General features: G+C 59.1%; 3 protein-coding genes across 8 annotated transcripts in view; all 3 read right to left on the bottom strand.

The window, feature by feature from the left end:
- The window catches only part of SLC29A4 (solute carrier family 29 member 4), a 13,094-nt gene extending 679 nt beyond the window's left edge, over window positions 1–12,415 (bottom strand). The window contains exons 1-10 of the mRNA XM_058680646.1: window positions 12,300–12,415; window positions 9,638–9,817; window positions 4,375–4,506; window positions 4,163–4,276; window positions 3,723–3,851; window positions 2,777–2,851; window positions 1,749–2,002; window positions 1,264–1,408; window positions 819–1,006; window positions 436–676 (exon numbers count right to left, since the gene is read on the bottom strand). Coding sequence (XP_058536629.1) covers window positions 436–676; window positions 819–1,006; window positions 1,264–1,408; window positions 1,749–2,002; window positions 2,777–2,851; window positions 3,723–3,851; window positions 4,163–4,276; window positions 4,375–4,506; window positions 9,638–9,806 — 1,447 coding nt within the window. The 5' untranslated portion in view covers window positions 9,807–9,817; window positions 12,300–12,415. The remainder of the gene's footprint in view (window positions 1–435; window positions 677–818; window positions 1,007–1,263; window positions 1,409–1,748; window positions 2,003–2,776; window positions 2,852–3,722; window positions 3,852–4,162; window positions 4,277–4,374; window positions 4,507–9,637; window positions 9,818–12,299) is intronic.
- A 14,862-nt stretch (window positions 12,416–27,277) lies between these two features.
- Window positions 27,278–54,065, bottom strand: WIPI2 (WD repeat domain, phosphoinositide interacting 2). Its single transcript, XM_058680647.1, has 12 exons — window positions 53,782–54,065; window positions 48,567–48,649; window positions 39,618–39,787; window positions 36,798–36,894; window positions 36,429–36,526; window positions 36,191–36,283; window positions 32,038–32,108; window positions 31,091–31,198; window positions 30,416–30,580; window positions 28,960–29,067; window positions 28,324–28,454; window positions 27,278–27,823 (listed from the first exon to the last, which is right to left on the bottom strand). The coding sequence occupies exons 1-12, from the start codon at window positions 53,853–53,855 to the stop codon at window positions 27,711–27,713; spliced, it is 1,311 nt and encodes a 436-aa protein (XP_058536630.1). The 5' UTR covers window positions 53,856–54,065; the 3' UTR covers window positions 27,278–27,710.
- Window positions 54,066–58,989: 4,924 nt separating this feature from the next.
- Window positions 58,990–137,399, bottom strand: TNRC18 (trinucleotide repeat containing 18). 6 transcript variants are annotated; one of them, XM_058680639.1, is made up of 30 exons: window positions 137,384–137,399; window positions 136,198–136,618; window positions 116,193–116,348; window positions 114,338–114,463; window positions 112,226–113,878; window positions 106,751–106,853; window positions 106,365–106,570; window positions 105,925–106,071; window positions 105,353–105,540; window positions 103,610–104,039; window positions 101,769–102,773; window positions 92,872–93,047; window positions 92,242–92,378; window positions 91,992–92,120; window positions 90,305–90,476; window positions 88,836–89,196; window positions 85,340–85,615; window positions 80,779–81,030; window positions 71,270–71,697; window positions 66,883–67,035; window positions 66,269–66,410; window positions 65,752–65,869; window positions 65,567–65,642; window positions 65,367–65,475; window positions 64,379–64,495; window positions 63,740–63,904; window positions 62,094–63,445; window positions 59,630–59,866; window positions 59,470–59,544; window positions 58,990–59,210 (listed from the first exon to the last, which is right to left on the bottom strand). In XM_058680639.1, the coding sequence occupies exons 2-30, from the start codon at window positions 136,382–136,384 to the stop codon at window positions 59,004–59,006; spliced, it is 8,883 nt and encodes a 2,960-aa protein (XP_058536622.1). In that variant the 5' UTR covers window positions 136,385–136,618; window positions 137,384–137,399; the 3' UTR covers window positions 58,990–59,003. The 6 variants fall into 6 exon arrangements, with proteins under 6 accessions (XP_058536622.1, XP_058536623.1, XP_058536626.1 ...); XM_058680640.1 differs by lacking the exon at window positions 137,384–137,399 and having other exon boundaries at window positions 103,610–104,036; window positions 136,198–136,676; XM_058680643.1 differs by lacking the exons at window positions 136,198–136,618; window positions 137,384–137,399 and adding an exon at window positions 117,716–117,865.
- Window positions 137,400–138,761: the final 1,362 nt, after the last annotated feature.

The following is a 138,761-nucleotide window of genomic DNA, read 5'->3' as shown; positions in this document are numbered from 1 at the left end:
CCAGGACCCAAGGACCCATCCCGCTGGGCCGTGACAGCTGCCAGCTCCCGACCCTCACCCCCCAGCCCGATGACCTCTCTCGGGGTCTCATCTTCTGCTTCCAGAGGCGGTGGCCAGGGAGGCCCTGGGTTCCCACTTTCATCTCCCTTCTGCAGCCACCTGCAGGGCCTGCCTAGGTTCACACCGACTGGTCCTGCCAGCCACCCCTTTCCCCAGCACCTGCTCCCAGCTCCCAGCTCCAAGCTGCTCCGCCAAAAATGGGTTCCAAGCCACACCTGCTTGTCACACCTGGGACAGGCCCAAGGGAGGACCACTTGAGGGACAAGGGATGGAAGAAGGTCCCCACACTTTACACATGACCGTCCAGGAGCTGGCTGGACCCCAGGCCCCAGCACGCACAAGCATACGTGGATGCTCTCCCTATCCCTGCCTTACCTGCCAGCTCTCGCTGTCGCGGGCTCACTCTGCCCGCAGCCAGGATCATGGGTGCGCTGCCGAAGTAGCCGTTGCTGACTCCCATCAGCAGGGAGAAGATGCAGGGCCAGGCAGGGTGGCGTAGGGCGGGCGCACCACTGGGATACACGCACAGGATGAAGAGCGGGATGAAGACCACGCGAAGGCAGGAGCAGGCCAGCAGGTGCGTGCCTCGCCAGTCCACGGGCAGCGCCGCCAGGATCTGCCGGAGGACAGGGCTCCTGTGAGCGCACGTGCGGCGTCCCTGCCTCCCTGGCAGCCTCCAGGCCGACGCCACAAGCTCACCGTCCCGGGGGCAGCAGCGTCACCCCCGGGCCCCACGCCCCACCCCGGGCAGGGCGCACCTTGCCCACGAAGTCCGAGAGGTTGAAGAGAGCCATGAGGAGAATGGGCAGCCACTCGCCCAGGACACAGTGGCGGATCTCAGACTCGAGGCCGGGGAAGAGGCACAGCGTGATGAGGTAGGTGACAGCGATGGACAGCATGTCGGCCCAGATCACGCGCGCCACCACGTAGCGGTGCAGCAGCAGGGCTGCGGGGCGGGAGGACAGGATCAGGGCATGGAGCTGGCCGGGTCTGAGGGAAGGGGTCGGGGTGGGGCTAGACAGGGTCACGGGTACAGCTGGTAGGGGTCCGGAGTAGGTGCAGGTTAGGTCAGTGTCAGGTGGGGGAGTTAGGAAGGGGCAGTCAGGGGCAGGGGCTGGACCTGACCGGAGTCGGGGATGGAGCCAGTCGAGGTGGCCGGGGTAGGGGGACAGGCTAGGGGTGGGGCTGAGGGGACACCCTCACCTCGGAAGGTGGGCCAGCTCCGCTTGGCTCTCGGCCGAGGAACATCAAAGCGCACATAGGCCCCGCCCCCACCGCCGCCCGTCACCTCGTGGGCCGGGCTGTCCTTTGGGGATCCACCGCTGGCCAACACTGGGGCCTGGTGCTCCTGGGGGGCGGGGAGAAGGAGTGGGTTGGGTCTGAGCGGAGGGGACAGAGAGGGGACGCGTGGCTGACTGCAGGAGGGACCCGGTTATCACCTGCTGTATTCGGACACCTCCCCTCACCGCCCTGGAGTCTCTCAGATTTCCATCCCAAGCCTGGGGACCTCCACCCTCAAACACAACAGGCCCTCCCCGCCTCTGCGCCAGGTCGAGGCTCAGGTGAGACACCTGCCAGCCCCGCATGCCAGGCAGCCCTGCCTCCACCAGAGGAACGCCTCCACCAGGGACTCCCAGCACCAGGAGCGCTCGGCGCGGGGACCGGGGTGCGCGGGATGGGGGCCTTACGAAGCGCACGTCCCCCGCGGCGACATCGTGGTGCACTCGGTAGCCGGCGGCGCCCAGGCCGGCCCGGCCGCTGTCGCGCGGCCGCGTGGTGTAGTAGAGCACGAAGCGGCTGCGGCGCACCAGCAGGTGCAGCAGAAAGCAGAGCAGCTCCAGCCCCACGGAGACCAGGAAGAAGATGAGCGTGCTGGCGCGCTCGTCCGGGAGCAGCAACTTGGTGAGGATGCGGCTCAGCGAGATCATCACGCCCGCAGTGCCTGGCGGCGAGGGCCCCACCATGAGGGCCTCGTCCAGCGGCCCAGCGCCCTGCCCCGCCCGGGGCTGCACACACTCACCGCTGACCCTCCCCACGCCGCTGCCTGCACGCGTGCGCGCACATGGCATTTATCTAACTCCTACTGTGTGCCTGCGACTACACACAGGAAGCCACTGTCCAGCGTCACGTGCAAGCAGTAGGCGTCGGGGAGACACTTAGCACACTGTGTGCAGAACACGGGCTGAGACTCAGCGAGGGGAGACCGGCACTCCGTGAGCCCACTATAGGATGGGGAAGGAGACGGTGTGGCTGTGGGCTGTTCTCAGCTTGATGGAGAACCACTGGGCAGCGCCAGGTGGAGGTGGCCATGGGCACAGTGGGCCACGCTGGGTGAAGAGACCACAGCTAGAGTGTCTAGTGCTTCCCACCCCAAAGTCCAGCAGCCAGCAACTGGTCGGCCTCAGTATACATAGGCAGGGACAGCATACATAGGAAGGGGGCGTCGTGGCCTGCACTTAGTCCCCTCAGAGAAGCAGAGGAGGGGCTTCACAGCACACCCCACCCACCTCCAGCATGCTCGGGTCAGGACCAAGGCTGGCCACCGGTGCCAAAACATTAGCCACACCCTCACACCCACTCCAGCAACACGGTACATGCACACGCATGTGCTCACACGACCCTCCTGGGTGGGAGACGGTCCCGTTCCCCACACAGCAGCCCCACGCGCCCTCCCCCCAGCCAGGCGCGCCCACAGGGGCGGGGCCGCAGTACTTACTCTCGCCCGTCATCACCCCCTGCGTGTACCTCTTGGGCAGCAGCCCCGTGTACCCGTAGAAGCTGGATTGCTGCACTTGAAGGAGAGAGGGCACCCATGAGACATCTCTGGTCCCCCGACACACAGCTGCGGGCACCCCCAGCCGCGGGGCGCCTCAAGGGCGACAGGGTCACTGCCGAGCTCAGGCCAGTGCAAGGTGTCGCATCCAGGGGAGGCAGCCAGAAGCCCAGCGGCTCCCGCAGGGACGGACGAGGTCATGGATCACAGTGGGGTGGACAGGAGGGACAGTTGGGCCCATCACCCGAGCTAGACATGCAGCCAAACTGGGAGAGCCCTCTTCTCTTTTCAATAAGCATCATTTTTAAAAAAGTATTTCTTTGAAGGAGTCAGAGATTTGTTTTCCAACCACTGGTTTCATGGGACTGGGTCAGGCTGTGAGGTCAGCTTTCTAGGCCTCCCACGGGGGTGCAGGGGCCCATGCACTTAGGCCATCCTCTGCTGCTTTCCCAGGGGCCTTAGCAGGGAGCGGGATGGGAAGTGGAGCAGCTGGGACTCAAACCAGTACCATATGGGATGCTGGGAGTGCAGACAGAGGTTTAACCCGATATACTGCAACACCAGCCCCATAAATAAATTATTTAAAAATATTTGCATTGGAAGGTCAGTGGTCAAGAGAACAGTGACAGGAGACAGATGGTTTCAGTTTAGCATGACTCTGAAGGCCAGTTTCCACCAGCCCTGGCGACTACCTCTGCACTTGTGTGGACACAGTGCGTGCCCCTAGACACTGCGTGGACCAGTGTACAAGCATGAGTACATATGAACACGTGTGCCCGTGGGGTAGTGGATGCCTGCTGCGAGCCGGCCACCAGTGCCAGAGCAGGCTGGGGGGGACGCTGTGTGCCTGGTACACTCGGAGTCCAGCCGGCCCTGGCCCAGTCCCTACCTGTACAGCCGAAGGCCACGGTGCCCACAGCAGCCAGGTTGATGGCGTAAGCCTGGCCATGAGAGAAGAGCTGCAGCCACACATCACAGACACTGATAAAGAGCAGGGGGCCCACGGCCAGGAGGTAGCCTGCAGAGGGAGACACGGGCCATGGCTTCTGGGCTAGGAGGCTGTGGGGCACGGGATGGCAGCATGGTTGGGACAGCTGACCATAGCTAGCCCATGAGGGGCATGGCCGAGGGCAGCGTGGGGTGTGGCATCGGCATGGCTGGACCACGAGGGGTGTGGCCGGGCCATGGGGGTGTGGCGGCTGGCCGTGGCTGGAGCAGCAGGGTATGGTTAGACCACGAGGGGTGTGGCCGGGCCATGGGGGTGTGGCGGCTGGCCGTGGCTGGCCGGGAGGGGCACGGATGCCAGCTGTGGCGAGGACAGGTGCGTACCCGCTGCGATCCTCGTGTGCATTGTCAGTCGCTCTACCAGCACGTTATTCAGAAGCACAGCTACCAGCGCCACCAGGATGTAGGTGAGGCTCATGTCAAACACAATCGAGGTCCCTGTGGGGTGTTTGCGGGGAGGGCGACAGCGGTGTTGGGATGGCCCCTCCCCGGGCACCCACCCCTCTCTGCAGGGTGGGGGCGGGTGAGGGGCACACCTGGGTACTTGTGGTGCAGGTAGTCCACGTCCGTGATGAAGCTGTTGTAGGGCAGCAGGAAGCCCACACCGGCCAGCAGCATGGCAAAGTAAATGGCATGGTAGCGGTCGTCCGGCACCGGCTCCTCCACGGCTAAACCCAAAGACATGCTGAGGACTGCAGCCACTGACCCGTGACCCACGGCGTGCCCAGGCCACAGTCAGCATAGCCACCATTGAAAGCGATCACACACCATCAGCCAGCAACACGGCCAGCATGGCCACAGCCACTGCTGGCTCTGCAGTTGGCATCACTGTGGTCACTGCCCACCACCCTGGCCAATGTCTACCACCTCAAGGTCACCATCCACTGCCCCAGAGCCACCAGCCAACACCACAGCACCACCTCCGGCCACCAGGCACTGCCATGGAACGTCCACCCCCCGGCCAGTGCCATCCACTGCCCCAGAGCCACCAGCCAACACCACAGCACCACCTCGGGCCACCAGGCACTGCCATGGAACGTCCACCCCCCGGCCAGTGTCACTGTAACTTGCAGCATTCACAGCCCTGCAGTAGCTGACCGTACAGATAGGGACAGGCCTCATGACAACTCCTGGGGCCAGGGCTTCTGCAGGGACGGCTCCGGCCCCACTGCAGGGACTAGGGAAGTCTGTGGCTTGTCCCATGGTCCCATGGTTCCCAAGGCAGGCAGAAACGACTCATGGTTCCAAAGGTTCCAAAGGGAACCCGTGGTTCCAAAGGGAGGCAGGAGCGACTCGGAGATAAGGATTTCCCCAGTCCCTCAAACCCCAAGCAGCAGCCAAGGAGGAGGGGCAGGGGCCTGCTCCCTGGGAGTCAAAGAGTGGTATGTGGGGCTCCCCGGGGACCCCTGCCTCGGATGACACCCAGTGCCTATGGCTCAAGTTGGGGAAGGGGTGGGTGCTGAGCCTGCTGGCAAGACCCTGTATCCCACAGCCAGGTGCCTGGAGTCTGGTCTGAGGTCCGTGTACTGCCAGTTGCCTGGGAGGCAACAGTGATGGCTCAAGTGACAGGCCCCTGCCGCCCACGTGGGAGGCCCCCAGCTCTGGCCAGGCTGTCAGTCCTGGCTGTTTCAGGGAGGGAACAGGCTCAGTCAGTCCTGGCTGTTTCAGGGAGGGAACAGGCTCAGTCAGTCCTGGCTGTTTCAGGGAGGGAACAGGCTCAGTCAGTCCTGGCTGTTTCAGGGAGGGAACAGGCTCAGTCAGTCCTGGCTGTTTCAGGGAGGGAACAGGCTCAGTCAGTCCTGGCTGTTTCAGGGAGGGAAGTGGCTCAGTCAGTCCTGGCTGTTTCAGGGAGGGAACAGGCTCAGTCAGTCCTGGCTGTTTCAGGGAGGGAACAGGCTCAGTCAGTCCTGGCTGTTTCAGGGAGGGAACAGGCTCAGTCAGTCCTGGCTGTTTCAGGGAGGGAACAGGCTCAGTCAGTCCTGGCTGTTTCAGGGAGGGAACAGGCTCAGTCAGTCCTGGCTGTTTCAGGGAGGGAACAGGCTCAGTCAGTCCTGGCTGTTTCAGGGAGGGAACAGGCTCAGTCAGTCCTGGCTGTTTCAGGGAGGGAACAGGCTCAGTCAGTCCTGGCTGTTTCAGGGAGGGAACAGGCTCAGTCAGTCCTGGCTGTTTCAGGGAGGGAACAGGCTCAGTCAGTCCTGGCTGTTTCAGGGAGGGAACAGGCTCAGTCAGTCCTGGCTGTTTCAGGGAGGGAACAGGCTCAGTCAGTCCTGGCTGTTTCAGGGAGGGAACAGGCTCAGTCAGTCCTGGCTGTTTCAGGGAGGGAACAGGCTCAGTCAGTCCTGGCTGTTTCAGGGAGGGAACAGGCTCAGTCAGTCCTGGCTGTTTCAGGGAGGGAACAGGCTCAGTCAGTCCTGGCTGTTTCAGGGAGGGAAGTGGCTCAGTCAGTCCTGGCTGTTTCAGGGAGGGAACAGGCTCAGTCAGTCCTGGCTGTTTCAGGGAGGGAACAGGCTCAGTCAGTCCTGGCTGTTTCAGGGAGGGAACAGGCTCAGTCAGTCCTGGCTGTTTCAGGGAGGGAACAGGCTCAGTCAGTCCTGGCTGTTTCAGGGAGGGAACAGGCTCAGTCAGTCCTGGCTGTTTCAGGGAGGGAACAGGCTCAGTCAGTCCTGGCTGTTTCAGGGAGGGAACAGGCTCAGTCAGTCCTGGCTGTTTCAGGGAGGGAACAGGCTCAGTCAGTCCTGGCTGTTTCAGGGAGGGAACAGGCTCAGTCAGTCCTGGCTGTTTCAGGGAGGGAACAGGCTCAGTCAGTCCTGGCTGTTTCAGGGAGGGAACAGGCTCAGTCAGTCCTGGCTGTTTCAGGGAGGGAACAGGCTCAGTCAGTCCTGGCTGTTTCAGGGAGGGAACAGGCTCAGTCAGTCCTGGCTGTTTCAGGGAGGGAACAGGCTCAGTCAGTCCTGGCTGTTTCAGGGAGGGAACAGGCTCAGTCAGTCCTGGCTGTTTCAGGGAGGGAACAGGCTCAGTCAGTCCTGGCTGTTTCAGGGAGGGAACAGGCTCAGTCAGTCCTGGCTGTTTCAGGGAGGGAACAGGCTCAGTCAGTCCTGGCTGTTTCAGGGAGGGAAGTGGCTCAGTCAGTCCTGGCTGTTTCAGGGAGGGAACAGGCTCAGTCAGTCCTGGCTGTTTCAGGGAGGGAACAGGCTCAGTCAGTCCTGGCTGTTTCAGGGAGGGAACAGGCTCAGTCAGTCCTGGCTGTTTCAGGGAGGGAACAGGCTCAGTCAGTCCTGGCTGTTTCAGGGAGGGAACAGGCTCAGTCAGTCCTGGCTGTTTCAGGGAGGGAACAGGCTCAGTCAGTCCTGGCTGTTTCAGGGAGGGAACAGGCTCAGTCAGTCCTGGCTGTTTCAGGGAGGGAACAGGCTCAGTCAGTCCTGGCTGTTTCAGGGAGGGAACAGGCTCAGTCAGTCCTGGCTGTTTCAGGGAGGGAACAGGCTCAGTCAGTCCTGGCTGTTTCAGGGAGGGAACAGGCTCAGTCAGTCCTGGCTGTTTCAGGGAGGGAAGTGGCTCAGTCAGTCCTGGCTGTTTCAGGGAGGGAACAGGCTCAGTCAGTCCTGGCTGTTTCAGGGAGGGAACAGGCTCAGTCAGTCCTGGCTGTTTCAGGGAGGGAACAGGCTCAGTCAGTCCTGGCTGTTTCAGGGAGGGAACAGGCTCAGTCAGTCCTGGCTGTTTCAGGGAGGGAACAGGCTCAGTCAGTCCTGGCTGTTTCAGGGAGGGAAGTGGCTCAGTCAGTCCTGGCTGTTTCAGGGAGGGAACAGGCTCAGTCAGTCCTGGCTGTTTCAGGGAGGGAACAGGCTCAGTCAGTCCTGGCTGTTTCAGGGAGGGAACAGGCTCAGTCAGTCCTGGCTGTTTCAGGGAGGGAACAGGCTCAGTCAGTCCTGGCTGTTTCAGGGAGGGAACAGGCTCAGTCAGTCCTGGCTGTTTCAGGGAGGGAACAGGCTCAGTCAGTCCTGGCTGTTTCAGGGAGGGAACAGGCTCAGTCAGTCCTGGCTGTTTCAGGGAGGGAACAGGCTCAGTCAGTCCTGGCTGTTTCAGGGAGGGAACAGGCTCAGTCAGTCCTGGCTGTTTCAGGGAGGGAACAGGCTCAGTCAGTCCTGGCTGTTTCAGGGAGGGAACAGGCTCAGTCAGTCCTGGCTGTTTCAGGGAGGGAACAGGCTCAGTCAGTCCTGGCTGTTTCAGGGAGGGAACAGGCTCAGTCAGTCCTGGCTGTTTCAGGGAGGGAACAGGCTCAGTCAGTCCTGGCTGTTTCAGGGAGGGAAGTGGCTCAGTCAGTCCTGGCTGTTTCAGGGAGGGAAGTGGCTCAGTCAGTCCTGGCTGTTTCAGCTCACTGCAGCGAAGATGACAGCGGCCCTGTCAGGAGTGGAAGTCCAATCACCCTTGCAGGTGGACACGCGGGCAGCTGAGCGCACGCGGCAGCCGCAGTCACAAGGTGCCGAGCCGTTACAAGCACGAGGGGACAACATGACACTCGGGGAGGAAGGAAATTCAAAGATAAGCTGATAATTTGTGACCCTTGGCTGGCAAGGGTTGCTTGCAAAACTCATGAAAAACGCTTATGATAAAAAAAAAAGCTAGGTGTGGGTTAATTCTGTACCAAAATAACCTTGCTTTTGAATTTTATCTTTCTATGAATGTTTTCCAAGTACCCTCGTTCATAGCTCTGTTTTGAAGTGGACATGTATATGTGTGTATGTGAGAGGGAGCTAGCCCTCAAGAGCCTGCGCTGAGCCAGAAGCTACAAACCCCACCAGCGTCGGCCACGTGGCTGGCAGGGCCCAGGCCAGCGCCCACTACCTCCCAGGACACATGAGAGGGTTGGAAGCAGACACACTGGGACCCAAACCCAAGCTCAGACATGAGGGGTGGGTGTCGCAGGAAGCATCCAGAGCCCTTGCCCCTCGGATGTGTGGGCCAGCCGAGTCCCCCGCTGCCATGGAGACGGGATGTGCGGGGGCGCCTGCAGGGGACAACCCTTCCTCAGGGACTTGGAGGAAGTTGAAGGGACCACAACCCCCAGAGACTTGGATGCGCAGCAGCTCCTCTCAGGCACACTGCCTGCCTGGCTGTGTTGAGGGCACAGGCTGGCCGGAGGGTCTGGGCCTGCCTAGGTGGCCCTTGCTCTGGTCTGTCCCCTTTGCTGCACGGCCCTCTCCCCTCCCAGCTCCGCCCCTAGGGCGCCACCCATCAAAGGCAGCACCGTGCCCCTGGCACTCCAGCACTGGGAGCCGAGCAGGTGCCTGCACCAAGGTGTCTACCCATCCACCTGTCTCACACGAGTGCCATCTCTCAGGGTCAGCCGCTGACTGACCTGGCCACTGCCACCTCTCGGGACCAGCAGCCATCCGGTCAACCTGCAAGCATGCGAGGGGTCCCAGAGCAGGAAAGAGTGGGTGGTGGGACAGAGGGCGCAGCACCGTCCCCTCTCTACACATTGCATCTCACTTCCTTTGGCTCTGTTTCGGGGAAGGGGCAAAGGCTCAGCAGGTCCTAAGCCCTTGCCCGAGGTCTTGGCACTCCGCCCCACCCTCCCTCCCTCCCTCCAGTAGCTCTCCCGTCCACTATACTGTCGGGGCGTAGCCTGCGGTGGCAGACAAACTTGGCAGCGGTCACAGCAGCCCTCTGAGGCGTGGGTCCCCCTGATACAGCCCCTATGACCTCTGTAGGACACACAGCCAAGGGTACCCCCTTCCCCCGCCTGCCACCCCGTGCCCTCTAGTAGGGCCAGGCACACCTCTGGCCCACAGCTTCACTCACCAGAATCCGAGTCGGTGCAAACTGGAAACACCTTGGCCTTGACGCCCGGGCTCTGAGCGACCTTGGGCACAGTGGCCTCTAGCTGGAAACCATCTAAGCCGCAGCCCAAGCCCATGCTCCTGTCCCATGTGCCGGGCTCCTGCAAGCGCTGGCTCCGCACGGAGGCCATGGCGGCCGGTGCTGTGGAGAGAGCAGAGCGGATGCTGGGGGTGGGGGAGGGTGGGACAGGCGGAGGGGACACTCCAGCCTCCCTGCCTGCCGCACAGTGTCCCAGGGGCCACCCCTTCCATCATTCCCCCCCACCCCCCGCTGCTGTGATAACACTTGCTGCCGAGAAGCGGCAGGCCCCAGGAAGCAACCACATGGCCTGCACAAGGGTGGCAGCTATGGGCACCAGGAGAAGCGTAAGTCCTCTCTCTCGCCGCACCTCAGTGCTTCTCGCTTCAGTGCCGTTGTGCCAGCCTCGCCTTGGGAAGCAAGGTGGGGCTGTGTCCCCCACTATGCCAGCAGTCCCCCTTCCCCCAGCGTGCAGGGAGGGAGGCTGGCAGAGCCCCTACGCCGTTTGGCAATTATAACTCTGATTATGCTGACTGATCTAACCCAATAATCAAAGGACCCCCGCTCATTGCAGCACCTGTGGAGCGGAGACCCCAGGGCATGGGATGCTGGAGGAAGCCGGCAGGGGCCTCAGCCCCAGGGGAGGGGAGCTAGCACGAGGCTCAGCCAAGAGCTCAACGGGCTGCACCTGTCCCCTCTTCTGGGCCTCCCTTCCTCCAACTCGCCTGCCTCAGTTTACCTTCTTCCCAGGCCCCCAGCGGGCAGCCCCAGCTATGTACTGACTCCCTCTCACTACCTGTCAACCAAGCTTTGCTTGGGGCCTGGGGAGGTAGGCCTGAGGGCCCACAGGTCCAGGAAGCAGACACACTGGGACCCGAACCTAGTCTTAGGAGCCCACTGAAATTCTGTCCCGGCTGGCAGGAGGCACTCAGGTGACCAGTACCCGACATGCCGTGAACAGAGACTGGGGGCTTCCCCTGGGGTCTGGGAAGCTTGGGGGCATCCCCTCCCAATGGCCCTCCACCTCGGGAGGCAGGACACCACCTGGAGTTCCATTCCAAGTTAGATGGGGACCCCAGGCACAGCTGAACTCGCCCATCACCCAGAGCCAGCGGCTTGGCCCCAAGGATTGCTAGTAAGGTCTAGAGCCCTGGTGATCCCCTCTGAGTTCACACTTCAGCCCCAGTCCGGGCCAGCTTCCAGCACCCCCACCTCCCAGGAGACACCGGCCCCAGTACAGCACTCCCACCACTCAGGATACAGCACTCTCAGGTGGGAGTTCGGCCCTAGAGGACACCCAGCCCCAAAAGGCCAGGCCGTGTCCAGCATGAGCTTCCAGGAAGCTAGGTGCCCGCCCCGAGAGCAGTGTGAGGCCAGTGCGCAGCTCCAGGGGGCTCCCCCCCGCCAGGCCAGTGACGTGGGAGCTGCCACCCACACTGGTGGCCTCAGCTACCGGGGAGGGCACTGGTGCACAGCCCTGTCCCCACCCTTCACCCTCAAGGTTAACAGCCCCAGGGGCAGGTTTCAGAAGGCCCCTCCCCACCCGTCCGCATCCCCCTTACTGAAAATCCCAGCACATTCATCCAGGCCCACCATGACCCCCAGCCGGCAGGGCCTTTCTCTGCCCTTGGGGCCACCCTCAAGCTCCCCACCTCAGTGTGGAACAGAGGAAAGAGGGGGAAGGCGTGGCTGCACACAGCAGGTGCTCAGCAGCTGCACCGGCTGCCACCGAAGGGCACTGCGCTGCCCTGGCAGGAGAGTCCTGAACCTTCCCCTTGCCGGCGGCACGGCCAGGCCAGGTCCAAGGTCTCGGGGCGATCATACTCCAACTCCTGGCTGGGCGCTGGAGCCGCAGGGCGCGGCTGGAGCCCACCGCTGGGGCGCATCTGGACCCCAGCGGGCGCGCCCTCCCCGGGAACTCGCACTTCTGTCTGGGCCGCGGGCGCTTAACGGGACGCCCTTGGAGCCCCCTGCCCAGGCCCGGCCTTGCAGCTCCTACAGCAACCAGCGCTGCCTGCCCACCCAACTCCTCCAGTCGGACTGTGGGGTTATCCCGGGGGGTATCCACCTGCCACTTCCCAGGGGGCTGGGAAAGCAGGGGTCGCGAGCTGGACAGGGCCCGGAGGCCGCGGCCTGCACTCAGGCACCTTCCCGGGCTCGCCAGCCCTCCCCATCCAGCGGCCGTAAAGTTGGGTCCCAGGCCTGCGCCCCCCAAAGCAGAGGTCACAGAGCCGGGAAGAGACCTGGGTCCTCCACCTCCAGTAGCCTTCCCAAGAACGGGGGTAGGGGGGGGACAGGGCAGGGGAAGGGTCGGGAGGCACTTCAGGATCCTTGGGGTGCGCCCAGGAGGAGGTGGCGCGCGGGGGCCCCTGGCGCCTTCCCGCTGGTCAGGTCAGGGTCCGGCGCTCGCTGCCGGGGTCGGGGTCCCAGCCGCTCGGCCGCGGGACAGAAGGGGTCGGGGCAGGACCGGGGTACCAGGGGCGGCAGGGCGGGGAGGGGCGCGTGGGCCGCCGCTCCGCAGACAAAGGCTCCGACAGGTCCCCGCCGGCGGCGCCCGGCGGCCGCCTCGGGCCCGCCCCGCCCGCAGCTCCGCGGCCCCGCTTACCTCGGCCCGACCGCGGCCGGGGTCCCCGCCGTCGCCGGGCCCCGCGCCGGCGCCCGCGCGCCTCGGGCCGGGCGCGGCCGGCGTCCTCCGCCGGAGCCCGGGACCGCCAGCCCCGGGTCCGCGAGCGCGTGCGGGGGGCGCAGCGGCGGCGGCGAGCACAGCCCCGGCTCCGCTCCGCCCCGCCCAGGCTCCGCCCCCTCCGACACCCCCATCCCGAGTCCCCCCTCGGCAGGCGGGGGTCTGGGGGACCGCGCGAGGCCCACTCTCCTCAGCTTCCGGTTCCCAGACCCGCAGACCCGCGCACATCGGACCCGCCACTGTGGCCGGCTTTGCAGGGTGGGCAGCAGCTGGGGGGGAGGAAGAGAGCAGGCCCTTCAGGCCAAGTCTGGGGCCGCTGGGAATCAGGGCAGACCACCCCCACTGGCTGCCCCTCGGTGCTGTCCACCAGACTGACTCCGGCCCACGGCTCCTCACGGAGACCAGGGCCCTGGTTCGCTGCCTTCTGTTTCCTCCACATTCTATGGGGGCATCCGGGATACAGAAGGAGCCAAATATTTGCATCAAGTAGGTGCAGATTAACACAGGTGCAGAATGACCAAGCCTGGCAGTCCAGGGGGCCGGTGGGAAGGGGCCAGGGGAGACAGGGGGTCTCCACATGAAAGCTGTCCCTGGCAGTGCCGGCCTTGCACAGGCATTGAAGGTGGTGGGGTGATGGTAGAACGGGACTGGCCGTGGGCAGAGGTGCCTGTGGTCAGGCTGGGCTCTGCGCAGGGAAAGCAGAAGCTGAAGGGGCAGAATGGGGGCTGGGAGGGGAGAGGGTGAAGCCAGGCCCGATGTCTGAGCTATAGACAGCCCCCCAGGACCGCAGCGTTGCAGAGGAAGAGGGAGGGGCAGGCTTGCGTGCGCGCACACGCATCTTCCACCTGCTGGCTCACTCCCCCAAACCACCACAGTGATTGGGGCTGCATCCGGAGCCAGGAACTCTATCTGGATCTCCCACGGGGGTGCAGGGACCCACGCGCTTGGGCTATTCCCTGCTGCTTTTCCCAGGTGCTTTAGTAGGGAGCTGGATGGGAAGTGGAGCCACCAAAGGACTTGAACCAGTGGCCATATGGGATGCTGGCAATGCAGGCTTAACCCCGGATGCCACAGGCTCTCCCCCTGCTGGGCTTCTGGTGGACATGCAAATTGGACCAACTTCCCTGGAAGTAAGCTGACCTCAAAAACATGCTTACGCTCTGGACCAGAAAATCTCTTTTTTCCAAATATAGAAAGGACTTTGTGGGCAGCTGCGTGCGTGACAACAGCCAAGCACTCCGGCAGCTGGAGCCCAGGAGGTGTGCCTTGGGAGTGCCGCTCACACTGGTGGGGGGGAGGGCAGTGGCGGCCTCCGGGCCTCCGTGTGTCACACCTGCACAACCCGGCAGGACCGTGGAACAGTGCGTGAATCAGGGCACAGGGGAAGTGGGTCGAAACATCAAAGATGGTTTCTACTGCTTGACAAAAAATCTTGGGGGAAATGGGAGAGAAGAATTACCATTGAGTGAAAAAGTTGCTTTCAGGGCCCAGCCTAGTGGCTAAGGTCCTCGCCCTTGCATACGCGGGGATCTCATTCCCACCAGCTCCCTGCTTGTGGTCTGGGACAGCAGTGTGGGACATTCCAAGGCCTTGGGACCCTGCACCCACGGGGGAGACCAGGAAGAAGCTCCTGGCTTCAGATCCGCTCAGCTTTGGCCATTGCAGCCACTAGGGGAGTGAACCAGCAGATGGAAGATCTTTCTCTGTGTCTCTGCTTCTCTCGGTAAATCTGATTTTCAAATAATATATCTTTTACCAAAAAAGCTGCTTTCAGGAGAGAGAGCGAACCCTGGGGCGCCATCCCACACCAGAGTGCCGGTTTGATCCTGCCTGCTTGGATTTCGATCTAGCTGTGCTATGGTGCTTGGCAAGGCAGCAGAGGGCGGCCCAAGTGCCCGGGCCCCTACACTCCACGTGGGAGACCCAGCTGGCGTTCCTGGCTCCTGGCTTCAGCCTGGCCCAGCTCTGGCTGTAGCAGCTACTTGGAGAGCAAACCAGCATATGGAAGCTCTCTCTCTCTCTCTTTCGTTGTCACTGTATCAAATAAAATAAACCTTTTCTAAAAACAGGGAAAGGGATCTTAGGAGAGTATAGAATTCTTCCTCAGGCAGAATCCTGCCCTGCTTTTAAAGATGAGCGGAGCACGACACAACTAAAACATTCCGGATCACAGGCAAGGATCGAGAAGCGAAGCCTCAAACCCTACAGAGATGAAGAAACAACGGACCAGTTCATCTGCGAATCCCAGTGTCAAGTTGAAATGCTCACAGACAAGGTGGATGTGCTAACACTGGGTGGGAAGTCGCCGTGGGGACCTGCGCCTCCCATGTTAGGGTGCCTGGGACCAACCCATTGTGGGCGGCGCTCCGGCCCCTGCCCCCTGCCACGGGAGACCCCGGTGCAGGTCTAGGCTTTCAGCTGGAGCCGGGTCCCAGGCTCCTGCTAGCATTGGAGGAATGAAGCAGTGGATGGAACTAGCATAGCTCCTCCCCCCTCTTCTGCAACAGCTACAAAATGAAACATTTCCTCTGAGAAGGGCAGAAACTGTGCACGCCTCCGGGGCTGGAAAGCCCTCATGTCTGGTTGGGAGCACAGGGGGCTGTCTTCTAGACCCAATTTGTTTTGTTGTAACAAGTTACTTTGGTTTGAGAGGAAGAGAGTGGGTAACTGCAATTTTCCATCCCTGCTGTTTTATCCCCCAAACACCAGCGACAGCCAGGGCTGGGCCAGACTGAAGCCAGGAGCCAGGACACTCGAACCAGCCGCCTCTGCCTTCTCAGGCTGCGTACAGCAAGCAGCCCACCTGCGGCATTAGAACTCGGCTCTTTCATCCCCCGATTGGCTCCTAAGCAAAGGCTCTGTGGCACCCGCCCCACCCAGGATTGCTGCCTGACCCACGCCGTGGCAGGTCAGCAGCGCCCTGCACCTGTTCAGCAGCAGGGGTCAGAAGATGAGGGCTGGGGGAGTGTCGATGAGAGCATGGTTTCCAGGGGCCCAAGCACAGTGCTCTAGGACATGAGCTTGTCCCTGACCCACCTGCTGTCTATAGAAACACAGCCCTTGAACTGAGGAGTCCCTCAGCACCCCTTCCCCGGGGGCAGGCATCCCTGCACGGGAGATGGGCCTGACGCTGGCTACAGGTGTGTTTCGGGGGGGGGGGTGAGGACACACCCATGTCCCACTGCTCACAGCCGAGCCCCAGGAGTGGCCTGGGCATTGGGCAGCGTCCCAGTGAGCCAGCTGAGGGTCTGAGGTACCAGCAACATGACCACACCGCAAAGGCCTTGTGTGGGGTACAAAATGAACAGAACTGTGCTTCTAGAACAGGCAAAGCGGATCTCTGCTCATGTACCTGCGAGAACAGCGGAGGATGACCCAACTGCCTGGGCCCCTGCAACCACAAGGGAGACCCAGCCAGGGCTGCTGGGCTCCTGGCTGCAGCCTGGCCCACCTCTGGCCACTGAAGCCATCTGGGGAGTGAACCAGCGGATGGAAGATCTCTTTCTCCCTAACTCTTTCAAATTAATAAATAATCTTCTAAAGCAGATGGGCTATCTGGGAAGGGGGTGGCAAGTAGCCTGGGAGAGCTACAAGGAGAGCTGTGAGAGCCAGTAGCCCAGACGCCAGGCCAGCTCTGCAGCACCTGCTGGGGACAGGGGGCCCCTGAGGTACACCTCCCCGACACCCGTGGCCTGTTGCACTCCGCTCCAGCAGGGCTGTTCCAGGCCGTGGAGCTGTGCCATCTGCTTCCTGTGGACTCAAACCTAATTCATTCCCGACTGATTAGCTTACAGCCCATTAGCTGCGTTCCCAGCAACCCGACCACGCAGCCCACAGCCAGCCAAGGGCCAGGCTGTGCCGGGGGCGCAGGTGTCTGCAGTCACGGGCAGGAGTGGCGGTGTGGGGCAGCCTGTGCAGGCTCCCCTCACCCTGCCTCCTCTCCTTCCTGCCAAGACCCAGTGCCCAGACAGGAGGCCAGCAGCGAGGGGTAAGCCAGGACATGCCCAGCTGCTTGGAGCAGGCCAGCCAGGCTCCCCGCACTCCTGTCTAAGCCCACAAGCAAGGGTAAGCTGGGGCTGGCTGAGGGCAGGGACTTAAGGCCGAGGGGCAGGCCCGAACCTGGCTTAGGAGACCAGCATCTGCTCAGACCCCCAGGGTCCCTACGAGGAGGGCTCAAACAGGTACAGGCACTCACCAAGTCCCACGAAGCTGGGCAGGTCCCCCCGCCAACCCCGCTGCCCTCTGGGCTGCCCAGGTCTCCCGGCTCCCAGGCCTGGCACCCAGGGAGACTTTGCCCAGCCTGGGATTCTGGGTGAGCATCCCCAACACCCCCTCAGGACACCCCAGGCCAGAAGTAAGTCCTTCCCAGAGGCTGGCCCCGGGCCCGGGCCAGCGGTTGCTGCTTGGCCTGGCTCCAAAGGCTTTTAGCTGGAAGCAGCTCTTCATTACCCATTGCTGTGCTCAGCCAGGCGGGGGCAGGGGCAGGGCGGGCAGACCCTGACACCTCCCATGACCTTTCACCCTAAACGGCTGTCCGGATCTCGCTGCCCAGCCCCTCACCAAAGCAGCCACTTCCTCAGGCAAAGCCGGGCCATGAGGGGCAGCTCTACCTACCCACGGGGCTGGCCGTAGCCGGCCCACCGGCCCCTATCAGGGCCCAAGGTGTCAGCAGCACCATCCCTCCCTCCAGAAAGCTCCCGACTCCTCCATTCACTCGGGGTGGGGGAGTGTCCTCCTTGTCCGAGTCCTTGTATGGCCTTGGAAGGAAGCTGGGGACAGTCAGGGAAGAGGCCCAGAGAGGGACAGGCTGCAGGAGCTGAGTACCTCTCAGCCTGTCAGTGTTGCCGGTGGGAGCAGGCTGCAGGAAATTGGCCCCCGGCAGTAGTGGGTGGTCAGTGGGGGGCAGTGACTATGGTTCAGAGTCCCCTTAAGACCCCAGGCTACCCAGAGCACCCTGGAATCCCACCCTTGGGACCAGCATACCCATTTCACAGACAAAAATATTGATGCCAGAGGGTCTGACTGCAGCAGCATGCATTTCCCGGCCAGGCCCTGGGAGAGCATCAGAGACAGGACTGGGTCCGGGTTCAGGTCTGGGTCCTCCAGGGGCCAGCGCCCTGCCCCTTGCAGTGGTCCTCCCTGGGACACCCCCACGTATGGGCCTTACCTCGGGACCTCTGCCAGGCTCGGGCTGGGGCGGCCGGCTCTCTGGGCAGGCCGGCAGTGTGCACGGGTGTCTTTGTACTCTCTGTTTACAAGAGGAGGCCCGCGAGCCAATTAGCGGCGTCACCAGGGAAAATGTTTGGCTTCTGTGGGTGGGAGCTGGAGCCATCTGTTCCCCAGCACTGAGACAACACTGAAGCGGCTGCTGCAACCCCTGTAGCCGCAGGCTGGGCTTCCTGAGGCCAGGCACTCACCCTCTCTGGGCCCCAGGCTTGGCCTGCAAGGCCAAACTGGGAACACGTCCAGTTCAGTGCCCCAGACGCACTCCACCCCAGAGCAAGCCCTTCCCAGGCAGTGGGATGGGATGGGGCAGGCAGCCCTTGTCTCCACTGTCCCCTGCTGGTGGCGGTCACACCTTGGCTGTGGCCTGCGAGGGGTGGGGGCCAGCTCCGTGTGTCAGCCCTGAGGCAGCAGGGGCCCCGAGGCTGGGCAGGCACCTCCCTCCACGCCTCGTCCCGCACTCCTGCGGCTTCCTACGGCCTGTGGCCCCTCAGCCCCCACATTCAGAGCCTGGGACTCCTGCCGCCCTGCCTGTCAAGGTCACTAGCGCCCCCTTCCGCCCTCGGAGAGCAGGAGGCAGCTGCAGAGCCCCCTTCCCCAGGAGCTTAACACAGCTGAGATTACGCAGGCTCAGTGAGGGATTTAGCCAGCTCCTTGGGAGGAGGAGGAATTCCAAGAACTTGCCTGTCACCAGTGACCTTGGGCCGGGTTGGGCCCCACCCCTGAGAGCAAGAACTGGGTGGTGAGTGTGGTCCCTGGGTGGCTGTGGGTGTTACAGCAGCAGCGTGTGTGTGAGGGGTCCATTTAGGAAGCCGGTCTAGCCCCATGTTCTTGGGATGAGACTGCCACGGCCACCTGTCTGCTCCATGCCCCGCCCCTGGGTCACAGTGACACGCGTGGAGAAGAGGGGTCCCCGCTGTGCAGCAGTAACCCTGGATCCAGCCTAGCCTGTCCGGCGCCTGCAACGTCCCGCTCGGTGACCGGCCACACCAACAGGCCTCCTGCCTCAGTCCGCGGGGGCTGGAGAATTCAGACCTCAGTCCTGGGGTGCCACCCCATGGACTTCACCCCAGCAAGAACTGGGGCCCTGCCTTCCAGCACGCACCCCTGTCTGGGGGCCGGCCCCACTTCCTCCCATCGCTGGTTGCCAGCTCTGAGAGCTGTGCTGAGCCCGGGGGAGCCCACCCTCACACGGGATGCAACGCTGCCGCACCTTTGCCCTGTCTCCACAGGCCTGGACCCTCCACACTGGCTTCCCACAGGAGAAACCCCAGTCAGGCGGGTGGGGTTGGCAGCCTGGCAGCCATGTGGCGGGACCTCAGGGAAGGTCTAGAATGTTCTGAGGGAGGAGACAGACTCATGCCTTGGGGAGGTGGGGGAAGACAGCTCTTGGGTCTGTTCTGGTCCCTCTGACCTGTGCTGGTCTCAGTTCCATGACAATGGGGGACGGGCTGAGGGCTTGGGGAGCCACCTAGGGTGGGTGTTCAGAGCGGACGTGGGGTGGGGGCGTGGCCAGGACCCCTCCAGTGGGGAGAGCTGGGCAGCTGCGGCAGCTTCATCCCTGCTGCTGGGCAGGGTCTCCTCAGCTGCCTCAAGGACACTTGCGGTGGTCTCGGCTCCTTGGCTCAGCAGGGACCTCGCTTAGAACGGAGACCTTCAGCTGAGAGGCTGAACACGGGGACATGCAGGGTGACATAGTGACACATGCTGTCAATTCTGGATGCAGAAACAGAGCCACACCCCATCAGCATGGCTGAGGGTTACATCCCCCACCCCCTTGTCTCCCAGGAACCCACATCCCACAGCTGAGAGGTAACCCCCTACTTCCCTGGGGAGGCAGCTGCTCCCGGGATCCAAGGCCCCCTCTCTCCCAGGACCCGCGAGCTGGCATGGTCTGTCTGAGCCTTCCCAGCCCAGGAGGACGGGGCTCCTCGGGAGCCAGCATGGGTGCTGAGCCAGGAGGAGCATCAAGAGGCAAGCTTACCCTAAGTCACCCATGATCACCAGGTCAGGAGGGAAGAGGATCAGGCACCCCCATAAAAAACAAGTGCTGGGCTTGGCGGCGTGGCCTAGTGGCTAAGGCCCTCACCTTGGTCCCATATGGCCACTGGTTCTAGTCCCGGCAGCTCCACTTCCTCTCTGTCTCTCCTCCTCTCAGTATATCTGACTTTGTAATAAAAATAAAATAATAAATCTTTAAAAAAAAAAAACAAGTGCTTAAAATTTTATTGGGAAAAAATAAAAAAATAAATAACCACAACAAGTAAGAATTTATTGGGGGTGGGCAGCAGGTAAAGCCACCACCTGCAGTGCAAACATCCCATCTGGATGTTGGTTTAAGTCCCAGCTGCTCCACTTCCAATTTTTCCTGGGAAAGCAGCAGAGGATGGCCCAAGTGACTGGGCCCCTGCACCCACACGGGAGACCAGGCAGAAACTCCTGGTTCCTGCCACTGCAGCCGCTGGGGAGTGAACCAGCAGTGCAGGGGCTTTCACTTTGTAACGCTGCCTTTCAAATAAATAGCTATTAAAAAAAAAAGCTTCTTTGCATGGATAGTTTATCCCACTTTCCCAAGCTGGGCCATGGCACGTGTCTCTACCCACAGAGCAGCGGGGACACTGCAGTGGGCGAGTGGACGCCTAGGGCACTTGAGGGCCAGCCGTGGATTTTAAACAACAGTGGGACTTTAAACAGCCGCTTTGGGGAATGGCCTGTTTCCCAGCAGGCTTTATTTTAAGCCTTTGCAGGCAGCTTCAGTGCCTGGCTCTTTTGCAGCCCGCCCCTCCTCTGGTTTATGCAGATAACCAGGCCCCCGCACCACATCGCACTGCTTGCCTGCCTGGGACCCAGTCACAGCACATGTGCCACCCGCCGGGGGCAGCGCTGTCCCTGCACCAAATGCTCCCCTCTCCCGTGTACCCAGCCCGACCTCCTAAGCACCTGCAGCCACGGAGATGAGGTCATTATTGTAACCTTTCCATCATTTCCTAACCCCCTCCCCCTCTCCTGTGCACTGGCCCCAGCTGCCCCCCACCCCTCTCCCGTATGACCAGGGTCCTGACACAGCAGTCTGGGACTTGAAGCTGCCTGGCAGTGACAGGGCTGAGTCCCAATCTACCCCATCACAGGAGAACAGGCGCCATGCTTCCCACGGGTGGAAATAGGGGGGAAGCTCCCCTACCTCTGCAGACAGCCCGCCAGGGCCCTCAGCAGGCCCCAGTGCACTTGCCCCCCAGGGGGACAGCCCATGGCTTGCTCCTTGTCAGAGACCCCACAGGGGCCCAGGGAGGGGAGCAGACCTGGGGGCTCCAAGCTGAAGCTGGCTTTTTCCTCTGGCCTCTTCCTGGCTGCTAAGCTGGCAGGGACGGCCAGAGGACCTCCCAGGCCTCTGCTGGGTGATGCTTGAGTGGGTGATAAATTCAAGGTGACATCTGCGATCGATACGCCTGTGGCCATGCGCAATGGGAACTGTCTGCCACTGGCTTGGGGGGAGGGGTCCTTGTCCGAGGAAGGCCGAAGTGGTCACTGCGGCCACCCGGGGCACCCTCATCAAGGACAAGCTCAGCTGCTGAGGCGGCCCCTCCCTCTCCACATGCCGGCCTCCACCGACTCAGGCCTGGCCACACCACCCACAACCCTGCCACCCACTAGTCACCCCCATGTGACGGGTACAGCTCAGTGGTTCCAGTATCTTCCTAATTATCTGCTGGCATCACCACAGACTTTGTAAAAATTCTAGTTCTAGAAAAAGCAGAGAGCGAGAGGCCAAGAGATCATCCACTCTCCAAATGCTCCAATGGCTGGGCTGAGCCTGACCCGAGCCACGGGCCCAGAACTCTGCCTGCACCTGCCGGGTGACAGTAGGCATCCTGGTACATGAACCACCACTACTGCCCTCCTGGGGTGCACATTAGAACCAGAGGGCAGCAGCTGGGAGTCCAACCACTGGGCTGAACGCCTTGCCTGCAACTTCAACAGCTGGGTGCTCTGTAACGGGGCTGGGAACACGGACTTTGGGGTTATAAACTTCAGGGAGGGCCCCACACATGCAGGCCCCCTGCGTGCTGGGCGGGGCCTGGGCATGCTACGGGGTACGGTTCCTCACCCCACGTTGGTATGGGGTGCATCTGGCAGTAGTGTAGCACCTCTGGCCTCCCCTCTGAGGGGTCAGCAGCCCACCCCTTCCGCCCCACTGTGACAGTGGACAATGTCCCTGGTTGTGGCTAGGGGCCACTGCAGTACAGCGCCCCAGGATCGGTGCTCCTTGACTGGGCACTACTGGAAAGGCAGAGACACAGTGTGTGCCCCTCACTCATTCCCCACGTAACCACAACAGAGCCAGGCCAGGCCAGTCAGGAACCCAGAACTCAGCTGGGCCTCCCACGTCGCAGGCAAGGCCCAAGCACTCGAGCCACCTTCTACTGCCTTTCCAGGCTCGGTGGCAGGAAGCTGGCCGGAGCTGGGTTGGAAACAGAGCAGCGGGACTCGAACCAGGGCTCTGACCCAGAACGCTGCCGAGTGCCACAACACAGGGCCACTCCCAACCTCTTCTTACTGGAAACCTCTGGGGTCTTCAGCTCGGTGCGGGTCAGCAGGAGGCCACTTGCTGGATTTGTTAGTAAAGATAGAGAGCCAGTACAGCGGAGACAGGGACCTGGCAACTCAGCTGCTAAAACAGGATGCAGCGGCAGGGGGCAGCGTGGAGCTCCGTAGCAAGCAGGCGGCTCGGTGTGGAGGGCAGGCCAGCAGGAGGGTGGGGCTTGTGCAGTCACTCGCAGGGCACGCTGGGGTCACTTGTCACGCACAGCTATCCAAGGGAATATTCTAGGCAGCCCAGGAGAGCGGCGTCCCCACACATCCCACTCCGGTCGCAGCCTCTGGAGGTGCCTGACGTGTCCAAGGGGCTTGACGAGGTCTTCTCACTTCCACTCAGGGGCCTGGCTAAAGGCTGGCACTCGGAGCCAGCACTGTGCACGTTCAGCCCCGTGGGTGCAGGGTCCCAAGGCTTTGGGCCGTCCTCGACTGCTTTCCCAGGCCACAAGCAGGGAGCTGGATAGGAGGCGGGGCTTCCAGGATTAGAACCAGCTCCCATATGGGATCCTGGCGTGTTCAAGGTGAGGACTTCAGCTGCTAAGCTACCACACCGGGCCCAACCCCTCCATTTTCTACCCAGGTCCCTGCCAACGTGCCTAGGAATCAGTAGAGAATGGCCCATCAAATGCTTGGGCTCCTGCAGCTGAACGGGAGACCCAGAGGAAGCTCCATGGTCCTGACTTTGGAATGTTCCAACTCCAGCCATCGTGGTCATCAGGTGAACAAAGCAGATGGAAGATTTCTGTCTCTCCCTAATTTTTTCAAATAAAAATAAAACAAATATTTTTTCCCAAAATATTTATTTTTATTGAAAAGGCAGATATATAGAGAGAAGGAGATGCAGAAAGAAGGATCTTCCATCCGTTGATTCACTCCCCAAGTGGCTGCAACAGCTGGAGCTGAGCCGATCTGAAGCCAGAAGCCAGGAACTTCCTCCAGGTCTCCCACGCGGGTGCAGGGTCCCAGGGCTTTGGGCCGTCCTCGACTGCTTTCCCAGGCCACAAGCAGGGAGCTGGATGGGAAGTGGAGTCAGGATACGAACTGGCACCCACATGGGAGCCCAGCGCATGCAAGGGAGGATTTAGGCACTAAGCCATCATGCCAGGCCCAAACCAAGGGTTTAAAGAATAGCCATGCGCATGTGACGCACAGAACAGCTCTCACAGCATATGTACCTGCGTTAGCTCCCATGTGAATCACACCAACCACACTCAGCAATCGTGTGTACACACGTGCTTGCTCACATTGCACAGGAAGCACAGGACAGCCATGTGTACATACAAGTCACATGTGAACCACATACACACACATAAACACGCCCACACACCGTGCTCAGCACTTGGCCAGCTGGGACTGCCTGCCTGCCCTGGCCTTGAGCTCTCAGGAAGCCCCCAACTCGCCAGCCACCATTTCTGGACACCTCTCTAGGCGACACACAACTAGCCATAAGAGTAGACACAGGCCTGGGGCTGGGAAACATGAGATCCCATGGAGGCGGGAGGCACATGACGGGTGTGTGGGGTTGCAGTAGCCTGCAGACACCAGCCTGCCTTGGCCTGCTCCTCCTCTGCAGGCAGCAGGCCACAAGGGGCCACTGTGGCAGACATCTGGAACGCAGGTCTAGGGCCATCATGCTAGGCTTAGCCCAGGCTGCGAGCCCGTGGCTAGCCAGGGTCTCCGGGGGCTAGCCTGAGTCCGTGGGCCCCGTCACCCGCTGCCCCTGCCCTGGCCGCACTGGAGCAGCTGGTTCTGGAACCACACCGTGGTGTTGCATCCCGAGACCTGCTGTGCCAACTCTGCAGGCCGGCCCTGGCCACCTCCGCCTGTGGCTTTCACAGCCGTCCCTGCGGCTGCTATCTGGAATCAGGCTTGCAGTTGGGCCACGTGGCAGCCTGCCCAAGCACCTCATGTCTCTCACTCCTGACATCTGAGGAGTGGAGACAGCATGTGCTTCCCTCTGCTGCAGCACTCCCTGCAAGGGGCTGAAGTGCAAGAAGCTGGGTGGGCAACAGGGCTGGGACTTGAAGCCAGGCATTCTGCTTGGGGCATTGGTGCCCTTGGCACCAGATGTCCACTCCGTCAGCCCCATTCCTGTTAAAACTGCATTGCGTGCCCAGACCGCGGCCTGTTCCTACACCCAAGCTTGCTCACACCAGCACCTGTACCCAGGAGGGGGGTTGCACTGCCTGCCCTAAAGCCCCACGGGGTCAGGCTGCATCCCAGCCAGAGCGCATCACTGCCCAGTTCATGGGCAATGACTGTCCTGATGGAACCTCAGGCAACTTCCTGAGGAAACTGTGGGTCAGTGAGCCTGGAGAGGACGGGCTGGCAGCTGTGGGCATGTGGTAGGAAACAACTCCTTCTAATAAGGGACTGGGGACCCCAAGGATGACACAAGAGATGCATGCCCCAAGTCCTGAGAGAGAGAAAGAGAGAGAGAGAGAGAGAATCTTCCACTCACCAGCTCAGCCACTTCCCAACTGCTCACCATGCCCGGGGCTAGGCCAGGCCATCAGGAGCCAGGAGCTCCAGCTGGGTCTTCCCTGTGGGTGGTGTTCCCCTTGCCTGCCCCTTCACCCTTCTTCCTTGGCCCCTGGGCGAGGCTACACAGATACCCAAGGGATCAAGACCTCAAATGTCACCATGGTGGGGGACTGAGTGGTGGACAGGCAATGACCTCAGGGCCTGTAAGCCACACTGACCTGCACGCCCAAAGCTGATGGCCCCATTTGGTGAGGCTGAGGTGACCATGCTCCGTCCCCGGCATGTACCAGGACTTTGTGTGGTGGGCACAGCTGCTGTCTCAGTTACAGGAACCTAGAACAGGACTGTTAAGTAGACCCAGGCTGGCAGGCAGATGGCAGCCCCAGCAGGACCTGGACGAGCGGAAGGCTTGTGCCACCTGGTGGCCAGGAGGAGAACCACTCAAGGCCCACTGGTCTCCAGGACGCTGATCTGTGAACACGGAGATGGACAGGGTGGCAGGCCACAGGACAATCCCCCCTTGAAGAAGCATGCGATTAGTGCAGCCTGTCAGCCGCTCCACCCCAGCTATCCCCAGCAATTCCCACAGAAACGCCTGTGCACTGGCCCTCATCAGGGCCCAAACCGAGAGGAGCTCGTCTCCAGGATTCCAGTGCTTTGCTGCAAGCTTCCATGCAGAATCACAGTGCAATCCGGGAGACTGGCCAGCAGCCCAGGGACACACAGGACCAGCGCTGTGGACACTCCTGCTCTCTCCCACCGCCCCCCTACACTGGCAGCACACTTTAGAGCAAATAGCACAGGGGTGACGAACAACCAAGGTCCTTTTCAAAAGATTTAATCTCCCCAAATGAGAAGCTCTTGTGTTTAGGGAGGGAGAGCTGGTCACGCCCCCAAATCTATAGAGTTTCCTTGTTTCACTGATTCTCAAAGTTTGTAGGATGAGAAGGGACAACAAAGCTGAGGACGGGGCCACCGGCAGAGATGGAGCACGAAGTGCTTGACAGGCTGCAGCCGCCACCCACTCCCAAGGCAAGTGCCCGCGCAGGGCTCTAGGCCACCATGGCCCAGGAAACCGCAGACCTGCACCTGCCCAAGTCCAGGGGCTGAGCACACCTGGAAACCGCATCTCAAGAGCCCCAGCCCCACACCAACCTCAGCTGGGATGCTCAACAAGCCCAGGGCAGAGCAGCCTGTCGATGCGGGCACCGACTGGAGCGGGGCTCAGCAGACAGCCAGTCTGACCCATGATCCTTCCACGCTGTATCCCAGCTGAATGCAGGAGCTGATGGGCAGAGAGGCCGGGTGCTCCCTTCCGAGAGTGGACTCAGTTCTGGCACTCACAGGGCCTCACAGGGCCCTGCTCAGTTCTCGGGCTCCAGGTGCAAGCCCACGCTCATGTCCAGCGTTGGGAAACCTTGTGCACTCTCTACTCCCCAAGACCTGAGAAGTCTGAAGACGCGAGGCCATGAAGCCGGAGCACAGCTGTGCAGCACAAGGTGCAGCGAGCCAGCAACTGGGACCTGGGTGGCCAGCCCTGCCAGCACAGGCACCCCAACAAGGGGAATGTTGGCGCGTGGGTGGCTCTGACCCCCCGTAGGGGACAGCAGAGGCCACCTTCCCGTGGCCTTGCTTTGACATGGAGGAAACAGGCCGAGAGGGTGAGAACTGTAGCCTCAGACAAGGGAGGAGGTCTGGCACCCCGGGTCCTCGGTCCCTTCCCGGGCAGGGGACCCGCACGGAGCACGGAGCCCCTCAGACAAGGGAGGAGGTCTGGCACCCCGGGTCCTCGGTCCCTTCCCGGGCAGGGGACCCGCACGGAGCACGGAGCCCCTCAGACAAGGGAGGAGGTCTGGCACCCCGGGTCCTCGGTCCCTTCCCGGGCAGGGGACCCGCACGGAGCACGGAGCCCCTCAGACAAGGGAGGAGGTCTGGCACCCCGGGTCCTCGGTCCCTTCCCGGGCAGGGGACCCGCACGGAGCACGGAGCCCCTCAGACAAGGGAGGAGGTCTGGCACCCCGAGTCCTCGGTCCCTTCCCGGGCAGAGGACCCGCACGGAGCACGAAGCCCCTCCTGACGGCTTCTCCGGCCAGCCCAGTGCCTACCTGGCCAGTGCCTGCCTCAGACTGCGCACCCTGAGGCAGGGAAACACTGCCCCACCTATGATGCAGGCCGCTCCTTCCAGCACGCACACCTCTTCAGGCCACGCTGTCATCTGGGGCCTGCCAGATCCAGAATGCAGCCTGAGGGGTGTGCGGTTAACATCTGTGGCCCCCAAAAAGGGATGCCTGGAAACGGGCCGCTTCCGCCCCGACCTCTCGCCCTCTCCTGAGCACCTCTGCTGGGAGTCATACAAACAAAGGCACATACTGGCCCATGACAGCCGCGGGAGGAGCTACAAACCTGCCTACAAAAACGGAACAGAATCAGAGTCACTCCACAGGCAGCGAGGGCAGGGTGGCAGTGTCACACCGTGCTGACACCATGGCTGCCCTGTGTGGCCGGGCACACCTGGGCGCTCCCTGGCTGGGGAGACACCTGGGGGGCTGCTCTTCCTAGGATTGGAGAAACAGTCCACAGTGGAAAAAACTCCAGCAGAATCCAATTTGGAAAGAATTTAATTAACAAAATAAAACGAAGAGAAAATGGTCCAGGAGGGGCCGCAGGGAGGGGGGTCCGAGGCGATGCCCGGCAGCTCCCGGCAGGCCCCAGAGTGGCCTGGGAAGCCCGCCCCGCGGCACGTGCAGCCATGGGAACCAGACAGCTGGGCTGGCCCCGAGGCCTCGGGCTCCCCGCCCAGCTTGGCACACTCAGGCATGCAGAGCGAGATCTTGAGGGCTTCACCAAACAGTTAATTTTGGCAAAAAAAGAGAAAACAAACCAAAAGCTAAAATTTGTCAGCAAGGTTGAAAGCCACAGAGGTGAAACGGTACGGATGGAGTTAGACTATCACTACGACCTTTTGTGCAAGTCTCTGCTGTCCTTGTGCAGGCTCGCTCAGCAGCCAGTGGCCACGCGGAGCCCCGTCCACGCTCAGTCAGTGCGTAGCATCATGGGCGGGTGCTCGCCGTCCTCCTCCAGGCGCAGGGCGCTGGCCTCCTCTTCCAAGCAGGCACCACCCACGGCCCCTAGGTCGTCTGTGTAGGCTGCAGAGACACAACACGACCCTCAGACACTGGGGCCAGACAGACCCAAGGACACAGGCCACTTTGTGTGTGTGGCCAGACAGACCCAAGGACATAGGCAACTTGAGAGAGAGAGAAGCATTGGAGCTTGCAGCCCTGCCCGCACAGCAAGCAGGGGCTTCACACCCCACGGCTACCCACTCGCTCTTGTACAATGAGTGTGACTCCCCAGGTCACGACTGGTCCAGCTCACACTAGTGTCAAGAGTCCAGGGCGTTCTGGACTGACAGGGAGTGAGCAGGTCAGCCCCTGTGTGTGAGCAGGACCCAGCCACACCGGCTGCGGGCTCACAACTAACTGCCTGTTCACTGACCCACGTGGCAGCTGAATGGAAGTCCCTGAGGCTGGGGCCCGATGGGGTCAGCTGACTGAGCTCGCCTGTGTCCCAGCGCTAGTGGGAAGCAGCAGGCATCCGAGTGCAAGGCCAGCCCGGGGTCACTGGCCACGTGCCTGCCCCTTACCAAGTCTCGTGGGAGACGGTGGCACGTAAGCGCCTTTCGCTGCAGCTGTGCCTTGTGTCTGTGTCGCCAGGGGGCAGTCGTGAGAGGCAGAGTCCAGGACCTCACTGGCTGTCTCCACGCTGCCGTCCAGCCTGCAGAAGGTGCGGCCACACTAAGCAGGGCAGGATGGCCTGTGTGGCCGCCAGCCTGCAGGGAGCATTCCTGCCACCCTTGCCTGGGACATCAGAAGACAGCACTACCCGGTCCCAAACAGAAATTGCTATAAAAACCAGTCTCCCAGCTGCCCCCCAACTGTAAAAGTATTACCACACTGCTGGAACTTTGGCTAAAAAACAGTGTGAAACAGGAAAACCACCAGGCTCCTTAGAGCTAACGAGTTCAATTCTCAATTCCCTCTTTCCCAGCAAGCTAGCAGCCCTGAGGAACAGGAGCTGCAGGGAGGGGCGGCCACGCTGACACCCCCTTCCTCAGGGTGACCCAGCTCCTGCAGAAGCATGCCCAGCCACCCTCACCCTCACCGTGCCTGTACCCAGGGAACCCTGTGGGGTGGAGTGGAGCACAGGGGCATGCCACCAGCAGTGTGGCCGGGCTTTCAGTTCCACTTCGGACTGACCTCGTCTGAGAGGGGCCGCTCACCTGTGCTGCCGCATGAGGGCGCACTCGCCGCCCTCCTGGGGGTCCAGGTTGTACATGTACAGGTAGCCGTCGGAGGCACCTACCAGTAACCGGGGAATCTTCTGAATCCTGGGGAAGAGAGAGCAGCCCACTCCAGGCCCACAGTGCGCACAGCAGCCCCCACCTGCCCGTGAGGGGCTGTCCCCTTGCTGGCCCACAGGTTAAAGTTGGCTGAACAAGAGGGAAGACTTCTGTGCAACCAGAACACATTCAAGTGCAGTTCAGGTTGAAAAGCCCAGGTCAGAAAGCCCAGCATCAAGACCACAACACTTCACGCCCAACCTCATGTGACAAGCTGCAGGCACGCAGCAAACACCATAGCCATGGGGACAGCATGTCCAAAGTACAGCAGAGGCATGCATTCAGCCCCGGCCCAGGTCTCACTGCTCCAAGCCCACCTTGGTCTACGTCCAGGAGAGCTCCCGCCAGGCACACCCAGTCCAACACTGCCCATGTACCCCAGGGTGGGAGCCAGGGAGGCGAGGGCACGGATCCGCTGAGGACTCGTGTACCCAGGGTGGGAGCCAGGGAGGCGAGGGCACGGATCCGCTGGGGACTTGTGTACCCAGGGTGGGAGCCAGGGAGGCGAGGGCACAGATCCGCTGGGGACTCATGTACCCAGGGTGGGAGCCAGGGAGGCGAGGGCACGGATCCACTGGGGACTTGTGTACCCCAGGGTGGGAGCCAGGCAGGCTAGGACACAGATCTGCTGGGGACTTGTGTACCCAGGGTGGGAGCCAGGGAGGCTAGGGCACAGATCCGCTGGGGACTCGTGTACCCCAGGGTGGGAGCCAGGGAGGCGAGGGCACGGATCCGCTGGGGACTCATGTACCCCAGGGTGGGAGCCAGGGAGGCGAGGGCACAGATCTGCTGGGGACTTGTGTACCCAGGGTGGGAGCCAGGGAGGCGAGGGCACGGATCCGCTGGGGACTCATGTACCCCAGGGTGGGAGCCAGGGAGGCGAGGGCACAGATCTGCTGGGGACTTGTGTACCCAGGGTGGGAGCCAGGGAGGCGAGGGCACGGATCCGCTGGGGACTCATGTACCCCAGGGTGGGAGCCAGGGAGGCGAGGGCACAGATCTGCTGGGGACTTGTGTACCCAGGGTGGGAGCCAGGGAGGCGAGGGCACAGATCCGCTGGGGACTCATGTACCCAGGGTGGGAGCCAGGCAGGCTAGGGCACAGATCCATTGGGGACTCATGTACCCCAGGGTGGGAGCCAGGGAGGCGAGGGCACAGATCCGCTGAGGACTCGTGTACCCAGGGTGGGAGCCAGGGAGGCGAGGGCACAGATCCGCTGGGGACTCATGTACCCCAGGGTGGGAGCCAGGGAGGCGAGGGCACAGATCCGCTGGGAACTCATATACCCCAGGGTGGGAGCCAGGGAGGCGAGGGCACGGATCCGCTGGGGACTCACGTGGCTAGCGAGCAGATGTTCTTGTGGCCACAGAAGGGCAGGCGTACGGTGGCAAAGGCTCTGCCCTGGTTGAACATCTCTGTCACCTGGGACGGCAGGTAGCTGGTGGAGGCCATGAGCACCTTCCCAAAGTAGCCGGTCCAGGTGGTGGGCTCCTCCGGAGGCCTGAGGAGACCCCCAGCACATGGAGTCTGTGCCCACTGGATGCCCTCGGAGATGACAGGGCTCACCGGGGCCCCCATCCTGCTATGTGGGACCTTGTTAGGTCTGGCTGAGGACTGCCCTGTAGGTCTCCCAGTCATTCCTGTCACACAGGCCTTTGCCCCTAGGGGTCGGGCTGCCTCACCCTCCAAGACATCGGACAGCTGGTGCGGGGGAAGGGGGATGCTCTTAGTCAAGTATATGGAGAGAAGGGTGAGACCCCCATCCCATCCCCACTGTAGACAGGCACCCTGCTTCTAATTCCCGGAAACCCTGTGCGGCTGGGAGAGGCTGGGCCAGTCCAGCTCTGCCTATGAGAGGCATGCAGAGTGGGCACACCCACGGGGCTGCTCCCCGTCCCACACCAGCCCACACGTGGGGAGCCTACCCTGGCCGCACAGCCCACTGCCCCAAGCCCGGACTGCAGCCCTTGGCCGCCTTGGGCTTGCTCAGAAGCGTGTCCCCACAACTCACTTCTCCTTCACAGTCTCGAGCTTGAAGATGTGCACGGTCTCGGTGTTGCTGGAGGCCGACAGGAACATGCCGTCCATGCTGAAGGCCAGCGAGCAAATGCTCACACACCTGCGGACAGAGCAGCATCCCGCAGCGTCGTCAGGGCTGCCCTGCCACACGCCCCACCATGGGCCCACGCAAAGTCCCTCCATTTTCTCAAGAGGACAATGCTACGAAGGTGACAATTTTTCAATACATCCTTAAATGGCACGTTTGCTGTGGTTCCAGAGAGAATCCAGCACACACACCCCCACTTAGAAGGCGGTGTACTAACACGAATCACTGTGGTTCCTAGCACAGAGGGCCACAGGCAGCAGGCTCCACACTCCCCAGGAACACCCCAAAGCTTCTGGCCCAACGGGGGTTTCCTCACAAGCCCAGGAACGGCAGGCATGCGGGGCCCTGACAAGGGCTGGGGCAGGCAGGGTAGGAGCATCACCTGGCTGGGCAGCCCATGGTGGGGGTCCAGGGGAAGCCCATAGCCCAGTGGAGGCCGAGGCGAGGTGCTCCGCAGCCCGCTGCAGCTGTGCATAAGGGGGCCGGAATCCCGGACACAGGGACACCCCGGCCCAGGAAATAGCACAGGCCTTTCAAATACAAGGCCACAGAGGCGAAGAAGGCCAGGCCTGGCTGACTAGCAGCAAAGAAGCAAAGGCAGGTAGGGCTGTCAGCTAGAGTTCAAAGTAGTGTGGCTGGGCAGGGATCCTCTGGGGGCTGGGGCCCCTGCTGCCAATCCCCGGGACCATGGGCAAGAGAATCCTTACAGGCTTTGATAAAAACCCACGTCACCTCCCATGTCACCACGGGTTCCCAGGATGTGCTCGCATGGCCGCGACACCTGGCAGCTCCTGATGAAGTGTCTGCTCACAGGGCCCAGGTCACACACAGCGGCCACGCAGGCACCTCACCTCTTCACCCCTCTCCGGAACTCAAAGAGCTTCTGGCCCTCTGGAATGGAAAACACTCTAATCACGGTGCCCTGGGACAACAAAGAAGGAAAAAATGCATCATATCCCAGCAAAACCAGACTTCCTCTGCATCCAGGCCACTGCATGACAAATGAACCACACGAGCGTCTTTGGGCAGAGCTGCCCCAGGCTAGCATGGGCTTCTCTTGGCCCAGCACCCAGGGCACGCGACCACCTCCACTTCCTGCAGCAGGGTTCTGTGTTTCACAGCTGACTAAGTACTGGCAGTACTCAAGCCCAGTGTGGGATACAGCACTTCTGTTTTGTAAGTCACTTGAAGTTTACAGACAAAAACAGAGTCTGTCACCAAGACCCGCAACTGCAAGCCCCATGCTCCCACAGAGGCTGGCAGGCTAATGTCCCCTTGCCTGCCTCTGAGGGGCCGCAGGGGGCAAGCTGCTGCCTGACCAAGTGCTGGGGTCCTTCTCCAGCCATTTGCTGGGGCACATACTAGGGTCCTGCCACTCAGCCAGGGAGACCCTCAGCTTCGGCCTCACCTAGCTATGGCCGTTGCACCATTTCAGGGGTCAATCAGTGGGTGGGAGCACTGTTAATCACCTTTCAAACACATGAAAACAGAGTTTAATGGTGCGACCACAGCAAGAAAACGCTTAGTCACAAAGATGAGAAAATGCAGACGGGAATCTATAGGTCGCCCTGCATGGAAATAAACTATTACTAGAAAGACACTATTCTCCCCACTGTTCTCTGATTTCCTTCCCTGAAACACATTTAACAAGGGATCTTCTTGGGGCTGGTAAGGTAAAGCATGACTTTCTGGGAGAATGAACAAGACCAGCAAGGAAGCAGGGCAGCGGGGCTTGCGACACTCCGGAAGCTGAGTGCCAGCCAGCGAGGGCATGGAGGCACAGGAGGGCAAAGCAAGAGCAGGAAGCACTTTCCTTTGGGGCGGGGAGAATTCCCAACACCCATGTACTGGAAGATTCAAACTGGTAAAATGTAAAATGTGCCCGAGCTGCCTGACAAATTCATCAATCCTGACCACAGCAGATGACCTAACCACCACACCCCATGAAGCTGATAAGATCAGCTGTCCAGGGCCTGCCACACTACCCTAGACGCTAAAATTCTCATCTTGCGCCAGGATCCCATGTGGGCACCAGTTCTAATCCCAGTGGCTTCGCTTCCCATCCAGCTCCCTGCCTGTGGCCTGGGAAAACAGTTGAGGACGGCCCAAAGACTTGGGACCCTGCACCCATGGGAGACCTGGAAGAAGCTCTTGGCTTCCGAAAGGCTCGCTCCAGCTATTGTGGCCACATGGGGAGTAAACCTGTGGATGGGAGATGTGTCCTTCTCTTTGTAAATCTGCCTTTCCAATTCAAATAAATAAATCTTTAAAAGGGGGAGGAAAGCTATCTGTCCCTAACTCTGCTTTTCCCAATAAAAATAAATCTTAAAAAAAAAAAAGCCTGATTCATGACTTAAGTGCACACTATCATCCTAGGAGCAACACAGCAGGCACAGCTCAGTGTCCCATTAAATCATAACTGAAACTACTGTACAGACACGAGAAGCATTTCCACACACTGCTATGTTTCAGCGAGGGAGAGGCAGACAGGAAGAGAGCTCCCACCCACTGGCTCCCCCGACAGCCACTATCCAGGGCCACACTGCAGCCAAGCGCTCCCCGCAGTGACAACACCCATACAGCCAGGCCAGCACCACTGCCTTCCGGGCCTGGGCCAGCAGGAATGCGGCTCAGGAGCCAGAGCTGGCCAAGTGTCCAAGCACTCATGTGGAACACAGGTGTCAGCTCCAGCCAAATGCCTACTGCCATTATTAAGGGAGATAAGTTGTGCAGAGTAAAACAGGGTAACAAGTGAAACGCGGTATGATTCCAATTGTTAAACACACAGGAAAAGACTGAAAGGCAACAAATGGAAATGTATTTGGGTCAGCTGTTGGAGGCTAAGGAGTTGATTAGTGCTCCTTAGGCTGGGCAGGAACAGGAACTGGGCTGTGGTTAAAAACACCTAGACTAGGGCCCGGCGGCGTGGCCTAGCGGCTAAAGTCCTCGCCTTGAAAGCCCCGGGATTCCATATGGGCGCCGGTTCTAATCCCGGCAGCTCCACTTCCCATCCAGCTCCCTGCTTGTGGCCTGGGAAAGCAGCTGAGGATGGCCCAATGCTTTGGGACCCTGCACCCGCATGGGAGACCTGGAAGAGGTTCCTGGGTCCCGGCATCGGATCGGAGCTCACTTGGGGAGTGAATCGTAGGATGGAAGATCTTCCTCTCTGTCTCTCCTGCTTTCTGTATATCCGGCTTTCCAATAATAATAAATCTTTAAAAAAAAAAAGGGGGGGGGGAAGAGAACCACAAACCAGGGTAAAAAAAAGAAAAAACCCCAGACCAGACAAAGTTTGGAGAAACTGCGCAAAGCTTCGCGGTCCTCTTTTGAGGAGGAGGAAAGGGAAGAGGATGGGCGTGAGTTTGCCGAGGATCCTCCATCGTACAGCATGTGCCCATAGAGCATGTGCTGAGCAACAATCTCTTCTGGCCAGGCACGGAGCCCTCTGCGCCACCTGTGCCGTGGGTGCCATCAAATCTGGGTGCAGCTGTTAAAAGATTTACAGGAGCAACTTCAGCGTCTCTCCCTTCAATTGAGGCAGGACTAGCTGCAGCCCCAAACAAAATACAACTTGTTTCTCCGTTTAATTATTTGGAGTTTCAACTTTTTCTGAATTGTATTAAACCCCCCAAAATTTCCATAGCCCAGTTCTTTTTGGCCATCTTTGAAAAGGCATCCAAGAATTCAAAAGTTTCAAATTCTACAGCTTCCCTTGGTATTTTTTTTAATACATTTTTTTAAAGATTTATTTATTTTTATTACAAAGTCAGATATACAGAGAGGAGAGACAGGGGAAGATCCTCCGTCCACTGGTTCACTCCCCAAGTGAGCGCAACGGCCGGTGCTATTCCAATCCAAAGCCGAGAACCAGGAACCTCCTCCAGGTCTCCCACACGGGTGCAGGGCTCCAAAGCCTTCCCAGGCCACAAGCAGGGAGCTGGATGGGAAGCGGAGCTGCCGGGATTAGAACCGGCGCCCATATGGGATCCCGGCGCATTCAAGGCAAGGACCCTAGCTGCTAGGCCACATCGCCAGGCCCTTCCCTTGGTATTCTTACAAGGCCTCAAGAATGCCAACAGATTAATCTCCCGTTTTGTGGAGACAGTTAATCAGGTTAATTGAATTATATTAAGATTATTTGCAAATGAACATGACACACATCCAGAGTTTGGGACACTAGTGTGTACATGTTACTGTCGATACTTGCTGTGGATTTGTTCTAGCCACTCCTCAGCCAGGGGATCAAGTCAGGCACGCTCTGGCCCATTGCTATGCATGTTTTTCCATCTTGGGAACTCCCAAAGTTATTAAAACTGATAATGGCACCTGTTATACCAGCAGTAAGTTTTGTAATTTTGCTGCCTCCCACCATATACAACTAATTACAGGCATTCCCTATACTCCTCAAGGACAAGGTGTTGTGGAACGTGCCAACTGTACTATTAAGGATTACCTTATTAAAACAAAAAAGGGGGAGGATAGCACTCCCCGAGATCATTTGAACCTTGTATTATTTATCTTAAATCTTCTAACATTGGATGCTGAAGGACGGTCTGCTGCAGATCGTCACTGGAACTCGTCTCAGAAGCAGAAGGGTTACATGATGTGGAAGGGTCCCTTGACTGGTCAGTGGTCAAGTATCTGGGATCCACGGCAGCTCTACTTCCCGGCTCCAGCTCCCTGCCAACGCAGACCTTGCAGGCAGTGGCTGAACCCACTCAGCCACACACCAGCCACACGCTTCATTCTAAGATTTAATTTTGTTGGTTCCCTTCCCCAAACAGCCACAGCATCCATAGCTGGGCAGGCTGAAGCAGGAGCCTGGACTCACAGCCCGTCTCTCAGCACCGGAGCATTATGTAGTTTCCGGGGCAAAAGCAGGATACCAGAACGGAGGCCGAGCAGCCGGGCTTCCTGAGCTTGGCACCCAGCGACGCAGGGGTAGCTTAATCCCGGTCACAGCACCTGCCCACCTGCATCACTGCAAGCTTGTTCCTCACTCACCTTCTCAGACGCCGTGGCCAGCTTAGTGCCACTAGCATCAAAGGTCAGGGCCGCCAAAGGACTGTCATGGGCCGGGATCATGTTGGCAGCTCTCTAGAGAGGGTAGACAGACCAAATGTGAGCACGGCACAAGCTGGCAGAGCCAATGCCATGGCCTGAGGAAGTCCTGCTAGGCGGAGCGCCAGTGCCTGGGGCTGGCACACCGCCCAGGCTCAGGCTGTCAGACTGAGGGACTCACCAAGTTAATGGTGTCGAAGACCTGCACCTCCCCGATGGTCGCACTCCCTGGGTACGCCAGGTAGCAGTTGTCATTGTTGATGGACAGCGCACATAGTCCTGTAACAATGCAGCCATCAGTGCCAGGGCCAGGCTCAATCACGTGGATGACCTGCGGGGCCAGGCTGAGGGGCCTCTCCAAGGGTATGCACGCACCTGACTAGCAACTGACCCTACCTCTGGCGATGCCAGGGCAGGCAGACTGAACAGCTGCTCAAAGCAACAGTTCACACGGGCCCAAGCGTGGCAGCAGGAGCCCACCTGAAGCCTGCCTGCTGGGGGAGGCTAAGAAGAGAACAAGTCCCTGCTGCCAACAGGCCTCGGCACGCACCTGCAGGGTTTGGGGGCGTCTCTCGGATCGTGTGAAGCACCTTCATGTCCCGGATGTTGTGGATGTACAGGGATTCCTCCAGGCACACGATCAACCTCTGGAGACAGTTACGAAAGCAGCAATGAGTGCAGTGAAGGAACTGTCAGCATGACACACGCCAGGCCTCCACACTACCGAGCCCTGGCATCTGTACGCCTCGCACACCTGACAACCGAGGTGCCTGCTGCCACGGCCACACGCGTCACTGGCCCCGAATCCTGACCAGGTGACCTGGACTGCAGAAGCTGCTTATCCACAATGGATTTGTCAAGGGGATTCATTTTCAAACCCTGATGTTCGGACCCAGTGTGGTAGCCTAGTGGCTAAATCCTCGCGTTGCAACGGCCAGGATCCCATATGGACGCCGATTTGTGCCTCAGCTGCTACACTTCCCATACAACTCCTGCTTGAAGCCTAGGAAAGCAGAAGAGGACATCCCAGAGCCTGGAGACCCTACACCTGCGTGGCAGGCCTGAAGGAAGCTCCTTGCTCCTTCTTCAGGTTGGTTCAGCTCTGGCCGTTGATGTCTCCCCTCTCTGTAAAACTGACTTTCCAATAAACAATAAATAAATCTTAGAAAAAAAAAAACTGATGTCCAATGAAACACAAGATAAAAATAAAAGCCTACACTTTTTATAGAAGTTTGGAGGGCCCGGCGCAATAGCGTAGTGGTTAAAGTCCTCGCCTTGCACGTGCCGGGATCCCATATGGGCGCCGGTTCTAATCCCAGCAGCCCTGCTTCTCATCCAGCTCCCTGCCTGTGGCCTGGGAAAGCAGTCGAGGACGGCCCAAAGCCTTGGGACCCTGCACCCGTGTGGGAGACCCAGAGGAGCTCCTGGCTCCTGGCTTCGGATCAGCTCAGCTCCAGCCATTGTGCTTACTTGGGGAGTGAACCAGTGGACGGAAGATCTTACTCTCTGTCTCTCCTCCTCTCTGTATATCTGCCTTTCCAATAAAAATAAGTAAATCTTTTAAAAAAGTTTGGAATTTTATATTGGACTCAAAGAAAATGAACATGGATTTATAAGTGATACATTGGAATGTTTCATGTGAAATGCGTGTGGTGTGGACTCCTGTGCCAGCCACACAGGAATCAGTATGGATGTTTCATATATAGATAGATAGATAGATATGTTTTTGTCCTTTAAAGTCAGATTTACAGTGAACTATCAAAACCACTTGAGCAAGGATCTCAGAGCATGCCCTACGTCGGGGACCTGGGGTGGGTGGGAGACTGGGGGGGCTTCTCCCTCAATATCCCTTTACCTCAGATATATGAAGGAAACAATAGAGAACTAATAGTCTTACCCACTTCCCTATAGACCTTGTACCTTTTTACCCTAATTAACTATGTAGATGGTCAAAAAGTGTAATAAAAAAAAAAAGATTTACAGAGAGGAAGAAAGGGAGAGGAATACCTTCTGTCCACTGAGTCACTCCCCAAGTGTCCACAACTGAGCCGATCTGAAGCCAGGAGCCTCCTCCAGGTCTCCTACTGCACGTGCAGGGTCCCAAGGGTTCCGAGACCCTAGGCCGTCCTCCACTGCTTTCCCAGGCCACAAGCAGGGAGCTGGAGGGGAAGTGGGGCTGCTGGGATTAGAACCAGCACCATATGGGATTCTGGCACGTGCAAGGTGAGGACCCCAGCCACTAGGCTACTGTGACAGGCCCACGTTTTATATTTTAAAAATGTGCAAGATGTCAAGTCCAAAGATTTCTACTTTTAAGAAGTTACATTTATGGGCCCGGCGGCATGGCCTAGAGGCTAAAGTCCTCGCCTTGAACGCACCGGGATCCCATATGGGCGCCGGTTCTAATCCCGGCAGCTCCACTTCCCATCCAGCTCCCTGCCTGTGGCCTGGGAAGGCAGTAGAGGATGGCCTAAAGCCTTGGGACCCTGCACTTGTGTGGGAGACCTGGAAGAGGTTCCGGGTTCCTGGCTTTGGATTGGCTCAGCACCGGCCGTTGCGCTCACTTGGGGAGTGAATCATTAGACAGAAGATCTTCCTCTCTGTCTCTCCTCCTCTTTATGTATCTGACTTTGTAATAAAAATAAATAAATCTTTTTTTTAAAAAAAGTTACATTTATTTGCTTGACAGGCAGAGTTACAGAGAGCCAGAGCTTCTTCCGGGTCCCCCATGTGGGTGGCAGTGCCCAGGCACTGGGGTCACTTGCAGCTGCTTTCCCAGGCACATTAGTAGAAGTGGGAACTCAAGGGAGAAGCCAGGACGTGCCCCAGTGCTGCTATGGGATGCCGGCACCGCAGGAGGTGCCCTCACTGGCTGTGCCACAGTGGCAGCCCCAGATTTCCACTCCAAGCACCCGTCAGTCAACAGCAGCAGCCTGGCTTCCAGCGTCCACGGCAGGCGCCCTGTCGTCATCACCCGCAAGAGCCCAGCTTCCTGGGAGCAAGCCTGGGCCAGGAGGCGGCCTCGCGCAGGACCCGGCTGCTCGGCACTCCTCCCTCAGGGCCAAAGCAAAAGGGCAGCCCTTCACTGCAAATGGACAGGCAATCATGTTAAAATGGAAAAAAGCAAGTTCTTAAAAAGTAATATTTATGAATGAGAAAGAAGTAAAAAAGAAAGTCCATAGAATGGACACTGTGCTGAGCCCTAAGGTTCACACAGAGGTGGCAAGTCACAGCCTGGCGGTGAGCCGAGCGGCCCAGAGTAGAGCAGCCAGCCTGGTGACGGCTATAGGTGCCTGAGGACTCGGGGCCAGGTCATGTGGGGAGCGCCATGCCACAGGCCGCGCATGCTCGCCAGCAGCTTGCCGCTCACCTGCCGGTTCAGCTTCACAGCCAGGATGGTGTTGGAGTAGCTGTAGTTGCAGATCTCAGTTCCCTTCTTGAAGTGGCAGACCTTGAGCTTCCTCGGAGCTTTGAGGCTGACGATGGCCACCAGGCTGCTGGAGAACAGCCTCTCCACGATGCAGACGTCCTCGGTGCTGGCTGCGACCAGAACAGACACACACATACGCATCTCCGGCCCAGCACACACCCACCTGCCCGAGGGGCAGGGAAAGAGCACTGTGGGGGCATGCAGGAGCAGCACGCAGTGCCCAGGAAGTCCGAGCCCCAGCCACGCTGCCAGCACAGCCAGCCAGCCCCGGCAGGGATGAACTGGAGCGCCACATGCAGGCTCCTCCAGCAAGCTCTGCCATGACTTCACTGGGTGGCGGGCTCTCAGGACCCTCGAACACCCAACCACCTCCAGAGCAAGGTCTGGCACCACAAAACTGGGAAGTCTATGACCACTCAGGGCTGCAGGCAAGACCAAGTCAGCCCACACTCAGCCTCCTGCACGTAGCCAGCAGCTCCACTCCACCACACCTTCAACAGGCACGGGTGCCTGCCCCCTGAAAACTGAAAGGCACAGCTGGACATGGGACCTGGCCACACTCAGGGACAAAAGGTCAGGCTTGGAACAGGCAGTGCAGAACCCGGAATATCGCGGTCCCCAGTCAAGAGCCAGCCCAGGCCCTCAGGCTGGCTGGCCTCTCCCTCAGAGAACACCCAGAAGCTTCCCTGGCGGCAGGGTCTCCACAGCTGGCAGCCTCCAGCACCAGAGCCCTCGCACCCGTCCCAGGAGGCCTGGGTGTGGCCAGTGCACAGGGCTTTTCTCCACGGGGCCCCTGCCTCCTTGGAGGGACAGGTCACACACTGAGTCAGCAGCAGCATGCTCTGCAGGGCGGAGCTGCTCAGCACACCCAGCCATGTCCCAGGTGGCCGTCACTGGTGCAGGGCAGTTCCTTTTCACACACCTGGCCAACTGAAAATGGCCCTTGCAGCTACAGCTTGGTTACTGGCCAAACTCCAAAACCCCACTACGGACATCTGTTCAATAACAGCCATGACACTCCCCCGGGTAGTCACATGCCAGCACTGAGTGCCACACCCAAGCAGTGATGCCACTCTTGGTCAGTGCACCTGCACGCACACACACGCTGGGCACAAGCCACTGTGGATGGAAGTGCTGAGAAATCACGGTGACCCCAACAGGTTCTTCATTCAAGTGGCTTGGCAGTGGGCATATCATGGGAAAAACTGACATAGACAGCTGGGTTTTTTAAAAAATAGGTTTATTTAGGGGATGGTAGTGTGGTATAGCATGTGAAGGCTCCGTCTGGTGCCAGGACACCACCTGGAAAGGGGCCCGAGTCCCCGCTGCTCTACTTCCCATCCAGGTCCTTGCTTATGACCTAGGAAAGCAGTGTAGAATGGCCCAAGTGCTTGAGCCCTGCACCCACGTGGTAGACCCAAAAGCCCTGGCTCCTGGTTTCAAACCAGCTCAGCTCCAGCTGCTGTGGCCACTGAGGGAGTGAGTTAGTGGATGGAAGATGTCTCTAGCTCTCCTTCTGTATATATAACTCTGCCTTTCAAATAAATAAAATCTTCAAAAAGCTAAGTCAACAGCAAGAGCTGCCACCCTCAGAGACTGGACACTAAACACTGTCAACATGAACTGTCCCCCAGCACCCCTGGGCCCTCACAGTCCCCGTCACTCATGGCAGGCGGCGTACAGATTGAAGCCCACACAGACAAGGACAGGACTGAGGGGCAAAGCAGAGCAGACACCTGGGCTGAACACGGAGCCCCGGAGGGCTCCCCCAGAGCAATGCTTTAGGGAGGGGGAGAGAAGAGCAAGCTTCTCCAAGGTGCTGGAACGGCAGCCCCTGGGGAGGCCAGCCCTCAGAAGCCACAAAGCACCATCAGCCAAGGCAAAGAAGGCAGTCAGACGGGCAGGAGCACACGACACACGTTTCAAATGGACACGCTGTTCCCCTAGCCGTCTAAGTAACAAGACGTCTGCTGACGCTCGGCACTGGTTGGGAGAGTGACGCATTCACTGCTCCCCTTTCCCAGAGACAGCCTGGCAGCAGTGGTGCCCTCCACGCCGGCTGACCTGCTCCTCGCCTCCAGGATGGTACCCCACACCTGCTCGCCCAAGGGGAAAGAACAAAGCCCGCTCCCATGGCTCTGCTCAAGAGACATGGACATGTGTGGCTGTGAGGCACGGCCTCCAGGAGCCCCACACAGAGCCCACAGACCAGCAGACACCCACTGCCCTTCCTTGGCCCCAACTCACCCACACAAGAACTGGAGGAGACCTGCGCTCAGCGGAGGGCAGCACTGCCCATGGTCTAGGCTCTCTTGGCTAGATCACCGAATCTGCTACAATCACCAGACGTGGGCTGCATGACCACGGCACTGACCCCGCACCCTGCACCTCGAGAAGGACTTTACACAGCACCACCATGAGCCCACAGGTGACCGCAGCATGGCAAAGTTCAACTGGCGGATGATGGTCTGAGGCCCGAAGGATCTAACACAAGGCAGCAGTCACTTCTGCTACCAGGGAAATGGGACAGACGCACAAGACAGAGCCCTAGTGTCAGGCGGGCCTCTAACAACCTCAGGAGCTGTGAAAGGGTAAAAGCATGAGACATTCCATATGCATCCGACACTGCTTACCAAGAGGGCACCTTGGTGACACAGAAGGCTGAGTCCACGGCCACCTGCCGGGACCCTCCCAACAACACACCGCTCACGCGCTTGGTGCTATTTTTCTATCAGATCACTTCAAGAATCCCTAACACTGTACTGCAACACTCCAGGCCAGGAACTTTGAGACACACATATACACTTCCATCAAGCTCAAGAGCAGATGGCTCAGCCCCACCAGTGTGAACGGTCCCTGCCAGGGAAGACAACTCAGACACCAGCAGGACTCAGCCGCCACCAGGGCATTCAGAGCTGCCCAAAGGCCTGCCTTTCCTTGCCAGTTTCTGCCAGTGTTCCTGGAGACTACCCACGTTACCTCTTCATCTAGGCAATTAACGGCTGTATTGGAGAAGCAATAGACTTTGGCTTCTGCTCCGTGCCATTTCTGGCTACAGTGGGAAGGAAGCGCAAAGCCGAGGAATAACGGACAGGCACAGCTGCGTGTGAGTCTGAGCCCGCAGCTCTGAAGGGTACAGACAGCGCCACACGGCCCACTCCAGCTCACCCAGGCAGCCCGCACAGCGACCCCTCCTCTGCAGCATCCACCAGGACGACCCTCACGAACACCAAGCCTCCCCACGGGACCCAGGCTGACCCACAGGAACAGTGCGAGACAGCACTGGGCCTCAAATCAGAGGCAGATGACGGCCCCCAATGCACACGACCCTGAGAGCCTGGGCCAGGCCAGGCGGCCGCTGTAAGGCAGTGTGTGCTGGCCACTTTGCTACGATCAGTGCAGGCTGTGGTTACTTCTGCTAAGCCAGGAGCATCTGTGCACCCTGCATGTTCTGGGCTACATTTTGTAGCTCAGAACTTACAAAAAGCTCCCCAGCTTTAGGTAATTGCCTAGGGCTTCCCTGGACCCAGGCAAGTGTTACACTGCTGGGAGCAAAGCACCCAATAGCTGGCAGGCATCCTGGGCCTGTTCTTTGTTGGTTTTTGGTTTGTTTTTTTTTTTTAAGATTTATTTGTTTTTATTAGAAAACTGGATATACAGAGGAGGAGAGACAGAGAGGAAGATCTTCCATCCGATGGTTCACCCCCCAAGGAAGCACAACGGCCGGTGCTGGGCCAATCCGAAGCCAGGAGCTCTTCCAGGTCCCCCACGCGGGTGCAGGGTCCCAGGGCTTTGGCCCGTCCTCGACTGCTTTCCCAGGCCACAAGCAGGGAGCTGGATGGGAAGTGGAGCCGCTGGGATTAGAACCGGCGCCCATATGGGATCCTGGAGCGTTCAAGGTGAGAACTTTAACCACTACGCTATCACACCAAGCCCCCTGAGCCTGGTTAATGCCAAATTTGGGTAAACTATATTACTGTGCCAGCACAGTCGCCTATTCTTTCTTTGGGGGGTAAGATGTGAGAAACGAGGGGAATGCTGGGTCAGGACACACCAGCCCAGCCCCCAAGCAGGGGTGCTGCAGATCCTCCAGGATGGGGGCCTGAGGACAAACTGGAGTGACAGCAGCTGAGGACATGTTTGACGGGAGGAATGGACTGGGCCACTGCACTGGCAGGTAGGCGAGGCAGCTGAGATGGGGGGGTTAGAGGAAGGACATCAGAGGGCATGTCTGGGTCAGGCCAAGGCACCCATCCACAGGGGGAGACCAAAGCCTTGGGACCCGGCACCCGCGTGGGAGACCTGGAAGAGCTCCTGGCTTCGGATCAGCGCAGCTCCAGCCACTGTGGTCACTCGGGGAGTGAATCACTGGACAGATCTACCTCTCTGTCTCTCCTCCTCTATATATGACTTTGCAATAAAAATAGTAAATCTTTAAAAAAAAGTCTTTAGGGGACTTGGGGGCTAACCTCTGTGGGACTGTGGCACTACTGATTTGTGCAAGAGCAGGGGAGTGGTGACGGGCTGAGCCAGGCCAAACCCAGCACTCACGTGACATGTGCAGGAGCCCGGGCTGGGCCAGGCTGCAGCACCTGTGAGCATGTGCAAAGGCCAGACTGAGGGCAGACCAAGCCAAGCAGGGCCACAGCACTGGCTGGCACACATACATGAGATCTGGGGCTGGGAGAAGACCTGGAAGGGGAACTTGGAAACTCTCCTGCTGGGTCACAGTTCCCACTGGAGAGCCTAATAGCTGGGGAGGGACAGGCCAGGCAAGGCTGAAGCAATCACTAGATTTGTGAGCCAGGTCTGGTGCACGCTGGGCTGGGCCAGGTCACAATACCTGCGGGCGCTCACAAGAACCAGAATGGGTGTGCAACAGGCTGGGCTAGGCTGCAGCACCTGCTGGTGAGAGCCAGAATGGGTGCAGGCCAGTCAGGCTGGGCTGTCATTCCCACGGTGTGTGCCGGAGGCCGGCCATGTCAGGCTGGGCCACAGCACTTGCAAGATTCAGGGCTGTTCTCAGCCCTGGTAGGGCAACTTCCGGGATCCCCCTGTTGGGCTGCCACTTCCACTGGTGAGCGCTGAGCGGGGACTGGGGGTGGTCAGTTCAGGAAGAGCTGCAGCACTCAGCAGCTAGCATGTGGCCACACTGAACCAGGTTACTGCACCCACTGGTATGCACAAGCACCAGAATGGATGCAGACCAGCAGGGCTAGGCCACAACACTGGCTGCAAGCGCCAGGACTGGGTGTGTCTTATCAGGTTGGAGCACAGTACCCCCTGGCAGGTGCAAGATCCAGGGCTAGGAGTGGGCCTGGTAGAACTGTGGGCACTGCATTACTGCAACTCCCACTGGTGAGCATGAGAGCCAGGGCTGAGGGCAGGCCAGGCTGCACTAAGCTGACAACCAGATGGGATATGGGACAGACAAGGCTAGACCACAGCACATGCCAGCACATGCAAAAATGGGCTAGGGGTGGACCTGGCAGGAGTTGTTGAGGGCTGCCCTGACCAGGCTGTGGCACTCACTGGTGTACATGAAGACCCTTCCAGTGGGTGGGCCTGGTGGGAGTTACTGAGGGTCGCCCTAACTGGACTGTGGTACTCACTGGTGTACATGAAGACCCTTCCTGTGGGTGGGCCTGGTGGGAGTTACTGAGGGTCGCCCTAACTGGACTGTGGCACTCACTGGTGTACATGAAGACCCTTCCTGTGGGTGGGCCTGGTGGGAGTTACTGAGGGTCACCCTGACTGGACTGTGGCACTCACTGGTGTACATGAAGACCCTTCCTGTGGGTGACTAGACTGCACCACAGCACCCATTGACCTGCATGAGATGGGGCCGGGGACAGAACTGACAAGGCAGCTACATCCACTGGTATGTGAATTTTGGTGCACACAGGAGTCAGGTCTGGGGTCACTTCACACAAGGTTTCTTGGGGGACTCCACACCTAGACTGCTGGACTTGAGCCCTAGCCATAGAAAATCAACACATGTGGTCCAACCATGGAGTGCATATATGCCTACGCAGTGGACAGCACGCCGAGAGGCACACGGAGGACACGCCAGCTGATCATCCAGGCCTGCATAGGACATGGAGTGTCTCAGAGGTGGAAGGCAGAACAGCTTGGACAACTCTCCTGGCCAAGCTTTGCCGCAAGCTCCTGGGTCTGTGAATGCACTAAGGTGGACCTGGTAAGCCATCAGACCTTGGAAACATTTTCCCAACCCTGGAGCAATGAAACCAACAACTTCTCGAACTATCAAAACCACTCCAGAACATTCTTCTCACCCCACATCAATGTCTCTAGGCGTCATCAAAGGCCGTTCCCCATCCGTGGGGCTGATGCGGTTTGACAGCAAGGAGCGGACCCAACCCCTCCCCCTTCCAGGAACACAGGAGAAAAAACTGCAACACTGTGCCACCTCTTGCCTCCACTGTCCCTGTACCTGAGTGCGCACCTCTCTTAGCCACGTAAGTAGCATTACAAATAATTTTTAAGGGCCCAAAGTGGTATCCTGGTGGCTGGGGTCCTTGCCTTGCACGCACTGGGATCCCATGTGGGCACTGGTTCACGTCCCGCAGCCCTGCTTCCCATCTGGCTCCCTGCTTGTGGTCTGGGAAGGCAGTGGAAGATGGCCCAGGGCTTTGGGACCCTGCAGCCGTGTGGGAGACCCGCAAGAAGCTCCTGGCTCCTGGCTTCAGACTGGCTCAGTTCCAGCCACTGCAGCCACCTGGGGAGTGAACCAGTGGACAGAAAATCTTCCTCTCTCTTCCTTCCTCTCTGTATACCTGACTACAAACAAAATAATAAATCTTTAAAAATAATAATTTTGAAAAGAACTTACAAAAAGCCAAGAAAATACTCAACACAGAATCTGAAAAACTTCTAACTGCAGAACTTGCTATATTCACAGCATCCTAAGAAAACTTAAGTCTGCGTTGGTCTGGAGATAAACATGTGCGACACTTCAGGGCTGGAGCCCACACAGCTGTGCGCCAAGTGCCCTCCAACAGGCACGCAGGCGCAGAGGCACTGACAGCACCTGGCGTCCCGCAGGATGGGCCGAGCGCCCCAGGCCCTTGCGTTCACACCTGACACCGCAGCACCCCGAGCCCCAGGCCCAGGCTCTCATCCCATGTTGCTCTCTGCTCCTGTTCTTCCAAAACCAGCGCTGACACATTCTCTAGGGCTGTGCCAGTGACGCATCGCACAGAGCGCTGGGAGGGCAGAAGCCGAGCTGGGTTTCACCTGTGTGCGCTGCTGTACCCACCTGCAGAAGCACCTGGAGCCTCAGACGCACCCCAATTTTCTAAGACATTTGCCTGCCTATTCAGTGAAGGGACGAAGTGGAAGGGTGCCCAGAGCCTGGGACAGGACGATGTAACCGCTTCAGCCTAGAGTCTCTCACTCAGAAAATGTGTCAGCACCTGTTAGCAAGGGCCAAAGGTCACACCAGCTGGGCACATGAGGTGTCGCTAAGTGCCAACGCAAAGGCCAGTCACAGCAAATTCCAATGCCAACAGGCAGTACCGGTAACAAGGCAAGGGACCAGCCACTCACACACTGCTGGTAGGGGCCAGAAACAGAACGACCAGCCTAGAAAAACCATCTGCAATTTAAGAAACTACACACACTGGGCCCGGGGCAGTAGCCTAGCGGCTGAAGTCCTCACCTTGCACGCGCCGGAATCCCATATGGGTGCCGGTTCTAATCTCAACAGCCCTGCTTCCCATCCAGCTCCCTGCTTGTGGCCTGGAAAAGCAGTCGAGGACGGCCCAGAGCCTTGGGACCCTGCACCTGTGGGGGAGACCTGGAGGTGCTCCTGGCTCCTGGCCTCAGACCAGCTCAGCACCAGCCACTGAAACCAATCAGGGAGTGAATCATTGGATAGAAGATCTTCCTCTCTGTCTTTCCTCCTCTCTGTATATCTGCCTTTCCAATAAAAACAAATAAATCTTAAAAACAAAACAAAACAAATGAACAAATGAACAAATGAACCTACCCATGCACCACCGCTCAGCCCAGCCATGTCTCTCCCGACTGGGCACTCCTGAGAGACAGAAAGCTGTGGACGTGAACTTGTTCAGGGAGCTTTTCTCCATGCTCAGCCCACACAGCCTGCAGCAAGCGCACGGCCAACAGCCTGACGCACCCCCACCCGGGACACTACTCGATGCCGAAGGACGCCGGGCAGCTTGGGGGATCTTCCCAGCAACCACGTGACCAGAAAAGCCAGGCTTGCACACATGCATACAGGGAGGATTGTTAAATGACGTTTCAGGAACAACAGACCGACCAGTGGGCTGCCCAGGCATCAGGGAGGAGTGGGGCACGAAGATGGGCCTTAGAGCGCGGCAGCCACCCAGTACCCCACTCTGTGGGAGACACAAACCCACACAGAGCTACAATGATCTCTCTCCTCTCTCTCTCTCTCTCACACACACACACACACGTCCCCTTGCTAAGGCATTGGACTGCAGTCCTGCAGGATGTGACCACTAGGGAAAACTGACAGAGGACCCAGCCCTACAGGCTGGCACCTGCTGCTGTCCCGTCCCAGCACGCCTGCACCCAGTGGTGGACACACACACGCAGCCCAAGACCCACAACAGCAGCACACGGGCACTCCTCCCGCGCGGCCCGGAGGAGGTTGGGGATGCTGCGTAAGCCAAAGCCCACGGCCCACCCCCTGCTGTGTGCCACCTCTGCCAGACAGGCTCCTAGGCCACGTCAAACCAACTCGGCCGGGAGAAGGGACTGCTCACAACAGCCTCTGGGCTTGAACCACCACCTCTGTGGGCTTCAATTTAAACTGCACTGTAGTCCCAGTACAACTTAATCTATTTTTTTAAGAAGTGGAAAAATAAAGCAAACACTTACTGCATTCATAGATCTGTTCCAGCTTATCCACAGAAGAAAGGGAGAAAAATTTATAACCGGACTTACTACCAACAGCTAGGGACCTGCAAAAAAGCCAAAGTGAGAATAAGAGCTGGTACAGGCCGACAGATGCCACAAACAGCAGCCCCCCAAGCCCCACTCAGCACAGGCCCAGTCGGCGTCAGCTCGCCGAGGAGCGCTCGTGGAGTAGGAGCAGGGACTCCGGGCGAAGGGGGCGTCGTGCAATGGGGCAGACGGTCAGCTTGATCGTGGTCATCACTTCCTGTAGATACAGACATCAAGCACCACTGCACACCGTCAACACATGTGCCTGCACTTGGCAATAGTACGTGAATCAGGTTAGGAAGAAAATTTCGGTAAAAATACTAAAAATCAAGAAAAAAAAGCAAAGCAAAACAAACTTTCTATGTGACTTTACAGATAAGTCATTAAGTCATCAGTCCCAAATAACTCCCTGAAAAGCACCTTGGCTCTCAGGTCACTGGATGTACCAAAAGGCTTTGGGTTACATAAGCCAAGACCCTCCCCCTCAGGCGTCTACACCTCCAGCGGGGGAATGGGTCACCAAGACCTGCTGTCTGCAGCCAGGCAGCATGGTGGAAACAGACCCCAAGGCTGACTCACACAGGCTGAGCCCCCACATCTGATACCACCGCCCAAGAGGCTCCGAGGAACCTGGCCAGCTCGCCAGAGCCTCTAGGCGCAGCCGCCGCCTCGTGTAAGGCGAGGGCGACTGTCCGGGCATGCCATCTATTTTAACTCTGATTTCCAGCCTCTTCCACAAGGATGTGTGAAATACAGGCCCTGCTAATATTTAAAGTGACACTGGTGCAGCTTGAAGCACAAGAACTGAAGCAAAGCTAGACTCCCAATATTTCTTTACAAACTTACTAACACCGGGCCCGGCGGCGTGGCCTAGCGGCTAAAGTCCTCGCCTTGAACGCCCCGGGATCCCATATGGGCGCCGGTTCTAATCCCGGCAGCTCCACTTCCCATCCAGCTCCCTGCTTGTGGCCTAGGAAAGCAGTCGAGGACGGCCCAAAGCTTTGGGACACTGCACCCGCGTGGGAGACCTGGAAGAGGTTCCTGGTTCCCGGCTTCGGATCGGCGCGCACCGGCCGTTGCGGCTCACTTGGGGAGTGAATCATCGGACAGAAGATCTTCCTCTCTGTCTCTCCTCCTCTCTGTATATCTGACTTTGTGATAAAATAAATCAATCTTAAAAAAAAAAAAAAAAAAAAAACTTACTAACACCGTATTGATTACATCAATGAAAGGCCTGGCTCATGCTGCCTATACATGTTTTTTAAAGCAACGAGGCACAGTGCAATGGCTCATTGGCTGATCACCCTTTGCAAAGTGCCAGAATCCCATATGGGCACCAGCTCCTGTCCTGGCTGCTCTACTTCCCTTCTGGTTCCCTGCATGTGGCCTGGGAAAGCAGCACAGGACAGCCCAAATCCCTACACCCGCATAGGAGACCCAGAAAAGGCTCTGGTAACATGGCCATCTGGGGAGTGAACCAATAGATAGAAGATCTTTCTCAATCTCTCCTTCTCTCTATAACCTGCCTTTCCAGTAAGAATAACTGAATCTGTAAATAAGAACAAAATGAAAAATTGAGGAGGGGCCAGGAGGCTGCACACGCAACAAAGCCTCAGCCACGCGGCGGCCTGGGAAGTCGTGTTCTGGAATACATGTTCCACACGCCTGAGTGTTGCTGTTGAGCCCGAAGCCCTTCTCCCTTACTGTCTCTCTGGGCTGTGAAGTCACTCTGCGGGGTATCCTCCCTGGGCACTGACGGAGGAAGGCCAGGTCCCCAGCATAGGGGTCCAAGTAGCTGCATGCTGGAGGATATGTCCTCCTGTTGCTCCGCCAACAGGCGCACTCGGAGGATAGCTGTCCTCCTGTTGCTCCGCCGACAGGCGCACTCGGAGGATAGCTGTCCACCTGTTGCTCCGCCGACAGGCGCACTCGGAGGATAGCTGTCCACCTGTTGCTCCGCCAACAGGTGCCATTCTTACCCACGAACACCTCACTATCGGGAACAGCACCCGGTTTTTCCGCGCTCTCTCCGACTTGGGAACCAAACCACCAGGCTTGATGCACACTCTGTAGAACGCACGAGACGAGGGCCCCGCCCATAGACAGGGTACCAAGTCCCAGTACCCAGCCTGGAGCTGGCAGCTCCCGGCCCTCAGCCCTGATCCCTGCAGGCACAGCTTGGTGCTAGATGTCACCCATCAAGTCTGATGTCCTTCCAGATGATTAGAAACACACGCAGGGTGTCAAGTACCTCCACGAGCATTTTAATCCCACACTTCTCCACTCTCAGGCACCCTGTGTGCTGTGCAGACGGCAGGGCCCACGTGCCCACCTCATCAGCCAAGGGGACACTGAACATAAGCAGGAGGGGGCGTCATTTTAGACTCCCGCCACTTCTGGAAGTTTGTTCTAACAACTTCTCATAGTTAGCCTGACCCTAAGATGGGAGGATCTAGCAATGCACAAATGGGAGAGCTGCCTGAAGAAGCTGTCTTATTAGCCAGAAAGACAATGTGGCTTCAACGTTCATCAGTGACAGCTCATATCGACAAACGACAAAACTGGCAAACCAAACACACAAAACGCCACCTTTGCTGACCCGTTCCTCCTGTGCCTGCCTTCCTGTGCCCAGCCCAGGGCTCTTGCACAGGTCTCCGGGCCCGGGGGCACACAGCTCAGTGCTCCGCTTTCTCCGCCAGCCATGCCAGATTTGCTCCTTTCCACCTGGCGGCTTTGCTGTCAGCATCTCCCTGCTCGTTCTCCCCTCCTAGGGGTTAAGCCTCTAACACACCTTTTTCACAGTCTACTAGAGTTCTGGGAAAGAGCCAGAACAGACACCGTTCAGTCCACCACCTTTAACTCCAACTCTTTGTCACTGAATCTAAATCTGAGCACTCGACAAGTTCTAGAAACAACCACTATGTAATCCAGCCCCTCTTCTCAACCTCATCTTTTCTCAGCTGCTCCCGGATAAGAGGCCCCGTCACTGCTTTCTTCACGAAGGACCACACCTGACCACATGGCCACTAGCCAACACTGCCCATGGCGGCAGCCCATACAGCTGCGGCTACAGCAAGCTGGTGCCACCTGGCCGGCCCACGGCCTCTCATTCCGACCAGAGGAGAGTTCGCCTTTCTTGCTTCTTGCTAACCACCTTCTTCGCTGGCTTCCTGGGACAGCCATCACGGGGAGGATACAGGGTCACTTGGTATCTCCACAGACTGTACTGCCCACTCCCAGGGCACAGCCCGCACACAGCCACCTCAAACCATCAGGATGAAGGAGACAGCAATTCTCAGAGGAGTGAGACGCCTGCCACCTGCACTCAGACACGGGGTGGATGACTGCTGGCTCCACGCTCCCACAGCCCCATACCCGCCCACCTGAAAGGCAAGCCCCTGGCTGGGTACTACCACGTCCCGACAGGCCCTTCGCACGTTGTGCTGGCCCCAGAACCTCTCGGCCCTGAAGGTCAAGAACCTCCCACTGAAGGTCAAGCATTCCTGTCCACTCAGCCACGGGTCAACCTCCATGGCAGAAGCCAAAGTCCTCCACAGGTCTCTCTCCAGATTCAAGATGCACACTAACCGGCAAACAGAGGCGACCAAGCTCTGTTGGTCTGTGTATCAGTGGGCTAGTTAAAAAACAAAAACACAACGGTGACCAGCACATAGAGCTTGGTCCCCTGCTCAAGCTGCGGGGAAATGCTACCACAGCCACAGTCACAGAGCCACGGGGAGGCAGAGCCACAGCCTGCAGTGTGGCGGAGACACAAGGCCACACAAACGCGTCACAGACACTGCGCCCAGCAAAGAGCATGCAGGCACCAGACCAACATCTCCCACCCTGGGCTCCTTTGACGAAGCCCACAAGGGCAAGGGAACTGGTGTACTTCCTCCAGACACAGGCTTACATCTGCCAGTCCTCTCATCTAACAAGCGTTGGTATAACCCTAACTTACTACTGCAATTTCTTTGTAAGCTGTATCAAGGTCTCTGGCAAGTGCACATCACAACACAGAAATCTCTTGAACCAGCAATTCTCCACCTGACGGGGCAGGGCAGCACGTGACCCCCACGCCGAAGGCCCCCCATGCATTGTCCCTTCCACAGGGAACGCGGGCCCACCAGGGCTAGCAGCCAGAGCTTTCCCACGTTTCACTGCCTTCACACAACAGAACACTGAAAGAGCAGGCGGGAATGTCTCCCTGGTTCCGCACGGCGACACCGCACTTCCATCTCTCGCTGGTCTCCACTCGCCCAGAGTTTAAGAATCAACAGGACGGCTGTGCAACACGCTCCACCCGAGACGGGTTATCTGACCTGGCGGGCCTGCCTGCCACCTGCCTCCGCGTCCCACAGCATGCCTTCACCCTCGGTCTGCTGCTTCCAGGCTGCCACCCTGGAGGTGGAAGGGGAGAAGGAACAGAGAGGACGCTCGAAGCCCATGGGTTCTACTCCTGCCTCCACTCCCAGAAGATGGAGGCGAGCTCGGGACCCCTCTGAGCGGCCGCCCTTCCCTACCATCCCCAAGGGTCGCTCGCCTCCAGCTGTAGGCTATTCCACCATAACTCCTGAGAATCTAAAACTCGGCCGGGCCTCCACTCGGCTTCACTGCCCCCGGCCAACAACAAGCACTTAACAAGATGCCAGATGACCCACTCCTCCTCCTCCTCCTGTCATCACTTCCTCTTACTCACTTCCCAAGATGGCTCTCCTGCCTTCCAGCCCTGTAACTCATCCTTCCTTTCTTCCTTCCTCCAGAAACCTCACCTGCCCAGCATCCCCGCGGGGCCCCCGTCCGGCGGACCTTGGCAGCCCCCGGGGTAGCAGCTGGCGTTTTAAGACCTCTCGCAGGAGGAAGACTCGGTCTCTACTCGCCGTGGGAAGAGCCGGGAGCAGGGCCCGAGTGGGTGAGGGAGAGGGGCGGCCAGCCCACCACCCACCTCACCCCGACCCCCCGGGCGCTGTCCGCACGCGGTGCCCCCAGGTGCTGCCCAGCTCCGGGAGCAGGGGCGGGGAGTGGCGGGGCGGCGGGGGCAGCAGGGCCGGCAGGGGCGGCGGGGCCGGCAAGGGCGGCGGGAGCAGCAGCCCCATCCCCGTCCGCCTCCCGACCCCGACCCCGGCCCCGACCCCGGCCCCGGCCTTACGTGTTGTCCTGGTTGAAGTTGGCGAACAGCAGCTGGCCCGCGCCGGCCTCGCCGCTCTGGCTCGCCAGGTTCATGGCTGGGCGCGAGGGGCGGCCGGCCCCGGGGCCCGCGGAGCGCTGAGGGGGGACACGCGCGCGGCCGAGGGCGCGTCGGGCTGCGCTCAGGCCGGGCGCCGGGCTCCACGCGCCGCCTCGCTCGCCGCCTCTCGCTGCTCCGGGATCAACCGCCGCCTCATCCCGGCCCCGCTCTTGTTTATGCTCCGGAGCCGGGGCGCCCGGTGCGCCTGCGCGGCCCCGCCCCCCGAGGCGCGAGGCTACCCCCGGCGCAGGCGCACTGGCCGGTCTCCGCCTCCTTCCCCTCGGGCCCAGAGCGAAGGTTCCGGTCGAACGCGCACGCGCACGGGGGGCACGCTGGGTGAAGGGGCGGTGCGATGGAGACTGCGCGTGCGCAAGGGGAAGGCGGGGGAGATGGCGTGTGGCGTGGCTTCTCCGTCACGTGACCAACGCCGGAAGTCTCCCTCATGTATTCCCCGTTGCGCCCAATTCGGGGTGCTCTCCCCGGCCGGTGTCCTGTCACGGCCCCCTTGAGAGATGTGAACACGGAGGTCCAGAAAGAGTCATCTGTTGCGGGCACCCCGGGTAGCACCCTGTCTCGGCCAGCCCCTCGAGCTCGGATTTTTCAGCTTCTGGGAATTGCGAGAACTTTGCGTGTGGATAACACAGTGTAGGGCACTGTGCTATAACCGCACGTTGAGGTTCACGTCTCGGTCACTGTTCTCGCAATGTGCCATTTATTTATTTATCTAGCTTGCAGGGCCACTGTTACCAAGCACTTAGCACATCCTGAGCTGCTTTTAGGAGGGCGCTTGGATCCGAAGGGGAGCAGCTCGGCCTCGAACAGGTGGCGCCCTAATGAGATGCAGGTACTACAGAAGATGGGGCCACAGGGCTGGCCCCGCAAGATGCATTTAAAACAATTTGTTTTTTAAAAGGCAGCGGTTCGTGGGATCCTCCAGTCAGAACACAAACTCCTCACCCTGCTCTTTGTATCTGTCCCCAGCCCGCCTGCCAGCTGTTAGCCTCAGCGTAGGATGGCCTTGGCATGAGGCTGGGCCCCTCCACTAGCTGGCACCCCGGCTGCCCTTCCTTCTTCTTGCACTAGAAGATTGTAAAAAATCACAAATGCTCGCATCTCCGGGAAGCAGGCCGCCAGCCATCACTCAGCCTCAGCTATGGCCACCTTTTGGGGGTCCTCATTCTAGCTCCAGCCCAGCACCGCTCTGAGGGGCATTTTGTATTTTTCTTTTTCTTAAATGTTTATTTTTATTGGAAAGGCAGATTTCCAGAGCGGACAGACAGAAAAATCTTCCATCTGCTGGTTTACTCCCCAGGTGACCACAATGGTGGGAGCTGAGCCAATCTGAAGCCAGGGGCTTCTTCCAGGTCTCCCACGTGGGTGCAGGGTGCCAAGGCTTTAGGCCGTCCTCGACTGATTTCCCAGGCCACAAGCAGGGAGCTGGATCTGGAGCTTCGTAAGTGGAGCAGCCAGACATGAACTGGCATCTGTGTGGGATGCCAGCACTTGCAAGGCAGAGAATTAACCAATAAGCCAACGTGCTGGCGGGCATTTTCACAGTGTGTCCCTGCTGTTACTTCATCTCGCCCCCCTACACACACCAAAAGCAATCTGCTGGGGTCCATGCAGTGGATGTGGGGGACAGGAAGGTGTGAAGGGTATTGCTCCATTGCAGGCAGGCCCACAAGCAACTTCCCGCTGTATGACAAGACCCGTGGATGTCTACAACCACCTGAATGCAGCTCCACCTTCCTTAGCATGGACACCGGACCACCCTGGGGAAGAATTCTAATCCACTCAGGCATTGTTTGTTACTGTGGAGTTGACTTTTTACTCAGTGTGAGCTTGGAGGTTAATGTCAATAATGTCTTGCAAAAGGGCCTTCTAGTACTCATACTGTCTTGGCTGTCCACATTGACCTTATGCTAATCAAGGGACTTGTATTTAGGGTTCTGTATAAAGGGGACAGCTTTCTCGCATTGTCCATTATAATCCTAAAATTGTAGTGGTCCATTTATTTTGTCTTACGCCTCATCCACGCACCCTTCTCGAGTTCTGAACTCGGCTGGAGCTGGACTCCAGCAGCACTCTCAGGAAAAGATTGGTCTCGTCTCTCAAACAACGTTCGCAGGGTCAGGATCACAGGAGAGAAGGCCCTGATCCCACTTTCTTCAGGACTTATTTAAAAGACACAGTGGGGCCTGGCACGGTAGCCTAGCAGCTAAGGTCCTCGCCTTACATGCACCAGGATCCCATATGAGTGCTGTTCTAATCCCAGCTGCTCCACTTCCCTTCCAGCTCCCTCCCAAAGCCTTGAGACCCTGCACCTGGTGCACGGGAGACCAGGAGGAGACTGGTGGCTTCAGATCAGCATGGCTCCAGCCACTGTGGCGGCTTGGGGAGTGAATCAGCAGATGGACGATCTCCTCCTGTCTGTATATCTGACCAATAAAAATAAATATTGAAAAACAAGAGAGTAGATGAATCAACCACCTCAGCTTTATGCTTCCAGCGGAAAACTGGACAAGGGGAAACCCTAAGACGGACTATGTCAATCAGTGGACTCTGCACCAGCCTCATCATACCTGGACTGTTGCTGATGATATGTTGGAGCTTCTAATTGATCGAGGTGACGCTCTGCTGGCTCTGCCTACAAACCTGAGAGGGCCTCCCTAAGAGGCCGTTGAACTTGAACTGGACAAGTGGGATGCTGGACTCTGCATGGTGTAAACTTTTAATTAGGGAATCTCAACGGAACTTGAGCTGTGGTTATGCATCAAGGTGAAGGAATTCATGATGGGGGAAGAGTTTGGGGTGAAGGGGGGGGAATCCCAGTACCTATGAAATTGTGTCATGTAATGCAATGTAATTAATGAATAAATGAATATTAAAGAAAAAAAAAGAAAAACAAGAGAGTGACAGAGAGAAAAGAAGAGACAGTGACACTCTACGCACTGGCTCACGCCCCAGGAGGCCAGAACAGGCAGGTCTGGGCCAGGCCAAATAGAGGAACCAGGTACCTCCTCCAGGTCTCCCCTGAGCGTGGCAGGGCCCGAACACTTGACTGTCTCCTCTGGCCCTATAGCCGGGAGCTGTATGGGAAACAGAGCAGCCGGGACCCAAACCCCTTTCAGTGTGTATTCTGCTATGGGGTACCAGCAACACCAGTGGAGGCTTAGCCTGATGCACCACGACACCGGCCCCTGGAGTCACTGGAACCCCCATCCTAACTGGATGCCAACCGTCTGTGGGCAGACTTGGTCATTGACCAAAGCAGTGACTTGGTTTTCTAAGGATTTCTCTGCCGACCACCAGGCATGCCCACTCAAAGCTGAGAACCCTTGCAACAGCCCCCCTCCAGTTCCCCTGTGCTCAAGGGGTGCCACCCCAGCCACCTCCTCACCCTGGGCCAGGCCTCAGGTCACCCCGGTCATCAGGCTCTTTGCCTTCAGGTGCTACAGCTGTACTGCCCAGCTCCACCTGTCAGTCTCTGCCATGCGAGACAAACAGCTCTGGCCTGCTACTTTATGCCCCCAGATGCCTGTGAAGGGCCAGGCTGGGCAAGGAGAAAACTCACTCGCAGGATACTTGGGTCAGGAGCTGGCACAGAACCCAGGCACTCTGATGTGGGACTGGCACGCTGACATAGAAGACACAGGTGCCAGCAGTCCAGCAGCACCCTGGCTTCCAGAACCATGACACCTTCTGTGTCCTCCCTTCCCACTGCGGTGGCCACTTGCTGGCCCCAGGTGCCAAGAAGTGTCACTTCCCTTCCTTAGTGGCCAGAAGTTCCTTGCTTCCCATAAGCCTCTGTCTGGATGCCATTTAGCTGGTGCCCCCCCACTTCCCCAGCAAGGAGCCCCCAGACCACCAACCACGGAAACAAACCACTCCACACAATGGTATTTTTCCAATTAAATCTTTTTCTTTTTTTTTTTTTATGAAAAAGATCACACAGAATTTACCAACAAAATGCAAAAGAAACTTAAAAAAGGAAAAAAAAAAACACAATAATCTCCCCCTAAAAAAACAAAACCGCAGTCTGGCTTTTCCTTCCGTCAAGATTGTCTGGCCAGGCCTCCCGTCTCCCTGGAAGGCGGGGGCGGATAAGTGCTTGGCCCCTCCCGGGTCAGCCTCTGCCCTCCTGGCCGGCCTGCTGCTCCTCGGGGGGTTCAGGGGCAGCTCACGGGCAGGGGTGGGGTGGCGGACCGGGGCAGCCGGGTGCGACACTCCCAATCTAACAGGAAATAAAAAATAATATTCTGCACGCCAGAATGTGTTTGCTGCTTTTTTTTTTTTATAATTCCATAGCTATTTTTTCACAGTTTTAAAAAGTTTATATTTATATATATTTATATATATTTATCTTTATATATATAATTAAAAAGTTGACTCCATTTAAAGGCTTTATGATACAGGGGCGGCCGAGTTGGGGGCAGGGAGGGGAGGTTAGAGAACTGTACAGGGAAGGGGCCGCCTCCCTCCGGGCCAGGCCGGGGCATCAAGCACCATTGGGGGGTTCTGTAGTGTGAGGGTCCGGGCCTGGGTGGCCCCCTCCGCCTGGCCCACGTGCCCAAATTCCGCCTTCCCTGGGCCCTGGGTTCCGAGTCTAGGCCGTCCTGAGAGGTGGTAGACCGGCCCCTGGCACGTGCCCAAGGGGCCATGAGGCTGGCTGGCGTAGGCACCCCCGGCCTGCAGAGGAAGGCCATGGGCGGCCCTGTGGCAGGAAACATTCAGGAACCCAGGACAAGCACTGATTTGGCTCCTTGGAAACCCCCTCCCCAGTGAGTCCGCCTGCAGGGGTCTGGGGGCGCTGGGTGCCCCCCGCCGGCTTCCCCAAGTGCTTCCAAGGTGCTGGAGAGGGGGTCTGAGGCCGCCCTGAGGGTGATGGCAGGGCCATACCCTGGCACGGGGGCCCCAGGAGTCCGGATGGTGGGGCTGCTGGCCTGTGCACATGCGTGCGCGCACATGCATGCATACAGGCGCGCACCTGTGCACACCTGCACACTCCGGGTGGCCCTGTGCCCGCCCGGTCCACGCACAGCACAGCTACATGCACACAACGCACGTGGTACCCGCGCCGCGGCAGTGAGGGTGCGGGTCCCGTGGCCCTCGGGTGCGAGGTGGCGGGCTGGCGCGGGCGGTGCTCAGCAGAGCACGGGCACGCCATCCGTGGAGAAGATCATGCCAGTGGTGGGCTCGTAGGTGCCCGCGAGGTAGTACAGGCCCTCGCTGTCCTGGTACTTCTTCGTCTTGACCATCTGCTCGTACTGCTCCAGGCCCACCACCAGGCACTTGTGCGACACCGTCTGCACGTCGTTCTCATCCACGTGCGAGGACTGGTACAGGGCGCGCTGCGGGCGAGGCGGACGTGTCAGGCAGCACGGGCAGCCCACACCCCTCTGCGACCGCAGGGACCCAGAGACTGAGGTGGCACAGGGCGAGTGGCCAAGACCTGGGGCATCCTGGCTCAGGCTAAAGACGGGACCATCAGGGACCCAGATGCAAGGACCGGGACCGAAGTGGAGGGACCCGAGCTGGCAAGGGGAGCACCAGGGGTCAGGCAAGGGGCACCAGCGGCCCGAGCCCCCAGCCCGCCTCAGGCCCTCGTACCTCCATGAAATCCTTCCTCTGGCTGGAGGCCCGCAGGGCTGCGGGGAAGCTGCGGCCGGATTTCTGGTCCCAGTGCTGTGGGAGATGGACAAGTGGCCGCAGTGAGCCTGGAGACCGGAGCGCCCCCAGCCCTTCAGGTTCCCCGTGGCAGTGGCCTCACCTGGCCCTGGTGCAGCTGCTTGCCAGGGCTGGTCTCCTCCGGGTGGTAGAACCATTTGACACGCACCACCATGTTATTGCCCCAGGACTCCCACATGCTCTGGATGCGGCCGATGTAGGGCAGGTTGGGGCGGCCAGCCGACAGGAAGACGGCGCAGTCCCCAATGCGGATCATCTCCTTGCCACGCACGATGGCCTTGTAGAAGAGCTTCCGTGCCTTGCCCTTCATGCCACGCCGCTGCGGGACAACCACTCAGTCACCCGTGGGCATCGTCCTGGCTGGGGAAGCCCCTCACACTCCGCTCTGCTGGGCCTCCCAGAGGGGCTTCCTTTACCCGAAGGGCTCTGCAGCTGGGGGTTCAGGCCCAACTGCAGCACTCTGCCCCAACCTGTAGTCCCAGGTGTGCCACATAGCTGGGCTGCCCTCACTTGGCCCTGCACACCAGTCGTCCCCACTCTCTAAGCAGGGACAGGGAGGTCCACAGAGGGTTTGAGAGTCCCACACAGGATGGCCGCAGGGACTGACATAAGGTCACAAAGCGAAAGCCAGGGCTCCTCGTGCCCCGGGTCCCTGGAGCTGCACTCCTCCCTCCCAATCACATGCCTGCCAATCACGCGGCATCTGCTGTTAGAAGCAGGCCCTCATCCCACAAGCTGGCACAGAAAGTTCTCCCCTGCATGGGCTCCTGGGAAGGATGAGGGGGACATGGGAGTGAGACCCCCAGGGGCCCAGCGTGCACACAGCCCCCACTGGGGCAGGCTGTCAGGGCTGAGCCGCAAGAGGTCCCTGGGAGGACTGACCCCCAGGTGCAGCCATGACACCTGCTCCCATCACAGCAGCCACTGAGTGCCGGGAGTCTGCAGGACCAGCAGGGCCCCCTGTTGGGTTAGGGGATTGTTTATTCACCGTAGTGCAGCCCCATTGCCACAGACACCCTGGTTCTACCTTGCCCATCCCGGGGGAGGGCAAGGCTCTGTGAGGCTATCTCACATTGGCTGCCAGACTTATGGTCATGTGTCCACAGGGTTCCTGCAGCAACAGGTGCCTAGGCAGCCGTTCACTCCCTTCCAGGTGGCCTGCATGTGACTCCCATGTGCTTCAGGCTGGCAAAGGGGAGACCTGCTCTTGAGGGGCAGGAGCGGTGTATATGCCCACGTCTGTGTGCCTGCTTGTAGGCCTATGTGTGTATGCGTGCTTCCGTGTGGCCTATGTATGCATGTCTGCCTGTGTATACACGTGCCTGTGTATGTGTGTCTGCCTGTGAGAATGAAAGGGTGGGCTGTGTAAGTGTGCACATGTATGTGCCCGTGTGTGGATGTGTGCATTTGCCATATGTCATGCACACTGGGCAGCAGATTTTCGTGGCCTCCGGCAGTTACTCCCCTGTGGGCTCACTTGGGGAAGACCCACCCCTGTCATGGGCACAACACTGCATCTGGCCCATCAGAACCTCCTGCTGCCTTCTTGGCCACCAGGATTGGCTCGGGGTGAGTCCAGGATCCACACCAAAGCCATTCAACCACTCTGCACTGGCACCCCTCGGAGTTTTGCAACTTTCCTATCCTCGACTCAGAGGCAGCCACTCCTTAGAGAGTCTCCATGAAAAACTGCCTGGGTTAGAGCCCAGGGCCAGCCCGGCGGCCTATAGAGAAGCTTCTGTGAGAGGCCCAGGCAGTCCTGGAAAGCCCACAGCGAGAGCTGGGGGACCCTGTGCCCTGCTGACCACCCACATCCAAGACAGCGCCCCGAAGGCACGAGGCCCTCGGCCTGTGGAGAGGCTGCTTCCTGCAAGCGCCTGCCTCAGCGATGAGGGCCACAAAGCTTGGACAGGGCCCCCCAGGACCCAACACAGAACACGCCACAGTCTCTTGGCCTACCAGGTCCCCCTGCCCCTGTCCTGGAGTGTGTGATGGGCAGGAGACCATGAGCGCTGCTGCCAGTCTCTGCTACAAGTTCCTCAGGGCTTTGTGTGTGTGTGCATACCTACAGGCACAAACATGGACTATGAGAGCCTACTGTACACATTATACACAAGAAAGCACACCCATGTGTGCACATGCAATTGTGAATGCTGGTGTACACGTCCACTCAAGTACATACAGATTGCATGTGTGTGGAGTGTGTACACACAGGATGGACTCACAGCGCTCCCTCGGGATGACTGGTCCCCTACTGCCAGAGTAGATGTGGAGCACAATCCCAGCCTACCAGAACTTTGTCCTCAGGCCATACTGAACAGCCCGGTGAGCAGGTGGCCCCAGTCATATCAGGGACACTTGGGACCCTCGCACAGCTCCCAGCTCCTGCTGTTGGTCCAGCAGGGAGGTTCTTTGTCCCAGGGACCAGAGGGCAGTCCCTGGGCTTTGCAGCCTCACTGGCCTCTCAGAGTATGCCCAACCGGGAGACCCAGGTTAGCTGCCCCACCTATGGTGCCCTGGAACCGCCTGCCGAGCACCTCTGGTACCTGGGTGGGCTTGCCGAACCACTTCCAGAGCTGCCGGGCGGGCAGGAAGGCGGCGATCTTGGGCCGGTTCTCCACGGATGGCAGGCGCTGCCGCTTGGCCAGCTCCTTGGTGGTGGGCAGGTGCACACCTTCTCTCTTCTTGGGTCGGTTCTTGGCTCCCGCCCCAGTCTGGGCCTTAGGCTGCAGAGGCTGTGGGGGCTGGGCTGGGGGAGCCTGGGGCTGGGCCGCGGGCGTCTTCTTGCCTGGGGAGTGAGCTGAGGACCGCGCTTTGCCTGTCTGCTTGGGGGCCTTGGTGGGGAGGGCCGGCTGGGCAGAGGGGCCGGCTGCTGGGGCAGGGGTGGCCTCATCATCCGAGCTGCAGGAAGAATCTTCGTCTGTGGTGGAGGAGGAGGAAGAGGAGGAGGATGAGGATGAGGAAGAAGAGGAAGAGGAGGAAGAAGAGGAAGAGGAGGAAGAGGAGGAAGAAGAGGAAGAAGAGGAGGAGGAGGAAGAGGAGGAGGAGGAAGAAGAGGAAGACGAGGAGGAGGAGGAAGAGGATGAGGAGGAGGCAGGAGAGGATGCCCTGGAGCTGGAGGCGCTGCAGTCCCGGCCGCCGGCACCCCGGCCTTCCTCCCTGCTCTTCTCGCCTTCCTCCTCGCCTTCAGTTTCTGAGCCGCTGCTGCTGCTGCTACTGCTGCCACTGCTGCCACTGCTCTCAGACTCCTCAGCCCCGTCCTGCTCAGCCTGGGCTTTGTCGGGGCTCTTGGCATTGCCCGAGTCCTCCGACGCGAGTGCCGACCCAGGCTCCTGGGCGAGGTCCCCATCCAGGGCCTTGGGCCAGGCCGTCTTGGGCTCACCACTGCCAGCTGCTGGGGCGTAGCTACCCAGGCCCAGCAAGCCCTTGGGCTCCTGCCAGCCCCCAGCGCCCGGGTCTTCCCGGAGCAGCAGGGCCTCTTTGGCCTTCTTGCTTTTGGGGGACGTGACCCCCTCGTGGTCCAGCTTCACGAGCAGCTCGGCCTCCTCGCCTGGTCTCCGGGGGCCCTTGATGCCAGGATCCTCGGCAGCCCGAGCCTTCTTAGGCTTGGGGCGGGTGGCGGGCATGGTGACGGGCACAGTGGCGAGCGGGGCTGGGGCCGGGCCCGTGGAGGGGGCCGGCAACTCCCCAAAGGGCTCAGGAGCAGGGCAGCTGGCAAGGGAGGTCGGTGCAGAGCTGGGCTGCGAGGGGGCTGGGCGAGCCTTGGGGGCTTTGGCCCGCTTGTCCACAGGCTCCGGAGGGCTCTTCTTGGAACTTGGGGTGCTGATGGGATCCAGTGCCAGTGGGGCACTGGGCACCTCATCGGTGGCGCCCCCTTCCTCAAGGACAGCAGCCCTGTCTAGAAAAGAGATGAAAACACGTGAAGGCCAGGGCTATGGGCAATGCTACCCACTGGGCAGGGGACTCCCAGTTAAGAGACCACAGCCTGGGGTCAGGCCTCTGTGGGTCAGGAAGTGCACTCACTAACAGCCCCCAAGGGGGCCCTAGAGAGCCAGGGCTCTCAGAGGGCAAAACGTTCTAGGATGGGCATGGCCTCGGATGTAGACCCTGAGCCCTGAGCTGGCAGTTCTAGAGTTGGTGGGTCGCACTCTGTCCCTGCCTCTGTGCCCTGGTCAGACCTGGGCCAACCTACCACCTTTAGCCTTGGTGCTGGGTTTGCGGCCACGCCCTCGGGCCTTGGTTCCAGACTCCTCGGCCCCCGCTGTGCCCCCTTCTTTGCTTCCCCCGGTGTCTTTGCTGGTCTTTCGGCTGCGACGCTTGGCACTGGGCACCAGGAGGGCTGGGGACGGTTCGGCACCTGGAAAACAGAGCAGACGGACTCAGAGCAGATGGTCCTTGACTCTAGGGAAGGGCCCTCAGCTGTCAAGGAAACCAGGGCATCTTGTGGCTGACCCTAGCTGGTCTGGCTGCGGGTGCCTGCCCACGGGGGTGGGCACCCAAGGAGCTGGGCACAGCTCTGCTGTCCCAGCAATTCTCTGCCACACTTGGGAACCCAAGGTATCAGGCAGCGTTGGAGCCCCAGGGGAGTCGGCCACTTCTCGAACCACAGCTGTTTCCCCTTGCCACATGGGCTGGGCAGGCTGCTGGAGCTGTGGCCATCCTTTATGGGTCCCGAGACGGAAACCCTGGCAGCCGCTAAAAGTCCCTCTGCAGGGGCCACCTAGACACAATTTCTGCCACTTCTACCCACTGTGGGTCGCAGTGCCTCAAGTGGCAGAGAGCAGGGCAAGGCTGGCTGGGGACGCAGGCCCAGGGCGAGGGGGTCACTCACACTGGATCTTGTAGTCAGGTGGCAGGAGGCGGATATGCGAGAGGGGAATCCTGCCCGTGTCTCCGTCGTCGAACTCCACAGTGATCAGGTCCCCATCATCCTCCAGGTCCAGCAGCCCTGTCCAGGGCACACGGGTCAGGGGGTTGCACCCCTTACAGGCAGAGGGGAGGCAGGTGGGCCCACCACAGCCGGGGGGCGGAGGCACAGCAATTGGACGACACCATGGTGGGGGTGCAGTGGTACAGAATACGGACACTACAGCCTGCAGGCACCAACTCCGGCTCTGTTGGCAGTGTCTGGAGCCAGGTTCAGGAGACAGCCCTACCCCCGGCAGCACATGAAGAGGCTGAGGGGTGCGCACCTAGAGCTTTGCCCAGCTCTGTACTGACCGATCTGGGTGCACAGTGGTGTCTGTACATCATAAGACAAAAGCCCAGCCCCGCTCTGGAATGCCAGCCACCAAGCCTGCTTTCACAGATGGGCTAGGGAGCCAGCCCCACAGGAGCTTCTATCTGGGCCAGATCTCCAACAGGCAGCTTGGCTGGTTCCCCTGCCTCCTGCCCCTCCTGGGTCCCCTGGGACTTGGCCTGCCTGGCTCCCTTGCTGGCCCTAAACTCCCTGCAGATGCCCCTTCCAAAGGATACAGTCTCACTGTGTCACTTCAGGGGCAAGGAGGTGGTCCAGGTCCCTCAACAAAAACCACGGGGCCAACCGAGACCTTGTGTGAGAAGGAGCAGAAAATCTGCTGTGGCCGATTTGGTGGCCAGGCTTGGGACGGAACTAATGTGATGCCAGCAAGGTGAGAGTTCTAGGAGGGAGCCCAATCTGGACGCAGCCATGCCTGAAGGCCCTGCGCTCACGGTCACGGGAACCAGGGCATGTCTGCACTGAAACCAGCCACAGCTGGGCATGGGTGATGACATGAAACCCCACTAAAGGGCTAGGGCACAGGGAGTGCCCTAGAGGTCTGGGGTGGGCAGGTCCTCACCTCGGACCACAGTGCCCGGGTAGAGGCAACGGTACTGCTGGCTCCAGTAGGCCGCGATCCGGGTCCCCTGAGGCAGGAAGCGCGTGGAGGCCGGTCTGACATCATTGATCTAGGAGGGAGGGCGGGGAACGGGGTTCAGCACCATGTGGAGGTACAAAGCACTCACTCCCGCAGGAGTCTCGCCTTCTCTCCCCGCTCACCGCCTCCTGCAGCAGCTGCTCCAGGCAGTAGATGTGGGGCCGGTTCCCCCGCTCGCCCTCCACCACCACACGGTATCTGAAAGGCCAGGCAGAGGTGACGTGAGGAGGCAGAGGCCGGACACCTCCAGGGAGGGCCTGCCCCTCTCCCCGGGCCCAGGGCAGGGCCAGCTCGGAGGCCTGCTCACATGTCCGGCGAGTGCAGCGTCTGCACGTGCCCGGCGTACAGCAGCTTGTCGTCCATGGGGATGAGCACACGCAAGCCATCCCTTAGCTCGTCCTTGTCAATAACGCAGGAGCGTGGGGCTGCGGGAGGGGGCCGTGAGGCGGGGCTGCAACCCAGAGACCCTGCCTCCTCCCCAGGCCCGCTGGCTGCCCCCTCCCCCCGGCAGCTAGACAAACCTATAAGGCACGCATGTGCATCTGTGTGCGCATGCCAGCCCCAGGTGCCTGGGAAGACACAGGTGGGTGTAACGCCGCCATGGCAGGCTGCACAGCCTTGGGCTTGGGCAGGAAGTCCCCGTCGCCTGCTGCTACCCCAGCTCAGGACATCCTTCCTGACCCTGCTGTCCACTTCCCCTTCATGTCTGTGCTGGGGAAACCAACCCTCAACCAAGCTCACGGCCACCCGCCTCCGCGGGCTCAGCCCCTGCCTTGGCCCTCACGTCCCCGCAGACCCTGTGTGCACAGGGGCCTGCAGCTCACCTGGGGTCAGCGGCCGCTCCACGGCCCCACCGCGAGGCAGGTGCTCGTCCTCCGAGAAGCTGGAGTCCTGGTTGGGTTCGAAGTCCTCCTCAGCCGCCATGCTCTCCATGAGTTTGCTCACAGCGCCCCCCTTACCCCGGTTCTGGGGACAGAGTAGAGTGCCCCAACAGCTTAGGACACGGCAAAGGGAGCCCAGAATCCCAGGGCACAGCAGGTGTCCTGGCAGGACAACACAGGCCTGTGGGTGCCCAGCACAGCGCTCACTTGCCACCAGGACCACGGCACAGAACCTGGCTCGCTCCTTAGAGAAACCAAGGCAGTGCTCCTGGCCACGTGCAATGGGCTGGGGGGGGCCATGAGCTGCTAGAGCCTGGGGACCCATGTGGGGTTAGCCGCCACCATGGCAATGGTTTGGGCGCCCTGGTCATGTCCATGAGTGCAGAGCCTGCTGGGGACAGGGACCACACCCTGTGCGGTCAACAGTAGCCGGCGCCTGGGACCCTCTTCCCCAGGCCTCGGGGCATAGAGGATGCTGTGTGGGCTGGGCTCTCTTTCCAGATGCTCAGACTCTGTCCTGCACTCCACAAGACAGCACGGCACAGGGGCTCCCTCACCTCCTTCTTCACCTCCTTCCCTTTGGCCTTGGCCTTGTTCCTCTTGGCAGTGGCCAGTGAGCTGGCGTGAGGGGCCCTGGCCTCAGGCGGCAGGGCAGGCGGACGGGATGGCTGTGCAGGGGCTCCTGGCCCGGTCTCCTTCCCTTTCTTCTTCTGAAGAGGAGCAGAGTGGACATCAGCAGGGCTGGATCCCACCCCTCTGCCCCCACCCCCCGCCCATTCCCTGCACGGGCCACTCCCAGGTGAGGACACACGCCCACGGACCCCCACACTCCACCCCATGAGCGTTTTCTGATTACCGGAAAGCGGCTGCTGCCGACCCCTCTCCCACCCTGCCCCCCAGGGTGCTGACGTGAAGGCATCTGCCGACTGCACAGGACACCACTGGCCATGGCATGAGCATGCCAGGGCTCCCCGCAAGCACGCACAACACAGGAGCATTGGGCATCCGTGCTAGAGTTCAGCTCCGGGGCCTGCTTGGCAGCTGTCCTCCCCACCCAGTCTGGGAGATACACGCTGGTATACAATAGGCAGCTTCCCTTCTGAGTTGTGGCAGGCATGGCCTGATCACAGGCGATGGGCGGTTCCCCCTGCCCAGCAATGGACGTACAAAACTACCTCTTTTCCCGCTCCTTCAAACGGTGCCAGCCCCAGAACTGGCCCGGCCCTGAAGTCCCACACTCCTGCGACAGCCTGACTGCCCGCCTGCCTGCCCGCCTGCCTGCCCACCTGGCCCCTGCCCGCCCACCTGCCCGCCTGCCTGGCCACCTGCCTGTCTGCTCTCCCCGCCACTCCCCGCCTGCCTCATCTAAGAGGCACTCAGATCCTTGAAAGCTTCCCAGCAACCTGTTACAGAGACAGGAGCACCATATGTCTGTAGCTGCCAGGGTCACATTCAGGGCAAAGCCAGAGGCATGGGGAAGAGGCGCCTAAGTTCCAACCCACAGTTGGCAAACCCAGGTCACAGGGCTGGGCGCTGGGGACAGGGCGGGTGGACGAGCTCACAGCAAAGGCCAGCCGCAGGCACAGGTGCCACCATGACAGGCGCCCTCTGGGGGCTGCAGGGAGGTGGCAGCTGCAGCTCCTTGTGGCTCTCAGACCGGTCCAGGAGGAGCCTCCCAGGGCGGGACAGAGGCAATGAAGCTGTCTCCTGCTTGAAGCTGTCTCCTACTTGGCTTTTTTGTTTTAACCTTCCACGTTTATCTTCCAGAATATGCTGCTGAGAAAACTGCTGATGTTTCCCCTTTAACTAGAAAACCCATTTCTGTAAGCCCCCTTCCCTCTAAAAATGAGTAGATAGATAAACTGGGGGAAAAATAAAAAGAACAAGAAACAAGAAGAAAAGAATGAACTTGCTGTGTGACCCAGAGGTGTCCACAGCTTCAGAATGACGGCAACAGAGATACCATCGTCAGCCCAGGCAGGAGATGAGACGCCACTGGAACAAAGTACTCCCAAAGCTCACAGCAAGCAGAGGTACCCGTGACAGCCAACTAAGTCCAAAGACCAGAGTAAAAGGGGCTGCCTGGGACCCCTGGCGTCCCAAACCAGAGTGCTAACTGGAGTCCCAGTTGCTCCACTTCTAAAGATTTATTTATTTTTACTGGAAAGGTAGATTTACACAGAGGAGTAGCTACAGAGGGAAAGATCTTCCATCTACTGGTTTACTCCCTAAGTGGCCACAATGGCCGGAGCTGCACCGATCTGAAGCCAGGAGCCAGGAGCCTCTTCTGGTCTCCCAAGTGGGTGCAGGGTCCCAAGGTGTTGGGCTGTCCTCGACTACTTTCCCAGGCCAAAGCCAGGGAGCTGGGCGGGAAGTGAAGCAGCCGGAATATGAACTGGTGCCCACACGGGATCCTGGCACATGCAAGGTGAAGACTTTAGCAACCAGGCAACAGCACTGAGCCCAGCTGCTCTGTGTCTGACCCAGCTTCCTGTTGGCGTTGGTTGGAGCTCCAGGCTACTGGCTTTGGCCTGGCTCAGCCCCAGATGTTAGCGGGCATTTGGGAGAACGACTCCCTGGGAAAGTGAATGGAAGATCGTCCTCTGCCTGGCCCCCTTCTCTGTTGTTGTACTTTTCAAATAAACACATCTTTTAGTTATTCCTCAAATAGCTACAACGGCCGGAGCTGAGCCCATCCAAAGCCAAGAGCTTCCTCTGGCTTTGGCGCAGGGGCACAGGGGCCCAAGGACATCCTTTCACTGCTTTGCCAGGCCATAAGCTGGGAGCTAGATTGGAAGTGAAGCAGCTGAGACTCAAAACAGCACCACTACGAGATGCCAATGCTGGAGCTAGCAGCCTAACCTACTCTGCCTCAGCACCAACCCCCAAAAAGAAACATATCTTTAAAAAAAAAAAAAAAGCTGCCTAAACAAAATCACGTCTCAAAAGTGGTTGCTCACGGAGTGATCTCCACAGATGTCTCAGGCTCCTGTGGTTCACGGTGCACCTCTCCCATCCGGGCTCACCACACTGTCAAAATGGCCCTGGCGGGCGCTGGGCACAACAACACAGGATACACTGGGGACGCCCATGTCCGCCCCTACTGGAATGCATGGCCAGTGAGACACGTGCTTGGAGACCCAGGCTCCTGGTGTCAGGCCTAGCCTAGCCCAGCCTCAGCTGTTGTGGGCATTTGGGGAGTGAACCAGAGGATGGAAGACCTACGTGTGTGCGTGTCTGCGTACGTGTGAGCGTTGAAGACGTACGTGTGTGTGTGTCTGCGTATGTGTGAGCGTGGGTGCCTTGTCAACCTCGCAGATTAAAACCACCCAAAACTTGCTAAAAGGCTGAGACTAAGTGCACGCCTGGTCCTGTCTCCCAACAGCCCTGGCTGCTCACACGCTAGGAAGTGGGATCCCAGGGCTCAGCGTGGCCCGGCAGCTTGGATGCAGGCAGTGAGAACCCACGCTTGGAGCCTGACTCTGGCGGCCCCTGGCCAGCTCCCTCCTCCCATGGCCACTGCAAAGCGCAGTGATCAGGAGGAAGCCATTGCTCACAGCTCTACCTGCGGCCGGTGAATGAGACAGAGGAGCCCCGGGCCTCCCGCTCCACGCTCTGAGTTACCCATGTCACCCACAGTGTGAGAGCATCAACTGGAGAAGTCCAGAGATAAAGCATTCACCAGTTAAGCTGCGAGCTCTCCCTCTTGCCATTCATGCCACCCTGCCCAGCACAGCCGTGCTTGTCTACACCCACCCTGGTGGCAGTCATCGCCTGGGTGAAGAGATAAACAGTGCTGGCATCCCTGGGCTTACAGCAGGCCTGTTTCCGCACCCATGGGGAGTGCCATCTCCCTCACATGAAGGAATGGGGCGGTGACTGGCTTACGGGGAAAGTGCCAGAACATATCAGACCCATGGCAGAGTTCCTGGCGCGATGATGATCATTTCCTAGCGTGAACCTTCCCTCTCACAGCCCTGACACGGGGAGTGGAGGGAAGCACACGCCCAGTGCCCGTGGATGACACTCCGTTGCAGCCGCCTCCCTTTCTGTGACCTTCTCAAGCACACTGCTTACGGAGGGCTTGGCCCCAGCAGGGATTAGAGCAACTAGGGGGGTGTCCGGAGCCAAAACGCCCTCAGAACCTTCGTGTGAATCTGAACTGAAAGACTCAAGAAAGGAATAACTGGACGCTGGCAGCGAGTACAGAAAGGGTGACAGGACTCACAGTCACACTTCCGGGACAGTGAGCTCTCCCAGTCTGTGAGGGAGGGTCTCTCTCTCTCCATCTTTGAAGACATCAGCTTCCCCTCAGATGAAGTGCTGGCCAGGAACCACAAGCACCCTAGTGCCGGGGCCTCTGCCTCCAGCAGAACCTGCTGAGACCTCGAAACATCGTGGAGGCTCCTGGCTTCAGACTATTGCGCTCATTGGCCTCACTGCCACCCACCAGTGCCAACGGGCACAGGCACACTCAGGGTGGCACTGTAGCATGGCTGACGAAGCTGCTGCCTGGCGGCTCCACTTCTGACCCAGCTCCTGGCTAATGAACCTCGGAAAGCAGTGGAGGATGGCCCAAGTCCTTGGGCTCCTGCCCCCATGTGGGAGACCCAGAAGAAGCTCCTGGCTCCTGGCCAGCCCAGCTCTAAGCATTGCAAACACGTGGGAAGTGAACTAATGGATGGAAGATCTCTCTTTCTCTCTCTCTCTTTCTCTCACTCACAATACATAAGTAAAGCTGCTAACTGCAACTCAGCTGTGGCAGGACAGGCAGATTAGACTAAGGGCGCCTGGGAGGCAGACATAAGAAGCTCTTCCTGTCATGGCTTGCCCCTCTCCCTACTCTCAGTGGCCAGGGGCCTGCAGGCGGGCATGTAGCTAGAACCAAGGCTGGGAGCACCCAGGGACCCCCTCCCACAGCCTCCATGCCTGTGCTGAGCGTACCTTCCTGGGGTCCTTCCTGTCCTTGGCTCGGCCGGTGTCCTTTCGTGGGCTCAGGGGGCCGCCTTTGCCGCAGCGGCTGGGCTTGGGGACCGGTGCAGCACTGACGGGCACGGGGGCGACAGCAGAGGCGTCGTGCAGGAAGATACGCTCGCTGCGGCGCCGCGTCCACAGGTCGTCGTCGCTGGCCTCGGGTCCTGCCTCAAAACCGGGCTCCTTGGGGCCCCGCAGCTTCCGGGTCTTGCGTCCCTTCTCGGCCGCTAGCTTGGCCTTCTCTGGGCTGGAGGGGCTGGGGCCCCGGGCGCTGGGCGTGGGTACGGCCAGGGTGGGTCCCGGCTCCCCCAGGCCTTTCTTGGGCCGCAGCAGCCCAGCAGGGGACTGCTTACGCACCTTGACCTCGCTCTCCGAGTCTGTGTACTCGAACTCTGTCCCTGCAGGTGGGTGGGGGGAGAGGCTTATGGCCTGGCTCTTGGGGGGCCTCCACACCCACCTGCCCTGCTGGCCAGCAGCATCAAGGCCATTAACCCGTTCCCCTCCCGGCAGCCTGACTGCCCCTGGGAGCAGCTCTCTAGGCTCCCAGGACAGGAAATGGGGGGCTCAGGGAAGGAGGACCGGCCTGGGCCTTCCCCAGCCCCACCTTCGGCTGCCCAGAGCACCATCTATGCGCGTGGGGCTCTTAGCCACCAGGGCCTTATAACCACTCCTGCACGGCCCAGGGAAATCCCAGAAGCCAGGGCAGGTGAGCTGGGCGGGGCCCAAACTTGAGATGAGGCAGGGGAACCCCGAGAAAAAACCCCAGCTAGAAACAGGTGGGTCTCCCCGCCCCTGCCTGATGCCACAGCTCACAGGTCCCTCTGCAGCCACCCTCCACACCCAGGCCACAGGGCAGACACGCACGCCTGCACCCTGGCTCGCCGGCCTTGTGCCTGGGCCGACTGTAGAGCTGCCTCACCCAGCACTCACCGCCCTCAACCCTGCTGAGCCTCACTTGTGTCCCTGCTCTGGCGCTGCTGGGAGCCCCCGTCCACGGCGTCCCTGCAGGGCAGTGCTCTCAACCCTGGGCTCTGTCCTCACAGGGCCACACTGCTGTCCTGCCTCCCACGCATCCCCCTGCTACTGCAGCAGTGTGTTCTCCAGCACTGCCGAGCTCAAGGCCAGCACACGGTTGGGGCCACAGCGGGACTGCCTCCCCCAGAGGCCTGGCCATGAGAGGCCTCCAGGAGGGCCTTGCACGACAGATAAGGAGCCTGGGGTGCTGCTCAGTCCTGCTGTCCAGGAAGGCTGTCCTGTCCCAACAGAGGCAGCCACCCCAGCAGCAGCAGCAGCAGCAGCAGCAGCAGCAGGCGGCAGCGAGCCTGGCTTGCCAGTCAGGAACCTCTAACTGCATGGGCTACCAGGGTGTGGCAAACACAGGCTGAAGGGCCCTGGGTTGGATCAGGCAGCAAGCCACGACAGCCCCACAGGATACCCTAGAACCCTGGCTGTGCATGAGCTGGGGACACAGCAGGCGCTGAGTGCAGAGGGCCGTGCGTGCAGAAGGCGTGGCTGGAAGTGGGGAGAAGGAGTTCAGGAGTGGGCCCTGCCCCTTGCGCTGTCCACCCTGGTGCTGGGAGATCTTCACGCACTCAGGGAAGCCTCAAGGCCAATGAGGCAGAAGACAGCGGCCTGAGGGGCTCCTGCTGCCTGCCTACCCTCCCACCTCTCTCCGCAGCCCAAGCCCCCCTTGCTCCCTCCAGACACCCATAGCGGTGGTCCAGAGTTGCCCTGGTGGTCAACGTAACCACAGCTGCCACCCAGGAAGCAGACGCTGGGGGTCTGAGCCCTGCCAGGGCAACACTCCACGAGAGAGGGAGGCGAAGCTGGGGCTGGGACGTGCAGATGGCAGAGCTGTCCGGGCGTGGGTGGGGAAGTGCCTGAGGCGGGACTCTTCCCCAGGCTGACAAAGCCCAAGGCATCAGCAGGCTGTTAGGCCGAAAACGAAGACAGTCCCTGAGAGCCTCAGCACAAACTCCACCTGCCGCTTAGGGCACGGTCAACACTCCGCAGAACCACGGACAGGGGCAACTACGAAGCCAAAATACCACAATGGTGGAGGAGCCGGCTTGTGATACGGCCCACAGGAGTGCTGGTTCATGTCCCTTCTACTGCCCTCCTAACCCAGCTCCCTGCAAATACACCTGGGAAAACAGCAGGGGACAGCCATGTGCTTGGGCTCTCGTCAGCCCCATAGAAGACACAGATGGACTTCTCGACTCCTAGCTTCAGCCTGGCCGGCCGAGGTGGTGCCGTCACCTGGGCAGTGACCAGCAGAAGAAAGATATCGTTTTCAGCCTTTGAAATAAACACATTAACCAACTGAAAGTTTCTCCCTGATAGATTTCTAATACAAAGAGGCCACCTGACATCTTTAGACTAAAATTATGGACCACTCAGAAAATAATAAAGACCAACAGAAAGCAAACAGATGCAGAAAGATGAGCTTTCCATTTGTTCTCTTCTTGAAAATGTTATTTTGTTTCTTTGCAAAACAGAGACATCTCCTATGTACTGCTCCATCCCCCAACTGCTTGGACCGACCAGGTTACTGGGTTAGGGCTGGGCCAGGCGGCAGCCCAGCCCCCGGCACTGAGGGCCTGGCGGCAGCCCAGCACCCAACACTTGGCGCTGAGGGCCAGGCGGCAGCCCAGCACCCGGCGCTGAGGTAGTCTTCTGCAGCAAAGGCACTCCAATGGAGATGTCCACAGCTCCACATCTTTAAAACATTTATTTTTATTGGAAATGCAGATCTATAGAGCAGCAGAGATACAGAGAGAAAAATTTTCTGGCTACTGGTTCACTCCCCATTGGCCACAACGGCTAAAGCTAAACCAATCCAAAGCCAGGAGCCAGGAGCCTCTTCTGAGTCTCCCACGTGGGTGCAGGGTCTCAAGGCTTCGGGCCATTCTCTACTACTTTCCCAGGCCACAAGCAGAGAGCTGGATAGGAAGCGGGGCTGCCGGGATTAGAACTGGTGCCCATATGGGATCCCAGCACATGCAAGATGAAAGACTTCAGCCGCGAGGCCCCCGTGCCAGCCCAAGATCTGCATTTTATGTGAGGCAGCACATTATTCACTCTTTTTTTTAAAAAAAAAAAATTTATTTATTTTTATTGGAAAGGCAGATATACAGAAAGGAGGAAAGACAGAGAGGAAGATCTTCTGTCCAATGGTTCACTTCCCAAGTGACCGCAACGCCTGGTGCTGCACCGATCCGAAAGCCAGGAGCCAGGAACTTCTTTCCGGGTCTCCCACGCGGGTGCAGAGTCCAATGCTTTGGGCCGTCCTCGACTGCTTTCCCAGGCCACAAGCAGGGAGCTGGATGGGATGTGGGGCTGCCGGGATTAGAACCGGCGCCCATATGGGATCCCGGCACATTCAAGGTGAGGACTTTAACCACTACGCTATTGTGCCGGGCCCACATTATTCACTCTTAAGAAGACTGAGAAGTTTCTAATGTATATTATCTCCCAATTGTGTTTTTTTTTTTTTTAAAAAAAAAAAAGGCTGGAAAGAGAATTCTTAAATACATTCAAACAATCCAAAAAGAGCCATTAGGGCCTGGAGCAATAGCATAATCATTAAAGTCCTCGCCTTGAACACACCGGGATCCCATATGGGCGCCGGTTCTAATCCCAGCAGCTCCACTTCCCATCCAGCTCCCTGCTTGTGGCCTGGGAAAGCAGTTGAGGACGGGCCAAAGCCTTCGGATCCTGCACCTGCGTGGGAGACCCGCAGGAAGCTCCTGGCTCCTGGCTTTGGATTGGCTCAGCTGCAGCCATTGCGGCCGCTTGGGGAGTGAACCAGTGGACGGAAGATCTTCCTCTCTGTCACTCCTCATCTTTGTATATCCACCTATCCAATAAAAAATTAATAAATCTTTAAAAAAATTAAAAATAATAAAAAAAGAGCCAGTAAAAAAATGGACCAAAAGGGCCCCGCGCGGTAGCCTAGTGACTAAATCCTCGCCTTGCATGTGCCATGCTCCCATATGGGTGCCAACTCGTGTCCCAGCTGCTCCATTTCCCTTCCAGCTCCCTGCTTATGGTCTGGGAAAGCAGCAGAGCACAGCTTTGGGTCCTACACCCACGTGGGAGACTCAGAAGAGGCTCCTGGCTCCTGGCTTTGGATCAGCGCAGCTCTGACCATTGTAACCACTTGGGGAGTGAACCAGCAGATGGAAGATCAGCCAGACTGGAGGTCAGAAGACATCGGAGACCGTAGGGCAGCAGAGGAGAACTGTAGTGGCTGCCCCGAGTGACCGCCCAGCAACCGGCGCTGGAGGCGAGCAAGACATCTCCACACGCTAAGAGGGAGCAGTCACACAGCTGAGCGAGGGATCCAACAACACACAACCAGATCACGACCCATGGCCACGTGGGGCGCGGGCCAGGAACGCAAGGCTGGCTCCCAACACCAGAACCAACGAAGATCAGTCAGTGTCATTCACTCCACTAATAGCACGAAAAACAAAACCCCTACAGACTCAGAAAATCAACTCCACAAACCATGGAGCCGGAAGGGCAGGCCCTCGGCCTGACAAGGGGACACGCCAGAGGCACGGCTGACATCACACTTCACCACGAAGCCTGTGTTCTGCCTCGGGTTAGGAGCCTGAGAGAAATGTCTGTTCTCACCACTCCTCAGCTCTACCAGGGGAGGTCAGGCCCGGGGAATTAGGCAAGAGAAAGAAAGCAGGCCCGGGTTGCAAAGGAGGGAGCAGCTGTGATAACCTCCTACACAGACAACCCTAAAGTAACTGACCACAGAGAAATGAACCTAAGAATTGAATTCAGCAAGGTTGCAGCTCATAAGAGCCACGAGCAAAAATCAATCCTGTTCCTACCTGTCAGCAACAAATATCCCAAAACCGACAGAAAACCATTCCGCTTCACAAGATCACTGAAAACAATACAAACAAATGTAATAAAGGACATTACAGGGGACCCAGAGACATGGAAAGACAGCCCAAGTTCATGGATCACGGGTCTCGGATCCCAAGGTTTCTAACGCGGAGACACCTCCTAAACCCATACACCAATTCAGGTGCTCCTCTCACAGTCAGCCGGAGGCGGACAAGCCGAGCCTAAGACCCGTGTGGACACGGAAGGAATGTGGAGACTTCCAGGCGATGGGAGGGGACAGTGGGCACCAGCATGGGGGCAACACGCAGCTCCCAAGTGAACGCTTCCTGTCTAGCTGGTTTTCGCCTGTGTTCCAAGGCCGTTCAAGGGGCGGGGGGGGGGGGGGGATGAGTCTCTGCCCACGTGACTCAGGGATAGTGTCCACATGTTAAAGATGCCGACATCACACCCCATACAAACAGATGCCAGACCCAGGAGCAAGTCACATGTACATCAGGAAAGAAACAGATGAACTGGACTAAACTGGCAGTAAAACATTGGTTTCAAACAGTTCTATCAACCAAACAGACAGACTCACTGACTGGGAGAAGACATGTGACAGCTGTAGTCGGAACGTGTAAAGAACAGTAACTCGGGCTGGTGCTGTGGTGCCGCGGGGGCCCCAGCCCCACTGCCCACTGCCAGTCCAGCCTGCTGCCCTTCTGACCGCTCCCACCAAGGCACCTGGAAAAGCAGCCGCCGATGGCCCACGTGCCTCGGTCCTGGCCACCTGTGTGGGAGAGCTAGCTTTGGCCAGAGGTGAGCGAATCAGTGAGCCAATCAGCAGGTGGAAGATCCCTTCCTCTGTTCTCTCTGTTCCTCTTGCCTTTCAAATAATCTTCAAAACAAACACAAAAAAACAAACCCCCAAAACAAAAACATAGTTTTAAAAATAAAGGATTCTTTTTACAGAGAAGACACACAGACAGCTACGAAGCCTCTGAAAAGACAATACTGCCAGTTCTCAGAGAAACGCCAGTCAGATTCACAAGGAGATGCCACCTCACACGCAGTAAGGACTGGTGAGGATGTGGGGACACAGTGCTCCCACATGCCACAGGTTAGCAAATGGGCCCGCCGTCTCCCCACTGGGTGCATCCGCAAGGTTACAACCGCTAACGCTCACCAAATCCTCCACACAAGGAAGTCACAGCAACGATACCCACAGAAGCCTACAAACGGAAGCCACTCTGAACGTCCACCGGCTGCAGCAGGTACACGAGACCTGGCATGGCCGTAGCTGGGACAGGAGCCCTAACACGGCTACAGCTGGGGACGTCTCCCAGCCACGAAAACGAAGCATGGCTGAGACGCATTAGAGTATGGGCGACCCTGGAGCCGTCATGCCAAGCGAGAGAAGCCAGACCCAAGCGACCTCCTGGCACGAGACTTCACGTCCACTGCCCAGAGATGGGCAGGAAAGGGGTGTCCCAGCTGCACCTCTAGGGGACTGAGGAATGTCGGTGGGTGGGAGCTTGCTTTCTGGGAGAAAAAGGGCCATGAAACTGGAATGTGGTGGTGGTTGTACAACTGGATGAGTTCCATAAAAGTCACAGAATTGTGACTTGAAGGACTAGAGTTTATGATATGACATTTTCACAGAGCATTTTTTGGGGGGAGGGGAGAATAAAGCGGGACAGGAGTAGATCTAAACACAACCAAACCAAGAATCACATTAAAAGACAATGAACAGGGCCTGGCGGCATGGCCTAGCAGCTAAAGTCCTTGCCTTGAACGTCCCGGGATCCCATGTGGGCACCAGTTCTAATCCTGGCAGCTCCACTTCCCATCCAGCTCCCTGCTTGTGGCCTGGGAAAGCAGTCGAGGACGGCCCAAAGCTTTGGGACCCTGCACCCGTGTGGGAGACTCGGAAGAGGTTCCAGGTTCCTGGCTTCGGATCGGCGCACACCGGCCCGTTGTGGCTCACTTGGGGAGTGAATCATCGGACGGAAGATCTTCCTCTCTGTCTCTCCTCCTCTCTGTATATCTGACTTTGTAATAAAATGAATAAATATTTAAAAAAAAAAAAAGACAATGAACAGGGCCCGACACAATAACTCGATTGGCTAATCCTCCAAGTGCCAGGACCTCATATAGGCACCAGTTCACATCCTAGCCGATCCACTTCCCATCCAGCTCCCTGCTTGTGGCCTGAGAAAGCAGCCGAGGACAGCCTTGGGATCCTGGACCCATGTGGGAGACCCAGAAGAAGCTCCTGGCTCCTGGCTTTAGGTCGGCTCAGCTCTAGCTGTTACAGCCAGTTGGGGTATGACCCAGCAGATGTTTCTCTTTTCTCTCTGTTTCTCCTTTTCCTGTAAACGTGCCTTTCTAATAAAAAGAAATAAACATTCTAATGAAAAGACAGAAAATTCAGAAAGTTTTTTTTAAAGATGCAACCAGGAATGAACCAGCAGATAGAAGATGCATGGCTCTGTTCACCAAATAAAGCAAAATAACTAAGAAACAGACTCAAAGTATGATATCTTCAAGAGCCTTGCTTTAAATATAAAGACAAAACTGAAGGGATAAATAACAATGCAGCGTGGAAACGGCACGAGTGGGAAGGTTAGGATGGCCATTTAACCCAGAAAGGGGGAGCAGAGCCTCCTGATGACCAAAGGGACAGTGACCACTGAGGACTCTGTGCCCTCAGACCGGCTTCCAACTCTGCCGTGGAACTGGCAGCTGACATCAAGGACAACGACTGCCCTGAGTCTTCACAGCTGGGAACTTTTCCCCGAAGATTTCTTTATTTATTTGCAGGTCAGAGTCACAGAGGGAGAGGGAGGAAGATCTTCCACCCGCAGACGGGCACGACAGCTAAAGCTAAGCCAGGCCAAAGCCAGGAGGAGCTTCTTCTGGGTCTCCCTGATGACTACGTGGGCCATCTGCTGCTGCTTTCCTAGATAAGTCAGCAGGGAGCTTGAAGGGAAGCAGAGCACCCACACGGGATGCCGACGCCACACCTGCTATGACACAAGGCTGGCCCCCACAGCCGGTGACTTTAATGTCTGTCTCTGAGCACTGGAGAAACTCGGACAAAGGCCGAGGTCTGAACACAGCACATCAGCCGAACATACTGGTCCAACCCTATGCCCAGGGAGCCTGTGACACCTGTTTCTTTAAGCACACACACTATTTGCTGGGGCTTTCATTTTCCCATTTAGAAAAAAATGTAATGAAGATGAACACCACTGAGCATGCTCCCTGACGACCAGTTAAATGAGAAATCAAATCACAGTAAGAAAGCCAGTTAACTTCCCCCAAAGCACCTGGAAGTCAATACCATCCTTCCAGAACTGTCACTGGCTCAAAGCGGAAGCAACAGAGAAATTGGAAAATATTTTGAATTGGGAATGAGCACACCTAAGCCTGTCAAAACGTACGAGACGCGAGTCGGACAAGGTCCAGTGAGAGGTTTATAGACTTAATGGTCTACAAGGAGATTGGTGAGCTAGGAGGAGCCAGGAAGTGGTTAGCAATCACATGTAAAAGGAATGGAACCAGAGAGCACAGGCCCCTTCCAGCCTCGCTGAAAAAGAAACAGAGAGGAGGGGAGGGACGTGCAGCCACAGGAAGAGTCCACCCTCCACGCCACGCAGCCACAGGAACAGTCCACCCTCCACGCCACGCAGCCACAGGAACAGTCCACCCTCCACGCCACGCGGCCACAGGAACAGTCCACCCTCCACGCCACGCGGCCACAGGAAGAGTCCACCCTCCACGCCACGCAGCCACAGGAAGAGTCCACCCTCCACGCCACACAGTCACAGGAACAGTCCACCCTCCACGCCACGCAGCCACAGGAACAGTCCACCCTCCACGCCACGCAGCCACAGGAACAGTCCACCCTCCACGCCACGCAGCCACAGGAACAGCCCACCCTCCACGCCACACAGCCACAGGAACAGTCCACCCTCCACGCCAGGCAGCCACAGGAAGAGTTCACCCCTCCACGCCACGTCGGCAAGACGCATGCTGTGGATGCCTAGGCTGAGGCCACCAGGGTGGCAAGGGCAAAGCTGGAGGACAGCTATGTGTGTGACCTCAGGATGCGGGTCAGTCTGCCCTAAAGAAGCCCAGGACGGTGGCTGGGCGCAGAGGTGGCAAAGGGTGAGAAGGAAGAGGGGCCCAGGGCTTGGAGCCTGCGCGGGGCATGCAGCTTTGGTTTGGAGCCCGCAGCGTCGTGAAGCCAGGCACAGCGCAGGGAGCCCCGTGTGGCCAGCAGGGCGGCACTGCACTGCCCACTCTCCTCTCAGGCCTTCCCAGAGAGCCACTCACCAGGTGCTGGTGCCTCAGCTTGCCCATCTGGACAACCTGGCCTCACAGAACCTTGGACTTCTCCAGCCCAGGACCCTGCCCCACCATCAGGCCCACTCACTGCCTAGCCCAATGCCTAGCATAAGAGATGCACTTTCCGCTCCTCCTTCCTGGGCAGCCCTCAGTCTCAGCCCGTGCAATGTCTTGGGGTAAGCCTGGAGTGGCCACCCTGACTATCCTGGCCACAATGCTGCTCAGGCCAGGCCCATTCCCCAACTCTGTAACTGGTCTGTCGGTCAGTGGACACTCACCCAGCAGGCTCTGTCGCTCTTCCTTCTTCCGCGCCTTCTGCTTGGCTTCCAGCTGCACCACCGACAGTGACGGCCCCACCATGGGGCTGGGGAGGGCGCTGGCCGCAAAGCGTGCTAGCAGGCCCAAGCCACTCTCCTCCAGGCCTGGTGACAGGGCCCGCTCCCGGGCGCCCAGCCGATAGCCACCAGCGGCCTCAGCCTCCTCCTCCTCCTCCTCCTCCTCGTCCTCCTCCTCCTCCTCGGAGCTTTCATCTAGCATGCAGAAAACAGGGACAAGTCAGATCCCTGGCCTCAGTGTGTGCTGTCCCCACCGCCACCCCGGCCAGAGCGGCCACTCGACTCTAGCCTGACCCTCAGACATCACCAGGAGCCACTGGGGAAAGGCCCACCCCACAGTCCCGCCCATAACCCAAGGCCCCACCAACAGAGGCCTGGACCAGGACCTCCTGCTCAGCCCAGAGGCAGGCAGCAGCTCTGGGCGTCAGGGTGGGCTTCTGTACAGAGGGTCCCAACATGCACCTGGGCTGTGGGCAGGGGGACAGACACACAACAATGACTGGAGACAGCATTCTCCACAGTCTCACGCACGCACACACACGCCCCGACGTAAACATGGAGGCTGTAAAGGAGTCAGGAAAGGAGAGAAGGAGGCAGAGGGAGGCTGGGGCAAGGAGGGCGAGGGGGTGAGGCAGGGGCGGGGCTCAGGCTGGGATTGTAGGCAAGGCACCTGGGGGCTGGCAGCAGGAGAAGGTGGAGTTTGGTCTGTTCTGGGAGTAATGGGACCTGGACCCCAAAACTAACTCTGGGCAACACTCCTATGTGGAGCCTGGGGCAGACCCTCAGCACCAAGCCCCTACTCTCTCCAGCGGCGTGGTCATCTCCCAGTCCTCTGGCCTGGCTAAGGGGAGGGTCTCCCAGAATGTCACGTACATTGACTACTATTGGCAAGCTTGAAGAGGATCAAACAGGAAACGGGCTGCCCCCTGTGAGTTGCAGACAGGAGCTGTGAGCCGGCTACCGCCGTGGTCTCCTTCCAACAGGGACACAGAGGCTACAGAGGCACAGGTCCACTGACCGCACGGCACAGCTGTCCCTGGTGATGGGCAGCAGCCTGCTTCCCCCAGAGCTGAGACTGGCAGTGCTCTCTCAAGCTGCTCCCCTAGGTCAGGCAGACATGGAGACGAGGGCAGAGCAGCCGGGTGGCCAGAGGGGTGAGCAGATGACCAAGCACCCAGCTCTCCACTCAAATGACAGACTAGGTTGAAGAACAAACTTGGCTTCTGGCCTTCCCAGAGACTAAATCTGATTGACCCCTGCCTGGGAGGTACCACAGCCAAGAAGCTGCTGAGCGGCAGGGAGCCCAGCAGATCTGTGTGCCCAGTGGCCTAAGTGCCCAGGAGAGTGAAGGGACCCCGGGAAGTTGGCCTGGGAGGGCACGGTGGGAGGACCACGCCCGCCAGCAGCCAGAGGCAGGAGGCCACCCTTCATGACCAGCCAGGGAGCAGCCTGCGCTGTGGGGTTGGCTTGGGAGAATGGTCGGCCAACTGCACATTCTCCTGCTGACAGCCCTTGCCATGGCTTACTCAAGTGCAACTAGAGGCTCGGGTCTGTGGGAGCCTGCTGGGGCCCCTGCTGTGAGGGAGCTGGTGATGAGGGTGGAGGGGGAGGAGTCAAGGGGAAGACAGGGTTTGTTACAGGGGTGACAGGCAGGAGGCTAGCGGGAGTGATGGATGAAGCAAGCAGGGGCAGGGAGGGGCAGCAGGGGCAGGCAGGCAGCGTACACTTGCGACCATCCACATTGCGACGTCACATGGCTGTCTCCGCCCCAGTGGGCCACAGCGGCAAAGCAGGCTAAGTGTAGGCAGACTTTCCACAGCACCTGGGTCCCCTTATCAGGTCTCCCTGGGATGGGCCAATTTGAGCAAGGTGGTGGGTGGGGAGGAGGGGCTCACTGGGGTTGGATGTGGGACCCCGGGATCTTCCCCTTCTAAGTCAACCTATCCCGGGGGCTGCTTGGGTGTGAAGACTCCAGGACTCCGGAAATCTCTCCCATCTGGAGGGAGGGAGCCCCGGCTCTGGGTTTCCGAATGTCAGCAGTGCCCACCCGAGACTGCAGGAAGCCAGCGGCAGGACGGTCTTGACATCTTGTAATGAGTGAAGCACTCGGAAGACCCAAGTTCAAAAACACACATGCTTCTTGCCCACCGAGCAGCAGGGCTCTCCCGTGCCTCACCCAGCACCCTGCTGCCTGCCTCGTGGCCCCTCTGCTTGAAGCCCGGGTCTGCAGGGGCAGCGGGATTACAGGGCCATGAAGACCGAGCCAACAGAGCTTTGCTAAGGGCGAGGCGGGGGGGAAATCCCAACAAAGCAGCTTGGGGGAGATGCAAAAAAAAATTTGCATTGTGGAAAAATATATATATATATATACGTAGTTTTTAAATCTTGGCTCATTTTCAAAGGGTTGGCGGTTACAACGTGGTTTGGTTTTCCCAAGGCCCGGTAAATGCGGAGCGATCTGCTGCTGCCAGACCCGATGGGGGCGAACCCTGAGGGGGGGAGATGCAGAGAGCACAGAGAGAAACAGGGTTTTGCCTACCTACGGAGCAACGAGCCCGGCTCGCCCCCAAGCTCAGTGACCCGCTGCGCCGTCTGCCCTACTCCCAGCCTTCGCTTTGCGTCCAGTGTGCAGCGTGAGAGCGAATGCAAGAGACCGAAACAGACATTCAAAGCGTCATGGGGAGGGGTCAGGGGTGAAGGTATGGTCAAGCTGCTGGGAGGAGAAAGCAGACACACTGGAAAAGCCAAGCCAATTCAGTGTTTTAGTATCAGGGTCAGAAGGCCCTATTACCCAAATATCCCTTTGGATACCTCATCAACGGCCTGCTCACACACGGGGGGGCGGGGGGCAGGCGGAGCAGCTGAGCCCGGCCCCTCCCCACGGGGGCTCTGCCCCTGACGCGGCTGTAATCCAGCCCTGAGCCCGCTCTCAGGGCCGCCAGCCCCCACCCTGAGAGGGTCTGAGGGCTGCCCGCCTCTCTGAGCTGGGACGGGGAAGCACAAACACATGGAAGCTGGAACCCTGGCTTTAGGGGGTCAAGGAGACTGGGGGGCCCTGGCTCAGCCCAGGTGAGGGGAAACGGGTGGGGGGATAGTGAACCAAACAGACTCAAGCATGGAGGGCCTAGGCTGGGGAGGCCTCAAGAACAAGGTTGGTGGGTGGGTTAGAGGCCTCTTCTTGCTCAGAACGCCATGCTAGCCCAGGGAAAAGTGAGCTTTGCAAAGGGCACTGGCCTCCCTGTGGAGCCTTCTAGTCACCCACGATCCAGCTCTGTCAATCAGGAGGGGACATGGCAGCTGGAGAGCAAGGCTGGCAAAGGTGGGCGGTGTCTGGTCCCAGGCTAACGGTGGGGGAAGTGGCCAAGAGGCAAACCCTAAAGCCAGGACCAGGAAACCTTTCCAAGAGTTCACTAGCTTCTCCTTGGGCCGCCGCTTCGGACCGGAGGGCCTGGAGAGCTGAGCCCTTCCCAGCCCAGCCACAACGGCTCTGACATCGGGAGAGCCAGAGCCGGAGCATGCCGGGACTGGGGGTTGGACCCTCCCCAGGAGCGAGGCCACCCAGGGTGGCCCCTTCCTGAGCACAGGGCTCCGGCCCGGCGTGGCAATGAAGCCACCAGTTTCCGCTGGGCTATCCAATGGGCTGGGCCCTGACCTGCCTTCAGGCCCTCCCAGAGGTCTGCGTGATAAGACAGGGATTCACCCACTGACATCTTCCAACCACAAGTGAAAAATTGAGCTTTCAGAAAATAAAAGACACACAGCAACTTAAAAAAAAGATGATGCTGGGGTGACAGCAGCTGACTTTAAACCTGAAAAGTGAAATGAATGCCAACAGCTAGCAGGGATATTTGAATGATAGAGAAAAGCAGCTGGATTACCCCCTTGCTACTCCTTGTAGGGTGGTGAGGAGGGGAAGGGGAGGAGGGGAGGGGGACTCACGAAGGGGAGCATCACCTAACATCTAGTAAGGACACAGCAAGAGACAAGGCACACGGGTTTAGTTAAAAATGAACTCGTTATGTTTAATAAAGCTCGGTATTACCAAAATCGTGGTACAAACATCAAGTCACACGCCCACACGACAGAATTCCATTTACAAAATGTTCCTCGGGAAGCCTCGTCGGGCCCGAGTCTGTGGTCTGGGTGGGCAGAGCAGGGGAGGAGGAGGCGGGCTGGGGAGGAGGCGGGCTGGGGAGGAGGCGGAGGGCGGAGAGGAAGGAGAGAGGAGGAAGGCCAAGCCCAGACCCAGCCCACATACGAGCTCCAAAAGAGCCGCTCAGCGACATCGTCACAATGATACAGTACAAATAAAAACAAAAGGGAAAATAGGCAGTAAGGCAGGCTACGCTGCCAAGAACCCGACGGCTGCCTTCCCGGGCCATCCGAGCGGACGGCCGCGGCGCCCGCCATCTCTCCGCGCATGCTCGCTCGCTCTCACTCACTCACACTTGCTCGTTCGCTCGCTCTAAAGCAGGGAAGGTATTTTGTGTTTGGAGCTAGTAACCTTGGTCAAGCGAGTCCTCCGAGGAGTCACTGAAGGCAGACCGGGCCTCGGCCTCTCGGAGCAGCAGACAGAACGGCTGCTTCCTGCCGCCGGCCGGCTTGGGGTTCAGAGTCCTGGGGCCCGCCAGGCCCCTCTTGGTGAGCTTGGGGCCTGTGGCTGATTTGCTGTTCTTTGTCACCATGCCACACAGGAGGGAAGATGCTAACTTGGAGCTGGAGGGGGCCTGGGCGGCCCACTCGTCCTTCAGGAACCCCTCGTCTTCCTCGGAGTCCGTATCTGCAGTGAGGTAGTGTTTACAGGTAAGTCACCAGCCTGGGTCGGGGCTGGGGCCGCACCGTCCCGAGTGCTCCGCAGCACACACGGGGAGATGCCCGCTGGCCATGGGAAGCACTGCCATGCCACCGCACTGGCACACGCCACCCCGGCCTGGCCTCTCGCTTCTTCCCCAGGAGGCCTCACCCATCACAGCCATGTCAGCCTTTGCAGGCCTCGGGGGAACAGGCAGAGACTGTCTCCTGGTCACAGCATCACCGCCCAACGGCCCCTTGCCAGTCCGCGGGATCGGGAGGGACGGGACCCAGCAGCGGAAGGGCTCCCGAGAGCCGAGCACGCACAGCTCTCCCCCACTCCCACACAAGCAGATCCCAAGGATGAAGGCAGCCACGGGCAAAGCCGACGAGTGATGTCACAGCCAGGTGGCCCTGCCCTACGCACACAGCACTGAGAGGGGCCTCTAATCCTTCCTGGCCAATGGGCACAGCACAGGCCCCTTCGAATCCAACCCGAACAGATGCCAGCTCCATCTGTTCTAACAGGCCATCTAGCAAGACAGGAGGAAGACACCACAGCCCAAGGCTGTGATCCTTTGATCTGGTAAAATCCACTCCGAATGGCAGAAACATTCACGAACACAGCTGCAGCTCTGGCAGTGCCAGGTCCAAGTTCAAATGAAGCTACACCAGGAGGGCGGGGGAGGGTGGCTGCTTCCAGCTCCAGGAAGGCCCAGTCTGGGATAGGCCGAGATCAAGTCTCACCATTCAGCAGCCCTGCCAGGCTGTGAGCCACTCTCCTCTCCTGTGCTCCAACAGGTGTGTCCTGGGGTCACAGCCAAGGCCGCAGAGGCCAGGCGGTGGTGCCAAACAAGCTGGCTTCCTGCGAAAACCCACCTCCTACAGCCCAGACCGAAACAAGGCACTGTACTGTCTTCTGCCTCCTGCCTAGCCAGCCGGGTCCCTGCTGGGAAAGGGCTGGCCCTCTGTGAGCCACACCAAGGCCACGCAGCGAAAGCCCCACGGGACACGCTGTCTTCACAGCGGCACCTCGCAGCCACCGGCCTGTGGGAGAGGGGCCCGCTGACTCCCAGTTTCTCTCCCCAGGAAGATACAGACCAGGCCTCACCACGCAGACTACCAATCTGAGCATTTCTTCTCACACAGGAGCACACGCACTCCAAAAGCCTCAGGCACCAAGCTCACCCAACTTCAAACTTGACCCCATCCACATGCAGCTACAGGTGAGGCGGAGGGGAAGTGTGTCCACACTCACAGACCATGCCCACTGGGAATGCCAAGGCGCAGCAGTGCCCTTGCCCCTCTTCTTGACTGCAAAATCAGCAGAGAGGGCAACAAGGCCCTGACTGTGCCCCTCTCTGCCGTGTCCACCCCTGGCCAGGGTCCAGCCAGTACCGCGTGGTCACACCCATCTGCATCCCAGGCCCCGAGTTAAGACCATCTCCTTCCACAAGGGACATAAGCAAATGGCCTGCCCTATGGCCCAGCACACCAGCCCTGCAGACCCATGAGCCCAGGGCCAAGAGAAGACACACAGCCTAGAGAGCGAACAGCAGCCAAATCCTGCTCAGCGGCCATGTTTCACCTCTTGACCCACAGCACTCACGGCTGCACAGCCCTGAGAGGAAGGCAGTGCTTTTCACACCAAGCCCACAAACACTTATATTTTCTTTCTTAAAAAAAAAAAAATGCACTTTAGGCTTGGCTGTGGTGTGGCAGGGAAAGCTGTGCCTACAATACCCACATCCAATCTAGGTATCAATTTAAACCCTGGATGTTTCACTTCTAATTCAGCTCCCTGCTAATGCTCCTGGGAAAGTAGCACAGGATGGCCCAAGGGCTTGGGCACCTGCACCCACATGGGAGACCCAGATGAAATTCCTGGTCTTTGAATTTGGTCTGGTCCAGCCATGAGCTGTTCAGACTTCTGGGAACTGAACAGTGGATGGATCTCTCTCCGCGCCCCCCCCCCCCATCTTCCTTTCAAATAAATAAATAAATCTTAAAAAAAAAACTTCATTATAAATGTTAAACAGGCCCATGTTTTGCACTTAATGTGACATTCAAACTCCTCACCTCCTCCCACAAGAAACTATCCAGGGTCCATCAAACCAGATAGAACCATGCAGTGGCCCTGGCCGTGGCCAAGGCCTCCACCCCTGCCAGGGCCCAGGACAAGCGTGGCTAAGAGGCAGGAAGCATGCCTGACAAGCCCCTCCAGCCTTCCTCCAGCAGCTACACGCTGAGCACCTGCCCAGTGGGGTGCGTGGCACTCGGCGCACAGACACCAAGTGAGCACTCGTGGCCTCCAGGCAGCGGCCCTGCCCGGGGAACAGCCCAGGATCTGGGACATGGCAGTCTCCACAGGACACAAGGCTCTCTGAACAGTTTGTGAAGAAATGGAATTTGATGATTTCCCAGCACTCAAAATTCATGCGCACTGGGGATCTTCACAAAGCCTATGCAAGATGGCGCACTTTGAAAAAACACGGGGGTATGGAAACAGTTCTGCACCAAAGTCCCACACGTACACCACCCACGAGCTTTGTGAAACTGTCTCTTCTCAGGTCCACTGGCTGTGCAATTCCACAATCCCATGCCATCTCCAGAACGACCCCACCGGACAAGACCAATGTGGGACACAGCCATCAGAAGAAAGTTCCAGGCGAGTTTGACCGAACCAGGTCTGACCCCGGCTGAACTGTGTCCATCCGAATCCCACACTTGCACGACCTGCCCGGCCTCAGCAAGTCTGGTGTAACAACGCCCGGGAGACTCCGTCTAGGCCCGGCCCCACACACTGCACACGCCACCCATGCTCTTCCCACTCAGCCTTCCCAAGTGAAGCAAACATGGTCACCCCTAGGAAGCCCAAAAGCAGTTGCACTCCGATCTCTCTAGGGCCCGCAGTCACAAACCCCAAGACACGTAAAGCCTCCATATTGATGGCTTCCCGTAGGAAGTAGGGAGCGGGCACCAGCCAGCTGGCCCACACCCAACACCCCCTCACCCCCACCCACCCAGAACTGGTAACCAACCAGTCCAAGGCGCCCATCCAGCACACGCACATCCACCCCAAGACGCCAGTTTCCCCTACACTTGTGGCCAAGAGACCTTAGAGCATGCCAGGACGGAGGAGGAAGGGGCAGGAGGGAAGGGGAGGGTGGCACAGGTTAGAGGCTGCACAGCGCTGGGCCGCTACTTACTGTAGGAGTAGCTGCTCACTTCCGAGGTGAATGGGGAATGAGCCAACTTGGTCTGGCCTCTGGCCTTGAACCCCAGCTCCATCTTCCTGGCTTTGGCAGCCCTTTTGTGTTTACCTTCTCTGGTAGATTTCAGAGACAGGCCGAGGCCTTTGGCCAGCGCCTTCCTGTCCTTGCCCAGCAGGCTGTCGTAAGGAGTCAAGTATCTGCCACAGCCCCCGGTATTCCTGGACTTCCCCCCAGAACTGTCAGAAAGCTTGAAGGGTGACTTGAGCTTGTCCTGCTTGGTGAGGGACAGTGCCTTGTCCAGCTTGCTTGCCAGCTGCTCCTGGTCGCTGGCCATCTTCTTCTTCTTAATCTTCAGCTGGGGAGGGAAGTTGGGTCGCAGGTTAAGATGCTGGGCAAAGCAACACAGGAGCTCTCAAGTCATCTACTGCCTTCCTGGACCCAGGCCACAAGCTCTGCACAGCAGGGCCCTCTGGGCTGGCCTCATTGGGTCGTGTGAAGACAGAGGCCACTCCTGGAAACGCCTGGCCCAAGGCATCAGACATCTGCTGCTGTGGCGACAGTTACTGTGGGTGCCAGCATTCTCACAGCAGTCCAATCTGGCAGCACCTTCAGCAAGCAGAACTCAGAGGGCTGAAGGGAACTGTGCTGAGGGAGGAGCAGGGGCAGGAAGCAAGATGGCAAACCCAGCAACCTGCTTATCTCAGCCCCCAGCAGCCGATGAACCCAGCCCAGCCGAGCACAGGGCCCAGAGCGGCTGAGAAAACGCCTGCCGGGAGTGTGTCTTGGCTGCCTGAAGCAGAAAGCACAGATTTCACAGATTAAATTCCCGTTAACTGTAGTCACTTGCTGAAGCAAAATGTGCAGTTTCAAAGCAACCATCGCCTTGCATTTCAGCATCTCATCTGTGCTTTTTCTGACCAAGAAGCACTTCATAGTTGGGGAGGAAAGCCAGAGAGTGTCATTTTCACAACCATAAAAGCATCCCTCACAAAAGGCAGAAGGACCCTAATGTGTAAGCTGGGCCCGCGTCCTGACCAGCAGCCCAGGCCCCTGTGCCTCATGGGGCTGGGGCTAGCGAGGTGAAGGGTCCAACACTGCTTAAATGGCAGGGCCTTTAGTGATGACGATGTTCTACAGAGACGAGACCAACCGAGGGGCCGGTTCACCCTGGAGAACTCACAGGGCCGCCACTGTGGAGCACCCTGGTTTCTCGGAGCCAACCGGCGGCACAGTGGACAACCACAGCAGTCAAGCACTTGCTTCCTCGTGTGGCTGCTGCAAACAGCCTGCAAGACGCCAAGGGTGGTGGCTGTGCAACTTCACAAGTCTCAGAGCTCCCCCGGACCCAAGGAGAGTGGGAAGCAGTCGTTCGGGCACTAAGGCAAGCACGCCTCTGCTTTCCGAACAGCACATGGGGCTGACACCCGCACCCCAGCTGGGCAGTCCACCACAGGGTTACTCACCTGACTGATGAAGTCGGCCGAGGCTTCCTGCTCATCCAAAGCTTGGCTCCTGCCCCTGGCTTTCCCCACTGTGACGAGTGCATCGTGTTCCTCTTCGGGCCCCTTGGGTCGCTTTCTTATCCCTGTTCCCAGCTCATAGCCATCAGATGTCAGCAGGGACTTGCTGCTTAGCCTGAAATCCAAAGACATCACTGGTCAGTACCCTGGGCCAGCCAGCACTCATGGCTTGGGGCTCTACCCTTGCGGTCCCGGAGGCTGAAACACACTATGAGGCCAGAGCACCACCTCTGCAAAAACAGCTTTCCTACAACTACGGTGCTGGGATCCTGGGAGAGTTGTGAAGGAGGAGAATGCCAGTTCAATGAGAAAGGGGAAAAAAAAGTTAAGTTAGCATCCTCAGCTGGCCTCTTTCTTGCGTTCACACGCACACACACACCACTTCCTCTCTCACACATATAAACACGTATACCCACTCCTGTTACCAGGGAAACACCTCTTTACCAAAACTCTGCCAAACTCAAGGATCAGAAACGCCAAATCAAGCCACCGGGAAGGGAGGGACAGTTAAGCTCAAGTGCTGACAGGAAGGCAGTGCTGTCCACCAACTTGCGTGGCCTCTGAGAGCCAGCAGCAGAGGGCCAGCTGCCCCAGACACAGGCTCCTCTCACCTGCTTCCAGCAGCAGAGGGCCAGCCGCCCCAGACACAGGCTCCTCTCACCTGCTTCCAGCCGGCCCTTCCCAAGCTGCAGCAGTCCAGCCCCGCTGCAGGCTGTGCACCTGGCATGCTTGTACTCTAGCCACAGACCCGCCAGGCTCTGGAAAGCCAGCACCTGGCCTGAAGGCCCAGGAAGGGACGGAGCCAGGCTGGGAAAGCAGGCCGGTTGGCTCCCTACACAGCCTGTGCTTCGGACCACTAGGCCGAGGCCTAGGCTGCTGCTGGCGGTTCAGCCTTGCGCTGGCTTCTGCGCCAGGAGCACCCCCGCCTTGCAGGACTGGTCAGAAACACACCAAGGAGGCTCAGTGTGAGCTGTGGGGGCCCGTGGGGCCATCACACCCCCCTCACCTGAGCCCTCTGAAACCCCCAAGGTGCCTTCCGTGAAGACCAGGCTGCCTAGGGTCTGCCCCGCCCTGGCGCTCCAGGCTGGGAGAGCTCCAGCCTGTGCTGTGATGGGTCTCCCGGCTGCTGCTCCATGCTCTGCCCTCCGTGTGCCCAGGCCTGGAGAAAGAGCTCTCCTCCCAGCACTGAGCCCAGAGGCCCACAGAGGGCCCTTCCCCAGGGATGAGGCGGACACAGTGCCTCGCGGGGAGTAGCCCTGGGGTCGGCCCAGGCACTGGATAAAGCCAAGAGAAAAGGAGGACACATCTGATGGGGAGAACCAAGCAGCAGCCTGAGGGAACCCCTCCAGGTGGGGCCCAGCAGGTCCCCCCAAGGGACGAGGTGTGTGGACAAGAGCAGGAGTTGGTCCCTAGTGCAGCGGAAGCAGGTGTGGGTGGCTGGAAGCCAGCAAATGCTCAAAGCACGCCACAGTAAGCCTCGCTGGGGTAGGGGTCCCAGCTCCAGGAGCTGCCTCGCTGCTTCTGCTGGCCCCAGCAGCTACCAATCCAGCTACCGAGGGCCTGGAGGTCCCCGGCGCGGGTGCAGGCACCGCTGGGCCCCGTGCTCCTCCCCACCGAGGGGCAGCCTTACTTTCCGCCACTGGTGCGGCTCTTCCCTCGCTTGCGGGGGGGCGACAGGGCGCCCGGGGTGTGGCTCCGTTTCCGCGGCCTGCCAGGGCCTCTGCGTGCCAAGCTTCTATGGGGTTCCTCGTGCCTGTCCCTTAAAAAGAATCACAGGCTGGGCTGTGAACCTGGGGGGCAGCGGGGGAGCGGAGCGAGGACGCGCACACCTCTGACACCTGCACTGCCTGCTGCCTGGGGGCTCCGGGAGGGGCACTCACTCGCAGTCCCTGCGACGCTGCAGCTTCACCAGCTCACGCTGCTTCTCCTTGTACTGCCGCTGGACCTCAGCCAGCCGCATCCGGAAGTCCAGCTCCAGGGCACCCATGTCTTCCAGCGAGGACTTCATGGCGTACATCTGGGGGGTGCAGATAAAGGTGAGGGCTTTGTCTAGCCATTGGACTCCTTGGACCAGTGACAGGGCTTTGGGGTTACAAGACCCTGGCTCCCATCCATGGCCACCCCTTCCTGGTGCTGCTCGGCCATGTGGCCCCAGCTCTCGACGACAGGAGCAGAGTGCAGGGCCATGTGGGAAACAGAGGCTCCGTCGCCAAGCACCCCTGTGCCGTGTAGCTGTGGAGGCTCAGAGGGCAGAAGCCGCTTGCCTGAGGCCTCGTGGGCAGCAGGAGGCAGAGGCAGACTTGGCTCCCACACTGTCCTCCCATCTGTCCAGCTGCTACCCACACAACACACCTGGTGTGCCATCAGATGGACAGACTGAGGCCCACAGATGGGAGCCCACTAGTCTGGGACCGCCCAGCAGGTGGCTGGACCAAGTGGGGCACAGATCAGGCCTTTCCAACTACAAGCCAGCCAGGTGGCTATCGCCCACGGCCCACGGGCCAGCTCACCCGTTCCTCCTTCTTCTGCATCCAGCTGTACTTCTTGTGGGGTTTCAGCTCCCGTGGGAGCCGCAGGGTCTTGAGCGGGTCCACAAAGGGGCTGTCCAGCACCTCCTTCAGCATGTGGCTGCTGGCCACCAGCAGGCTCTCCAGGGAGGGCCGCACAGCCCGGCCCACTTCCGCACCTGCACATGGAAGAGACAGGTGAGTCCAGGCAAACAAAAGGGGTTGGAGGGGGTGGCGGGCAGTGAGGCCGCTTAGGGGGCAGGCAGGACTCACAGGTACCACAGCCGACCCCATATGACACAGGGAAACACAGGCCTGGTGTGAGAACACTCGGCTGCCCCCGCTGTCTGCTGGAGCATAAGACCCCAGTGTGCTGAAGGTCAAAGAGCTTCCGCTGGGAGACTGGCTCGAGAGGCTTTATCAGGACTGCGCTTCCCACAGCGAGAGCGTGCAGCGCTTCGCATTAGAAGGCGTGCAGGACAAACACGGACCCCACTGAAGGCTGTGAAAAAATCACACCACTTTGCCAACATGACAACCCCTCCTGGGGGTGGGACGGAGGCCACTGTGGGCATAGATTCTGGCAGATGGTTCCAGAAACGTGAATGCACATTTATGTTCCAAAGCACGTAACACACCTGGGCGTCCTGAATACAAAACCAGTAGCAGTCGACACAAACCACATCCCACGCCACTCTCCTCTGTCCAGTGGCTCGTCACACACATTCAGCTGCTCACTGGTCTGAACTGCATGCAGCTCACCATTTCTGAAGGCCAACAACACCGACTGCTTTCACTGCCGACCCTAGCAGCAGCAGGGAAGCTCTCTCTTGCATCCGAGAGTTCTCATTAACCTAAGCGATACCCGCCATTGGCATCGGCTTCTTTCCAGAAACTCTTTTTGGATAAGAGACAAAAGCACAGGCTGTGACGGGTGTGTGGGGAAGGGGCCCACCAGTGGGGTTTGCGTGAAGGGGGAGGTGTGCCGTTCGTTCCCCTCCAGCCGAGAACCTCAACCCAGCAGAGGGCAGCTTGTCTCCACCTAATCAAAATGAGTGATACTACGCGTCTGCAAATTGACGACGTCTTTAAGATCTAGAATATGACCGCTCTTGGGGCCAGCACATCAGCCGTGGGGGGTTAGGCAACTGCATCCCACATGAGAATGCCTGGGTTCTAGGCCCATACACTCCACTCAGGATTACCCGAGGCAGCAGGCAGCACTCCCGGCCACACGGAGACCCTGGCGGAGCTCCAGGCCCCTCCTGCTTGCCTTCAAGCCTGGCTCTGCTCTGCTGTTAGGGCATCTGGGGAGTGAGGCCTTCAAGCCTGGCTCTGCTCTGCTGTTAGGGCATCTGGGGAGTGAGGCCTTCAAGCCTGGCTCTGCTCTGCTGTTAGGGCATCTGGGGAGTGAGGCCTTCAAGCCTGGCTCTGCTCTGCTGTTAGGGCATCTGGGGAGTGAGGCCTTCAAGCCTGGCTCTGCTCTGCTGTTAGGGCATCTGGGGAGTGAGGCCTTCAAGCCTGGCTCTGCTCTGCTGTTAGGGCATCTGGGGAGTGAGGCCTTCAAGCCTGGCTCTGCTCTGCTGTCAGGGCATCTGGGGAGTGAGGCCTTCAAGCCTGGCTCTGCTCTGCTGTCAGGGCATCTGGGGAGTGAGGCCTTCAAGCCTGGCTCTGCTCTGCTGTTAGGGCATCTGGGGAGTGAGGCCTTCAAGCCTGGCTCTGCTCTGCTGTTAGGGCATCTGGGGAGTGAGGCCTTCAAGCCTGGCTCTGCTCTGCTGTTAGGGCATCTGGGGAGTGAGGCCTTCAAGCCTGGCTCTGCTCTGCTGTTAGGGCATCTGGGGAGTGAGGCCTTCAAGCCTGGCTCTGCTCTGCTGTTAGGGCATCTGGGGAGTGAGGCCTTCAAGCCTGGCTCTGCTCTGCTGTTAGGGCATCTGGGGAGTGAGGCCTTCAAGCCTGGCTCTGCTCTGCTGTTAGGGCATCTGGGGAGTGAGGCCTTCAAGCCTGGCTCTGCTCTGCTGTCAGGGCATCTGGGGAGTGAGGCCTTCAAGCCTGGCTCTGCTCTGCTGTCAGGGCATCTGGGGAGTGAGGCCTTCAAGCCTGGCTCTGCTCTGCTGTCAGGGCATCTGGGGAGTGAGGCCTTCAAGCCTGGCTCTGCTCTGCTGTCAGGGCATCTGGGCAGTGAGGCCTTCAAGCCTGGCTCTGCTCTGCTGTTAGGGCATCTGGGGAGTGAGGCCTTCAAGCCTGGCTCTGCTCTGCTGTTAGGGCATCTGGGGAGTGAGGCCTTCAAGCCTGGCTCTGCTCTGCTGTTAGGGCATCTGGGCAGTGAGGCCTTCAAGCCTGGCTCTGCTCTGCTGTCAGGGCATCTGGGGAGTGAGGCCTTCAAGCCTGGCTCTGCTCTGCTGTTAGGGCATCTGGGGAGTGAGGCCTTCAAGCCTGGCTCTGCTCTGCTGTTAGGGCATCTGGGCAGTGAGGCCTTCAAGCCTGGCTCTGCTCTGCTGTCAGGGCATCTGGGGAGTGAGGCCTTCAAGCCTGGCTCTGCTCTGCTGTCAGGGCATCTGGGGAGTGAGGCCTTCAAGCCTGGCTCTGCTCTGCTGTTAGGGCATCTGGGGAGTGAGGCCTTCAAGCCTGGCTCTGCTCTGCTGTTAGGGCATCTGGGGAGTGAGGCCTTCAAGCCTGGCTCTGCTCTGCTGTTAGGGCATCTGGGCAGTGAGGCCTTCAAGCCTGGCTCTGCTCTGCTGTCAGGGCATCTGGGGAGTGAGGCCTTCAAGCCTGGCTCTGCTCTGCTGTTAGGGCATCTGGGGAGTGAGGCCTTCAAGCCTGGCTCTGCTCTGCTGTTAGGGCATCTGGGCAGTGAGGCCTTCAAGCCTGGCTCTGCTCTGCTGTCAGGGCATCTGGGGAGTGAGGCCTTCAAGCCTGGCTCTGCTCTGCTGTTAGGGCATCTGGGGAGTGAGGCCTTCAAGCCTGGCTCTGCTCTGCTGTTAGGGCATCTGGGGAGTGAGGCCTTCAAGCCTGGCTCTGCTCTGCTGTCAGGGCATCTGGGGAGTGAGGCCTTCAAGCCTGGCTCTGCTCTGCTGTTAGGGCATCTGGGGAGTGAGGCCTTCAAGCCTGGCTCTGCTCTGCTGTTAGGGCATCTGGGGAGTGAGGCCTTCAAGCCTGGCTCTGCTCTGCTGTCAGGGCATCTGGGCAGTGAGGCCTTCAAGCCTGGCTCTGCTCTGCTGTTAGGGCATCTGGGGAGTGAGGCCTTCAAGCCTGGCTCTGCTCTGCTGTCAGGGCATCTGGGCAGTGAGGCCTTCAAGCCTGGCTCTGCTCTGCTGTCAGGGCATCTGGGGAGTGAGGCCTTCAAGCCTGGCTCTGCTCTGCTGTTAGGGCATCTGGGGAGTGAGGCCTTCAAGCCTGGCTCTGCTCTGCTGTTAGGGCATCTGGGGAGTGAGGCCTTCAAGCCTGGCTCTGCTCTGCTGTTAGGGCATCTGGGGAGTGAGGCCTTCAAGCCTGGCTCTGCTCTGCTGTCAGGGCATCTGGGCAGTGAGGCCTTCAAGCCTGGCTCTGCTCTGCTGTCAGGGCATCTGGGGAGTGAGGCCTTCAAGCCTGGCTCTGCTCTGCTGTCAGGGCATCTGGGGAGTGAGGCCTTCAAGCCTGGCTCTGCTCTGCTGTCAGGGCATCTGGGCAGTGAGGCCTTCAAGCCTGGCTCTGCTCTGCTGTTAGGGCATCTGGGGAGTGAGGCCTTCAAGCCTGGCTCTGCTCTGCTGTTAGGGCATCTGGGGAGTGAGGCCTTCAAGCCTGGCTCTGCTCTGCTGTTAGGGCATCTGGGCAGTGAGGCCTTCAAGCCTGGCTCTGCTCTGCTGTCAGGGCATCTGGGGAGTGAGGCCTTCAAGCCTGGCTCTGCTCTGCTGTCAGGGCATCTGGGCAGTGAGGCCTTCAAGCCTGGCTCTGCTCTGCTGTCAGGGCATCTGGGGAGTGAGGCCTTCAAGCCTGGCTCTGCTCTGCTGTCAGGGCATCTGGGCAGTGAGGCCTTCAAGCCTGGCTCTGCTCTGCTGTCAGGGCATCTGGGCAGTGAGGCCTTCAAGCCTGGCTCTGCTCTGCTGTTAGGGCATCTGGGGAGTGAGGCCTTCAAGCCTGGCTCTGCTCTGCTGTCAGGGCATCTGGGCAGTGAGGCCTTCAAGCCTGGCTCTGCTCTGCTGTCAGGGCATCTGGGGAGTGAGGCCTTCAAGCCTGGCTCTGCTCTGCTGTCAGGGCATCTGGGGAGTGAGGCCTTCAAGCCTGGCTCTGCTCTGCTGTCAGGGCATCTGGGGAGTGAGGCCTTCAAGCCTGGCTCTGCTCTGCTGTTAGGGCATCTGGGCAGTGAGGCCTTCAAGCCTGGCTCTGCTCTGCTGTTAGGGCATCTGGGGAGTGAGGCCTTCAAGCCTGGCTCTGCTCTGCTGTTAGGGCATCTGGGCAGTGAGGCCTTCAAGCCTGGCTCTGCTCTGCTGTCAGGGCATCTGGGCAGTGAGGCCTTCAAGCCTGGCTCTGCTCTGCTGTCAGGGCATCTGGGCAGTGAGGCCTTCAAGCCTGGCTCTGCTCTGCTGTTAGGGCATCTGGGGAGTGAGGCCTTCAAGCCTGGCTCTGCTCTGCTGTCAGGGCATCTGGGCAGTGAGGCCTTCAAGCCTGGCTCTGCTCTGCTGTCAGGGCATCTGGGGAGTGAGGCCTTCAAGCCTGGCTCTGCTCTGCTGTCAGGGCATCTGGGCAGTGAGGCCTTCAAGCCTGGCTCTGCTCTGCTGTTAGGGCATCTGGGGAGTGAGGCCTTCAAGCCTGGCTCTGCTCTGCTGTCAGGGCATCTGGGCAGTGAGGCCCCAGAAGGCAGCACATGCCCTCTGCCTTTCGCTCCTCCCCACTTTCTCAAGTAAATCAAAACACATGGATGAGACTTGATAAAAATAAGCTTTAAAACATTCTTGCAAGTCCCCCGGGTGCTTAAGCAGAGCTCGTCAAATGCAAGAGGAAATCTACACAGTGCTGCCCTGGGGCTCAGCCATGTGAAACTGCCACATCCCGTTCTGACCTGGAGAGGGCCATCCTCGTCAGGTGCAAGCTGGCAAGAATACCAAGGTGGGGCCCGGCGGTGTGGCCTAGTGGCTAAAGTTCTTGCCTTGAATGTGCCGGGTTCCCATACGGGCACCAGTTCTAATCTCAGCGGTCCCACTTCCCATCCAGCTCCCTGCTTGTGGCCTGGGAAAGCAGTCGAGGACGGCCCAGAGCATTGGGACCCTGCACCCGTGTGGGAGACCTGGAAGAAGTTCCTGGCTCCTGGCTTCGGATCGGCGCGCATCGGCCATTGCGCTTACTTGGGGAGTGAATCATCAGATGGAAGATCTTCCTCTCTGTCTCTCCTCCTCTCTGCATATCTGACTTTCCAATAACAATAAAACAAATCTTAAAAAAAAAAAAATATCCAGGTGGATACATCTGTCTGGTCTGAGCTGGTGTGAACCCACACCAGAATGAGTCCTGCCTTTCCCCACTAGAGGGCACCATGTCCCCGCCAAGCTGTGAAGGATGGATGTCAGCAATGCCCACCAGGGCCATGCCACGCTCTGCCATGCCCTTGGGGAAGCTGAAGCCACCAAGCAGCCTAGGCCACGGGCTCCCACGGTAACGCCTCCCCCTCTGTGTCCCCAGAGTCTTAGCTGTTGGCTTGGGCAGAGCCCAGTCCTGTGGATACTCCCCTCAGATGGCCCCAGGATATGTGCAGGACCCCCTGGGCCACTGCACAAGTTGGGGTCCTGACTCTCAGGACCTACAGAGTTGATCCCATGAAAGGGAAGGTGGGGCCCACAGGAACGGAGCCATGGGGAGACACAGCTGTGCACAGAGAACCCCTGACAAGCCAGGGAGAGGGACCTGGCATAGTCCCTCAGTCTGCTGGCCTATAATTCTCTCCTCTGAGCTGCCCAGGCCAGCCTACTTTCCCACAACAAAGATGACCAGGCTGGGTGGGCTCTGTGGGACATCTGCGGGCCGCGTCACAGCACTGTCTCAAGCCTCCGCTGCTCCGGCTGCTCCGGCTGCTCCAGCTCCCGGCCAGTGTGCCTAGAAGGCAGCAGGTGATGGCCCAAGGGCTTGAATTCCTGCCACCTGCATGGGAGACCTGGACTGGGTACAGCTCCTGGCTTGGCCTGGTACAGTCCTGTGGTCATTTGGGAGCTAAACGATAGATGGAAGAGTCTCTCTCTCTCTCTCTCTCTCTCTCTCCCTGCCTTCCAGTTAATAAACAAAGAGGACAATGTGATACCTAAGACTGCAGACAGAGCTGCCCGGGTTCACCAGCCAGGCCAGGACAGGGAGCCCAAAGCAGGCACCCCCTTCCCCCAGGGGACCCCTCTGCTCCAGAAGCCCTCGGGTCCTCTCTTCAGTCCCCTCTGAAAAACACCAGCTGGCAGGGCAGTTTTCATTTTCTTTTTTTTTTTTTTTTTTTTTTTTTTTTTTTGACCATGAAAAGTTTGTTTTATTCCATGAAAATATTCTCAACAGAGAACACTACCTTAAACAAAGCATTTACCATTAAGAAATCAACATGTGCACAAAGAGTAAAAATTACTGAAAAATTAAAGATTTCTTCTGGACGACCACATGTTCAAAATTTAAGAATGATTTAGGAATGATTTAAACTGTACAAGTACAAATGTCTTTGCTATTGTAATCACCCATTTACCAGTTTTCATTTTCTTCTGAAGGAAAAACAGTTTTCTCCTGAACTATTATAATACAAAAATGAAAAATCCTCCATGAATTCTAGAATAACACCACACCAGTGTGGTCCGGGCAGGGGAGGGCATGTGGGCCATGGTTGACTGTGATGATCAGAAAACCTTGAAAACACCAACTTGTTTTACTGACATTTTTGCCTCTGGGGACACAGCCTTGGGACAATCAGACAACAACAAAGACTTTTCTCCAAGGATAATCACCCTGCTATTTGCAACAGGAGAAAAAAAAAATAGGATTGCGACATCGAAGGCCAGAGCCTGCACTGCACAGAAAACCCGGCAGCCTCTTCAAAAACATTTTTCTGAAATACCACGCCTGTGCAAAATGCTTGATAAAGAAAATATTAAGCGTAAACAGCAGGCTACAGGACACTGTAGTTATAGAACCACCTACGTTTTACAAGTCAGCATATGTGTAAGAAGTTCCAGAGCAAATACATAAGCTTCCCTAAGCGCTTCCCCGACAGTGGGGCCGGAGCCGAGCGTGCTGTGTGCTGTGTGCGGCAGTGGGCCGGGCCACCTGCAGGCCCTAACCAGAGCACCACAGGCTGTGCTGTGCCCGGCCAGTCACTCCACTCCCTCCGGAGGAACACGGCTCCCCCGGCTGCCGGGGGTAACACCTCTGAGTCCACAGCTGTTCCAGCTCCCTGGCCACTGAACTCTGGCAGCCAAAGAGCGCTGCTCTCAGCGCTGGCACCAGAGCTAGCAGGAGACAGGTGGCCTCTTCCAGGAAGGCCCCATGCTCAGGGGGAACTGCTGGAGCCCCACAAGGAGCCTGACTACCTTGGATGAGGTCAATCCAGAGAAAAGTGGAACACAGACAGGGAGGAAAGCGGAGACGAGAGAAGCAGGTGCTGAGGAAGAGAAAACACCTGATGCCTTGGTTTGAGCTCCTGGATCCAGACACACCTAAAATTACCCACTTACTGCTGAGCCATATAAACCTCTCCCTACCTTCTCTGAAATCAGCATGCGTGAAGGCTTCCATCCTTCATTGTTTAATTTATTTAATTTTTATTGGAGAGGCAGATTTGCAGAGAAGAGAGTCGGTGCGAGACCCTCCATCTGCTGGCTCACTCCCCAAATGACCGCAACAACCAGAGCTGAGCAGATCCAAAGCCAGCAGCCTTTTCCAGCTCTCCCATGTGGGCACGGGGTCCCATGACACTGGGCTGTCTTCAGCTGTTTTCCTAGACCATAAGCAGGGAGTTGGACTGGAAGTGGAACACCTGGGACTCAAACTGGTACACATATGGGATGTTGGCACAAAAGGTAGAAGCTTAACCTACTATGCCACAGCACCAGCCCCAGTTTCCAGCCTTTAAAACTCCCTTAAAAAAAAATAGTCCACAGATCAACTGTGCAACAGGCTGCTTTAAAATGGCCCAAACGGAGCTGGTGTCGTGGCGCAGCAAACGAAAATGCCCCCCTGCAACACCAGTACCCCACAGAGGCTGGTTCTAGTCCCAGCTGCTCCACTTCTCACCAGCTCCCTGTAGTGCACTGGGAAGGCAGCGGAGGACGGCCCAAGTCAGTGTCTTGCTCCTCGCACCCACACGGGAGATGGGAGAAGCTCTTCCTGGCTTGGCTCTTGCCCAGTCCTGCCACTGTAGCCAAGTGAAGGATTAAACGGAGGATGGAACTCTCTCTGTCCCTTCCTCTGTAACTGTGCCTTTCAAATAACTAAAAATAAATCTTTCAAAATAAAAACACGGTCCGGGCCAGTGTGGCAAGTTAAGCCTCTGCCTGCAGCGCCAGCATCCCACATGAGCATCCTTCTATCTGCTCCATTTCCAATCTGGCTTGCTGATGATGTGCCTGGGAAAGCAGCAGAAGATGGCCTGATTCTTTAAGCCCCAACACCCATGTGGGAGACCTAGAAGAAGCTCCTGGCTCCTGGCTTCGGACTGGCTTAGCTTTGGCCATTGCAGCCAGATGGAGATTAAACCAGCACACGGAAGATCTGTCTCTCCTTTCTGCAACTCTTTCAAGTAAAAAATTAGTAAATCTTTAAAAATGAGTGGGCCAAGATGGTAGACCACGTGTTCTCCCACAGTTCCTCATAAGAGAGCAGGAATGACTCAGAGGCACGGCCTGGGGCCTTCCCACCCTTACAGACCTGAGACCTGAGGACAGCCTGCAGACCAGCGGGCACCTCACCTCCCGGCTCCTGGCTCCGGCGCTGCAGCTCCAGCTCGGCGATCTCGCTCAGCAGGGTGATACCGTGCAGGAAGCTCTGCTCCAGGACCAGGCTTGGGGCCACGGCAGCGTCCAGCTTCTCCAAGGCCGGGGCCTCGTCAGCCGGGGAGGGCAGGGGCCTGGCCTGGGGCAGCTCCGCAGCCGCCACCAGCGCATTCATGCCAGCCAGCGGGTCCTCCAGGCCAGACAGGAACTGGTCAGAGCTCACCTCCTCCAGGTAGCAGGCACCGCCGGGCCCAGGGACAGCCTCCTGGGCGTCCAGACTCAGGGCCTGGTCCTCCGTGGCGGAGACGTCACACCGTGACAGTTCCAGGTCGGCTTGGGGCTCACTCAGGGCTGCCGAGGCCAGGTCTTCCTCGGGTGCCGCCTCCACTACGGGCACCTCCATGGGCGCATCCAGGGGCACCTCCACTGGCTCCTCCTTGGTCTCTATCAGTGTCTCAGGTGTCAGCCGGCCCCCCAGCTCCAAGGCAGCCGTGCAGGATTCTGTCCGGCCTGGCAAGTCCACCTGTGTTTCGGCCCCTTCCCTAAAGCCTGGGCACTCGGCGGGCTCCACACAGTCCTGGCCAGCAGCACTCAGCGCCTGGGCCTCCAGCAGGCTGCCTCCACAGCCGCTCGCGGGGCTCACGGCCGCCATGGTGTCGGCGGTGGGCAGGGCCAGCGGTGACTGCAGGGGAGGCAGCTCGGCTGGGCCTTCGTCCTCGTCCTCCACCTCGGCCTTCACCTCCCTCTCGACCAGCGTTTCTTCTTCCGGACCCTCCCGCAGTGGCTCCGGGATCTTGGAGGGTGACAGGCGGATGGGCTTGTCCTCGGGTGAGAGCGCCAGCTGCTCACGCCCCTCGGATGGGAGCGGCACATCGGGGGCCAGGCCATCTGCGTCGGTAGCTGCTGCGGGCTGCAGCAGGAAGGGGTAGGGCCTCCCGTAGTGCGGCGGAAGGGCTTGGAACGGGTACCTGGGGGGGATATCTGTCGAGACACAAGGTCGGTGTGTCATGGGCTGCCCCTGCCAGCACCATCAGCACAGGCCCGGAACAGGGCTGCTATAGGGTGGAGCTCCTCCTGTGGACAGGCACTTAGCTCTCCCAGGCCCTGGCCACACGTCTGGACCATGTGGAGAGAAGGGCTATGCATCTTGGCTCCAGGGATCTTACTCGCGCGCTCCAACGCAGAACCGTCCCTCCCCACTCAGCAGCCAGCCAGGTGAGCAAAAGCCATGTCAAGAAGGTTCTCTGGCAGCTTGCCTCTGCAGCCTGCTCCCCTCCGACCTCCCCACCAAGGCCGTGAGAACAGGCCATCCTCTCCCAGCCCCACAGCCCCAAGGCCATCGCCTGAGAGTGAGCAGACCCTCTGCCCACACCCAGCCAGCAGCTCGTGCTCCAGGGAAACCAGAAGACTCCCACAGCCCCAGGCCAGGGCCAGACACACCAGCACTGCACAGCATTCTCCCTGAACTCACACAGCAACAGTGCCAACCGTGCCAACCACAAGATCATGCTCCTAACACCGTGGGGGAGAGGACACACACTCTGGCCCCAGCTCACTGACCCTCAGAGCCAGCAGGCAGCACAGAAGGTATGGTGAGGCTGCTGCCAAGAACGGGCAACAGGGACGGGCACCAACTGCATGCTGAGGGGGCCACAGCCTGGCCTGCAGGAAAGCTCACGAGGCATGCTGCGGAGGGGCCAGCCGCCACCCAGGACGCCTGAGGCTGGCTCTGAGGACAGCAGGGGAGACAGCATGACCAACTGCTAGCCCAGAGCCCCAGGCACGGCCCACACAGGACGGAGCAGGGCGGCTCCTACCTGAGAACAAGGTCTGGAAGGGGCTGGGGGCTTCCTTCTCCAGCTCCAAGTCCTTCTTCTCCACCACGTTCTCTGGGGCCTCCTCCTTGCGGGTGACGCCAGGGGCAGGGGGCGGGGAGGCGGGCGGCGGGCTGCTGGGCTGGGAGCTGGGCGTGGCGGGATAGGCGTAGGCAGGTGGCTTGGACACGTCCTCCAGCTTCTGGATCACCTTGGCCTTGAGGGCGGCCACAGGGGATGCACGGGGAGACGGTGGTGGGCTCCCGGCCTTGCTGTAAGCGCCAGCGGGAGCAGTGGCCAGTCCGGGGGGCTTCCGAGGCAGCAGCCCAGGCCCTGCGGCGGCCAGGCCAGCCTTGCCCGCGGCCTCCAGATTGCGCTTGGTCACTCTCTCCTCCACCTCTGCCCGATGCTCCTGGGCCTTCAGTCGCTCCTGCTGGGAGGGGCCGGCAGGCAGAGTCAGCGGGGCAGCAGCCACCATGCAGCTGCCGGTCCCCGGGCTCCCCACACTCGGGGACAACCTCAGGCAGAGCCTGGGGTCCAGGCCGCCCACCCCCTCCCAGGCCTGAGATGGCCATTCCGGCACTGCACACGTGTAATAAGGACAGTGTTCCCTGTGGAACCCCAAAGGGCAGGGATGGGGGTGGGGCACAGAGCTCAAACCTGCAGCATGGGACCTCCACCCAGACCCTGGCCCTGTGGGAGCCTCATGGCTGCAGCAAGGGGCCTAGGGCAAGACCTGGGCTTCCTGGAAGACCACGACACTGCCCATTGCCCTGGCCGCTCTGCTCCTGGCCCAGCTGCCTACTAATACACCCGAGAGGCAGCAGACAATGGCTCAAAGGCTTGGGCCCCTGTCACCCACATCGAACACCAGCAATAAAGTTCCTGGCTCCTGCCTTTGGCCTGGCCCAGCCTCAGCAGTGGGACCATTTGGGGAGGGGAGCAGCGGATAGAGGAGTTCTGTCTGTCCTCTACATCAGCTGCCTTTCAAATAAGGAATGAAGGAAAGACAGAGAGAGAAAGAAGGAGGGGAGGGAGGGAGAGAAACCATCGCAGGAAGAAGCCGGTTGGCTGCACGTCGGCTGTCTGTCGCACACCAGGCCAAGGCTGGCTGCACGTCGGCTGTCTGTCGCACACCAGGCCAAGGCTGTGGGGAGCTGAGAAACGGGCCACAGCAAAAAGCTCTGGCAGCACCCAGAAGCGAACATAAACCCTGCACAATGGTGGTCCCAGGGATGGGGGCTCTTGGAAGCGGCGGTGCAGCGCAGCCCGCAGCCTGGTGGCGTGGATCACAACACCTCAGTTATCTGCGGGGAACACCTGGCCCACTCCGATGACGCCTGCTGCCCGAAGCCACGTGGCCAGTCTGGCAGAGCTGGGATACAAACCCAGAACAGGGCCCTGAAACCTGATTCATCTCTGAGCACACTGCACATGGGAAGAGGGAAGGAGGACCATCAGAGAACATTCCGGAATCTCCTTGAGGAGGAAGCGGAGAGCCCAACCTTACAAGAGGAGCCCTAGGGTCCCCTATCTAATGGGCTCAGAGACCCTGGCTCCCCCAGGGACAGGAGCCCAGGCCAGGCTGAGGGGGACAGGTGACCTCTGCCTTTGTTTCCCCGCCCGAGTCTTTGTGCACACTGTTCTTGCTGATGGCTCCAGTTTTTGCTCCAATGCCACTTCTTCCAGGAAGCATTCCCTGCCTCCCCGGCTTTCCCCCTCACACTCTGACCAGGTTCGACTCACCACCAGCTGAGTGCTCCTCTGCAGCTCTAGGGCCTGGGCCGCCTGCTGCTGCAGGTACAGGAACTCCTGCTGCCGCAGGAAGTGCTGCTGTGAAAAGAGCTGCAGCTGCTGGGCGTGGTGCAGGGGGCTGCGGCCCGGAGGGTACAAGGGCCAGAGCGGTGGCACTGCGGCCCGCTCCATCAGCTCGGCTGCAGGAGAGACACATGGCGCTGAACACCTCTTCTCCCAGACACCCTGCCAGCCCACTGCACAGTCAAGCTGAGGCCCAGAGCAGGGCCTGCCAGATCCCTTGCAACGTAGGGTCACTCGTGCCTCAGGGGAGTTCACCAATATGTATACTCATCCCAGATCCCCTGGGGGCCCCGAGCTCCTCCCCCCACCAAACCCCAGAGGGTGCAAAGTGGAATCCCACAGATGAGGGCACCAAGCAGGGCTCAAGAACCCCTAAGGGGATCCTAAGTTCGAGCTGGTGGAAGCAGAGCCCCAGGCTTGGTGACAATGTGGGAGCCCCTGACATGGGAAGCTTCTCTCTGGGTCCCAGGCCCCATCTGCCACCCACAGTGGCCCCTTACCAAAGTGAGGCAGGTGATCGCTGGAGATGACCACCAGCTGGCCCGACTGGGGGTCCCGCACAAACTGGTAGGCTGAGGGCAGTGAGCCCCCGAGGCCTGGCGGGAACGCAGGCGCCACACCCTGGTGTAGAGAAGGGGGGCCCAAGCCTGGGAGGGGAAACTCAGGTGAGTGTCAGGGATGGGACCACCTCCCACCCCGGGTCGGATCCGGCCCCCAAGCCAGCCACGAATCCGCCTCTGAACCCTGGGAGCCTCCTGCAAGGAGCCGAGGGTGCAGGGTGCAGACTGACGGCATAGACCCATGAGGGATCCCACAGGGCAGATACCATTACAATGCCATGGTGGGAAGGCAGCGGCCAGCAATGGGCTTGGGTCCCTGCACCCCAACTTTCCCTACCCACCACCTGATAGGGAGAGAAACCCCCTAGCCCCACGCTCACCATAGGGGTGTCCGGCGAGCCACATGGACGTACTGCCTGAGCGAGGCAGCCAGGGGTGTGTGGCCAGGTGAGCTGCGGGGTCAGTAGACCAGCGTCCCGAGCTTGCCAGGGCAGGGCCCCCGGTCACCATGAGGTTTGGGTTGAGGCCATTTGGAGCACAGCTGGTGGGGTGCAGGCGGGCCAGGTCGGCCAGCTCCTTGCTTTCCCTGTAAGGGAGACGGGGGCATCACCGATGATCTAGTTAGCCCCCAGACTCAGGAAGGCGAGAAGTCAGGCTCAGCCAGCGCGGCCAGGCCTAAAGGTGGCAGGTGCCTCCAGGCTCAAAGCACAGGACCAGGCAGCTGTCAAGGAGCCAAGGCCACGTGGGGTCAGCTGCTCACCCTCACCTGAGCAGCTTCTCCTGATCCCGGTCCAGGCGAGCCCCGAGCAGCCGCTCCTCCCGGTGCCTGGCTCTGTCATCCGCACAGTCTTCATCAGCTCGGCCATGCCCTGCAAGGGACATCCAGGTGACCCTGAGCCCTGAGCCAGCACAGAGCGACCCAGGGCCTCCCAGCTTAGCTTGTCCCACCACCCGCCTCCCGAGCCTCTGGAAGCCCCCCAGCCAGTAGGGCAGCCCCCGCACCACAGAATGCTGTCCCACTCAGCTCCCCAGCACCAAGACGCTTGCCTGAAGCACACACCGAAGAGCCCACCCACCACCTGAGCAGGTAACCGTGGCCATGGCAAGAGAGCCAGCACAAGGCAGGACGTGTCACGTATCAGTGGAACAGGAGCCCCCACTTGTTCCCAGCACCATTTCGATGGTGAGAAGGGGGGAGCAGAGGTGAAGCCAACAAGAGGAACCACACTCTCAAAATGTGCTGCACCCTTCTCCAGCAAGGCCAGGCCAGACTGTGGTCACCAGAGCCAGCCTCAAGTCCCAGCAGCGCAGGGCAGGCAAGGAACCCATCTGTCTCCCTGTCTTTCCCAGGTGGCAAATTGGACGAGGAGCACCCAGCCCTGGCCTCTGGCTCCACCACTCACACGGCCCAGAGCACACGCACCCTAGGCCAGCACAGGTCACACCACAGGCGGGCAAGGGAGTCAAGAGGGAGAAGACGCAGGCATCAGGCACGGGTAGGGCACAGCCTGTCCATCCCCTCAGACAGCATGACCACGTCCAGGAGTGGGAGGACCGGCAGTGCAGGAGAGCAGTGGTGGCCTAGTGACAGCCTCCGCAGACAAGGGCAGGGGCAGAACCCCACGGTTGCGCTGAGCACCAGAGCCCAACTCAAGCCTTGGTGCTCAGCAGGGCGGCAGCCCTGGGCAATCCCAAGCGGGCTGGGTCCCCTGGGTCCGGGCCAGGCACTGGGTCTGGTGAGTTTCTGCTGTGTCAGCTGGCACAGGCACTGGAGGTGGTCCACAGGCCTCTGCCCTCCCTGCTCCGGACGTCTCCCACTGATCCGGGCCCAGGGACTCGGGGGCTTCCCAAACAGGAACCTCTGCAGGCCACCTCCTTCGGTGAACACTTGTCATCCCCAAGGCCACGCCCTACAAATCTGCCTGGTCTCCCGAGGAAACGTGACAGCTAGGCTCTGCTGTCTGAATCAACCTGCCCCCCGACGTGCCGGCCTGGCTCAGGGGCCCCAGTATCCTCTGTGCACCACACCTGCAGTGCGCGTGAGGGCCAGCCAGGGCACCCCTCACCTCCACGTGCTCAAGGCCCAGGACTAACAGGGCTCACCAGGGTCTAATGGGGCTTGAGTGTGCCCATACAAATTGTTCCCCCTACTCAACCCCATCTCCTCCAGGCAGCCCCCCTCTCAGCCTCCTCCCCCATGCTCCTCTGCCCTCTCTCACAGCACTGACCACATCACAGAGCCATTGTGCTTGCCTGACCCGGCAGAGAGGGATGGGCAGTGGACCAGGGGGTGGATTCCTGCGGGCATGAGGAGGGGGAGCACAGCGCACCTAGCAGACGGAACGTCCCAAGGCCCTTGGGCAGAAGTGCACCAAGGGCGAGTGCGCAGAGGCCCCAGTGGAGGCAGGGACAGAGAGGAGGCGGCAGAGAGGCTAACAGGGACGGGGTGCAGGAAGCTGGCGGCGGGGGGATGTGTGATGGCCCCTGCTGGAGGCTTCAGCGACCCCCAGGAACAGAGAGGCACTAGGGGCCACTTGCCTGTCCCTGATGAAATCAGGCACAGCACTGAGTGTGTCCAAGTCCATCAGCGAGAGCCCAGCCACTCTGGGAGGCAGGGTGGACGCCTGCAGGTGGGCCCCTGACCACCTGCCGCAGGCCTGCCCCAGGCACAGCACTGAGTGTGTACCCGAGTCCCTCCATCAGGGAGAGCCCAGCCACTCTGGGAGGCAGGGTGGACGCCTGCAGGTGGGCCCCTGCACCACCTGCCGCAGGCCTGCCCCTGGCCAAGCGGGAACCGCCTTGATAAAAGCCACCACCACCCGGGAAGCAGGCAGCAACAGCTCCTTCGACAGTCACATGCTCCAGACTCAACCAGGACTCTGCCTCGGCCCAGCTGCCATGGCAACCCAGGATGCTACCCCAGCACTGGGGCAGCTGTGTTGGCTGCAGCTCAGGCCTTCTCGTTGGCACAATAACAGAAGCTGCAGATGAAAACAAATGTGTCACCACCACCTCTGGCAGTGCCCCTGAATCTACCCAACGCACTGGCCAGGTTGGGGATACCCTGAGCCTACCATCCCCTCAATTTGGTCCCAAACCTGCCTCCAACCATAAGGAGACAGACAAGCCCCAAGCCCCAGCGTCCCCACCTGTGGCTGCTCGCTGCAGGCAACCAAAGGAAGGAGACACTGTGCACAGTCCAGCTGACAGCAACGCTCTCCGCTGGGCTCAGGGCCCCGATGGCGTGAGGCCCTCAGCTGCAGGACATGCCCACCCTGAGCTCACTCCTGACGCCCAAGGCCGCATGGTAGCCTGGAGTCTCACCAAACCCAAAGGAGGCACTGTCAGGCCGCATGGCCCAACATCTGGAGAGGAGTGGCGCAGAGAGAGACTATGCGAAAGCATGAGCAGGGGTGCTGTCCGCCACCTGGACACAGCGCCCAGGGCTTCAAGTTACTGCTCAAGGCCACACAGCTCCGAAAGGGCAGAGCAGGGTTTGAACTCACTGAGAGAGACAGAGGCTGCCCTTAAAACAGAACACGTGGAGGAGAGTGGGCTGAGACCCAGAGCAGGGGGACAACCACAGGTTACCTGCAGAAAATCCAGCCCTTAGGTGATTTTTTTTTTAAGGAGAGAAAGAATCCAGTTACTTTCAAATCCCCACAGTGTCAGACAGTGTTGGGGCCTGGCACCCGTGCCACAAAGGGTTAGACACCGCCTGGGATGCTGCCATCCCAGCTCAGAGCGCCTGGGTCCAGCCTGGCCTCCTCGACTTGAGGCCCAGTTTCCTGCAGGTGCACACTCTGGAAGGAGTGAGTGATCACTCAGGGACTTGGGCCCTTGACACACACGGGAGAGACCTGGCCTGAGTTGCAGGCTCCTGACTTCAGCTCTTATGCATATCTGAAAGCTGAACCAATGAACAGAAAATCTCTTTATCACCGCCTGCCTTCCCAGTAAACCAAAAATGATTTTTCCCCAAAGATCCTAGGAACCAATATTGTGATCTAAGTATGATGTTTGTTTTTTTTTAAAGATTTATTTACTCTTATTACAAAGTCAGATATACAGAGAGGAGAGACAGAGAGGAAAATCTTCCATCCGATGATTCACTCCCCAAGTGAGCCGCAACGGCCGGTGCTGCGCCGATCCGAAGCCTGAAACCTGGAACCTCTTCCGGGTCTCCCACATGGGTGCAGTGTCCCAATGCATTGGGCCGTCCTAGACTGCTTTCCCAGGCCACAAGCAGGGAGCTGGATGGGAAGTGGAGCTGCCGGGATTAGAACCGGCGCCCACATGGGATCCCAGGCACGTTCAAGGTGAGGACTTTAGCTGCTAGGCCACGTTGCTGGGCCCTAAGTGTGATGTTTGTTTAAGTCCCAGCTGCTCCACTTTCAGTCCAGCTCCGTGCTAATGTACTTCAGAAGGCAGTGAGGGATGGCCCAGATGCTTGAGCTCTGCCACCCACGTGGGAGACTCGGAAGGAGGTCCAGACCCCTCTCCTGGCTTCAGCTCTGGCCACTGCAAGTATTCCAGGAGTGAACAAACATCTCTCTCCTTCTCCCTTTCACATAATAAAACACCTCACCCTTCCTCATTTCCCAAGTGTTCTCCTCACAATGTCGTGCGCACAGGCCTCTCAGGCAAACACCTGGAACGCCAGAGCACCCCGCAAACAGGTGCACACCAATATCGCAAGAGCATCCTTCCGCACACACAGCCAGAACAGTCTCCGCCTTCAGAAATCCACAAACACAGGCTAAAGGAATGACCACCAGCGAGCTGGCCATCTGCACACCCAGGGCTGCTGCCCTATCCCTGCTCTGCAGAATCAGGTAAAGCTATGCACACAGCCTCCAGGGCACAGGGACAGCAGCACAGGGACAGGGGACTGTCCAGCCTCTTTCGCACCTTCAGGCAAGTCTCACTCACAGACATCCAGGCGGCAGGGACAGAATGCCAGAACAGTGCAGGAAGAGCCCCGCCGCCAACACTGCTCCCAGCTGGGACAGTCACAGCAGGCCAGAGGAAGAGGAGCTGGGGCCCCCAGGAGTGGGGTACAGTACAGGCAGAGGCACAACGGTGGATGCGCAGGGCCTGGCTGGGGTATTGGGAGGGGGTGCAGTTATCTGTGCCAGGAGGAGCCAGCTGAAGACCTTCCCCTAGAGCGTGCAGAACCGCGGCTGTCACAGTGGGACTGGCCTCTGCCCCAGGCACCCCAGGGCCTGACTTCCCACGGGCGAGTCCAAATCAACTCCCCAGAGTCCCAGGACGCATGGCCAGCATCCCACAGGTGAAGCTGCCACTGTCCTTGATGCATACGTGGCTCAGCACCCGGCTGGCACTGCAGCGAAAGTTAAGCTGCCACTCCCAATGCCGCTTCTCACACGGGCTCCAGTTCGAGTCCCGGCTGCTCCAACGGTTGAGGCCATTTGGGCAGTAATCAGCAGATGGAACGTGTGTGTGTGTGTGTGTGTGTGTTTCTCAGTAGCTCTTTCAAATAAACAAAATAAAATAAAAAAGAAAAAGAAAGAAACACCTCCCAACCAACCCACCGAGTTCTGGAGGAGAAATGACTCTCACTTTAACTAAAGAAACCACACACGTGTCACACAGCACACTGGAAGCACCTCCACGTGCAACGCGGGCTCGGACGCTGCCGACATGCAGCTGAGCTCCCTGCCTCAGCAGTCACACACGCCCTGCCAGGGCCCCAGGGACGCCAGGCCCCTGCTGCCCCCCGCTTGCTCACCTACCCTATGCGGGCCCCGCCCTGAACGGGTTCTGAGAACCCTGGAACACACAAGACACAGCTGCTCCCACAAGCCCCAAACCAAGGCCTACTGCTCATCTACTCCAAGGACCTGCTCCTCTTAGGAACCACTCAAAATCCCATCACAGCACAAGGCACAGGAATATTCAACGCAACTGGCATGGGCCCGACACCGCCAGGGCATGGAGACTGAACTCCATGAGACAACAGCCCTAACACCACGCACAACAACCAAGACACACAGAAGGGCCAAGACGCACTGACTGGCACAGCACGCTCTCCAGGCCGAGGAAACAGAATTCAGGGTCACACAGGAAAGCTCCCAGGATGCTGAGGACACAGAACGCCTTCTACACATTCAAAGCAGTGACTTTGCGTGTCCCCAGGGTACAGACAGGGCCCAGGGCCCCAGGAAGGCAGGGACAGGAGAGGGTGCTCGCAGGACACCAGCTGGCAGCCAAGACCTACCTTTGACGTTGCTTAGTGACAAGGAGCGCTCCTGGTCCGCCAGTCCAGGCCCCAGCCGGCTACTGCCCCCACTGTCCTTCTGCCGGGCCACGGCCACGGCGATGCCCACTGGTGGGTGTCGCACTTCAACCTCGCCCTGGGCCCCAGAGCTGTCGCGACCAAACGCCTTGGCGCTCTCAGGCCTCTCCGGGTCCCGCTTCAGCTGTCTGCTCCCACCGGCCGCAGGCCCTCCGGGGTGCGGCAGGCGGGCCTGGGCCCTGGGCGCCCCTGCCGAGGTGGGGACCGGCTCAGGCTTCATGGTACCCAGACCTCCAAAAGGGCTCTTCTTGCCGCAGCCCCCGGGGCGCACGGCAACCGCCTCGCGGGTGAAGCTACCGCTGTACTTGATGAGGCTCTGCATGGCCGAGGCCTCCCCGGGCGCGTGCGTGGCAGGGCGCAGGTCAGCTACAGGTCGGACACAGGACGCCGACGCACGGGGCAGAGCTGGCCCCGGCTCCAGGTAGGACTTCTTGGACACGGCCGCGGCCTCCTCCTCCGCGCGGCCGGCGTGGTGGTGCTGCGCGGCCAGCACGGCCATCTGCGTGGTGGCGAAGTTGCCCAATTCGAAGGGCTTCCACTTGGGTTCGGGCCCGGTGGGTGCGGGCGGCCGCCCCGACTCCAGGCTGAAGAGCTTGGCGGCCTGCTGGGCGGCGGTGGCCGGGCCGCGGGGCGCGCGCTCGCACGGCCGGGGCTCGCCGTCCGGCCTCAGCAGCTCCTTGGCGGGCAGGTAGGTGCGGGGGTCCGGGGAGGCGCGCGCACTGCGGGCCGGCGGGGCGTCGGCGGGCGGCGGCCGCTTCAGGGAGCGGATGACCGAGTTCTTCTCCCGCAGGACCTCGGGCCTGTCCAGGGGCCGCGGGGAGCCGGGGGGCGCCTGCAGGACGCCTGGCCGTCCCGCCTCGCGTTCGCGCGCGCGGGCATCGCGTGCCTGGGACGCGATCTGGATGGGCCCCGCGCGCTCGTCGAAGGCCTCCACGGAAGGCACGAAGGTAGGCGCCACCACACGGTGCTCGCGGCCCGGCTCGCGGAACACGGTGTAGACGCCGGCAGCCGCGGAAGCCGAGGGCGCGGGCGGCCCTTTGGGGGGCGGCGGGGGCGGGGGTAGCGGGGAGGGGCAGGGCCGCGGCCCGGGCAGCAGGGCCTCGGCGCGCCGCAGGAGCCGCGCGTTCTCGTCTTGCCTGGCCGCCTCCTTGGCGCTGGCGCGGCCCGCTTCGGCCACGAGAGCCGGCAGCCCTGCGTCCCCCGCGCCGTTGCACAGGCTCAGCGCCGACGGCTGCAACACACTCTTGCCCTTGGCCTCTGCGAGGAAGGGGGACAGGCGCTCGGACAGGCGCGGGGGTGCGCGCTCCTGCCGGCCCTCGGCCCGCGCCTCCTGGGTCAGGTCCACCACGCGGCTCGCCTCCTCGCGGGCCCGCGGGTCCTTCTTGCCGAAGAGCGGGGGCGGCTCCCCGCCGCGGCCCGCCCGCTCCTTGGCAGGCCCCTCCCGGGACGTGGAGGACGAAGATGTGGAGGAGCCTTTGGGTGGAGCGCCGGAAGAGTGGCCACCCGGGGTCCTGGAGGAGGGCGCATGCGAGTGCAGGGTGCCCGGTGCTCCAGGGGCGGCCAGGTAGAAGCCGTCTGCGGAGAGGGGTCCAACATTGAGCCAGAAGGCATCACCCCAAGCCGTCCCCGGGGCCCAACGCCACATGACAGAAGGGGGTCCAAGATGGCGGCCTGCATCCCCAGGGCAAGAACACACAGCATAGCCACCTCTGACCCTCCCCCAACCCCGAGTGTCCCCACCTGTGAAAGGAGAGGCCAGCAGCTATTTTAAGAGCTTCCCAGGGGGCCCTACAGCACTGGGCAAGGAGAGCAATCAGAAGGTACCAGAGCCCACGGGCCGACCTAGCCATGCTCTCCGGGCCCTTCGGGCTCGGGCTTGGGCTCTCAAGAAAGTATCTTGGATACGGCCTTGGAAACAGAGCTAGGGATTCCGGAGAAGATGGTGAGGCCCCCCGACCATCCCCGCATAAGCCCACGGGAGGCTCCCATAGCCCCATCTCCCCTCTCCCACAGCCCCTTAGTCTAACGCCTCACCTTTCTGGGCGTCGAAAATGCTGGGCTGGCCCAGCTGGCTGAGGAGGGGGCTCCCGCTGCTGGGGGGCTCCAGGTGGTTCAGGTGGAGGTAGGATGGGCACAGCCCACTGGGCATGTGGGAGAAACCTGGAAGAGCCAAGGGAAAACTGGGCTGCCTGCTTCCTGCCTCCGTCCCATCCTCTTCCCTGAAGGCAACCTATGTGGGCTGGCAGCCCCTGGGGCAGGGTGCCCGGGTCTCCTGAAGTCCCCTAGCACCATGGCTGCCAGGCTCCCAGCTCCACCTCTGCTCCCAGAGGCCTCAGCTACCCCTACACTATCGCCTGCTTTGCCTAGTTTTTCTGAATAGACACTCGGGAAAGCTCAGAGGCAGGTAACTCTACGAACTCCGTGTTACAGCAGAGAGAACAGGGGCTCAGAGAGGACCAGGCATCCAAAGCCCTTCTGCAGGGGAGCCTGTGTTGGACCCTGAGCTCCACCCACCCTACAGCCCGACAAAGAGCCAGGGCAGTGGCTGTCCCGCCCTTCTCTGCTGCGCACCCCCAGGGTTGTCTCCTGCCTTTGCACCCCACGGCACCAGCCTCTGGCTGCCAGGTCTCAGAGACACATGCGGCCCAGGGCAATTTGTTCAGATGATGGCCCTGCCCAGCTCCTGAAACACCCCTCACCAATGCTGCCCAGAATCAGGGCACCATGAGACAAAGACAGGAAGGAACAGCAAGGCCTCCAGTCAGATGCGGAACAGAAGGTCGGGTGGCCAGGTGTCCAGGAAAGGGTCCTGAAGCTCTGTGCCCCTGGCACAGGGAGCCCATGGCCCACCAGAGATCCTGTAGAGACCCAAGCACTCCATGTCTCCATGGTGCCCATTGTGGCTGCGGGTGCAGGACCTGTCCATGGCCCACTGGGCACACAGGTGCCTTCTCCCCAGCGCTATGGGACGAGGATATCAGTCCTGATCAATGACAAAAGGATAGACAGACAGAGCTCTCCTCCTTTGATCCGGCAACAATGCCCACAGGCAGGCGCTGCCACCTGGGTCAGCACAGCAGAGCAGCCCCCAGGCTGTAAAGCGAGCTCATTGGATACGCAGCCCCTGGGACAAGATGAGCATTCTAGGAAAGGGGGGGGGGCTCAGAGCACAGTGGGGACACAAGGGCACCCGGGCTGGCTAAAAGGGAAGCCCAGCTCAAGCAGAGGCAGGGCCTTGGGGCAGGGGTTATCAGACGACATGCCCAGGGGGCTGTAGCCGCTGTCCTCCTCTGTCATGGAAACAGCTTTCTAAGGACTGCAGGTGGCTCTGCGACCAGGGCTGGGGAAGCTGTGGGCTGGGGAAAGAGGCCAGCACCACAATCCTGCCCGATCCAAGGGTGCCCTCAGCCTAATGGGGAGCAGGTGGAACCCTAACCTTGGGCACCTGCAAGTCAGAGCCGGGAACTGAGTAGGGAGTCTCAAGGCCTTGCACTCGGGGACAGGAGACTCCAGGAAGCAAAGAAGCTGCTCCGGTGGGCAAGCAAGCAGAGCCAGGCCCAGAGCCCGCACCAGGAGGGTTACTACACAGACAGCTCCCAGTGAAGGTGTGGCCAGGCCAGCGCACCGGGCCCTGCCCTCAGGGCTCACTCTGCTGGGAAGAGGGTGGGCAGGAGAGACAGGTGCTCAGCCAGGCCTGAAGCAAGGACAGGAGAGCTGTGCAAAGGCCCTGTGACACCAATAAGAGGATGCCCTGAGCATCTAGGGAACAGATGACCAGGGCTGACTCCAGCAGCCACAGAGGGAAGGAGTGACCATGGAGGGGCAGGGACGGGAGGGGTGCTGGAGGGGCCAGCATCAGCAGACCCAGCCCACCCCGCACACGCCTTACCTTCATGGGCATGAGCGGCCCACAGCTGCACCATGGGCAGGTTGCTGGGTGTGGGGGAGCGGAAGGAGAGGTCGGAAGGGAGGGGCACTGGGCTCCCATGGGACGAGGCCGATGGTCCCATCCCACTGGCCACGAAGCTGCCCAGGAAGGCCTCGCCTGTGGAGAGAAGCGGCCAGTCAGGCAGCTGATCAAGTTTCCACCCCCATCTCTTCCACCCTCCCCCAACTCATCCCCCGTCACTGGCAGGTCAGGCCTGGGTCAACACAGCTACTCTCAGAAACAGCCCAGGAAGGCAGTCTGGCCAGCAGCCAGGCCCCCAGGGCCCCAACACCCTCAGGAGGGCTTTGTGATTGTCCATCCCACCCCATCAGAGGGTGGACGCCACAGCTAAGTGGGGGCAGGGCTTCCCGAGGCCACAGGGCAAGCAATGGGAACATTTAAGCAGGCCACGTGGACCAGGAAGGACATCCCAGGCCCCATAGAGAGGCTTCCCTGAGGACCCCACGGCAGCCCTGGACAGACTCAACTCTCATGAGGCCTCAGCTGACCTCATGTGCCCACTTCCCAGCTGAGGACCTGAAACTCCAGCAGGGCTTGTGCCTGGTCACACAGGGAGCAGGGCCTTTGCATGGTCAGCGGGGCAGCCTGGAGCCTGCCCTCGCACCTTGGAAAGTGAATGCATGAGAGCCCTGAGCTTACTCCCTGGCCAGGGACGGTGCCAGAGCCCTGCCGGGGGAACCATGCCTCCTCAGGCCAGGGGCCCTGCTAACAAGGGCTGAGCCGGAAGGACAGCTGAGCCTGCTGGAGCCACACCCTCAGTCCAGCTCAGCTGACCAACGGGCCACCCACACCCAACAGGACACCTCCTGCTGCCACCAGGGGCTCTGCCCCACCAGCTCCAAAGCCTCCATCCTCCGAAGAAGGCCTGGGTCACAGGCCGTGGGCACCCTGGGCCAAGGTCTACCCTCCCCAGGACTTGCAGAATAGACACAGCTCTTCCTGCCCCGGGCTGCAGTAAGTGAAGGCAGTGCGCACAGCCATGACCGGCGGTTGCCACTCACTGAGAGCTCCCAGGCACAGGGGCCCAGCAGGTGACCTCACATCCCCCCCACCCTAGACGCAGCTCTGGGCACCATGTTCACCCACTCCCAGGGGCGTCTGTGTGCCGCCCACAGGCCCCCTCAGCCGGCACCCGGAAGTGAGGTGGCCTGGCAGGGGCGCACAGACAGCTCAGGGCTGACTCTCAGGTCAGCACGCAGGGGGCTCCCAGAGTCCAGCCCTGCCTCGGGGTCTCCAGAAGCTCAGCGGCTGTCTACTCCCTGGGACACAGATCCCCCAAACGTCCAACACAGCCCCTTCAGGTACACAGGGGGGACCAAAGCTGTGAGGGCCAGGGTCTCCACCTTGGTTCCCCCAGACAGAGAGGGGAGCAGGCAGAGCAATGAAGGCCACTTCCGCCCACCCATCCAAGAGGTCGCCACCACGGGGGTTCGGCCTCCCACAGTCCAGCCCAGCCCCCTCACCAGACTCCAGTGCCAAGCCCTCGGGCCCCAGGGCCATGGTGGCCGCTCCATCCATCCATGCGGCCCCCACTAGTCCTCAGGGCCCCTGGGCCCTGCCCAGCCCCAGGCTTCCTCTTCGCTGCGGTGGGCAGACAGGCAGAAGGCTCCGGAAGCCGGTAGCCTGAGGTTTGCGCAAGGGCTTACATCAGCTCTTCCTGCCCCGGGCTGCACGGAAGCCCTGCAGCCGGGGCCTGCCCTGTCTGGGCTTGTGAAACCCGCCCCACAGCAGCACCCAGGCCCTCAGAGCGTTGGGCCCGGATGCCACCAACGGCCCCCCGCCCACCACAGGGGCCCAACGGCCACTCCCTCCTCCCCAGCTCCACATGGCGGCCGGGGATCCCCAGGGACCCAGGCAAGTCAGGGCCCTGCTTTCAGCTCTGTGAAGTGGGCATGCTGGCTCTGTGGACCGCAGCGTTGATGTATGTGAACCCACGTGGTTTGACAGCAGGTGTCTCCCAATCCACTGTCCCGGGCTGCCTCTTTTCCTGCCGTGGCCACCCAGGCACCTGCCCAGCCCCACTCAGCCCCCTGCTCTCTGGACAGCCCCAGAACCAACCTGTGACCCCTGGAAGTGCACATCCACGCACCTGAGCGTGCACCGTCACTCCCCTCCTAACCGGTCCCCTCCGCCTTGCTCTGGCCGTGTGCCCTTGCCCAGGCCTGGCCTACAGAAACTCTGCATTCTGGCTGACAAGGATTATCACGAGCACCACTTGTCAACACACGGGGCCAGGCAGACGGATACGCCGGAGGATCCAGAGGAAAGGGAAGAGCGACTCTGACCCCCAGGTGGGGCTGTCTGTCCCCACCACACCCACTGTCTCTAGGCAGCTAAGTGAGCAGGTACTCTGTGTCCAGCCTTCAGCCCTGCCTGAGGCTCACACCAGCCCTGGGCACCCAGCAGAGGCCCCCCAGAAGGCTGCGCTGGCCCCAGGGGCAGTGAGAGTTGGGCCGAAGCTCCCTGCCCTCACCCAAGACTGTGGATTCCCTCAAAGCCAATGAGAGCTGGAGGGCCCCCTTAGCGACAGGAGCCTATGTGCCACCTGCTTACCCTCATGACTAACTCACTTGACCATCAAGAGCTCACAATGGCTGGCATTCGACACCGCGCGTCCGATGCCTCTTGGGACGCCGCACTCCATACCGGGAGTGTCCAGCTCCACTTCTGAGTCCGACTTCCTGTCAGTGTGCACTCTGGAAGGCTGCCCTGATGGCTCGAGAAATTGAATCTGGGGCCAGCCCAGTGGTGTAACTAGCTAATCCTCCACCTCCGAGCTGCAACCATCCCATATGGGCACCAGTTCATATCCCAGCAGCTCCACTTCCCATCCAGCTCCCTGACTGTGGCCTGGGAAAGCGGTGGAGGACGGCCCAAAGCCTTGGGACCCTGCACCTGCATGGGAGATCCAGAAAAAGCTCCTGGCTCCTGGCTGCAAATCTGCTCAGCTTTGGCCATTATGACCACTTGGGGAGTGAACTAGCAGAGGGAAGATCTTTCTCTCTGTAAATCTTCCTTTCCAATAAAAATAAATAAATCTTTAATGCAAAAAAGGCAGGAGTGGGGGGACTTGTCTCCCCACTACCTATGGGGTTGGAAGATCTCGCTCTCAAAATAACTAACCTTAATATATACATACACATATATATTAAAAATAGTTACAGAGAGCGCCGTCACCCACTAGCTCCCTCCCCAGATGGCTACCATAAACAAGGTGGAGCGAGGCCCAGGCCGGATGGCTGAATTCCATGCAGGTACAAGCTGCTGTGCCAGGCACATGAAGAAGGAGCTGGACTGGAGTGAAGCAGCCAATCTAGCTCCTATAGGTGATGCCAACCAGCATCATAGATGGCAGCTTAACACACTCACGCCAGCCCCCAAAGGAAGTTAACAAAAAAAAGCTAAGACCAACGGCTGTGGATACTACACACACACACACACACACACACACACACACACACGTGCATACGCATCACGACAGTTCAGTGAATGCTGACAATCTCCCAGCACACCAGGCATCACGCAGATGTGCCCAATGCCCACCCGCTGTGGGGCTGGCGTACACAAGGTCCCACCACCCAGCCACAGGAGCCTGCAGTGGGTGGGGCTCCCAGGCCAGAGCCCCACAAGGGCCACCCGGACACAGCCCTGTCACTCCCAACACACACAACCTGGAGACATGCTGTGTGTTCACCAGGTGCTGACAGCGTAACCTGACCAACAGCAGTGCCATCCCACAAGGCACATGGGGCCCCCCGGGCCAGCGCAGTGCCAGCCTGGTGACCTGGAGTGCACTTTCCCTCTGGTGCCATTTTAACTTATTTTACCAACAGACTGCTGGAGGTGGTCCCATGGGACACATGACAGGTGGGCAGGGATGGTGGCTTCCCTTGGGAAGCGGGGGTCCCATCACCCGGCTGCCTGGCTTGTCTGAGTGACTGTCTTCACTGCCCCAGGCTGTGGGAGCAGACCAAGCGAGCCTGTGCTTAAAGCCTGCAGTGGGCGCCGAGTGCCAGGCGACCACGCTGGCTGCTTCTTCCCCGCTCTCCTTACTGCGGCAGCCTGCCCTCTTATCAGCAGTTTCAGCTGCTGGTGGTCAACCACAGCCTGAAAATATTAAATGGAAAATTCCACCTCTTGAGAGAAAGAGGGAAGGAGAGAGTGCCTGTGTGCCTAACTTTTATTACAGCACACTGTAACGGCAGCTCCATTTTATCAGTAACCGTCGTCCTCTCGCCGTGCCTCGGCTGGACACAGACACTCAGCACAGGCTCGCACGCAGGAGGAAAAGCAGGAGACGCAGGGTTTGAACCTTCCTAGGCTTTGGGCATCCACCTGGGGTCTTAACACAGTGCTCAGAGTATTGATCCTTCTTGGAATAAGAGTTGAGTTTGGGGCTGGCATTGTGGTGCAACTCAGTAAGCTGACGCCGTCAGCACCTGCGTCCCATATGAATGCCGGTCCAAGTCCCAGCTGCTCCTCTCCCAACCCAGCTCCCTGCTCATGCACCTAGGAAAGCAGCAAGGGATGGCGCAAGCACTTGGGCCCCTGAATCCACACAGGAGACCCAGATGCAACTCCTGGCCCCTGACTTGGCCTGGCCATTCTGTGGAGGTGGATGGCATCTCACCCCCTCTCTCTCTGTAACTCTGCCTTTCAAATAAAGAAGCCATTTTTTTTTAAAGATTTATTATTATTGGAAAGCCGGATATACAGAGAGGAGGAGAGACAGAGAGGAAGATCTTCCATCCAATGATTCACTCCCCAAGTGAGCCGCAACAGGCCGGTGCACGCCGATCCGAAGCCGGGAACCAGGAACCTCTTCCGGGTCTCCCACACGGGTGCGGGGTCCCAATGCTCTGGGCTGTCCTCAACTGCCTTCCCAGGCCACAGGCAGGGAGCTGGATGGGAAGTGGAGCGGCCAGGATTAGAACCAGCGTCCATATGGGATCCCGGGGCTTTCAAGGCGAGGACTTTCGCCGCTAGGCCACGCTGCCGGGCCCATGAAGAAGCCATTTTTAAACACTCATTTCTGAGAGGCCTGCTGTGGCTGTACAGGGTCAAGCTGTCCCGACACCAGCATCCCATATGGGCACTGGTTGAAGTCCCGGCTGCCCAACTTCCGATCCAGCTTCCTGGGAAAATCAGCAGATGATGGCCCAAGTACCAGGGGCCCTGGTGCGCAGGTAGGAGGCCTGCATGGATTGCCAGGTTCTGGGGGTGACCAGCAGACAAAACCAATCTCTCCTCCTTCCTGTGTGCTGTCAGCTTTTCAAGTAAACGGACCCCAGCTCGTGTGAGTGTGTGTGTGTGCTGAAAAGTGCAGACGTAGCAGCAGGGACTGCGTCACACATGTGTACACACACATCCGCAGCCAACACAGAAACAGCCACAATGGCCAGTGGCGGAGGGATGAATCCAGGGTGGACACGGTGCGACGGAATACCACTCAGCCCTGAAAAGTAAGTACTGAGGCTCTAGCATGGATGAGCTCAGAGACAACGCAAGAAGTAAAATAAGCCAGCCTCCACTCCCTGAATGCACCCAGAGGTGCAAAGTACCTCCAGCCAGAGACTGCCAGGGTCTGGGGCAGGGCTCGGGGGCCCTTGATCTGGACCATGACAGCTGCACAGCCCTGTCTCCACCCTGTCTGACCTGGGGACTCAAACGTAGTTCTGGCAAAAAAATTCAGTCACACAATTGCATCCCAAAACACAGGGTCTGTTGTGGCACAGTGGCTTAAGCTGCTGCCTGCCGATGTAGGCATCCCACAAGTGACTGTTCAAACCCAGCTACGCTGCTTCTGATCCAGCTCCATGCCGATGTACCTGGAAAAGCAGCAGAAAATGGCCCCGGTGCTTGGACTCCAATTAGCCGTACGGGAGACCAGACGCAGTCCCTGGTCCTGCCCTGGCCACTGTGGCCACTTAGGGAGCAAATTGGCCAACGGAAGGCATCTCTCTTTGCCTTTCAAAAAAATAATTTTTTATTCATTATTGGAAAGGCAGATATACAGAGATAATGAGACAGAGAGAAAGAGAGACAGAGAGAAAGATCTTTTCATCTGCTGGTTCACTCCCCAAATGTCGGCAACGGTCAGAGCTGAGCCGATCCAAAGCCAGGAGCCAGGAGCTTCTTCCAGGTCTCTCATGCAGGTGCAGGGTCCCAAGGCTGTACACCATCCTTGGCTGCCTTCCCAACTTACAAGCAGGGAGCTGGAAGGGAAGTGGAGCAGCCAGGATACAAACCAGCACCCACATCGGATCCTGGCATATGCAAGGCAAGAATTTAGCCACTAGGCTATCACACTGGGCCCATAAATATTTTTTGAAGATTTATTTGTTTTTATTGGAAAGGCAAATATACAAAGAGGAGGAGAGACAGAGAGGAAGATCTTCCATTCACCGATTCACTCCCCAAATGGCCACAGCAGCCAGAACTGACCCAATCCAAAACCAGAAGCCTGGAGCCTCTTCCGGGCTCCCATGCGGGTGCGGGGTCCTAAGGCTTTGGGCCATCCTTGACGGCTTTCCCAGGCCACAAGCAGGGAGCTGGAGGGGAAACAGAGCCTCTGGCATTAGAACCTTTGCTCACATGGGCTCCCAGGCTGGGCAAGGCAAGGACTTTAACCACTAGGCTACCACGCTAGGCCCCATAAATATTTTTTCAAAAACTGAAACACAAAGGGTTAAGAGTAGCCCAGGCAACACTGAGGATGAAGTAAGTGTGAAGGATGTCAGAATGAGTGGTCCAGCAGGTGGCGGAGGGAGCCTAACGGGCCAGCCACGGCAGGGGACGCGGTCAGCACTGCGGTAAGCACGTGACAAAAGCCATGGCACAGGGGACGGAGATGCTGACTGGCAGGTCCACGTCCATCTGTTGGTTCACAATAACCAGACCTGCACCACAACAAAAGGCACATCCTGCGTCCCATGGAGGGCAGAGGGACCCAAAACACTGAGCCAGCCTCGCTGCCTCCCAGCAAACCAGGCACGCCGCCGACAGGAGAAGTGGGTGTCCCAAGTGACAACAGCTAAACCACTGTGCCACGAAGCGCACCCCAACCATGAACCTTGACCCCTGCTGCCCACTGAACACCAAGTGCACCCTGAGCATGTGGGAGCCCTGGCTAAAAGGCAGAGCCAGGGGCCTGGCAGCTAAAGTGTCCCAGTGGCTAAAGTCCTCACCTTGAACGCACTGGGATCCCATATGGGCACTGTTTCTAATCCTGGCAGCCCTGTTACCCATCCAGCTCCCTGCTTGTGGCCTGGGACAGCAGTCGAGGACGGCCCAAAGCCCTGGGACCCTGCACCCATGTGGGAGACCCGGAGGCAGTTCCTGGTTCCTGGTTTCGGATCGGCTCAGCTGCAGCCATTGCAGCTGCTTGGGGAGTGAATCATTGGAAGATCTTCCTCTCTGTCTCTCCTCTTCTCTGTATATCTAACTTTGCAATAAAAATAAAATAAATCGTAAAAAAAAAAAAAAAAAAAGGCATAGCCAGGCTGCTGACTACTCGTGGGAGAGCACTTCCACAGCCGGCAGGCCAGGGGAGCAGGCGCTGTGCGAGACGGGCAGGTGGGTACACCAGGGCCTGGCACAGCCAGCTCTGCTAGCTACATGATTCTACCAGGGGCTGCTGTGGCACAGCAGCTCAAGCCACCCTTGCAACACTGACACCCATAGCTGAATCCTGGCTGCTGCGCTTTTGATCCAGTCCTCTGCTAATGCGCCCGACAGAGCAATGTAAGATGGCCCAAGTGCTCCGGCCCTGCCATCACGCAAGAAACCCAGACGGAGCTCCTGGCTCCCAGCTTCAGCCGGCTCAGGCCCTGCTGCTGCAGCTATTCGGGGACTAAAACATTGATTCTCTCTCTTTTTACACACACACACACATACATAGATACATACACACACATATATATACATGTATATACCAATATGTGTAAAAAATCTTTTAGGAACACTTCATTGAGTCCCCCATGGGAGTGCAGGGGCACAAGCACCTCTACTGCTTTCCCAGGACACTAGCTGGGATCTGGATGGGAAGTGGAGCAGCTGGGACTCAGCCGGTGCCCATCTGGCATCCAGCATTGCAGATAGCAACATCAGTGAGCACATCCCACAATGCTAGCCAGTTAACTATGCCTTTCAAATAAATAAATTTTTTTTTAAAGATTTATTTTTTTTTTTTTATTGGAAAGCCGGATATACAGAGAGGAGGAGAGACAGAGAGGAAAATCTTCCGTCCGATGATTCACTCCCCAAGGGAGCCGCAACGGCCGGTGCTGCGCCGATCCGAAGCCGGGAACCGGGAACCTCTTCTAGGTCTCCCACGCAGGTGCAGGGTCCCAAAGCCTTGGGCCGTCCTCGACTGCTTTCCCAGGCCACAAGCAGGGAGCTGGATGGGAAGTGGAGCTGCCGGGATTAGAACCGGCGTCCATATAGGATCCTGGCGCGTTCAAGGCGAGGACTTTCGCCGCTAGGCCACATCGCCAGACCCCATCAAATAAATAAATCTTGAAAGAATACTTTAAAATAATACCATCAGAGCAAAAACTGGGAGAAGGGGGGGCAAGGGACTGCTAGAAGATCTCCACCTTCTCATGGTTCAGTGGCATCAAAACACATAACCCTGCTCAGGCAGTGAGAGGCCCAAGGCCAGATACCAAGTGGCAGGCCCAAAGCGAACCTCAATGTCTGTTAAGGCACTGGCTCTGAAACCATCCCTGGCTGTGAATTCAACTGCCACCCAGCCAGCACTATGGACAACCCAGGCAGCCCAACGCTGAACAGTCTGCCCCTGGGAAGGGTGGAAGGCAGGGAGACAGACCGCGAGCTGGCTGGGCCCTCGCAGGTGCACACCCCACAACGCACAAACAAATCCACGTGCAAAACGGGGCTTTTCCCGACAGGTCAGGAGCAAACGCCACTGCAGACTCACAGTGACACGGCCACATGGGAACACCACTCCCCGTGAGCAGGGAGCTGCCGCTGTGGCACAGAGCCAGCGCGGCCAGGTGCCAAGCAGCGCGTCTGGTGTGACTCCCTTCAGGCTCAAACGACCAAGCACAGGGTCAGACACGGAGCTGGTCTCCCTGTCCACACAGGAGTGGCTCTGGGACCCCATGGCCTCAGTTGGGCGCTTTTTTTTTAAGTTGACTTTTTGGAAATGCCAGAGTGACAGTCATGAGTTCACTCTCCGCACATGTCCAACAGCTGGCACGAGCCAGGGCCTGGGTGCTGGCTGCCTACGTGGGTGGCTGTGGCCCAAGCACTAAGCCCTGTCACCTGCTTCCATCCCAGCTCCCGTAGCAGGATCACACACAGTCCCTAGGACTTCAACCAGCACCTGGCACAAGTGGCACCTCAACGGTTCTGTCACAAAACTCACCTTTTTAAGCTAATGAGTGGCCATTCAAATGAGTTCATCTGGTTTCTCACACACACACACACACACACACACACACACACACACATATCTCAAGGGGCCAGGGGCCAGGGGCCAGTGCAGTGGCATACCGGGCTACTCCTCCACCTGTGACACCCCGTATGGGTGCCAGTTCATGTTCCAGCTGCTCCACTTCCAATCCAGCTCCCTGCTGGTGCCCTGGGGAAGCAGAACAGCCCAAAGCCTCGGGACCCTGCACCTGCGTGGGAGACCGGGAAGAGGCGCCCGGCTCCTGCCTGGCCCAGCCTGAACACCGCAGACAGCTGGGGGAATGAACGAAATGAAAGCTCTCTCTCGCTCTCCCTCATCCTGTAACTCTGCCTTTCACATTAATTTTGAAAGAAAACAACATTTCCTTAACACGAGGCCACTGGTGCGTCTGCAGGCACCCACGGAAATACCGCATTCTGAGGGAATCTCATGGAAACCTCGGACAATTGACATAACTTATAAAAACCAAAGCCAGTAAAATGAGAGGGGGTGTGGGGAGGAGAATAGCAGGAAGCTCTCCCCTCCCCACAATGCCCTGGCTCCAGGCGGGCACGACCCACGACCCGGGTAGGCACCTCCAATTCCCACTGAAGCCAAACGCAGCAAGCCAGCTGGGGCACATCGCTTTGCAGGCATGGCGCAGAAGGCTGCTGGGGGCTCAGCCTGCACATTGTTGCAGGACCGCTGCCACCGTCCCCAGACCCGTCTGCGGACCCCACGGTCACCTCCAGGTCACCCCCACCCGGAAGGCCCGCCCAGCTCAACCTCACACCCACCGGCCCTGCCCCTCTCACACATTCTGGTTCCCTGGCCCCGGGGTGCTGTGCGCGCAGTACTATTACGCCCCCCAAACTAGATACTCAGATTCACGTCGAGGGAGCCTCAGCCGCCCTCCCCGCCCCACCTCCTAAATGCAAATACTGTCCACTCCGCAGACATCCCGGGGCCAAGACGATTTCCCCCGGCGGGGGGCGAGGATGGCGGATGGCGGAGGATGGCGAGCGGGCACCGCCACGACAGGGCGAGGGAAGCGCGCCCGCCCGACGGGGCCGCCCCGGATGCCTCACGAAGCCGGCTCCCCAAGGAAAGAAGACAAACTGGAAACTCCCTCAGCAGCTCAAAGCAAGAAGCACTGAGGGCGCTCTGACGAGCCTGAGGAAAACGCAGTCGAAAGCGTGCGGGGCTGCCGGCCTTCTAGAACCGTTCACGCCATGCCCGGTGCACGCAGGCTCATTCCGGCTCCACGCCGGTCCGAGCCCACGCCATTCAGGGCCTGTCTTGCTGGTGTGAGGGGGGCAAGCTGAGGACTGGGGTGGGGGAGTGTCCATCTATAACAGATTCGGGAGCCGCCCCCCAAAAGCCTCCAGGGACCGGAGCCCGCCGGCGGAGGCTGGGGGTCCTGGTCCAAGAGCTGCAGGACCCAAGCGCCCCTGTGACAAAGGCCTAGGGACAGAGGGGGGCACCTGGAGCTCCTGGAAACAGTGCCTAGAGAAAGCAAACTCGGGATTGGGGGGGACCACAGTTGATGTCCTCCACGGTGTCCGTGAACGCGTGTATCAGCAAAGCAGGAAAGAGATACTGCTAAACAGAAAAATGAACCCTGAGCTTAAGAACTCCCTAAAGGGGGCCCTGCACGGTGGCCTAGTGGCTAACGTCCTTTCCTTGAAAGTGCTGGGATCCCGAAGAGGCTTTGGAAAGTGACCCACTGGCATACATTTGGCTCGGGTTGGGGGCAGACCAGGCTGAGTCAGTTCACGTCATCCACTGGCAAATCCGAGTGCTGGAACTGTGTGGGGGCCTGGCCAGGTTTGGTTGCGATAAAAACAGTACAAAATACCAAATGCCAAGGTGAAATGGCCTGTGCCAATAGGGAATGCAGCACCCAACCAGCACACCTCCCACTGGTTTAGGTGAGGGACGAGTGTGTGATGGGCAGAGCCGGGGACAGTTGCAATACTCATTGGTTCCAATGGAGGTCGGGGCTCAGAATAGAACCAACCCAGGGGTTACAACCACCAGCTGATCAGAGTGATGGACTGTAGCGGGTACTGTGCTTACTAGTAGTGCATGTAGGAGCCTGGACTGGGAACACCTCAAAGTTTCTTTGGGGATTCCCCTGAACAAAATGGAGGAATCAGAACATTAACCAAGAAAAGATAGAAGATGGAGTAGATCAATCAACCACCTCAGCTATATGTTTGCAGCGAAACACTGGACAAGGGGAGACTCTAAGATGGACTATGTCAATCAGTGGACTCTGCACCAGCCTCATCGTACCTGGACTGTTGCTAATGAAATGTTGGAGCTTCTAATTGATGGAGGTGACGCTCTGCTGGCTCTGCCTTCAAACCTGAGCCTAGGAGGCTGTTGAACTTGACTGGACAGTGGGATGCTGGACTCTGTATGGTGTGAGCTTGTAATTAGGGAATCCCAACGGAACCTGAGCTGTGGTTATGCATCAGGTGAAGGAATTCACCATGGGGGAAGGGTTTGGGGTGAAGGGGGGAGAATCCCAGTGCCTATGAAATTGTGTCATGTAATACAATGTAATTAATGAAGAAATGAATAAAAAAAAAAAGAAAAAAAAAAAAAGAAAGTGCTGGGATCCCATATGGGTGCCGGTTCTAATCCAGCTCCCTGCTTGTGGCCTGGGAAAGCGGTCGAGGTCGGCCAGCTTCACTGGGGAGTGAATCATCTCCTTCTCTCTGTATATCTGACTTAGCAATAAAAATAAATGAATCCTTAAAAAAAAAACTGGAAAAAATCATGAACGTCACATTAAAAACCCAAATGGAACTGTTTCAAGATACCCTTAAGAACATTTCCTCAAAAACAGGGGAAAGGGCCCGGCAGCGTGGCCTAGTGGCTAAAGTCCTCGCCTTGACTGTGCCAGGATCCCATATGGGTGCTGGTTCTAATCCCGGCAGCTCCACTTCCCATCCAGCTCCCTGCTTGTGGCCTGGGATAGCAGTCAAGGACGGCCCAAAGCTTTGGGACCCTGCACCCGTATGGGAGACCCGGAAGAGGTTCCTGGCTCCTGGTTTCGGATTGGCTCAGCTGCATCCATTATGGCTGCTTGGGGAGTGAATCATCGGATGGAAGATCTTCCACTCTGTCTCTCCTCCTCTCTGTATATCTGATTTTGCAATAAAATAACTCTTTAAAGAAAAAGTTACGTTTACTAGTGAATTTTTTAAAAGATTTATTTATTTTTATTGGAAAGGCAGATATACAGAGAGGAGAGACAGAGAGGAAGATCTTCCGTTGGATGATTCACTCCCCAAGTGAGCCACAACGGGCCGGTGCGCGCCGATCCGAAGCCGGGAACCAGGAACCTCTTCCGGGTCTCCCATACGGGTGCAGGGTTCCAAAGCTTTGGGCCGTCCTCGACTGCTTTCCCAGGCCACAAGCAGGGAGCTGAATGGGGAGCAGGGTTGCTGGGATTAGAACCAGCACCCATATGGGATCCCGGCACCTTCAAGGCAAGGACTTTAGCCCCTAGACCATGGTGCTGGGTCCAGTAAAAGCAACTTTTAAAAAGTCTCCCCAGTGCTATGAACCCTGGAGCACCCCAGGAGCTCCCACAGCAAGGCACCTCCACATGGAATTCTGCAACAATAACAGCTGTGAGGTTTGCTGGGTGCCAGACATGCGTGTGCATAAACCATCCAGTCCTTTGACATTGATGACTTTGCTAAGTCTTTTAGCTGAGAGAAAAGAAAAAAACCATCCAGTCCTGACCCAGCCTTAGGAGGCAGGCACCACTCCTCATTTCATAAAATAAAATAAGATAAAACAACAGAGAAAGCCTTAAGTAAGACACCCGAGGCCCACAGCTAGCAGTAATGGAGTGAGTGGTGTGCTTAACAATTACATGGTTCCAAAACAGTTTAAGCATTTGGAAAAAGAAAACAACAACAAAACTGGCTTACCCATCAAAATGGCATCCTATTCCTCAAAAGTAACATTGGAATCTGACAGGTGGTGCTGTAGTTCCTCGCAAAACCCTGAGGCAACATTGTTTCCAAAGTCACTCAAGAGTCAGTATAGAAGGAAGGCATTTTTCAGGCATTTCAGGTTTCCAAAAACGGGCCATCCAGGAACCCTCACGTCGAAGACCACGGCAGGATGTGCAAAGAAAGCCTGTGAGCCCCAAAGAAAGAGAGGGGGCTAGAGGGATGATGCGGAGGGCAGAGCAGACAGGATATCCCAAGCAGGAAATTTCCAGGAAAAAGAAAACTGTGGGTCATTCAACCAAAAGGTCCAGGCAAGCAATGAACCAGGAAATCAGCAAACAGAGATTCCAAGACAGCTCGGTGAAGGAAAACCAAGGGAATGAACAACTCCAGGAAACAAAGAAAGGAATTCCATTCTCCCACTTGGCTCAAATATGAACAATAGTTACAAGGCCATAAAAAGAAAAACTAACAAAATTGTACTTCTCATATATCAGGAACTTGAGGGAGTCAGGAGATGGGATGGGGTAGCATGGCAATATAATTACTAAGTGTTTGTTATGGGCCACATACACGCAGTGGTTCTATTTTTTTTTTATTTATTTATTTTTACTGGAAAGGCAGATGAACAGAGAGGAGGACACACAGAGAGAAAGATCTTCAAAGGACTGGTTCACTTCCACAACAGCCAGAGCTGAGCTAATCCTAAACCAGGAGCTTCTTTTGGGTCTCCCACCCTGGTGCAGGTCCCAAGGCTTTGGGCCGTCCTTCACTGAAAAGTGGACTGAGGAACTGGGAGAGTGAGGGGCTTGCTGGTTTCTGTATGACCCTCCAGCCACCCTTTGACTTTTTAACATGTCAGTCTGACTGTAAAATCTATAGTAAGTACAAAATAGAACACTACATTTTCAATTGGCACGTTTTACTGTATGTAAAATAGCCATGAATAATTTGTTTAAAAAATTGTGCACAACTCAATACATGCTCTCCACAATGTGTAAAAAGATTCAAGGTTTTTATATTTGAAAGGCAGGGATGAAAGAAAAGGCGAGAAAAGATCCTGCATCCCCTGGCATACTCCTCTGAAGTCTAAGAGCAGGACTGTGCTGGCTCAAGCCAGCAGCCAGGAACTCTGGGTCTTGCCCTGTGGGTGGCAAGAACCTAACCAATGGAGCCATCATGTGCTGCCTCCCAAACACATTAGCATGGGGCTGGAACCATAGTGGACTCTCCAGGACTCCAAGCAGACACGGATGTGGGAAGCAGGCTCTGCAAGCAGCGGCTTCACTGGCCATACCACAATGCCCGGCCCAGAACGGTTAATTTAAAGACACTGACATCACACATTGGCAGACATGGAGCCACAAGAATTCTAAATGGCATGGCCATTGGAAAACTTGAAGCGACTGAAATTTAACTTAGGCAGGCTGTGTTCCTTCAATTCTACTCTCCTCCATACAAATCCAAAGAAGTGTAAACTTGTGGCAAATGCTGGAAGTAATCTAAATGCCCAGCAGAAGAGAAACAGGTAAATCCTGCAGAGATCACGGGGTGGAATCCTACATTACAGTGAAAAAACGCAGATCCCTGCCGCATTCCACAATACAGATCTGGACAGCGGTGCTGAGTGAAACCCGCCAGAAGCAGGAAAGGATGAACTTCACACACACACACACACACACACACACACACACACACACAGTAACAGCAACACAAATGCTACTGTAGGGCAGAATGGCTCTAGGCTTGAGCCGGCACCTGGCTAGAGGGAGCATGTTCATTTTGTAAAAACTCCATGAACTGCACTTTCACACAAGATGGAAGCCTGTTATCATCCCTGGTACAAAAACACAAAGAGGCAAAGTCAAGTTCAGGCTGGAGGTCCAGAAGGCCTGCGACCCCCACAGGACTCAGCGCTCAAGGCTCAGGCGAGGCCTGGCTGAGCCAGGGGACTCCATGCACAGCCAACGCTCGCTGTCATCTTGGCCATTTCTTGGGCTATGCCTCAGCTCACTCGGTCAAGCCTCTTTACCACTGAATGAACTCCATACTATGAATGGACCCACTTTAGAGAGGAAAAAATTGAGGTTTGTCGACAAAGAACCACACCTGAGCCCCAAGTGTGCTTAAGGACCGTAGTGCTGAATGACCAGCAGCCAGCAGGCCCGGGGGAGGTCCAAGGCCTGTCTGGAAAGCAGCTCTGGCTGGTCCACTCCAAAGCTTCACTCCCCTCCAAAAACAAGTTGGCCTGGGGGACAGGCATTGAGGCACAATATATGCAACCCATACTGGAGCACCGGTTCTCCCGGGCTCTGCTTCCAATTCAGCTCCCTGTGAATACACCTGAAAGCGCAGCAGAAAAGGATTGGGGCCCCTGCCACCACTGAGGACGGCTCAGGCCAGGCTGCTGTGGCCACTGGCCATTTAGGGATCTCTGTCATTCTGTCTTTCAAGTAAATAAATCCTTTAAAAAAAAAAAAAAAAGGCGGGGCCAGGACGCCTGTTTCGGTTTCAGACCCGGAGGGACTGGTGCAGGCCAAGAACCAGGAGCCAAAACAAGAATGTCATCCCCACCCCTCCCCAAGCCTGCACTTCCCCATTCTTCCCCGGGCTGTCCAGCCTGCTGCCGACCACGTCCCTTCCCTAGGCGCCCAGACCCGGGCCTGCCCCACCTGCCTCCTGGCACAGCCGGCTCACCTGCCAGCACCCCCTGCTGAACAGCTTTCGAATGCTTCCTTTGAAATCATGCCAATCAGCGAAAGTTTGAGCAGCAGAGTGAACTGCCCGGTGACCTTCAGCAGCGGCCACATCACCTGTGTGACCTGCATGCTTCCCTGCTCTTTGATGTCACTTCCCCCACCCCCCTCTCTCTCTCTCTCTCTCTCTCTCACACACACACACACACACACACTTTCCCTGCCTTTTCCTTCTGGGCTGTGCACATCCCCCCCACCCCGCTCCTACAGCGCTTCCTTGTTCTCACTTCCTAGGAATGAGGACATTCTCTTACATAACCAGTCTAGCTGTCCGGCAACCTCCAGAAACGCGATCTCGATCTGATCCTATCATCTCATCTCCAGTCCCATTCTAGTTTCACCATCTGTCCCGACCACCAGCACGGATTCCCTGAGCGGTTTCCTCTCCGACCCAGATCCAATCAGGGCTCCTTCCCAGACTTTGCATTGGGAACAGCTTGGGGACCTCTTTTGTCTTGCAGGCCAAGACTTTATTTTTTCTTCCTTAGAATCCAGACCAGCGGGTGGGGGGGGGACAAAAAGAAAAATAGAGCCTTGGTGGGTGAGTTCGGTTGCTTCCAGTTGCTCCCAGCGTTCCCCACCCTCTACTAGTTTTAAATTCCAGGAAGGAGTTCCACAGAGAGCAGCGGGGTGGGATACACCTTCCCTGAGGCGTCTCCTGCAGCTGCACTGCCTGGCCCCTCATCACACTCCGGTTTGCCTCTGTGTGTCTCTGTAACACACACACACACACACACACAAGCACATGCACGCCTGCATCCCTCAGGCCCAGCTCCTGGGACCCTGCCCTTGCCACTCTGCCGGCCAGACCAGACCCTGGCATTTCATTTTCTGCGTGGCCTTGTGTCTCTCTAGACACAGCCATTTCCTTTGCCGCCCCGTGCGTCTGCTGCAGGGTCCCACGCCAGCAGGGAACTCCAAGGAGGCCAAGCCTCATCTGTTTGGTTCTCGCTGCAGCATTCCCAGGACGGGTGCAGCGCCTGGCACGCGGGAAGCACTAGGAAATTATTTGCTGAGTAAATGAACAAGTGAGGAAAGAAAAAAAAAAAAGGCACCGAGACTGAACACTGGAAGCTGAAGAACAGCCTGCTTGAGGAGGGGGACAGGGGAGAGGTGGATGGTTCAAGCAAGATTCCAGAACCTTCCCCAGGCATCTCCAGCTGCACACCCTTATCTCCTGGATCCCACCAGCAGCAGGGCTGACTGCTCCTGCTAAATTAATCCCAGGAGGCCAACCGGCCAGATTCCAAAGAGGGACCTGAAGAGCCAAGGAGAAGGCCCATGCCCCCTATTGTCCGCTGGCCTGTGCCCCACCCCTCATTGAGCCTGGGGCCAGTGGGAGCAGAAAGAATCCCTAAGATACGGAATGCTGCAGCTAATCGCTCAGCGATTGTGTGCAGGCCTCCAAACTGGGGCGCCCACAGAGGCCTCCCAGGTCTCAAGGTTACAGAAGTGAAGGCCAGTCTACCTTAGGCCAGGCCCCTTCCTCACTGCTGTCACCTCCTCTCCTGCTGAGGAAGCGGCCAAAGTGGATGGCCGGGGCTTCCCAAGGCAGATAGCATCTGCCTGCAGCCCCACGCTCACCCTGCTCCAAGGAGAGCACCACGCAAAGGCGCCCTCTAAGCCCCACAGGACCGCCAGGTCCTCCCGCGTGGGGGCAAGCGCTTGACCCGCTCTCCCTCCCTCCCTGGCTGTGTGACCGGGGCAAACCCACAGCCTCTCCAGGCCTTCCAGCACAAAAATAAACAAATAAAGATGGGGCTGATAAGGCTGGCAAGACCCAAGGAGCAGACAGCCAAGAAGGATGGGGGTGGTGGTGGTGAGGGTATGTTAGAGGAGAAAAGCTGGCCCTGTACCCCACAAACTGGGTTGAGAAACCTCTACTCTGGCACCGCCCCAGGAGCAAACGGGGCACAAGTGCCCACCTTCCAGCTGGATGGGATTATCTGGCGCTGGGATCTGGGCGTTGGCCTAGGGTCCCAGCGCTCCCCCACAGAGGCCACTGGCGATGGGGTTGGCGGGGAGCAAGGGGCAGCGCTGGCCTTCCCGCCATTTCCTGCAGGAGCTGCAGGCAGGCAGCTCCGAGCTCCAGAGGCACGGAGACCACACTCCACCCGTCCGCCTCTGGCCGGACACTCCTCGCTTGGCCCCGGGATCCACCAAATGAGGTCAGGCTGCGGCCCTGGCACGGTGGACACCGCACAGCGCTCTTCCCATCGCTTCTCATTCGGCAACACTGCCTGCCTCTGGCCCTGGCCAGCTCCGGGGGAGGAGGGGTAGGCAGTACACCCTGGGAGACGCCGTCCCGCAGAAAAAAAAGTCTGAGACCACGGAGCCGCGTCACTACCCCGGGCCGAACCGAGGGACCTGCACAGCTCAAAACGCGCACACGCGCTTCTGCGACCACACGCACACCTGCAACCGCACGCTCACCACACACGCACAGCCTCCGCTGCCTCGCTGACAGCGAAATAAGGGAGGCCCAGGTAGCATCTCTACTCTAGAGCTGCCCCCCAAATCCTTCTGCGCGAGAGGTTCTCCAGCTCCCCTGCCTCGGTCCCAGGGCACAGTTCGGGAGAAGACCCTGGGCCCTCGCCGTAGCCCCCGGGGAGAATGCGGCCCCCCGCCCGGGCCGACGGGGCTCTCGGCGCGCAGGCCCCCCGCGCCCCGCCCCCGCCCGGCGCCGCACAAAGGCCCTTTGTCCCGCCGAGCCCCCGGCACTCCGGTTCCTGAAAAGTTGCCGCACAGAAATCAGAGAAGCTGAGCGGGCGAGGGCGCCGGGGAAGGCCAGGGACATCTCCTCTAAGACCCCCAAGGACAAGGCTGCATCGGGGGCGCGCCAGGAGACCGCACGAGTCCCGAACTACAGTCTGGGGAAGAGGAGGGTTTTTTTTTTCTGCTGTTTCTTAATAAAAGCAGAAGCCAAGAGAGGAGTACTGAGGTGGCCGCCGGGGAGAGTTGCAGGCCCCCTCGACTGCCTTCCCACCCGGGCGGCAGCGGCGGCAAGGACCGACCGAGGCAGCGTGTCGGCCGCCGCGCCCCGGTAGCCCCTCTGGGGAAATGGCGCAGACTGCCGCCGGCCTCCTCGGCCACCTCCTCCCGCGATTCGAGGCCAGACCCAGGGCTTCCCCGCCGCCGCCTGCACCCGGTCCGCTACGCTGCCCAAGCTCCGGGTGGCGGCCGCAGCCAGGCTGCGGGCGCATCGTCTTGACCCGGGGAACTAGGGGTCCCGGGTCGGGGTTGCGGACCAACTACAGAAGTGCGAGCTCCCGGGGGAGAAGGCTGCTCCCGGGGCCCGCTGCCCGCCCACCCGCCGGAGACAAGGACCCAGGACTAAAGCCGCGGTCTTTCCGTACCCCCAGCACGGGGGACTTGCAAACCGGCTCGCCGCAAGTGGCGGCGCTGGGAGCAGACCCTGGGGACCGCGCGCAGCGGGGAGGGCTTTCGCCAGAAAAGATCTCGAGCACGGGAACGCACGTCTCGCGGAGTACGGGGACTTGCTTTGATGTCTTTTTCTTCCGGATTTCTGAAAACTCCAGCCCAAGTTCTCCCACGTGCATGCCGCGGGGGCTGGGAAGGGATCAGACCCGGCTCTGGCGGCTCCGAGGTCCGCGGGCGCTCGCGCTCCCGGAGGGTTGGGCCCTCCGTGCCTCGGGACTCAGGGATTTCCGTGTCCCGGAACTGAGGCTGTCTACAGCGCCGGGAGCCGGCCGAGGAAGCTTTCCGGGGCTCCCTTCTCTGGAACCCGGGAAGACTAGGGCGAGGCGGCGCGGCGCAGAGCGGGGCACACTTACCCGGGTGCGGATGAAGGTTGAGGCCGGCCATGTACTTCCCGGGCGGCAGTGGCCCCGGCAAGCCCGAGGCTGGCAGGCGTCCGGCCGTGGCGGCGCCCACGCGGTGGGTATCCATGGCCAAGCCGGACAGCAGCGGCGGCGGGGGGCCGTGCACGGACCGCTGGGGCCCGAAGTCTCGGCCATCCATCCTCCGCGGGAGTGCCGCGGCCAGCCCCCCACCTGGCTCAGCGGGACCTAAAAGTTCGGCCTCGACGTAGTCCCAAGGTCCTCGGGCGGCGAAGGCTCCGCGGCGGCGTGCATGGCGGCGGCCAGCGGGGCTTGCGCTCGCGGCGGGCCCGCGGCCCGGGGCGCACCAGCGGCCGGTAGCGGCGGGGCCCCTCCGGGCGGCCAGGCGAGCTGTGCGAGGCGTCGCACACAGGGTCTTGGCGGGCAGAAAGAAGCGAGCCGCGGAAGACACAGAGGAAAAAAAAAAAAAGGAGGGGGGAGGAAGGAAAAAAATAATGAACAAGTTTCAGAAAGTCGCGTCGTCCTCCGGGTTCTGCCCAGCTAACGTCCGCCAAGCAGATCGCGAGCCCAGCTCCATGCTCCTGGCTCCGGCGGCTGCAGCGCGCCGGCCGGCTCGGCGCGGTGACTGGACCCGCCGGGAAGGCTCCTCGGGCCGCGCCCGGCCCGGGTCGGCGCGGACCTCGCCAGGGCGCGCGTCACATGCTACCGGGGCTGGGAAGCCTTCCGAGTCACCCCAGAGGTCTCCCTCAGCCTCGTGCCACTATCTGCTCGGAAAAGTTTAATATTTAACCTGTTTGAGCCCTTTGCTTCTCTTTCTGGGCTTGATTCCCCTGCGTCGCCAAAAGAGTATTTGGCCGCATTTGTTGTTTTAAAACCGGGTTGGGGAGGAGAGTCAAAAAGGACTTATAGCGTCCCCCCCCTTCTTATTTTTTTAAAGGGGCCTTCGCCCCCCTCGCGCTGTCCCAAGACCCCAGACGTGGCACTCTCTCCGGGGACTGGACAGACCCCTTCGGACCATGCTTTGGTTTCATTTTCCAGCTCCCTGGCCCCGGGAATCCGGCCGATCGAGGACGTGGCAGGTGTGGGGTGGAGAGCTTGGGGAATTTCTATGCTACCCTAGTTTTCTGCCTCCTCTCCCCCAAATTCCACCCCCAAAAAAATCCTACAAAAAAAAAAAAACCTGGGCAGCGCAGGCTGGCGAAGGGGCGCCTCCCGCCCCCCACCAACGCTGGGCAAATCCGCCAGTAGTTCCAGTTTAAAGATGTTTGTTTAAGAGATGTGTCGCTCGCCCATCCCCGTGAGGGAGGCAGAGTGTGTGTGGGGGGGTCTCGAACCCACCCTCCGCTTGGCCCCCCGAGCGCCCTGCAGCACGCAGCTCCGACGGAGTCCGGGAGGGCCCTGGCCGCTGCCGACCTGCGCTCTGCTGGGCACCCCAGCCTCCCAGCCCCCAGCCGCGGAGCCCCGCGCCCTCCGCCTTCGCGCCAGGGACCCCGCTGCACCCCGGTTTGAGTAACAAACACCCCTTCCTGCCCTGCCCTTCCTCCCTCCCTCCCGCACTCTCCCATCCTCAGGCTCTGATTACCAGATCCGCGTTTACTTTGGAAAAAATCTAAGATCGCCACATCCGAGGAGACTGTCTTAGGCAGGCGAAGAGCTCCCCGTGATTTATATATATGTATATATAAAAATGGTCTTGGGGAGCAGCTTTCTCTTAGAAGCCGGCGCCTCTGAGCCCGCTCGGGCACCCCGTTTCGGGGCAGTCGGAGTGAGAGCCCCCCGTGACACCCTGGCACTGGCGAGGGAGCTGGCTCGGCCACCTGCGGGCTCCGTTTGCTCTCTCCTTACTTTTCTCCCCCCACCTCTCTCTGAAATGCAAGTTAAAATGGCTGAATTCCGGCTTTTAATTAAAAACAGCCTATAATCGAAACGTCTCGGCGGCCACGATTCCCGCGCCGCCTGCAGGGAAGCGAGAAGGGAGGAACCGACGCCCCTCCGCCGGCTGGGCGGGCTGCAGCGGGGCTGGGGGCTCGGGTGGGCGCCCCGGGGCGCAGGGCCCGCCCCCAGCCACCCGTCCCGGGGGCGCCCCCTCCCCGCCGGCCTCGGGCACCCCCGCCCCAGGACTGTCCCCGGGAGCGGGGGCGGCTGCGAGGGACCCCGGGCGTGCACCCCGGGCGGGCGGCTGGAGAAGTTTGGAGCCCGTGGCGCCCGGCCGGGCACCGGGGACGGACGGGGGGCGGACCCGCGGCGTACCTGGCGCGGCAGGGCTCCCGGCTGCAGGCTCCGGCTCCAGCGACTCCGGCGGCGGCGGCCCCCGATTCCCGGCGCGGCTAGGCGCCCGTGCTGCCCGCCATCCCGCGGCCGCTCCCCTCCGCCACCCGCAGCCGCCTCACACTTTTTGCCCGCCTTTCCTTTTTTTGGTAGAAAACCGCTCCCCGGGCCGAGCGCTCGGCGCGCCAACTCCTCCGCCCTCCCGCGGCCCGGCTCCCGCAGCCCCCGGAAAAGCCAGCTTTCTTCCCGCCGGGCTCCCGCTTTTTAATAAAATCCAGGTAGCGCCGGTT

The sequence above is a fragment of the Ochotona princeps genome, chromosome 24 (assembly GCF_030435755.1).
Source record: "Ochotona princeps isolate mOchPri1 chromosome 24, mOchPri1.hap1, whole genome shotgun sequence".
Lineage (NCBI taxonomy): Eukaryota > Metazoa > Chordata > Mammalia > Lagomorpha > Ochotonidae > Ochotona > Ochotona princeps.
This window is presented reverse-complemented; position numbering and strand designations above follow the sequence as displayed.

What these genes read in the sequence shown, in the direction of transcription:
- WIPI2 (XM_058680647.1), bottom strand. Translation starts at nt 53,855, where the DNA reads ATGAACCTGGCGAGCCAGAGCGGCGAGGCCGGCGCGGGCCAGCTGCTG. An exon ending in TGGCCACGGCGTCTGAGAAG is followed by an intron (nt 32,109 to 36,190) that starts GTGAGTGAGGAA and finishes TTGTTGTCCCAG; the next exon opens with GGCACCGTGATTAGAGTGTT. An exon ending in AACATCTGCTCGCTAGCCAC is followed by an intron (nt 29,068 to 30,415) that starts GTGAGTCCCCAG and finishes TCTCTTCCCCAG; the next exon opens with GATTCAGAAGATTCCCCGGT.
- TNRC18 (XM_058680639.1), bottom strand. Translation starts at nt 136,384, where the DNA reads ATGGATGGCCGAGACTTCGGGCCCCAGCGGTCCGTGCACGGCCCCCCG. An exon ending in CATTTTCGACGCCCAGAAAG is followed by an intron (nt 113,879 to 114,337) that starts GTGAGGCGTTAG and finishes CCCTCTCCGCAG; the next exon opens with ACGGCTTCTACCTGGCCGCC. An exon ending in AGAGCGACAGAGCCTGCTGG is followed by an intron (nt 71,698 to 80,778) that starts GTGAGTGTCCAC and finishes ACCCACCTGCAG; the next exon opens with GGACAGAGTTCGAGTACACA.